Below are 144,179 nucleotides of genomic sequence, written 5' to 3'. Positions count from 1 at the left end.
CAAAGAATCGGACACAACTGAGCGACTCACTTTACTAGCGTTTCCCCTCATAGCTCAGTTGGTAAAGAATCTGTCTGCAATGAAGGAGACTTGGGTTTGATTCCTAGGTCAGGAAGATCCCCCAGAGAAGGAAATGGCCACCCACTCCAGTATTTTTGCCTGGAGAATCCCATGGACAGAGGAGCCTGGCAGGCTACTCCATAGGGTCACAAGAGTCAGACACGACTTAGCGACTAAACCACCATCAACACCCTTTTATGGCCACCAGGCTCCTCTGTCCATGGAATTCTCAAGGCAGGAATACTTGAGTGGCTAGCCATTTCCTTCTTACAGGGATCTTCCCGACTCAGGGATCAAACCGGGGTCTCCTACATCACAGGCAGATTCTTTACTGTCTGAGCCACCAGGGAAGCCCCTTTTATGATAAAAACACTCAACAAACTAAGAACAGAAGGAAACGTCCTCAACTTGATAAAGAGCATCTATGAAAAACCCACAGCTAACCTCACACTTAATGGTGAAAAACAGGATGCTTTCTCCCTGAGATTAGGAACAAGACTGGAATGTCTGCTCTTGCCATTTCTATTCAACATTATACTGGAAAGTTCTAGCCCAAGTAACTAGAAAAGAAAATAAAAAGCATCCAGATAGGGAAAAGAAGAAATAAAACAATTCACAGATGACATGATATTATAACAGGAAATCAAAAGGAATCCACATGCAAAAATATTGAATTAAAAAACTGTCAGGGTTACAGAATACAAGATTAATATACAAAAATCAATTGTAGTGCCCACTTCAGCAGCACATATACTAAAATAATCAATTGTGTTTTTACACAGTAGCTATGAATGGCCCAAAAACTATATTTAAAAGCAATTTTACTCACAGTCTCATCACAAGAAATAAAGTAATTAGAAATGATCTTAACAAAAGCGTAAGATGGGTTCACTGGAAACTACGAAGCATTGTTGGAAGAAACTAAAGAAGACCTAAACGGTAAGTCATACCATGTTTATAGACTGGAAGACTTAATGTTGTTAGGGTGCTGGAACTTCTCAAATTGATATATGGATTAAATCCCAATCAAAATCCCAGTGGCTTTTTTTTTTTTTTTTCAGAAAATGACAGACTGATCCTATAATTCATATGAAAGGCTGAAGGAACCAGAATACTTCAAAGAATCTTGAAAAAGAAGAAAACAGTTTGAGTACTCTCACTTCCTAATTTCAAAACTTACTACTAAGCTATAGTAACCAAGGCAGTGTAGTATATGGATAGACATATGGATCAATAGAATACAGTTGAGAATCAAAAAAGAAACTCTCAGTTGCCATATGATTCTGCAATCCCACTACTTGGGCAGATAGCTGGAGAAAATGATCATTTGAAAAGATACATGCACCCCTATGTTTATGGCAGCACTATTTACAATAGCCGAGACATGGAAACAACCTAAATGTCCATCTACAGATGAATGGATAAAGACTTGGTACGTGTATACAATGGAATACTACCCAGCCATAGATAGGAGTGATACAATGCCATTTGCAATAGCAAATGAGCTAGAGATGATCATACTAAATGAAATAAACCAGACAGAAAAAGACAAATACATAATAACACTTATATGTGGAATCTAAAATATGACAAATGAACTTTTTATTTATGAAACAAACACTTTCACAGAGAAGAGATTTGTGGTTGACGATGGGGAGGGGTGTAGGGGAGGAAAGGATTGAGAGTTTGGGATTAGCAGATGCAACTATCATACGCAGCATGGATAAACAGTAAGATCCAACTATACTCAATATCCTGTGACAAACCATAATGGAGAAGAATATGAAAAAGAATGTATAAATATGTATAACTGAATCACTTTGCTGAGAAAAACTGTACAGTAGAATTTAACACACTGTGAATGAACTAAACCTCAATAAATTTTTTTAAAAAAGCTCTTAAACTTACAGTTAATTGATCTTCTGTAAGTGTGTCAAGACCACTTAATAGGGAAAAGATAGCCTTTTCAAAAGTGGTTCTAAGACAATGGGATGGCCATAGGCAAAAGAATGAAGTTAGACTCTTGCATTATATTGTACCCGAAGCTAACTCAAAATGGATCATAGACCTAACTGTAAGAAATATGGTATACTTCTGCTATGGAATATTATTCAGCTATAAAGCAGATTGAAGTACTGATACATATTTGTAAACCTGGGGGAAACTTGAAAACATTACAGTAAGTAAAAGAAGCCAGTCACAAAAGGCCATATAGTGTATATTTCCATTTGCATGAAATGGCCAGAATGGACAAATCCATAGACACAGAAAGTGCTGGTTTAATAGTCGCCAAGAGCTGGGAAGGAGAGGGGAACTGGGGATTTCTGCTGATAGACATGGAGTTTCTTTCGGGGGATAATGAAATGTTCTAAGTTTAGAGTGTGATGTACACTTCACAGCTCTGTGCTATACTGAAAACCACTGGACTGTACGCTGAAAGCAAGAATTTTATGGTGTGTGAATTGTATGTCAATAAAGCTGTTGTATAAGAAGTTCTTATCACATAGCATTAAAACAACGTGTCCATATGTATTTCTTCCTCCACTAGAATTAGACTATGGACTCCCTTCATCCTTACGCGTTGTACAGAGTCAGTGAACACAATAAATACTTGTTGTTCCAGTAAGTAATTCTTTGAAATCTTTGAAAGAAGTGTTAAGACTTGAGCAGGCAGTTGGGAGGAAAGATTATTGGTGTCAGAGCAGAGGTATGAGGAAGGGGAAGCGCGAGGTTGGAGCAGTTGGCAATTCCCTAGGCTGGGAGACACTGGAGAGGTAGCGTCTAGATGTGGGTGGTAAGGGTGGTACTGTTCCATTCCTAATTGTTGTCAAATATTGTTAACTGCTGGTGTTTCACTAACTAACAATATTTTCAGAAAAAAAAAAAAAAATGCTGATTTAACCCCTCCCCTTTATGCCTGTTCCTACCTCCTTAGATTAATCAAAGGCACAGAGGAGATGGCTTCAGTGGGAACAAAACAGAGAAAGGAAATAGATTCATCGTTTGTCTGCCACAGCGAGCTCTGCTCGTTCTGGAAATCCTGCCTAAAAAGCCTAAGGTAGGAATGCCCTGGTTGCCCAGTGGTTAGTACTCTGCACTTTCTTTGCTGAGGGCGTGGTTCAATGCCTGGTCGGGGAGCAAAGATCACCCAAGCAGAGCAATGCAGCAAAAAAAAACAAACAAAAAATCCCTAAGGGATCCGTCTGCTTCCTTCACACAGCTACTCTGCTTGCTTTCATGCAGTTTAAAGCCAGAAACCTATTCTTCGTACCTACTTGCCCAGCTTCACTCCTTCTGTCTTTCATTCAAAAAGTATTTATCAAACGCTTTTTGCCGAATATTGTGCTGCACTGGATATGGCAGCCAGTTTGTAAACTGCTCTCAATGTATGTCGCAGCGTCCGGTGTTGAGCTGAAGCATTTTCACAGCGTTAGTAGCACCATTTTAGAAAGAGCTTAAAAAACCAGGCTCTAGTGAATGTGTGATAACACTGTCTTGCTTTTAAATAAAAGAGAAAGAACTTTGCAGTATTCAGGAGCTTCCCAGCGGCTCATCGGTAGAAGAATCTGCCTGCAAGACAGGAGACTGCAGGAGAGACCTGGGTGGGGAAGGACCCCTGGAGGAGAAAATGGCAACCCATTCCAGCATTCTTGCCTGGAAAATCGGATGGACAGTGGAGTCTGGTGGGCCGTGGGGTCGCAAAGTCAGACACAACTGAGCGACTGCACGTATGCAGTATTCAAGGATTTCACATGCAGTATTCCATGTTTTTTGTTGCTCAGTTGCTGAGTTGTGTCCGACTCTGTGACCCCATGGACTGCAGCACGCCAGGCCTCCCTGTCCATCACCAGCTCTCCGAGTTTACCAAAACTCATGTCTGTTGAGTCGGTGATGCCATCCAACCATCTCATCCTCTGTCGTCCCCTTTTCCTGCTCTCAATCTTTCCAGATCTGTTAAAAAGAAAAAGGGTAGGACAAGTATTATTTTCATTTTGCAGTTGAGACAAGTGAGATTTGGGTAGATTCACTGATTCCTTCAATTCACACAGGTAGTAAGCAGCAAAGGCCGCTTGGGAACCCAGCTGTTACTTCTAATTGGTTGGTTTTTCTATTACCCCTTCCCCAGTCGGGAAGGTCTGACTTCATAGGGGGCAGCTATCTCTGCCTGTGTAAACAATAGGCAGTGGAGGTTTGCTCTTTTTAAATTTTTAATAAATCACCACTGTGCTTATTATCAATTTTATAAACAGGCAGCAAGAAGCCAAGTAATGAACACAGCAGATGGCACCATTGTGAAAATATGTTTCTGTGAGACTTGTAAGTGCACAGTTAATGAGAAGTCAAATCCGTAGACTGCTGCTGCTGCTGAGTCACTTCAGTGTGTCCGACTCTGTGCGACCCCATAGACAGTAGCCCACCAGGCTCCCCCGTCCCTGCGATTCTCCAGGCAAGAACACTGGAGTGGGTTGCCCTTTCCTTCTCCACTGTAGACTTCTAGTCTCTAGCAAAGCGTGTAGTTCCTGACCCAAAGTTCCCTCCTGGAGATCTTTCTCCTTTACCTCAGTCATCTGCCTCTGTGGGAATGATTTCCAAAATCAATTCAACAAATGCTATGGGCTGACAAAATGCCTGGTGCACTGAGAACATAACCAACGAGGCCCGCCCCAGCTCTCTGAGTCCCTGGTTTATATTAGGGAAGCAACTAATTAAAATACAGTGTGAATACATGTATAATGGGCAAGTGATGTAATAATATGGAAATTTCCTTAAGATATAAAATTAGGAAACACTTACGTGTAGGAAACAGTTATTTATACTTAATAATTCTGGGGACTTCCCTGGCACTCCAGTGGTTAAGACTCTTTGCTTCTACTTCACGGGGCATGGGTTTGATCCCTGGTCAGAGAACAAAGATCCCATATGCCATACCGTGTGGTCAGAAAAAAAAAAAAGAATAATTCTGCATCTGAAATCTTAAACCTTAGACAACCTCCAAGCTTTCCAGCTTCCTTAATGAAAATAACATTTTTATTGATCAGCTACTGTGGACATTATGCTAACTGCTTTATAGGGAGTACATTTCATTTAATCCTCATGACCACGCTATGATTATTTTTCACCTTACAGGTGAGAATTTGCCAGGTGGCACTAGTGGTAAAGAACTCACCTGCCAATGCAGGAGATATAAGAGACACAGTTCAATCCCTAAGTCGGGAAGATCCCCTGGAGGAGGGCATGGCAACAACACTCTAGGATTCTTGCCTGGAGATTCCCCATGGACAGAGGAGCCTGGCAGGCTACAGTCCATAGGGTCGTAAAGAGGCAGACACGACTGAAGTGACTTAGCACAGACACACAGATGAGGAATCCGAGGCTCAGAAAGGGTGGGTGACTTGTTCAAGGTCCCACAGCTGCTACGTGAATAGAGCCAGTTTAGTCTCCCAAGCGCATCCTCTTAGATCAAGACTCTGCTGCTGCTGCTGTTAAGTCGCTTCAGTCATGTCCAACTCTGTGCAATCCCATAGACAGCAGCCCACCAGGCTCCCCGTCCCTGGGATTCTCCAGGCAAGAACACTGGAGTGGGCTGCCATTTCCTTCTCCAATGAATGAAAGTGAAAATGGAAGTCGCTCAGTCGTGTCTGACCCTTAGCGACCCCAAGGAGTGCAGCCTACCAGGCTCCTCTGTCCATGGGATTTTCCAGGCAAGAGTACTGGAGTGGGGTGCCATTGCTTTCTCCAAATCAAGACTCTACCAGGCATCTTTTCCTCCTAAGGCAACTGTTCCTTGATCTTCCTGAGGCCTTTGCCTCCTTTTCCTCCTCATTCTCTTGGCCACCTCCCCTCCTTCCTTGACGCTTTATCCTCTAGCCCCACCAAACCACTTAGTTACCTCCCAGTGTGTGGTCCGGCACCTCATTTCCTTAGGACGTGTTGTTTCTACTGCCTGGATGGGCCAGATCACAGAGCCACCCAGCCCACTTGAAATCTGCAGAGTGAAAGATAAAAAGGAATCATGATAGGACCGTATATGTGAAAAGTTAATATGTCACTCTCCTCATACTGGAAAAGTTAGAGAAATTACAGAACTGGAAAACTCATGGTAGACTTTCAAGTGGAAAGATCTTACTGGTAGAATATGGGGAATGCACTCTCTGCAAGTGTAGTTGTGAGATTCATGGAATATGATCTTGTATGACAGGACAAAGATACAGTTAATATCTCAAGATTGTATTTCTATATATGATATTCTTGTGTGTTAAGTCACTTAAACGTGTCCGACTCTTTGCGACCCTATGGACTGTAGCCTGCCAGGCTCCTCTGTCCATGGGATTCTCCAGGCAAGAATACTGCAGTGGGTTGCCATGTCCTCTTCCAGGGAATCTTCCCTATGCAGAGATCGAACCAGCAGCTCCTGGTTCATTACCAGGAGGCAGATTTGTTACCACTGAGTCACCGGGAAAGCCTCATTTGATATTCTAGACGGTGACAAAACAAAAGTTTAAATATGTTTTTAGTGCAGTGTCTTTTCAAATAAATACATTCATAGATGTATGTGTGCATGTGTATATATACATATAGTCTCTTAAATAAAACCTGAGTCATAAAGCGATGAAAATACCAGCTTACTAAACAAGAACACCACAAAATATAAGGTATATATCAGATACTAAGTATTTAGAAGAAAACCTCTTTGTTCTTAAGTAGTTTTTAAAATATTCATAGGGGCTTCCCTGGTGTCCAGTGGTTAAAGAATCCACCTGCCAGTGCAGGGGACATGAGTCTGACCGCTGGCCCATGCCAGATGGGACAGCTACTGCTGTGCACCACCACTGAGGCCAAGCCCCACGGCTCTAGCGCGGGCGCTCCACCGACGAGAAGCCACCACGGCGAGAAGCCTGTGCACCCTAACAACAGTAGCCCCACCTGCTGCAGCCAGAGAGGAGTCCACACAGCGATGAAGACCCAGCACAGACCGAAGAAAACTAAATCACTGAAAAAAAACCGTACAAACTCCGCATTCCATTACATACGGTACATTACATTATCATTTAAGAAAAGATGGAGGCTGGGAGTTCACTGGTTGCCTAGTGGTTAGGATTCTAGGAGTTCACTGCCACGGCCTGGGTTCAATCCCTGGTTGGGGAACTGAGATCCTGCAAGCCAAAAATAAAAGATGGCACATTTTACCTATTGTATGCAATTAACGTGTTATTTTTGGTTTTCCAGTTTTATTGAAGTATGATTAATAAATAACATTGTATGTATTTAAGGTGTACAACATGATGTCTTGAAATACAAATACACCAGGCAGACCTCAACGATATTGTGGGTTCAATTCCAGATCACCACAATGAAGTGAATATTGCAGTATTCAAGTAGACTTTTATTAGGGCAAACATTTCCATAACCATAAATATCTCATTCAGACAAACATGACCAAGTATCTTTGTTAAACAGTAATCCCAAATGAGGTAAAAATTAGTAAAATTAATGGTAAATGAAGACACTGCAACATGTAAACCAATGAGTCATCAATGATTTTTAATACCAGCACCTAATAACTATTTTCCAAGTAAGTAATTATTAATGTGAAAACCATAATCAATATAAATAAGAATGCTTTTCATTTCCCAGTATAAAAATTATGTTTATATTCTGCTGTGGTTTTCATTATGTACGCAATAGCATTACATCTGAAAAAATAACATGTATACCTTAAAAAATACTTCATTGCTGGGGAATTCCCTGGCAGTCTATTGGTTAGGACTGTGTTTTTACTGCCAAGGGCCCAGGTTTGATCCCTGATCGGGAAACTGAGATCCTGCAAACAGAACAACAACAAGAAAAAAACCGTTACTGCTAAAAATGCTATCATCTGAGCCTTCAGTAAGTCATAGAAGCAGCATCAGAGATCACCATAACAAAAATAATAATATTGAAAAAGTTTGGGACTTCCCTGGTGGTCCAGTGGTTAAGAATCCGCCTGCCAGTGCAGGGGCACTGTCCAGTCCCTGGTCTGGGAAAACCCCACATGCTGCAGGGCAACGAAGCCTGTGCACCCCAACTCCTGAGCCCACTGCACCTAGAGCCTTTTCTCCGCAACAAGAGGGGCCACCACCGTGAGATGCTCACGTGCAGCCGCACATAAATAAACAAGAAACAGTTTGAAATGTGATGATTAACAGAATGTGACGCAGAGACAGTTCAGTTCAGTTCAGTTCAGTTGCTCAGTCGTGTCCAACTCTTTGCAACCCCATGAATCACAGCACGCCAGGCCTCCCTGCCCATCACCAACTCCCGGAGTTCACTCAAACTCACAAGAAGTGAGCAAATGCTGTTGGAAAAATGGTGCCAATAGACTTGTTTGATGCAGTTGCCACAAACTTTCAGTCTGTAACATACTAATATACAGTATCTGTCAATTACAATAAAACGAGCAAAGTGTGCCTGTACATTGTGAAATGATACCACAAGCAAATTAATATAGCCATCACTTCACGTGGTTATCATGCGAGCATGGAGGAGGTCGCTGGGGGTGGTAAGAATTTGAGATCTACTCTCTTAGTAAATTTCAAGTATAAACTATTAACTATAGTCACCATGCTGTAAATTAGGTTTCGAGAACTTACATATTTTATAACTGAAGATTTGTATCCTCTGATTCAGTTCAGTTCAGTTGCTCAGTCGTGTCTGACTCTTTGCGACCCCATGGACTGCAGCACGCCAGGCCTCCCTGTCCATCACCAGCTCCTGGACCTTGCTCAAACTCACATCCATTGAGTCGGTGATGCCATCCATCCATCTCATCCTCTGTCGTCCGCTTCTTCTCCTGCCTTCAATCTTTCTCATCATCAGGGTCTTTTCTAATGAGTTGGCCCTTCACATCAGGTAACCAAAGTATTTGAGTTTCAGCTTCAGCATCAGTCCTTCCAATGAGTATTCAGGACTGATCTCCTTTAGGATGGACTGGTGGGATCTCCTTGCAGTCCAAGGGACTGTCAAGAATCTTCCCCCAATACCACAGTTCAAAAGCATCAATTCTTTGGCGCTCAGTTTTCTGTAGGGTCCAACTCTCAAACTCTCACATTCATCCATGACTACCGGAAAAACCATAGCTTTGATTATATGGACCTTTGTTGGCAAAGTAATATCTCTGCTTTTTAATATGCTGTCTAGGTTTGTCATAGCTTTTCTTTTTTCAAATTAGTTTATATTAATTGGAGGATAATTATAATATTGTGATTGTTTTTGCCGTACATCAACGTGAATCAGGCACAGGTACCCATGTGTCTCCCTTCCTGAACCTCCCTCCCACCTCCCTTTCCACCCCATCCCTCTGGGTTGTCCCAGAGCACCGGCTTTGGGTGCCCTGCTTCATGCATCAAAGTTGCACTGGCCATCTATTTTATATGTGGTAATGTACATGTTTCAGTGCTGTTCTCTCAAGTCATCACACCCTCGCCTTCTCCCACTGAGTCCAAAAATCTGTTCTTTACATCTGTGTCTCCTTTACTGCCCTACATGTAGGATTGTCGGTACCGTCTCTCTAAATTCCATATATATGTGTTAATATACAGTATTTGTCTTTCTCTTTCTGACTTACTTCACTCTGGATAATAGGCTCTGGGTTCATTCACCTCATTAGAACTGACTCAAATGCATTCCTTTTTATAGCTGAGTAATAATCCGTTTTGTATATGTATCACAACTTCCTTATCCATTCATCTGCCGATGGACATCAGGTCACTGTCATGTCTTAACTATTGTAAATAGTGTTGCGATGAACTTTGGGATACATGCGTCTCTTTCAGTTCTGGGTTCCTCGGGGTGTCTGCCCAGCAGTGGGATTGCTGAGTCATATGGCAGTGCTATTTCCAGTTTTCTAAGGAGCCTCCACGCTGTTCTCATCACAGCTTTTCCAAGGAGCAAGAGACTTTCAATTTCGTGGCTGCAGTCACCATCCACAGTGATTTTGGAACCCAAGAAAATAAAATCTATCTGGGCGAGGAGGTTCATTATATCATTTCACTTTTCTGTATGTTTGAACGACTTCATAATATAAAAGTTTTGGTGGTTACAAAGATACATACATATTTTAAAATGGTTTGATAATACAGTTTGCCCTCTCATTAAGAAAAACTTTTCTCGGACTCTCATCTGGATAGAGCCTTTGCTCTTTCCTCTTCAGTCACCCTGCCTTAAAAAAAAAAATGAGTATCTTTCTTCTCTTCCTTTCTTCTGTGTCCTTGCAAACCCGCAATAATCCTCTGGCTTTAGGTCCCCACAGGTTGATGAAACTTGCCCGGGTGAAGATCACCCACGGGAAGCTGGTAAGTCCCACCAGCGCTGCTCTGTCTTTCCTCCCATCTGGCACTTTGTCCATCACTTGCTGCATCACTTCCTTTTGCGTGGCCTTTCAGCGAGCCATCTCTTCTGGTCTTCCTCCTACCTCTCTGGGCTTCTTGGTGGCCTTGGTAGATTTGTCTCTGAATGCACATTTCCCACCTTCTTTCTCTCCTGCATGGCCTTGGCTCCAGCTCCACTCCCAAATCCCAGGCCCTCAGGGCAGCCCTCTTCTCCCTGTGCTAATATCCTCAATTCTATCACCCACCTGAAACTATTTAGCTTATCAATAAATTCTTTGCCTCTCTGAAAGGGAAGCCTGTTTCCGAAAGACTCCAGAAGAAATAAGGCTTGTGAAGCACCGATCACAGTATCTATTTTTAAATTGCTTATTTAATTTATTTGGCTGCATCCAGTCTTGGTTGCTTCATGCGGGATCTTTCATTGTGGCACCCAGCCTCTCTAGTTATGGTGCATGGGCTTAATTACTCTGAGCCACGTGGGATCTTAGTTCCCGGACCAGGGATTGAACCCATGTCCCCTGCATTGCAAGGCAGATTCTTATCCACTGGACCGCCAGGGAAGTCCCCCAAGTATCTGTTTTGATCAATAACTGTTAACTACTTGATACTTCTACTCAGCTGTTCCAAACACATGAAAAACAATTGCAGGTCTCCCAAACCAAGTATTCTTTTCTCTACCTGTAAACCCACTCCTCTTTCTAAACTCCCATCCAGGAGTCAGAATCCTGCATTGTGTTAGACTTCTTCCCCATCAGCCTCCATACTCAATGTATCACAAGGCCGGCAGATTCTTGTTCCTTAAAGTCACACGCCCAGCGCCCCTGCACCCTGGCTGCCTCTTTTTGCCCTGTTCAAACCTTCTGAGCAGGTCTCACTGGCTCCAGGGTTGCCCTCTTAAATCCCCCTCCAGTGACCGCGCTAAAACTCTACTCAGACCGGGTCAGCCCTTGTCTAGACCCTACAGTGCTGTTAAATTAACAAGGAAACTGAACAGGGAGAAGGACCTGGAAGGTGGTAGCTCCGTAGCTTCTAACTCAGCTGTCTTTCTCCCCACGGAAAGGCATTTTTATTAGTTCTATCCTACAGATCAGCTTCTTTTAAATTGCAGATATTCCAGAGAGGGATAATGTGTTGTTGTGCAGAGTCTGAGAGCGAGAAAGTCATGGTACTTGACTCCCTGAGTGGGGCCATGGAGGAACAGCTGTGCAGAGGGCAGGCAGTTTTGTCTAGCAAGGTGTGAAGAATTTGTGAGAATGTTTCCTTTCCTAATGGGACTAGCTGTTCTCTTAGGTCTTAAGGCAAAGGTAGCTCTTCTGCTAAGTGTAAGATTAGATGTTGGCTGCCCACTCATTGGCACAGATCCTAGGCACTTTTTTATAGGAAAACTTGAAAATTAATTAGTTTTTGAGTGCTCTGGATCTTCGATGCTGCGCGCGGGCTTTCTCTTGTTGCGGCGAGTGGGGGCTCCTCCCTAGGCAGCCCCCGGCTTTTGCATTGCAGCAGCTTCTCTGGTTGTGGAGTCCAGGCTCTGGGTTCATGGGCTCAGTGACTGTGGGGCACGGGCATAGCTGCCCCACTGCACATGGGATCTTCCTGGACCCGGGACCGAACCCGAAACCTGTGCCTTGGCAGTTGGATTCTTCACCTCTGCACCCCCAGAGGATCCTGCCCAGGCACTTTTAACCACATCTCCCAACAGCTCTGAACAGTCTCCTTCAGCAGGTGAGGAACCGCAGGCTCGGACCCTGTTGCTGCTCTCGGAAGCAAATGGTTTGTGAATCTCTGGAGACCCGACTACGATTCCTGGGTGCAGGATTTTGAAACAAATGCTTCCCACCCCTCAGTCTCCTCTCCACGTCTTCTAGGCCGGTGGTTCTCACCGTGTGATCCCCCGGACCAGCAGCGTCAGCATCACCTTGGGAACGCGTTAGAAATGCAGATCCTGAGGCTCCATCCTTGGTTGGAGAATAGAAGGAAGGGTGATGCTCGAGAGACTGGGAGAGACAGGAGACCACAGCTTGCAGTCCTCAGTAAGGCTGAAGAAGAGTTGCATTAGGAGGAAAAGGGGGCTTACGGGGTCTTGACTGAGAGGATGCAGGGACCTCCTGGTGGTCCAGGGGTGAAGAGTCCACCCTGCCATGTGTGGCCGTCTTTGCAGGTGTGGCCTGATTTCCCCTTTCCTCCTTTGGAGCATCCAAGACAAATCCACTCCCAGATCACATTCCTTGGTGATACCATCAATTGTGAAGTGCAGAGCCTTACTTAACAACTAAGCTCCCCCCGCCTTTTTTTTTTAAAGTTTGGCCATACAGCTTGTGGGACAGTTTCCTGACCAGGGATTGAACTCAGGCCATGGCAGTGAAAGCAGCGAATCCTAGCCACCAGACCACCAGGGAACTCCACCCTTCCTTTTTTTGTTCAGCTCTAGGATCTTCTTTGTCCCTGTCCTACCGCCTGACTGCTATAGTGGGTTGAATAATGTGGAAACAAGTAAAAATGTAATGAAAAATAAACCCATATACTGAGCAACAGCATCAAAAAAAATCACAGATGAGGGTCTTCTCTGGTGGTGCAGTGGACGGGAATCCACCTGCCACTTCAAGGGACACAGTCTCAATTCCAGGTCTCAGAAGATTCTACAACCAGAGAAAGTCCACACGCAGTAACAAAGACCCAGAGCAGCCAAAAATAAATACATTGTTTAAAAATATTAAGAAAAAAAAGAACCTGCCCTGCAATGCAGGGGTGTCAGTTTGATCCTCGGTCAGGGAACCAATATCCCACAGGCCACGGGACGACTAAGCCCATGAACCGCAATCATAGAGAGCCTGCAGCCACAGCGAAAGATCCCACATGGTGAAACAAGGATCCCGTGTGCTGCAACTGAAATAATGCAGCCAAATAAATAAATAGAATTATTTAAAAAAAAAAAAAAAGAAGATGCTCTCGAGAGTCCAAACTGGCTCCATCCACCCAGCAGCTTGGGGTCTTGAACAAAGCACCCAACCCTCTCGAAGACTCAGAGACTCAGGTTCGTCATTTGTTTTTGTCTGTTTCGTTGACTTTTCTTGGCTGCTTGGCGCCATGGGGTATCTTATTTCCCTGACCAGGATGGAACCCCTGCCTCCACAGTGGAAGCGCAGAGTCTTAACCACTGGACCACCAGAGAAAGTCCCTCACATTCCTCATTTGTAAAATGAAAAATACTTATAAGATTGTTGTGAGGATTAAATAAGATACACTACCTGTAGTATAAAGTCTGCACAAAATACCTAATCAATAAAACCGCACAAAATAACGAATCAATAAAAATGTTATTTTCATTAAGGAAGCTGGAAAGCTTGGAGGTTGTCTAAAAGATTTAAGATTTCCGACATAGAAGCTGGGGATGGGGCCCAGTCAACTGTGGTTCAACACGTCCTCCAGGTGATCTTAAAGCATGCTCCGAAGTCTTGAGAACCACAGGAAAATCACCTGGTGAATCTGTAAAACTCCCAACCCCAGACTGCATCTTGGACCTATTAAACCAGAATCTCTAGGGGTGGAGCCATCCCAGGCCTCCGGGTTTCCAGAGCTCCCCAGGTGATTCTGATGTGTAGCCAAGCCCGAGAACCAGTTTAGGCTCATGTTAATGTAATTTAATAGCCATCATTTATTAAGCATCGATAGTATGTCAAGCATTGAGCTTCTCATTACATTTACATAGAATTCTCACAACAACTCTAGGACTTTAGAATCATTATTCCCACTTTACAGAAATGAAAGTTGAGGCTTAATAAAGTTTAGCCCACATGGTACCAAGTTAGCAGAGGCAGGATTCAAATTCAGGGTTTTCTGACTCAAAATCTGGGCCCCAGCTCCCTGCCCACTGCCAGATAACACGGCGTTCTTAGAGCTGTCATTAGTGTATGAGCAAGTATGGTCGGTCAAAGGCTGTGGCATAGTCAAAAAAGCAGAAATAGTTGTTTTTCTGGCACTCTCTTGCTTTGTTGATAATCCAGCAGATGTTGGCAATTTGATTTCTGATTTCTCTGCCTTTTCTAAAACCAGCTTGAACATCTGGAAGTTCACGGTTCACATATTGCTAAAGCCTCGCTTGGAGAATTTTGAGCATGACTTTACTAGCATCTGAGATGACTGCAATTGTGCGGTAGTTTGAACATTCTTTGGCATTGCCTTTCTTTGGGATTGGAATGAAAACTGACCTTTTCCAGTCCTGTGGCCGCTGCTGAGTTTTCCAAATTTGCTGGCATATTGAGTGCAGCACTTTCACAGCGTCTTTCAGGATTTGAAATAGCTCAACTGGAATTCTATCACCTCCACTAGCTTTGTTCGTAGTGATGCTTCCTAAGGCCCACTTGATTTCACATTCTAGGAGGTCTGGCTCTAGGTGAGTGATCCCACCATCGTGATTAACTGGGTCATGAAGATCTTTTTCTTACCGTTCTTCTGTGTATTCTTGCCACCTCTTCTTAATATCTTCTGATAGTAAGTGGCTGACTTAATATCAGTGGCTGACTTTATTTTTGGGGGTCCAAAATCACTGCAGATGGTGATTGCAGCCATGAAATTAAAAGATGCTTACTCCTTAGAAGAAAAGTTATGGCCAACCTAGATAGCATTTTAAAAAGCAGAGACATTACTTTGCCAACAAAGGTCCATCTAGTCAAGGCTATGGTTTTCCAGTAGTATTTTATGGATGTGAGAGTTGGACTGTAAAGAAAGCTGATCGCTGAAGAATTGATGCTTTTGAACTGTGGTGTTGGAGAAGACTCTTGAGAGTCCCTTGGACTGCAAGGAGATCCAACCAGTCCATTCTAAAGGAGATCAGTCCTGGGTATTCATTGGAAGGACTGATGTTGAAGCTGAAACTCCAATACTTTGGCCACCTGATGTGAAGAGCTGACTCATTTGAAAAGACCGTGATGCTGGGAAAGATTGAGGGCAGGAGGAGAAGGAGACGACAGAGGATAAGATGGTTGGATGGCATCACCGACTCAATAGACATGAGTTTGAGTAAATTCCAGGAGTTGGTGATGGACAGGGAGGCCTGGTGTGCTGCGGTTCATGGGGTCGCAAAGAGTCAGACACGACTGAGCGACCAAACTGAACTGAAGTATGGCCAGCGGCAGGGTGAGACGAGCAACTTCAGAGCAGATGGTGGCTCTAGAGGGGCTGAAAAGAACCTGAAAAGACATAGGCTCTTCCCTAGGGAAGAACTCAGATCTGGGACTCAGACAGACCCAGCGTCAGCGCTGGCTCTGCCCAACGCCCTAGTTTGTGACTTAACCTCCCTGAGTGTCAGTTTCTTCAGGTGTAAAATGGAGGTACTATGACTTTGTGGAACTGCTGTGGAGATTAAACGAGGTACCGCCCATGAGAGCGCCTGGCACAGACGAATAGCACAGCAAATGTTTGTGTATCCCGCCCCCACGACCAGTTTCCCCTCCACTTTGCTCCTAAGCTGTGAGGGCCGGGACTTGGAGGTTGCCGTTGCCATGGGAATCAGCCTAGGGAAGAACCCTTCCTCCTTACTCAGCGTTTTCCACTAGTTGACTCTGTTTTCTGTTCTTCCCTAAGTCCCTGAGTTCTTCCTTTGCCCTGCCGTTGTTTGAACCGCCCCACCCAAACTTAGGCCTAGTTGCATAAAATGAATCACCTCTCTTTCCTAGCTTGAGAGTCATTCTGCACAGGTCAGATCCCTCCTCCTCTCTCGATTAGTGGCCCGATGCCTACAGGTCTTCCCCGCCTACAGTGGCCCATTAGTGGCCCAAAGCCTACCGGTCTTCCCCGCCATTAAGGCCTAGGTGTAATTACAGCGTTGGCCTGCTCAGCCCGGGGTGGATGGCACGTGGTTTGGTCATAACTTCCTGGCCCATAGGAACACTCAGCCTCTGGGAAAGACTCCAGATGAAGTGAATGTCTACCTTGCCATCCTCCACCTACGTTTGCCAGTCTTTTCTCAGCATTCCACCACTCCTAGTCAGCAAGGCTTGTTTCTTCAGACTCAGACAAAACTGAAAGGGGCTTCAGAGAGGAAGTTTTGAGTGCATGCCTTTTGTTTAGTAGGTGAGAAAACAAACTGCTCTAGGGCAAGTGGCCAGTTCCTGACTAACTCAGGTTTTCTTCCCCACAGCCAAGCACACTTCTGTCAGGAAGCTGTTTCACGTGGGGACCACTCTGGACTGGAGCTGCAGTCCTGACCTCAGAGCAAGAACGGTACCAGGCTTCAGCGACTCTTCTGTGCTTATATTTTTTGGGGGGGGAGGGTTAATATTTTTAAATTGTGTATTAATTAAAATGTGACCATAGTAGAAAAATGTAGTAAAAAAAAAAAAAGAAAAAATCAAGAGAAAGAGACAGGCAAGAAGGTGGGGTGGGGAGAGGAGAGAGAAAAGAAGTTAAATTCATGTAATGGGGAGAGAAGGACAAGGGCAAATATTGCTGGGAGAAATATCAATAACCTCAGATGACACCACCCTTATGGCAGAAAGTGAAGAGGAACTCAAAAGCCTCTTGATGAAAGTGAAAGAGGAAAGTGAAAAGGTTGGCTTGAAGCTCAACATTCAGAAAACAAAGATCATGGCATCTGGTCCCATCACTTCATGGGAAATAGATGGAAAACAGTGGAAACAGTGTCAGACTTTGTTTTTTTGGGCTCCAAAATCACTGCAGATGCTGATTGCAGCCATGAAATTAAAAGACGCTTGCTCCTTGGAAGGAAAGTTATGACCAACCTTGATAGTATATTAAAAAGCAGAGACATTACTTTGCCAACCAAGGTCCGTCTAGTCAAGGCAATGGTTTTTCCCATGGTCATGTATGGATGTGAGAGTTGGACTATGAAGAAGGCTGATCGCCGAAGAATCGATGCTTTTGAACTGTGGTGTTGGAGAAGACTCTTGAGAGTCCCTTATACTGCAAGGAGATCCAACCAGTCCATTCTAGAGGAGATCAATCCTGGATGTTCATTGGAGGGACTGATGCTAAAGCTGAAACTCCAATACTTTGGCCACCTCATGCGACGAGTTGACTCACTGGAAAAGACTCTGATGCTGGGAAAGGTTGGGGGCGGGAGGAGAAGGGGACGACGGAGAATGAGATGGCTGGATGGCATCACCGACTCTGTGGACATGAGTTTGAGTGAACTCCGGGAGTTGGTGATGGACAGGGAGGCCTGGCGTGCTGTGATTCATGGGGTCGCGGAGAGTCGGACACGACTGAGCGACTGAACTGAACTGATGTGGTTGTAAGAAATTAAGTCGGGATCCAGTGTGCCCTTTACCTAGTTTCTCCCAGTGGTAATATTCTGCAAAAACCAAAGGACAGCATCATAACCAGGAGGTTGACACTGAAACAATCTATCATTCAGGTTTCTCCAGTTTTGCTTGCACTCAGGGATGTGTGTGTGTGTGTGAATTTGGACCTATGCACTTGCATCCCACATAGGTTCAGGTCCCCACCATCTCGGTTTAGATACTGAGCAGTCCCCTCCCCACAGAGATCCCTTGTGCTGCTTGTCACAGCCACACCCTTCTCCTCCTGCCCCGCCTCCTTAGACCGTACGGAAACCCTGTTTCCTGGCAGCCACCAGTGTGCCGCTCAGCTTCCGTCATTTCAAACAGTTTTTGTAATGGAATCAGAGTACGCAGCCTTTTGGGGCTGGCTTTTTTCACTCAGCGCCTTTCCCTGGAGTCATCCAAACTGCTGGACGCATCGATAGTTTGCTCCCTCGCTTTGCCATGGTCATTCATTTTGCACTCTGATTCTGAGCAAGTCATTGGAAGTTTCTACTTTTCTACCTGAAGAACCCTGGGAACTGCATTAACCCTTTTAAGAAAGTGAAAGTGAAGTCGCTCAGTCGTGTCCGACTCTTTGCGACCCCGTGGGCTGTAGCCCACCAGGCTCCTCGTCCATGGGATTCTCCAGGCAAGATTACTGGAGTGAGTTGCCATTTCCTTCTCCAGGGGAATCTTCCCAACCCAGGGATTGAACCTGGGTCTCCTGCATTGGAGGCAGACGCTTTAACCTCTGAGCCACCAGGGCCTTTTTAAGCCTCTGTTTATTCATCTGCTTTTCTTTTTAATGGGGGGAAGTTGATAAGAGCATTGTTTCTCTCAGGATTGATAGCACATCAAAGGAAGTAACAGACATGCGGATGCACCGAGAACTGTGAAGGGACTCACATAGCCGTTAATAAAGGCCTCTCTGAGGGAAGCTCCTAGTTTAGATGTTGTTTCTCCTGCTTCTTCCAGACATATCAAATCACTCCTGTTTGGGGGTTTTTTTCCAGTCAGCTGAATTCAAGGGGGACAGGAATTTAGCTTTCAGGCCTTCCTCCCTTGAGGAAATTGCTTACCTGAGCAGAGAGAGAGAAAAAAAAAAGTGGAGGAGAGAGGAGAGAGATAAAGATTTGAGGGCTCTTTTTAACAATTCTCAAACCCCTTCTGATGGCAATTTGCATAAGGCTGTCAAAACTGCTAAAAAACAATGCCACTGTTAGGTACAAAAAACAATTTCAATGGCAGAAAAAAATACATCTAATTGTATGCAGTATAAAATCAGGAGCAGACACAGCCATGAAAAAGAGCAGGATGCCCAAGCATGGTTACCTGTTTCTGAGTTTTTCTGTGAATATTCATTTTGTGTTCTGACAAAGTTCATCAAAAGGCACGTGACAGCAAGCTCTAAAGGTAGAAGAAGAATTTAGGGAAGATAAAATTTGAAAGTTCTACCAAAAAGTTTACAGGTTAATTAACTTTTTTTTTCTTTTTTCAAACCAAGAGAAACATTCCTGCCTTGCTCACCTTCTGCTCTAATCAGCTAAACCAGAATTATCCAAGGAGCTTTTAAAAAAATTTAGATTCGAGTCTAAATAGATACTCCCTGACAGTGCGGGGGACACGGGTTCGATCCCTGGTGCAGGATGACTCCACATGCTGTGGAGCAACTGAACCTGCGTGCTGCAAATGCTGAAGCCATGCACCTATGGCCCGTGCTCTGCAGAAAGAGCAGTCAGCACAGTGAGAAGACTGCACCAGAAGTCTGTGCCCTGCAACCAGAAAAGCCCCCACACAGCAACAAAGACCCAGTGCAAGCAAAAAGAAATACATAGATTTTTACAAAGTCAGTCTAGATTCAATTAGGAAAAGCCAATGGCTTCCCTAGTAGCTCAGTTGGCAAAGAATCCGCCTGCCATGCAGGAGACCCAGGTTCCATCCCTGGGTCAGGAAGATCCCCTGGAGAAGGAAATGGCGACCCACTTCAGTATTCTTGCCTGGAAAATCCCATGGACAGAGAAGCCTTGCTGGCTACAGTCCATGGGGTCGCAGAGTCAGACATGACCTAGCGACTGAACCAGCCCCAGGAAAAACCAAGTTCAAAACTAATGACGATAAAAATAATAATATATAAATAAATTCCAATTTCCACGCCTACTAATTCAGTAGATCTGGGAGGGGACCAGGAAATGTATATATTCTTAAGCTCCTTGGATGATTCTGACATTCAGCCAGATTAGAATCTCTTCTATTTGGGATTTGCCTTCAGCTCCCTCAATAGATTTTTTTCCTGACAGTTCTGGGTATTCCTCTATCCTCAAAATTTTTCTTTTTCTTTATTTTTTTAAAACAACCTGGTTTCCAGTGGGTTTTCAAGCTCTTCCCTCCCTGTAACTACCCTTGCCAAGGTCATCATCACTTTTTTCTAATCCTGCTCAACAGCTCGGCCGCATGGGGCCAGGTGCTACCTGGCACACCCTCTGACTTGAAATATGTCCAACTCTTGATTACCACTCGTGGGCTGTCCGACTTTCAGGTTCTTCCTTCTCAGCTCCTTTTCAGGCTCCACCTCCCTGTCCTCACTCTGGGGTCCCTTCCTGGAGCTCTGGCTGGGTTCCCTTTTCTGACTGGTCTGCACTCTGTTGCTAGGTGATCCCACTTAAGCAGATGGCTTTAAATGCTATCCAAATACTAGCACCTCTACTATCCATATGCTAATGACATTTACTGTTCTGACCCCCAACCTTCCTCCAGAGGTGCCTACTTGACACCTCCATTAAATACCTGTTAAGCATCTCAAACCCAACATGTCCAGAATAGAACCCATGATCCCCACAACTGACACCACCAACTGGTTCTGCCACCTTCCTCCTTTCATTTAACAACACCATCACCCATGTACTTGTTCAAGCTAAATATGTAGCTGTCTTCTGTGCTTCCACTGGTCTCCCTCAAACAGTCAAAACCCCTCCAGCCCTTTCCAGCCCTCCGCTTCTTCTCTAGCCCAGCCACCACCATCTCTTGTTGAAACTACTGCACTTGGTCTCTGTTTGGTCTCTCTGCCTCCATTCTGGCCTCCTTAGAGTTGAGACCTCGCTGAGCGCTATTAAAAATGTAAATGAGATCCGACCACTCTTCTGTTTATAACTCTCCAATAACTTCATTGCAAGTAGAATAAAATCAACCCGTTATTTTGGAGCTAACGAAAGTCTGATCACTTGAACTGCTGCCCCCTCTTGCCTAGAAGGTTCTTCCCACAGATTTTTGCATTGCAAACCCTAGATGGTGATTGCAGCCATGAAATTAAAAGATGCTTACTCCTTGGAAGGAAAGGTATGACCAACCTAGACAGCATATTAAAAAGCAGAGACATTACTTTGCCAACAAAGGTCCATCTAGTCAAGGCTATGGTTTTTCCAGTGGTCATGTATGGATGTGAGAGTTGGACTATAAAGAAAGCTGAGTGCGGAAGAATTGATGCTTTTGAACTTTGGTGTTGGAGAAGACTCTTGAGAGTCCCTTGGACTGCAAGGAGATCCAACCAGTCCATCCTAAAGGAGATCAGTCCTGGGTGTTCATTGGAAGGACTGATGCTGAAGTTGAAACTCCAATAGTTTGGCCACCTGATGCGAAGAGCTGACTCACTGGAAAAGACCCTGATGCTGGGAAAGATTGAAGGCAGGAGAAGGGGACAACAGAGGATGAGATGGTTGGATGGCATCACTGACTCGATGGACATGAGTTTGGGTGGACTCCGGGAGTTGATGATGGACAGGGAGGCCTGGCGTGCTGCGGTTCATGGGGTCGCAGAGTCGGACACGACTGAGCGACTGAACTGAACTGAACTGAACTGAGCACCTAGGTCTTGACTGGGACACCACCCTTGAGACTTTTCTGAGCACCTTAGCTGAAGATTCTCCCAGACTGCCGGGTTGTCCTCTTTCTTCATATCTGATTCATTTTCTCCTTCACCCTTCTATGGTGAGAAGTTTTTATTTACATATTTACTTGTTCATTACTGCTACAGTCCCACTAGAATGCAAGCTCTTAGTTCCACAAAGCAGATGCTCAATTAACATTTGCTTAATAAATTACTAACTCCAAGTATTCCATTTTTTGGGGGGGAGGGGCGGCGCAGGGCATTGAATTTTAACTGGGATAGAAGCTTTAAGATCAAGAAGAAGCAAGCGAGTGAGATTTCAGTCATCGGTTTACTGACAGAGGAGAATTTCTTCACCGCTGTCCTAAAAAATCCTCCCTCGATTTTCACAGAGGCCACCCCTTTTCTCTGTCTGTACTTGTTTCTGGATTCCTTCCAACTGTCCTGGGAGGTTCCCTCTGAAGACTGTTCCTCTCTAGTTGGGACCCCCCACCCCCAACCCCACTTAATATATGTTTAAGTGTCCAGGTTTAGGGATTCTAGTTTGCAGCAGCTACACCTTGGGTCCCCTTATCAGAGGCACTGCCAGGCTCTGGAGGTGGGTTGGGCCCTTCTCACCCTACCTCTCAGCAGGGCTCCGCAGCCCGCTGCCACCTCAGCGTTATGCTCCGGTCCGTCCACACCCTCATATCCACCTACCAGCTCTGCTGCACGCATGTTCCCTGTGCCTTTCCTGGCCTCTCATTTCTCTTGCTCTTATGCCGGCTAAATGCCTAGTTCGTCCTCCAGCCTCTCCATTTCGGGAAACGTTCTGCCAGTGCTGCTGCTCTAACTCTGCCCCCTAGTAGCTGAAACTTGCAAACACGCATCTCTGACGGCAGCGACAACACTCGAAATCTCCCTTCCTCATTGGCTTCTGTTCCCAAAGAGACCCCCGCTCTGGAGACTCTCCCTGGGGCCGGGCTCAGGGGAACTGGCTTTCTCTGTGCAAGGTGTTTCTTTGTTCACTTCCACTCTCCCCTCACCGCTTCAAGGGCACGTGGCCTTTTCCCCCTCCATGTTCCTTATCCATGATACAGAGGGCAGTTACTCCCAGAGTTGGGCTGAGAATTTGGTATCCTTTCAAATAACAGGTATTTTGCAAATGTTCAAACTTTGTTTAGTGTTGGTGGAGAGAAACTAGTTTTCTATTAATAAGAATGACTCAAATTAAAAGATTTATAATATGCGTATAATTTCCCAAACTTCCTGGGAAGGAGAGTTTCTTTGCCCTTCTGAGATCACCACTTTTCTGACTTCTATTATCATACATTAGATTTGCCTGTTGTTGAGCTTCATGTAAATGGAATCAGACAATGTGTGCTTTATTTTGGGAAGTGGGGGAGGGTCTGGCTTCTTCCACTCAGCAGGTTTTTTGAGATTTATCCATGCTGTAGCATGAAGTAGTTCTCTTTATTGTTGAATGGTGTTTCATTGTATGGATATACCACATTTGTTTACCTACCTCCCCCCCTTTTTTTGGCCATGTGACGTGGCTAGCAGGATCTCTGTTCCCTAATGGGGATGGAAGCATGGAGTTCTAAGCACTGGACCACCAGGGAATTCCTCCATTCCCTATTGATGGATATTTAGACTGTTTCCAGATCTCTTCAGGCTATTATGAAGGAAGCTACTCTAAATATTTGTATACATCTCTTCATGGAAGAATGTTTTAATTTCTTCTGGGATGTCACTAAGAAGCAGAATTGCTGGGTCATAGGGCATATATGTAAGTTTATTAGAAACTGCCAGTTTTCCAAAGTAGCTGTGTCATGTTAACATTTTGGGAGTCATATGAAACCGTTTAAACTTTGGAAAATAAAATAACTTGTTCTCAGTGACTATCCCTACAGTATGCTTTGTTCAGCATAACAATTTTGTCAGTTGTGACTGCTAGACTCCAGAAAACTGTCCACTGGAATGCCTTGGGACTGGAGCCTCCTCTTTCAGTTGCATCACACAAATCATGCATTCAGGTCACAAAATTAACCACCCAAGATTAGTCAAGTAAATTTAAAAAAACCCAAAAGATTCGTTAATTCTAACAAGGCTTGGCTTTTTGGTTCTCTTAAAGAGTACTGTTTATCTGTTATCAGTTCTGTAAGGATTCGAGTGAAAAACCAAGTTAACTGATAATATTTCGCATTTACTCTAGTGAATACCTGTGTTTAGCGCTCCTTACAAATCACTGCTTGGAAAATTCAGGGCATATGGCTATCTTTCTGTTATTATTATTACTGTTTTTGGAGAAGCAAATGGAACATCTTTACTGCACCACCTAAAACCTAACATCTTTAAAATCTAGTTATAGTGGACATTTTAAAAAGCAAAAATTAATATGTAATTTAATAAGCCGTTGTAAGGCAAATGCCCTGTAACCACCCTCCATGAGAGAAGACAGCTGGCCAGTCACTCCAAAAGCCATTCCCATGCTCAAATGGCACACAAGTCCTCCCCGCTCCATAAGGAATGACCACTTTCATATTTGTTGTTACTTTCATTTGCAGTTTTATTATCCAACTCTGCATGCCTAAACACTGTGGTGTGTGTGGTAGGTTTTTTTTTTTTTGTAAAATATGTGCCTTTTAGGTCTTGATTAATTCCCTTTTTATCTTTTCCCTCCTTGCAACTTATTTGTTGAAGAAACTGGATCATTTGTCACATAGGTTTCCCAGAGTCACAGTTTTGTTGACTGCAACCTTATAACATAGTTTTTATTTATCCTTATGCCCTGTCCTCTGTACATCCTGCAAATTGATGGTTGAATCTAGAGGCTTTACCAGACTCAGGTGTGACTGGTTGGTGGTGGGGAGAGGCTTTTCCGATGGCGTTGTCTTCTTCCTCAAGAAGCACTTGGTGTCCAGGTGGCTCTTTTTGTGTTCCTAGCAGCCATGGGGCAGAGAAGGCAATGGCAAGCCACTCCAGTACTCTTGCCTAGAAAATCCCGTGGATGGAGGAGCCTGGTAGGCTGCAATCCGTGGGGTCACTAAGGGTCGGACACGACTGAGCGACTTCACTTTCACATTTCTCTTTCATGCATTGGAGAAGGAAATGGTAACCCACCCCAGTGTTCTTGCCTGGAGAATCCCAGGGACAGGGGAGCCTGGTGGGCTTCCGTCTATGGGGTCGCACAGAGTTGGACACGACTGAAGTGACTTAGCAGCAGCAGCAGCAGCCACTGCGGCTCAGGTCATTACGGGTTGCAAAATGATGATATCTCGATTTGAGCATCCATTCCACATGTCTCTTTGAAATGCTTCTGTAAGGAGCAATTCTTCATCAGTAATTTGGCTACCTTGTGGTATAGAATTGATATTTTTGAACTATGGCATTGGAGAAGACTCTTGAGAGTCCCTTGGACTGCAAGGAGATCCAACCAGTCATTCCTAAAGGAAATCAGTCCTGAATATTCATTGGAAGGACTGATGCTGAAGCTGAAACTCCAATACTTTGACCACTTGATGAGAAGAGCCAACTTACTAGGAAAGACTCATGCTGGGAGAGATTGAACGCAAAAGGAGAAGGGGATAGCAGAGGATAAGACGGTTGGATGGCATCACCGACTCAATGGACTTGAGTTTGAGTAAATTCCAGGAGTTGGTGATGGACAGGGAGGCCTGGTGTGCTGCAGTCCATAGGGTCGCACAGAGCTGGACATGACTGAGCGACTGAACAACAGCGAATAGTAAGATTCATCCATTTTAGGCGTACAGTCTGATGTGTTTTGACAGATGTGTGTAGTTGTGTAGCTCTGACATTGCCAGCGCAGACTCACTGCGAGCAGGGACTATACATGGGCGGGAAAAATGGGAGGCGTAGCTCACTGGGGCCATCTTTGGAGACTTACTCCACATCAGACTTCTGTTGGGGGCCCTGCTCTGCCCTTCTCATTCCACATGCTCTCCCAGGTAATTTCGTCCATTTCCGTATCTTTAATTACTGGTTTGTGATGACTCCCACATTCATGCATCCTGAACTCTAGACCTGACGTGCCAACTTAGCCTCCCGAAGGCACCTCATCACTGCTGACCCTGCTCCTCCCCCGTGCGCTTTATCTTACTGGCAACTTGTTACCAGTTACCCGGTGATTTATCTTTTATCTTAGACCATCCTGTCTCACCCTCAGCTCTCCTTGTTCCCACAGCCCAGAGGTTTCAAGTCTGTCAAGTCCCTTTTGAAATGTCTCTAGACTCATTCCTTCCCATTATAATTTTTAGACTTGGAGCCCCTGTCATCTCTCATCTAAATAACCTTTTTTGTTTCTGTAGGCTATTTTCCTTCCAGGCTAATGCTTCCCTCCTCTCCATCCCAGCCCTTCTGCTCACACTGCATGCTTCTTCCTTCTGCTCATTTCTTACCCTAATCTCAATATTCTTCAGAGTTCTATCTGTAAATATAAATCAGGTCACTTAATTCTACTGCTTGCAAGTTCTTGAATGACTTGTCACTGTTTCCAGGATCAAATGCAAATGTTTTTTGCATCCTATGCAAGGTCTTCTTCACGCTCTAAAATATACTTGTAGGGAAATCCCTGTAGTTCCCCCAAGTAAGCCATGATTCTTCCTTCCACACGTCTCTATCCATAAATTCCTTCCTCTCCTTCAAGAGCTGGAGGAAGAGCTTCCTTTTCTGTGAGGTCAGCCTTGATTTTCCCAGATAGATGTAGGGTGGCTCTCCTGTGCTCTCACTGTATCTTTTCCATAACTCAATTATGTTTGTTTATATAATCCTCAGCAGAACCCCAACCCCATTCTGAACAACATGCTTCTTCAGAATAAGAACCACCAATATTTAGTTGTACGTTGTCACTGCTAATACAGGGACTGGTTGTATCAGTTGAGTCTTCTGCTATTTAATCAGAGGGAATTTACAGAAAGGCTATCACTCACAGAATCCATGGGGAGGATGGAGAGCCAGATTTGGAAGTAGGAACGGTCCAGGGCTGTTCTTGAGAAAGAGGAAACAGAAGTGGATGGAACAGTCTTGCAGCTGGAGCAAACTAGATGAACATCAGCCATTCTCTGTCTCTTTGGCTGGGCAATATTCGAGAAAGGAATATCCAATTGTTCTAGCTATGCCCATCCCTAGTCACGAAAGCGGGGCCCCGGGTGAAGTACCATGGAACTGGTGAATGGGGATGAGGTAATTTGAAAGGGAATATGATGATTTGGGGAAGGGGAAATGGATACCTTGCTAAAAAAGACAACAGCCATTCATTATACTAGCACATAGCAAGCACTCAATAAATATTTTAGTGTGAATCAATGAATACTTGACAGTTTTATTTCCTGCCGTATTAAGTGGCAGCCACTCACTGAACGCCTCGGATAAACTCTCACTTCGCCTTTTCACCTTCGCAGTCACTGCCACCTCCATTGGGATGGTTCTTTCTCTTCCTCTCTGTCTGGAAATGTGTCTGTCCTCCAAGATTCACCTTAGATGAAACAACCTCTTGGATCTTTTCACGTCCCTTCTCCATCGTGTGCTCTTATAGTCCACTCTGTATTCCTCTGTCATATGCTTCATTGAGTCTTTTTGTTTTTTTTTTTAGATTTTTGAAATGTAAATATTTTCCAAAATCTTTACTGAATTTGTTACAATGTTGCTTCTGACCTTAGTATGTTGGCCATGAGGCACATGAGATCTTAGCTCCCCAGCCGGGGATCAAACCCACAGCCCCTGCTTTCAAGACTAAGTCTCAGGGATTGTGATTCTTTACACTCCAGCATCCCTAGAGTTGATTCATGTTCCTTTGTAGCAAAAGTATAGACACATTTCCTGCTGTCCTACCCCTTACATTCTGGAAGGCAGACCTATATCGTATCAAAATTCAGCTTCTAGTGTTGTGGGTTTGGCCACGGAACTCCCATTTTTAACACTTTGATATTGAACTACCAATTTGAAAAGTTTCAAGCTTCCCTGGTGGTCCAGTGGTTAAGAATCTGCCTTGTAATCCCGGGGACACCAGTTCGATCCATGGCCTGGGACGATCCCACATGCCACGGAGCAACTAAACCCCTGTGACACAACTCCCGAGCCTGTGCTCTGGAGCCTGCAAGCCGCAACTGCTGAGTGCACGAACTGCCACTCCTGAGGCCCACGTGACCTCAAACTCAGGCTCAGCACCAAGAGAAGCCACTGCAATGAGAAGACTGCACACTGAAAACAGACAGTGTCTCCTACTCGCTGCAGCTAGAGAAAGCCCGCAGGACAAGGAAGACCCAGGACAGCCAAAAATTAAGAAAGAAAAAGTTAAAAACAAATAAAATTTCCAAAAATAAATAAAAGTATCTACAGGAAATCTTGTGCTGAGTTCCTGAAACTAACTAATAAGCTATACAAACACATGGTATTATAAATAGTGGCCTATCTGTTTATATATTTCAGTAAATATTTATTGCACTGTGCTGGATCCATGAAAGAATAAAGCTTGGTTCCTGGATAGTTTTTATTCCTATCTTCAGAAAGTTACATGTGGAGTCCATTGGGAGAGACAGATATCTAAATAGCTAATGATGCCAGAAGGCAAAACATACATAAACACAGGACACACAGCTCTTGGGAAATCATTAAAAAAAAAAAAAGCTACATTAAGTTATTTTACAACTGCCTCAGGCTGCAAAAAGAAAAAAAAAGTCGCTTATTTTAAGGACCAAGAATTACGCTTTACTGCATTTCTGGCTCTCTGATGCTGGGGAAGGTTGGGGGCGGGAGGAGAAGGGGACGACCGAGAATGAGATGGCTGGATGGCATCACCGACTCTGTGGACATGAGTTTGGGTGAACTCCGGGAGTTGGTGATGGACAGGGAGGCCTGGCGTGCTGTGATTCATGGGGTCGCGGAGAGTCGGACACGACTGAGTGACTGAACTGAACTGAACTGAACTGATGCCTACTACTGTGGTGTACACGAAAGAGACCAATAAACTGTGTTTGATTGTTCTCTGGTGTACAGAAATCAAATGATAGCATCAAAAAGGAGCCTTATCAGAGATTAAGACAAAGAAGGTGAGTTGTAAATAAATATGTTCTTGAAATGACATATAGTCATAGATAAGAAAATACCTACTCGGTACCTTAAAATTTCAGCCTGAGATTCCTGTCTATGCCTTACGTGTCATTTTTTAAAAATCTTAAAATTAAAAATAATACTTGTTTTTAAATTTAAAATTAAAAACAAAACAAAAACAATTCCTGTCCATGCCTTACATGTCATTCTATGGATAAACAATTTTATCCCAGTGCAGACTCAGGAGGAAATTTTGTTTACTGAATCACCTATATTGTGTTCCTGAACACGTTAGGTTTACTCTGAAGGTCTCCAGTGATGTCCAGTTAGTCCTTCCTAGAAGTGAAATTAGTTTGGAAGAGTAGCATAATAGATAAGGTTCCATTTAGAATTTTTCTGTTTTTCATTTATCGCTTTTTTTTCCCTATGGCAAACATTTCAAGAGAATTAAAATATTTTTCAGGAAGAGTATTTCTTGCAAGTATTGTTTTTAATTTTAAGATTTTTAAAAAAATATCTCTTTTCAGACCACCAAATTCAGGTGAGAGATGGGGGAAATGAGTCATTAGGAAGACGAGTCATTTACTGCAACCAAAACTACTTGAAAATGTTTTATTTGAGGGTTACAGGCTAATTCTTTAGAGTTAAAATAGAAGGCTTCTATTAAAATGTAACAATTCTAGCAAAAAAAAGATATAAGCAATTTTAGAAATCTTTTAAAATATAAACTATATTGTTGATCTTCAAAATGCTTTTGTGCGATAGGATGGTGTATGAGACATGCAATCTTGATGATTTACCTGACTGCACATACCCAGACATCTATTTTTGAAAGCTGGTGAAAGGAGTTTCACTGCAGATGCTTGAATAATTTTATGATTATGTCATGCCTAGGTTAATTTCAGAAAACACTTAAATCAGGGTGGCAATTAACAAAGTAACCCGAAAAGATAAAAATATAGAAGGGTCATGTCCAGATATGTTTCTTAACACGCAAATCAGAAGCTTTGATTCTCACCCTCTCTTTTCTCCAAGCTGCCAAACTGGCTTTTCTGGAAGCAGGCTTGATCCAGATGAGTGGCAGTTCGTGATATTTCTGTTCCGGTAAAATCTCCTTTGGATTTTTGGTCTCTCACTCCCTCCCTTTAACTCTTTAATCTTCCTTTTTCCTTTTGTCTCTTTGTTGTGCGCCTTTGGCTTTGCTTGGTTCCCTGGGCTCTGGGTGCCTCTCCAGTATTTCCCTCAGACCCCCTCCTGTCTCTACTAGTCCTGGTTTCTGGTGGCAGTCTAGTCCTTCGCCTGTTTTCCGACACACTGTCTGGGGATACAGTAAACAACAAATTTTGCTTTTCAACTGTCCCGGGTCAATTATTAATTAGTGTGACAAATCTTGTTGTTGTTCAGTGGCTCAGTCATGTCTGACTCTTTGCAACCCCACAGACTGCAGCACACCAAGCTTCCCTGTTCTTTTCTACCTCCCAGAGTTTTCTCAAACTTATGTCCATTGAGTCGCTGATGCCATCCAGCCATCTCATACTCTGTCGTCCTCTTCTCCTCCTGCCTTCAATCTTTCCCAGCATCAGGGTCTTTTTCAATGTGTTGACTCTTCTCATCAGGTGGCCAAAGTATTGGAGCTTCAGCCTCAGTCCTTTCAGTGAATATTTAGGGTTGATTTCCTTTAGGATGGACTGGTTTGATCTCCTTGCTGTCCAAGGGACTCTCCAGAGTCCTCCAACAGCACGATTCGAAAACATCTATTATTTGATGCTCAGCCTTCTTTATGATCCAACTCTCACATCTGTACATGATAACTAGAAAAACCATAGCTTTGACTATATGGACCTTTGTTGGCAAAGTGATGTCTCTGCTTTTTAATATGCTGTGTAGGTTTGTCATAGCTTTTCTTCCAAGTAGCAAGTGTCTTTTAATTTCATGGCTGCAGTCACCATCTGCAGTGATTTTGGAGCCCAAGAAAAGAAAATCCACCACTGTTTCCACTTTTTCCCCATCCATTTGTCATGAAGTGATGACCTGATCTTAGGTTTTTGAATGTTGAGTTTTAAGCCATGTTTTTCATTCTCCTCTTTCATCCTCATTGAGAGGCTTTTTAGTTCCTCTTCACTTTCTGCCATAGGGTGGTGTCATCTGCATGTCCAAGGTTGTTGATATTCCTCCTGGCAGTCTTGATTCCAGCTTGTGAGTCATCCAGCCCAGCATTTCACATAATTTATTCTGTATAAAAGTTAAATAAGCAGGGAGACAATATATACAGCCTTGTCACACTCCTTTCCCAATTTTGAGCCAGTCCGTTGTTCCATGTCCGGTTCTAACTGTTGCTTTTTGACCTACTTACAGGTTTCTCAGGAGACAGGTAAGGTGGTCTGGTATTCTCATCTTTTTAAGAATTTTCCAAAGTTTGTTTTGATCCACACAGTCAAAGGCTTTCGTGTATTCAATGAAACAGATGTTTTTCTGGAATTCTCTTGCTTTTACTATGATCCAGTGGATGTTGTCAATTTGATCTCTGGTTCCTCTGCCTTTTCTAAATACAGCTTGTGCATCTGAAAGTTCTCAGTTCACGTTGCTGAAGCCTGGCTTGAAGGATTTTGAGCATTACTGTGCTAGCCTGTGAAATGAGGGCAACAGGCAAATCTTAACAAACTGTAATTGTTTGTTAGTAGAGTGCTTACTTAGACATAGAAAATGGGGTGGCTTTTATACTCAGCAGGATGACTATGATAAAACAAAACAGGGGCTTCCCTGGTGGTCCAGAGGCTAAGACTCTCAATCCTGGGGGCCCAGGTTTGATCCCGGATCAGGGAACTAGATCCCACATGCCACAGCGAAGAGCCTGAATGTCACAACTAAAGATCCTGCATGCTGTGACTAAGACCTGGAGCAGCCAAATAAATAATAATTTTTTACCAAAGAAGAAAGAAAGTAAAAACTGTGTTGCCACGGACTGGGGGTAAGGAGATGTGAAGATTTTGTGTTTAATGGTTGTATGATTTCTGTTTGAGATGATGAAAAAGTTCTAGAAATGGACAGTGGTTTTGATTACACAATGTTGCCAATGGACTGACCTGATGCCACTGAATTGTATAGTTAAAAAAAATTATAATGGTAAATTTTATGTTATGTAAAAAACTAGTACTTTTTCCCAATGAGAGCCATATTTGGGCTTTCTGACCCAACTCTATAGCTGCTCTGACTCGAAAGACCTAGAGGAAATTTAATCTGTCTTCCCTAACTTTTGCTTGTAGTGAAATTACTGTCATTAAGTGGAACACTTCCTAGAAAGCACTATTTAATAAGAATTAGAACTTTGGAAAAATCCCAGAGCTGTGCATTACAACTGGCCATGATAAGGGACCTCTCTAGAGTTATACTGGAGAATATTAATTTTGAAAAAGAAAACAACAAAAAACTCTTTCATTACTAAAATAACACTTATTTATTATAGAAAAATTTAAAAATAAAGGTGACCAGGGAATAAAAACCACTTATAATCCCATCTTCCAAAGAGAGAGAACTGTAACATTTAGTATACACGTATCTTCTCACTTACTTGTATGTCGTTTATATTATACATATAAAAATGTTTTAAGTCTCCTTTTTAAAAAAATTGGACAATTTAAAAAAATATTTTTTGGTGGAAATGTTTCAGGTGTTTTACGGCTATTTAATTTAACTTGTTCTATTAAGCTTTTTTACTTTAAGCTTTTATTCTGGAATTACTTTATTTCATTTTAGTTTTACAATTTTATTTATTGACTTATTTTTGGCATGCTGGGTCTTCATTTCTTTGAGTGGGCCTTCTTCTGTTGTGGCGAGCAGGGAACTTGTCTTCGTTAGTGTGCTCAAGCTTCTGATTAGTGGTGAGAAGAACTGCCTCTCATTTGAGGTGGTTTCTCTTGTTGTGGAGCAAGGCTCCAGGGTGCTCAGGCTCACTTGTTGTGGCCTTGACAGGGCTTAGCTGCTCCTTGGCATGTGGAATTTTCCCAGACGAAGGATCGAACCTGTGTCCTCTGCAATGGCAGCTGGATTCTTATCCACTGTGTCACCAGGGAATCCTGGAGTAATTTTAGATTTACAGAAAAATTGCAAAGTACAGAGAGCTCCTGTATACCCTTCACCCAGCTTCCGTCTTCCCTAACCTTGACACATTTGTCAGAAATAATGAATTCACCTTGATACGTTACTAAGCTTCAGACTTAATTTGAATTTCACTGGCTTGTCAGTTAATCTTTCTATTCCAGAATCTGATCTGGGATACCACATTGTCTTTAGAACAAGTGCCATCTATCACATTCAAAACCTTGTAGAGGATGCAAGTAAGTTGCAGGCTTGCCTCCAAAGAGTTTCTTGTCGACTAAGAGGTAACGTGTGTGCAGGCTCGGTCCCGTCCGACTCTTTGCGACTCCATGGACTGTAGCCCTCCAGGCTCCTCTGCCCATGGAATTTTTCAGGCAAGAATACAGGAGTGGGTTGCCATTTCCTCCTCCAGTGGATCTTTCCGACCCAGGGATCGAACCCACGTCTCTTTTGTCTCCTGCGTTAGCAGGCACATCCTTTACCACTAGCACCACCTGGGAAGCCCACTAAGAGGTAATACAGGGACAACAGTTCAGGGCAGCTTATTGTATAAGAGGATAGCAAAGGGCTCTGATGAGTCCATTTGGGAGGTCAGAAATGGTTAGTGAAAGAAGTGGGCTCAGCTTGGACAAGGCCATGGACGTGGGGAGTTGGAAGGTTTGTAGAGATTGTGTCTTTGTGTAGAGCAGGTCACTGTGTCAGCCCCACGCCACCTTCGCTCAGGTCTGATCATGAATCAAACTCATCTCTACTGTGCAGATATCTGAACCCAGTTCCCCCATCTATTGAACCTAAATTTAAGAAGGCAGTGCCAAACCATGTTTTTTAAGAGTTCACAAGTGGGACTTCTGAGGTGGTCCAGAGTCTAAGACTCCGAGCTCTCAGTGAAGGGAGCCTGGGTTCAATTCCTGGTCGGGGAATAAGATCCCATATGCTCCAACTAAAGTTTCCACAGACTGCAAGGAACATCACAGATCCCGCGTGCTGTAACTAAGGCTCCTCGCAGCCAAATAGATAGATTAAAAAAAAATAAATATTTTTTGAAAAGAGTCCACGAGTGATTGGGGCATTAAGAGAGAATCCAGAAGACATGGCTAAAACAATTCATTAATTCACTAAAATTGAATTGACTCTATCAGTTTTTTGATAAATTTGAGCACATCCCTTTTAATAAATTCATCAACAGAGATATAAATAGAGGCACTTCTCCATGAACTCAGTTAGCCGATCATTATAAAATGACCTGTCAGCCCTACTTCTACTTGCTGGAATGAGTCCCCCTGCCTGTCAGGGGTCAGATGAGGGCAATACTGTCTGGAAATTCTGTGCTTGAGACTGTGTGCCCAGCACCTTCCCTGTGAAGTGGCGGGGAGCCCTCAGAAGACACTGGAGTTGTCATCTTATGATTTAGTGTTGATGTAGCATGGCTGAGGCGCTATTATCTTCTCAGTATCCAGGCTTCCTATTCCCAGCCGCTTTTGAGAGCTCTATCTGAAGTACAAAAGATGCACACATCGGTGTGGAAAGCTGAGTTCACGTTGATTCTCTGCCACAGGATCTACCGGGGCACGAGTGCACACCGCAGTGGTTAGAATTTGGATCCTCAGGACCTCGCTTGCCTTTAGAAAACTCACCTTGTCACATGGGCCCCTTAACCGTTTTGGTGGGGCAGTATGTACACTGATAAGGCCCTCAGGCAGTATTAAATAGATAAGGCTCTCCTTAAATTATACGAGGAAAACAGGACTGGGCTGCCTTATGCAATCTGGATAGTGTTTGCTTTGAAACAAGTCAGATGCAGTTCAGTTCAGTTCAGTTCAGTTCAGTCGCTCAGTCGTGTCCGACTCTCCGCGACCCCATGAATCACAGCACGCCAGGCCTCCCTGTCCATCACCAACCCCCGGAGTACACTCAAATTCATGTCCACAGAGTCGGTGATGCCATCCAGCCACCTCATTCTCCGTCGTCCCCTTCTCCTCCCGCCCCCAACCTTTCCCAGCATCAGAGTCTTTTCCAGTGAGTCAACTCGTCGCATGAGGTGGCCAAAGTATTGCAGTTTCAGCTTTAGCATCAGTCCCTCCAATGAACATCCAGGGTTGATCTCCTTTAGAATGGACTGGTTGGATCTCCTTGCAGTATAAGGGACTCTCATGAGTCTTCTCCAACACCACAGTTAAAAAAACAAGTCAGATGCAGATTACAGCTAAAGAAAAACACCGCATGAACGCGGGAGATAAAATAGCGCTTCCATAGTTTTGTCTCCCCCTGGTGGCCATATGGAGTCAGAACAGCAATTTGCAGAATTAACTGCCTTCTCTCCCTGTCCTTTGTTAAAGTTGCTTAAAACAGGCATTCCTACCAAAGAGTTCTCCATAACCAGAGACGATAGAGCTCCTTAAAACTTTTATTTTTGAGTTCAAGAATTCTGTCCTGAAGGTGGGAATAATGTCAGCTACAAGGATCTATTGTACAACACAGGGACTATTTTGTAATAACTGTAAACAGAGTACACCACCATTAAAAATTGTGAATGGCTATATTGTACATCTGTAATGTATGTGATATTGTACATCAACTGTATTTTAATTAAAATTTTTAAAAATGGGAATGTCCATACCTTAATTTGAAAACAGAAAGGACAATAACAATAGACAAAGTTTAGGTTCTAGTGAATAAAATGTAGTTAACAGTTACGGCAAACCACTTCAGTATACTTGCCTTGAGAACCCCATGAACAGTAACAAAGGGCAAAATGATAGGATACTGAATGAGGAGTTCCCCAGGTCGGTAGGTGCCCAGTATGCTACTGGAGCTCAGTGGAGAAATAACTATAGAAGGAATAAAGGGATGGAGCAAAAGCAAAACCAATACCCAGTTGTGGATGTGACCAGTGATAGAAGCAAGGTCCGGTGCTGTAAAGAGAAATATTGCATAGGAACCTGGAATGTTAGGTCCATGAATCAAGGCAAATTGGAAGTGGTCAAACAGGAGATGGCAAGAGTGAACGTCGACATTCTAGGAATCAGTGAATTAAAATGGACTGGAATGGGTGACTTTAACTCGGATGACCATTATATCTACTACTGTGGGCAGGAATCCCTTAGAAGAAATGGAGTAGCCATCATGGTCAACAAAAGAGTCCGAAATGCAGTACTTGGATGCAATCTTAAAAATGACAGAATGATTTCTGTTCGTTTCCAAGGCAAACCATTCAATATTACAGTAATCCAGGCCTATGCCCCAACCAGTAATGCTGAAGAAGCTGAAGTTAATCAGTTCTATGAAGACCTACAAGACCTTTTAGAACTAACACCCAAAAAAGATGTCCTTTTCATTATAGGGGACTGGAATGCAAAAGTAGGAAGTCAAGAAACACCTGGAGTAACAGGCAAATTTGGCCTTGGAGCACGGAATGAAGCAGGGCAAAGGCTAATAGAGTTTTGTCAAGAGAATGCACTGGTCATAGCAAACACCCTCTTCCAACAACACAAGAGAAGACTCTACACATGGACATCACCAGATGGTCAACACCGAAATCAGATTGATTATATTCTTTGCAGCCAAAGATGGAGAAGCTGTATACAGTTAGCGAAAACAAGACCAGGAGCTGACTGTGGCTCAGATCATGAACTCCTTATTGCCAAATTCAGACTTAAATTGAAGAAAGTAGGGAAAACCACTAGACCATTCAGATATGACCTAAATCAAATCCCTTATGATTATACAGTGGAAGTGAGAAATAGATTTAAGGGACTAGATCTGACTGATAGAGTGCCTGATGAACTCTGGATAGAGGTTCGTGACATTGTACAGGAGACAGGGACCAAGACCATCCCCATGGAAAAGAATTGCAAAAGAGCGAAATGGCTGTCTGAGGAGGCCTTACAAATAGCTGTGAAAAGAAGAGAGGCGAAAAGCAAAGGAGAAAAGGAAAGATATAAGCATCTGAATGCAGAGTTCCAAAGAATAGCAAGGAGAGATAAGAAAGCCTTCCTCAGTGATCAATCCAAAGAAATAGAGGAAAACAGCAGAATAGGAAAAACAAGAGACCTCTTCAAGAAAATGAGAGATTCCAAGGGAATATTTCATGCAAAGATGGGCTCAATAAAGGACAGAAATGGTATGGACCTAACAGAAGCAGAAGATATTAAGAAGAGGTGGCAGGAATACACAGAAGAACTGTACAAAAAAGATCTTCACAACCAAGATAGTCACGATAACGTGATCACTGACCTAGAGCCAGACATCTTGGAATGTGAAGTCAAGTGGGCCTTAGAAAGCATCACTACGAACAAAGCTAGTGGTGGTGATGGAATTCCAGTTGAGCTATTTCAAGTCTTGAAAGATGATGCTGTGAAAGTGCTGCACTCAATATGCCAGCAGATTTGGAAAACTCAGCAGTGGCCACAGGACTGGAAGAGGTCAGTCTTCATTCCAATCCCAAAGAAAGGCAATACCAAAGAATGCTCAAACTACCGCACAATTGCACTCATCTCACACGCTAGTAAAGTCATGCTCAAAATTCTCCAAGCCAGGCTTCAGCAGTATGTAAACCGTGAACTCCCAGATGTTCAAGCAGGTTTTAGAAAAGGCAGAGGCACCAGAGATCAAATTGCCAACATCTGCTGGATCATGGAGAAAGCAAGAGAGTTCCAGAAGAGCATCTATTTCTGCTTCATTGACTATGCCAAAGCCTTTGACTGTGTCGATCACAATAAACTGTGGAACATTCTGAAAGAGATGGGAATACCAGACCACCTGACCTGCCTCTTGAGAAACCTGTATGCAGGTCAGGAAGCAACAGTTAGAACTGGACATGGAACAACAGACTGGTTCCAAATAGGAAAAGGTGTACGTCAAGGTTGTATATTGTCACCTTGCTTATTTAACTTATATGCAGAGTACATCATGAGGAACGCTGGGCTGGAAGAAGCACCAGCTGGAATCAAGATTGCTGGGAGAAATATCAATAACCTCAGATATGCAGATGACACTACCCTTATGGCAGAAAGTGAAGAGGAACTAAAAAGCCTTTTGATGAAAGTGAAAGAGGAGAGTGAAAAGGTTGGCTTGAAGCTCAACATTCAGAAAACAAAGATCATGGCATCTGGTCCCATCACTTCATGGGAAATAGATGGAAAACAGTGGAAACAGTGTCAGACTTTGTTTTTTTGGGCTCCAAAATCACTGCAGATGCTGATTGCAGCCATGAAATTAAAAGACGCTTGCTCCTTGGAAGGAAAGTTATGACCAACCTTGATAGTATATTAAAAAGCAGAGACATTACTTTGCCAACCAAGATCCGTCTAGTCAAGGCAATGGTTTTTCCCGTGGTCATGTATGGATGTGAGAGTTGGACTGTGAAGAAGGCTGATCGCCGAAGAATCGATGCTTTTGAACTGTGGTGTTGGAGAAGACTCTTGAGAGTCCCTTATACTGCAAGGAGATCCATCCAGTCCATTCTAGAGGAGATCAATCCTGGATGTTCATTGGAGGGACTGATGCTAAAGCTGAAGCTGCAATACTTTGGCCACCTCATGCGACGAGTTGACTCACTGGAAAAGACTCTGATGCTGGGAAAGGTTGGGGGCGGGAGGAGAAGGGGACGACGGAGAATGAGATGGCTGGATGGCATCACCGACTCTGTGGACATGAGTTTGAGTGAACTCCGGGAGTTGGTGATGGACAGGGAGGCCTGGCGTGCTGTGATTCATGGGGTCGCGGAGAGTCGGACACGACTGAGCGACTGAACTGAACTGAACAGTTACAGCATTTAGGGACAATGACAGTATTAATCAAACATGAAATATAGAGCAACACAGAAACAGCAGTTCTGAAAGATAAAAGAAAACTACTACGACATTTTCAAATATTCCACAGATAGGTAAAACTACCTTCTTTCATTTAGGTAAAGCACATCTGTGTAGGTGTCAATGTGTGTAATGGATTCATGGGGAGAGAACATATTAGTTGCTCTTTTTTTCTAATATTCATTTATTTCTCTGTGTCGGCTCATGGGATCTCTGTTCATTGTGTCACGTGGGATCTTTTGTTGCAGCACGTGGCCTCTAGTTGTGGCATAGTGGCTTAGTTGTTCCACGGCATGCGGGAATCTTAGTTCCCTGACCAGGGATCGAATCAGCACCCCCTGCACTGCAAGCCAGATTCTTAACCACTGGACCACCAAGGAAGTCCCTAGTTGCTCTTTTAAAATAATAATAATAAAAAAATCTACTTGTCTAGAATGTTATATCCCTCTAAACTAACATGCAAGTCCAATTTTTCCCTCCTACATAGAAAAATATAGTGTTGAAAGACTCTGACCAAACTTGAGTGTTGCAGTCTGGCAGCCTGGACAGGTGACGATTGAGAGCAAAGGTGCCCTTCTAACAGCCTTCTGCACTAGATGGATCTCTTCGAAGGGTGTGGTTTGGGTCGTGGCCAAGTTGGGACAGGGGTTGGCCGGAGGTAAATACAGTCATTGTGGCAAGTCCTTTGTGGGAAAGGGAGCTTTATTCAGAGAACAAATGGACCTCAAGGAAGCAGTCTGGGGTGGCCACAGCCTTTTCTCTCAGCGCTAGTCCACGGTGGCTCCACGCCTGCTCTTAGTCCAGCCTTGGAGCCAGCTCACACAGAGGCCCCTGGCTGGTAACATCTCCCCCCACCCATCACAGCACTGGTTCCCAGTTCCTCAAGTCTCAGCTTCAGTGTTGCCTTCTTTTTAAAAAGCTAATTAATTTATCTATTTTTGGCTGTGCTAGGTCTTGTCTGCATGCAGGCTTTCTCTCGGTGAGTCAGGCTCCTCTTGAATTGTGGTACTCGGGCTTACTTGGTCCAAAGCACGTGGGATCTAAGTTCCTGGACCAGGAATTGAACCCCATGTCCGCTACACTGGCGGGCGAATTCTTAAACACTGTATCACAAGGGAAGTTCTCAGTGTTATTTTCTTACCCACGGCTTCCCTGACCATCACACCTCTTCTCTATCAGGCCGCTATTTGTTTCCTTCCTAGCATCCTTCTCATTTTTTTTTTTATAATCATTTTTCTCATTTTTAATGAACATATATTAAATAAAAATTTAGAACAACATACAATAATTTTTTCTTTTAAATTTAGGAAATCGTAGGAAGGTTAATTACATTTCATTTTTTTTCTTCATTTATATCTGATAGTTTTATTTTATTTTTTTAAATGAGGCTTTTAATTAATGTTTGACAGAGCTGATTCAAGCTGAACAGACTAAATTTCTTTAAACAAACTTACTTATACTCCAGAGTCCTTTAAAAACTTAATAGCATTTATACATTGAAGGTATTTGATTTTCTTGTAACTAGCACTTCAAATGCAACAAGCATTTGAAGCAACAAGCATTTGACCCAACAAGTAAAACTTTCTACAGTTCATAACTTTTATAAATGAAATAAATTAAATGTACAGTGAATAAGTTCTCTGAAATATTTCAATATTTCTGCAGGTTTAGTAACATCATAAAATACATTTCAACTAAAATTCACAAATCTAAAAACCTGTTAGGCATTTTTAGGCGTTTTAAGTTGGAAATGAAGACCAATGTTACATCGTAATATGCCAATTACAAATAGTACTTCAAATAGCAAATACTACAGTTTGTCCCAAACTTTAAAAACTATTCATGAACTCAACGCTAAACTATTGATGGCTATGAGAATTGTTTCCTAGCCTTTTTGAAAATTTCAACCCATTTACATTTAAGGTAATTATTGATAAGTACGATCCCATAGCCATTTTCTTTATTGCTTTGGGTTCAAGTTTATACACTCTTTCTGTGTTTCCTGTCTATAGAAGATCCTTTAGCATTTGTTGGAGAGCTGGTTTGGTGATGCTGAATTCCCTCAGCTTTTGCTTGTCTGTAAAGCTTTTGATTTCTCCTTCATATTTGAATGAGATCCTTGCTGGGTATAGTAATCTGGGCTGTAGGGTATTTTCTTTCATCACTTTAAGTATGTCTTGCCACTCCCTTCTGGCCTGAAGAGTTTCTGTTGAAAGATCAGCTGTTATCCTTATGGGAATCCCCTTATGTGTTATTTGCTGCTTTTCCCTTGCTGCTTTTAATATTTGTTCTTTGTGTTTGATCTTTGTTAATTTGATTAATATGTGTCTTGGAGTATTTCGCCTTGGGTTTATCCTGTTGGGGACTCTCTGGGTTTCTTGGACTTGGGTGATTATTTCTTTCCCTATTTTAGGGAAGTTTTCAACTATTATCTCCTCAAGTATTCTCTCATGGTCTTTCTTTTTGTCTTCTTCTTCTGGGACTCCTATGATTCGAATGTTGGAGCGTTTAACATTGTCCCAGAGGTCTCTAATATTGTCCTCATTTCTTTTAATTCGTGTTTCTTTTTTCCTCTCTGTTTCATTTATTTCTACAATTCTATCTTCTAGTTCGCTTATCCTGTCTTCTGCCTCTGTTATTCTACTGTTTGTTCCCTCCAGAGTGTTTCTGATCTCATCTATTGCATTATTCATTGTATATTGACTCTTTTTTATTTCTTCTAAGTCCTTATTAAATCTTTCTTCCATCTTCTCAATCCTTTTCTCCAGGTTATTCATCTGTAACTCCATTTTGCTTTCAAGATTTTGAATCATTTTCACCATCAAAATTTGAAATTCTTTATCAGGTAAATTCCCTATATCTTCTTCTTTTGTTTGTGTTGGTGGGCAATTATCTTGTTCCTTTACTTGCTGGGTATTTCTCTGCCTCTTCATCTTGCTTATATTGCTTTGCTTGGGGTGGCCTTTCCCTCTTCTTGCAGTTTGTGGAGTTCTCTCTATTATGTAGTTTCTTCGCTGTGTGTGGGGTTGGACGGGTGACTTGTCTGGGTTCCCTGGTTAGGGAAGCATGTGTCGGTGTTCTGGTGGATGGAGCTGGATTTCTTCTCTCTCCTTTAGAAGACAATGGGCTGCTTTTCTGGGTGCCTGATGTCCTCTGCCAGTATTCAGAAGTTGTTTTGTGGACTTTACTCTGATGTTCTTTTGATGAATTTGTTGGGTAGAAAGTGATCTCGCCGTCTTATCCCTCCACCATCTTGTTCCTTCCTCCCCAGAACACTGGATTCTTATATTCCACTTGGTCGTGGAGTATCTCTTCCCAGCTGCTCCAGCAAGGTGCAGCCACTGTACCTTACCTTGGACGAGGGATATCTCCTCAAGACCGCCCCTCCTGCTTTGAATGTGGATCAGCTCCTCTCGGCCTTCCGGTGCCCAAGCAGCCACTGCCTCCTGAACGTGGTACAGCTCCTCTCGGCCACCGCCCTAACCCTGGGCGCGGGGTAGCTCATCTCAGCCACGATTCTGCACGTGGTCGGTTGCGCCGGAGCCGGGCGTCTCCCGCGTCTCCTCATTTTTTTTTTTTAATTGCATTTATTGGTTTCCTTACTTAACCAGTATCTCTCTTCCTCCATAGACTCTGACCTCCACTAGCGCAGGGTCTGGATCCATTTTCGTCAAGATTTGTCTAGCATAACACATAGCTCATAGGAAAAATTTTATAAATATACCTTGAATAATTGAATAAATGTAACACTGGCTAAGAGGGGAATGGGCTTCCTGGGTGGCTCAGCAGTAATGAATCTGCCTGCAGTGTAGGAGATGCAGGAGACTTGGGTTAGATCCCTGGGTTGGGAATAGCCCCTGGAGGAGGGCATGGCAACCCATTCCAGTATTCTTGCACGAAAAATCTCCTAGACAGAGGAACACAGTGTGCTACGGTCCATGGGGTTGCAGAGAATTGGACATGACTGAAATAACTGAGTACACACTCATGCAAAGATAGGAATATAGGTTTTATCTTCTGCTGACTCAGCCTTCTTGCTGAGCCGTGCTTGTGTTAGGGATCTGACACCAAGTCTGTACTCAGTAAGAACTGAAAGATTGGTCATTAATGACAGGCTGAATAACGGCCTAAAAACAAATTATTTCTGGTATCTTCTGAATCTTGAGTGAAGAGAAATAGTATTTTTCAGGTCAGCAAATATATACCTAGACAGCATATTAAAAAGCAGAGGCATTACTTTGCCAACAAAGGTCTGTGTAGTCAAAGCTATGGTTTTTCCAGTGGTCATGTACGGATGTGAGAGCTGGACTATAAAGAAAGCTGAGCACCAAAGAATTGATGCTTTTGAACTGTGATGTTGGAGAAGACTCTTCAGAGTCCCTTGGACTGTAAGGAGATCCAACCAGTCCATCCTAAAGGAAATCAGTCCTGAATATTCATTGGAAGGACAGATGCTGAAGCTGAAACTCCAATAATTTGGCCACCTGATGCAAAGAACTGACTTATTTGAAAAGACCCTGATGCTGGGAAAGATTGAGGATGGGAGGAGAAGGGGACGACAGAGAATGAGATGGTTGGATGGCATCAGTGACTCAATGGACATGAGTTTGAGTAATGTCCAGGAGTTGGTGATGGACAGGGAGGCCTGGTGTGCTGCAGTCCATGGGGGTCACAAAGAGTCAGGGACGACTGAGCAACTGAACTGAAATATATACCAGGTGCTGAGATCTGTATAGATTTGCTCCAGTAAGTACACCATGTCTCAATGCCAGCGGCTAATGGGGTCAAAACCTTATCGACTGGGAGTTCCCTGGCGGTCCAGGGGTTAGGACTCAGTGCTTTCCCTGTGGTGGCCCCGGTCTCAATCCCTGGCTGGGGAACTAAGATCCACAAGCTGCTTGGCAAACCTTATTGACCTTATGACAATTCACAGGTATTCTTCAAAATGAGTCCGTTTTCTGCACCTGCCACCCTGAAGTTTTAGTGGGAATGAGCTAAGTCTCCCCACCTCTTACCACTTATTGACAATGTCATTGATTCTTTGGAAGATATGTTTGTTTGTTGTTAATTTGGAAACATTTTAAAGTAGGTTAACACACTCATATAAATACAAAGATTTAAAAGGTCCAAGAGGCAATACATCACACCCCTTCCCTCATCACCTAGTTTCCCTCCTCAGAGGATACCAGTGTTTTCAATCCATCGGATATTCTCCCCCCAAATGTCTAATGTTTCAACCTCTATATATTCTTTTTTCCTAACTTTTTAGAAGATCAGCTTTGTTGAGACATAATTTACATACCATAAAATGGACCCATGTTTGGTTTGATGAGTTTGACAAATATAAACATTCATATAAGTATCACCCCAATCAAGATAGAAAACATTTGCATGACCTCCAAACGTTTTCTCACGTCTCTTTGTAGTCAGTCTCCCCTATCTCCATCTTTTGTCTGATTTCTGTCTCTGCAGGTGAGTTCTGCCTAGTTTAGTTCTTTGCATAAGTGGAATAATACAGTATGCACTCTTTTGTTCTGATTTTTTTTCATCTAGCATATGTTTTTGAGATTCATCTGTATTGTATGTAAGAGCAGTTTGTACCTTTTTATTGTCAAGTATCTATTCTATTGAGGTGGCTCACAGAATACACTGGGATGCTGCTGCAGAGCCAGGCTCAGGGTAATACCAAGGCAAAGGAAGTGTAGCTCAGTTCCTACTATAGGAATGGCCTTTTGGAGTTACTACTGCTATCGCATAGCTGCAGGACACTAGCCACTAGATTGGTGGAGTCCACCTCCGTGGACACTCTCCCTGAGCCACTGGATTCCTGACTCTGCAGGAACTACCTTGAATATCTATCTCTATGTGACCCAGAGACTTTGGGTCATTCCCTCAAGAGTCAGAGCCCAAGCACTTAATCATATGCCTGTGCTTTCACGGCCAGGAGACAATGGCGAGGCCCTCTTTAGGTTCCATATTTGGCAGTGAAGCCCTGCCTCGCATTGGTCTTAAGATTGCTTCCAAGTAGGAAGGGTATTTAGAAGCTGGGCAACCAAAACAAATAAATGTCCATTACAGAATCTGTCCATCTTTCCTTTGAAGTAGCGATTGTATCATGTTAGATTTGCGTGTGTCTATTTCCCCGCTAAACCATCAGTTCCTAGTGGACAGTGAACGTGTGTTTTCACTTCCGTATTCACATCACCTAGCACTTTGGTTGGCACAAGTCTCTATAAAAGACTATTCAATTTCATAATTGTGGAAAATGTCTGTATTTTGTTCTTTGTATGCCCTTCATAATTTCTTCCCTAATGCTTAGTTAAAATTAATTAAATAGAGTCAGACCTAAACCTCTGCCATTTTCCTTTTAAGATTCTATCTTTAAAGGTGTCTATCTTTAAGGGTGTCTATCCCTTGAACAAAATTTTAATATTACTAAAGAAAGAATATTTGTTCAACAGATCGCTTAATGGATATGAACTATACTCTTATCTGACAATATGCTACATTATCTGCTTAGTGGAGTGTTGGATGTAGCTTTTCCTCTAAGCTGAAATATACATATATTTAAAAATATGCATATACTTTTAAACACTTTGACTCATAGGAATTTGCTACAAACAGTTGGGTGAATGCATATGAGTTCCTATATGCATTCAAACAACTGCTCCCAACGATGATAAATGTAATCTTTTTGAAAACCAGTGTTATTTATTTACTTCTTTTTGGCTGTGCTGGGTCTTTGCTGCGGTGCGGGCTTTTCTCTAGTTGTGGGGTGAGGGCCCCTCATTGCGGCGGCTCCTCTCGTCGCGGAGCACGGTCTCTAGGACACGCAGACTTTAGTCGTGACTCCCGGGCTCTCGAGCGCAGGCTTAGTGGTTGAGGCCCATGGGCTTAGTTGCTCTGCGGCACGAGGGATCTTGCTGGATCAGGGATCAAACCCATGTCTCCCGCACTGGCAGGTGGATTCTTTACCGCTGAGCCACCAGGGAAGCCCTGGAGCAACCACTTTTAAAAATTTATTTCTTGACCCCGCTGACTCTTTAGTCACTTCTCATGTTGCCAGCTGATGTGAATGCAGGGAACTGGCGCTATGAAATCGGTGTTTCCTCCACCATTTAGTCCTGTCTTCTGATTTCCTCCTTTTTCTTTCTCGATGCCTGTTTCTCTGTTTGCTCTTTATGGCTATTGTCTTTAATTCCTCCCCTTTCGTCCTTCTCTTAATCTATAAAAGCCTTAATTACAAAGATACTTGGAATCATAATACAAATATGCATGAGCGTGCATATGTTCACACACAGCTGAACTGGCCCTTGATTGGGGTGAAGGAAAAGTGGTGTCAAAGCACAGGACTGGGTCTCGTGTGTCTCTCCTCTCCCTGGAGTCCCTTTACCAAGTCCACAGCCTCTCCAGTCTGGGTGCTCTCAGGCCCCAAATGTTCTTCGTCTGCTTGCCACGGATTAAATACCCTCCTCGATTACAGATACATCTCCAGCAACTCCTGCTGTTGCAAGGTGCAGTTCTCTACAAAGAACAGTGTATTACTCTGCCTGAGTGTCTTAACACAATACCGTAGTTGGGTGTCTTAAGCAACAGATATTCATTTCTCACAGAGGACTTACTCTTGAAGTGAATGCTTATAGCTGAGTCCATGTGTGACTGGAGAATTTAACTGGGAATTCTCCCAATTCACTGCTAGCTGGAAAGCCCCACTGAGGTACGCCCAGTTTGGTCTTCGTGAGAGCGCTCTTGCTGGCTTGCAGATGGCTGTCTTGACGTGTCGTCACATGGGCCTTCCTCAGCTTGTGAAAGCAGAGAGAGAGAGAATGTGCCTTCCTCTTATTCCCCTTTTTGGCCATGCCACTTGGGATCTCAGCTTCCCAACCGGGGATTGAACCTGGGCTCCAGCGGTGAAAGCACAGAGTCCTAACCTCTAAACCACCAGGGAATTTCCCATGTCTTCAGTTCAGTTCAGTTCTGTTGCTCAGTCGTGTCCGACTCTTTGTGACCCCATGGACTGCAGCCCACCAGGCTCCTCTGTCCATGGAATTCTCCAGGCAAGAGTACTGGAGTGGGCTGCCATTTCCTTATGCAGGAGTCTGTAGTCTAGGAGGACAGAAAAGCTCCATCCTAGGGCACCGTGGCCTCTCCTATCGATTTCCCTCAATTTTCTCAGAACTCAGATGGTATAGAATCTGCCTGCAATGCAGGAGAGCTGGGTTCAACCCCTGGGTTGGGTAGGTCCCTGGGAGAAGGAAATGGCAACCCACTCCAGGACTCTTGCCTGGAGAATCTCATGGACGGAGGAACCTGGAGGGCTACAGTCTGTGGGATCGCAAAGGGTCAGACACAACTGAGCAACTAACACACTGGGCTAGAACAAGGAGTTTAGAATTCTCTCCTGTCTTGGCTTCCCAAAGTACGTGATGAGGAACATGAAGAGAGGCTAGGGATTGAGAAAGTCCTCTGCTGGTGCCGGCTTCCCTGGTGGCTCAGCTGGTGAAGAGTCCGCCTGCAATGCGGGAGACCTGGGTTCGATCCCTGGGTTGGGAAGATCCCCTGGAGGAGGGAAAGGCTACCCACTCCAGTATCCTGGCCTGGAGAATCCATGGACTGTGTAGCCCACGGGGTCGCAAAGAGTCGGACACGACTGAGCGCCTTTCACTCACTCACTCACTGCTGGTGTGAGAGAGTCATGGGGACCTTCAGGGCCCGCCATTCCCTGTCCTCAGGAACAGGTGTTATGATTTGAGATAGACTTCCCTGGTGGCTCAGATGGTATAGCGTCTGCCTACAATGCGGGAGCCTCGGGTTCAATCCCTGGGTTGGGAAGATCCTCTGGAGAAGGAAATGGCAGCCCACTCCAGTATTCTTGCCTGGAAAATCCTATGGACAGAGGAGCATGGTGGGCTATAGTCCATGGGGTCGCAAAGAGTCAGACACGGCTGAGCGACTTCACTTTCTTTCTCTGGTGCTAGGTCTTCCCTGGTGGCTTAGTCGGTAAAGAGCCTGCCTACAAAGCAGGAGATTCGGGTTCAATCCCTGGGTCAGGAAGATCCCCTGGAGAAGGAAATGGAAATCCACTCCAGTTTTCTTGCCTGGAGAATCCCATGAACAGGGGAGCCTGGTGGCTACCATCCATGGGGATGCAAAGAGTCGGACACGACTGAGTGACACACTTCACTTTCTGTGGCACGACCAGCAGTGGTACAAGGACTCAATCACTGGTTGTGTCATGGGTGGGTCTGGGGATAAGCCTGCAGGGACCAAACTAAAATGACTAACAAAGAAGAAAAGAAATAAGACTGACAGGAGGCAGGGAATAAAACGGACTGGTCAGTGGGGATAAAGCACAAACCTACTTACAGGGAAGTAGAAAAGTCACGGTAATCACTGCATCAAACCGAAGGCTCACCCTGGGAAAGGAGAGAAAATCCCTCTGTCTTTGGTCTACACTGCCTGACTCCGCCTCGCTTCCCCACTTTGGTCTACATTGTCTGACTCCGCCTCGCTTCCCTACTTTGGTCTACACTGCCTGACTCCGCCTCGCTTCCCTACTTTGGTCTACACTGCCTGACTCCGCCTCGCTTCCCCACTTTGGTCTACACTGCCTGACTCCGCCTCGCTTCCCTACTTTGGTCTACACTGCCTGACTCCGCCTCGCTTCCCTACTTTGGTCTACACTGCCTGACTCCGCCTCGCTTCCCCACTTTGGTCTACACTGCCTGACTCCGCCTCGCTTCCCCACTTTGGTCTACACTGCCTGACTCCGCCTCGCTTCCCCACTTTGGTCTACACTGCCTGACTCCGCCTCGCTTCCCCACTTTGGTCTACACTGCCTGACTCCGCCTCGCTTCCCCACTTTAGTCTACACTGCCTGACTCCGCCTCGCTTCCCCACTTTGGTCTACACTGCCTGACTCCGCCTCGCTTCCCCACTTTGGTCTACACTGCCTGACTCCGCCTCGCTTCCCCACTTTGGTCTACACTGCCTGACTCCGCCTCGCTTCCCCACTTTGGTCTACACTGCCTGACCCCGCCTCACTTCCCTACTTTGGTCTACACTGCCTGACTCCGCCTCGCTTCCCTACTTTGGTCTTGAGATCGCTCTCCAGTTGCTAAGTTAATTCCCCAGGAAAGGCAAAGTGAAAGGTGCTTAACTGTGTCTCACTCTTTGCAACCCCACCCCTGACTGTAGCCAGCCAGGCTCCTCCATACATGGAATTCTCCAGGCCAGAATACTGGAGTGGGTAGCCATTCCCTCCAGGGGATCTTCCTAACCCAGGGATCGAACCCATATCTCCTGCAATCCCAGCAGATTCTTTACCATCTGAGCCACCAGGGAAGCCCCTAGTGGGGCAAACCTCTGCCCAAAAGCTGGGTTGACAAGAATACAGGTGCAGTAGGAGTAGACTTGGAGGAAGCTGACAGTGGAGGCTGGACTAGAATACCTGTCACTGGTACTGGTTTCTATGGCCCCTCCCCAAAGCTCATATACACTTTGGATTCCATATGATTAAAAAGGTAAGAGGGCAGGGAAATCGATCAAAACCTTCATAAAGCAACTATCACAACCGAACTACCATTAATTAAAGGACAAGGTGTCAGGGACTAAGTGACTGGGGCTGAGGCCATCTGAAATCACAGGGGAAAATGCTCATGTGTGGATCAGCGTGAGCACCAGAAACTTGTCCTTCCCCCAACAAGATCCCAGCAGAGCCAGAGGTATAGGAAACCAGTGAAGATTCTCTGAAGTACTCTGGGGTCCAGGGTCTTTCCCGCTATGGGGGAAAGCTATATATAAGAGGCTGAGCGAGGGGAAACTAGTCCTTGGAAGATGTCCAGAGGCACTGAGGACGCTGCGTCTTCACCTCTTACACCTCTGCCCAGTCCCTAACAACACGACTCCCACCTGGGGCCTGAGATCTCTCCTTCCCGTCTCACCTGCGCTTAGAAACACCCTCCACAAAGCCAACTCATGAATACTGCAGTGTTTTCAAATATGAGAAACTAAAATCAAATAAAAGCAAAAAGGAAATGTTTCCTCACTGGCTCTGAGCTTTACTCTCCCCCAGGGTCTTTAATATGATTGAATGGAAAACCTTCCTCAGTCCCTGGGTTCACCACCTTCTCCATCCCAGAGAGAGGAGGAAAAGGGGGTCAGAATTGACCAAAAGGAGAAAGGGAAGGGGCCGGAGACAAAAGATATCTTCTAAAAAAATGAGGAGGAGGAGGAAAGATAAGTAGGTCACTGTCTTGTTCCTGTCATGCAAAGTAAAGAAAGTTTGTTTTAGACGGTGAGTGCTGGGGGATCTGAACTCCAGGCCCCAGAGTATGGGTTGGAGGCCAGTGGCGACCACTGCCTGGAGTTGTTGCTGAAGCAGCAGACAGTGCCACGATGGAGCGATCAGGAGGGCAGCCCTTGGAGTCAGGGCCTAGGGCACTATTAGCTCGGGGGCTGTCTGCTGAGGGGTGGGGGTGGAGGTTAGTTCCTGGTTCTCATGCTCACTCGACACTTGCTTGCTGCTAGGACTCAAAGCTTTCCCTGCCCGGGCCTGGGTTCAAACCCTGGCCTCCCACAAGATCCCAAAAGCCATGTGGTGTGACCAAAAAGAAATAATATGTATGTGTGTGTATATATATATATATATACACATACACACATATATATAGGGATCGTCCCTTGGAACTCAGTCGGTGAACAGTCTGTATGCAATGCAGGAGACCTGGGTTCGATCCCTGAGTTGGGATCCCCTGCAGAAGGAAATGGCAACCCACTCCAGTGTTCTTGCCTGGAGAATCCTCATGGACAGAGGAGCCTGGCAGGCTACAATCTGTAGGGTCACAAGAGTCGGATACAACTTAGCGACTAAACCATCACCATATACATATATATATATATATAATTTCTCAATTTTAAGACCATTTGTAAACAGACTAAATATTTTGTGAACTTTCTGGTCAAAATAGCCTCCTTATCGTAGTGAAGACACAGCCATATCAGAAAAAAAAATGTAAAAGTAATAATTTAATTTTTAAAAAGCCATGTTCTCATTTTATTAGTAAATCAAAAGGAAAAAAAGATTATGACGTGTTAATACATGTTTTGAAAGATGTAGTTACTTTCATTCAGTTTTGTAATTTGACCAGTCACTAAAAATTCCTTAAAATTTATAGGTTCAATCTTTCTTTGGATTTTCTGGGTATTTTAAAACAATCAGTGAATTATTTAAATTCCAGAATTAATTACAGTTATTGTGTAGCATTATGCTTATGACATAAATGATAGTGATTGAGATGTATATTGAGCTATTGTGTGCTAAGAAAACCTAAATTAATCAAATAACTAAAATTTTAGCATCTGAAACTAACTGATAAATAAGCCAGGATTTTTCCAGCTTTTATATGTGCTCAAAATGTCAAATAAGTGGCAGATCTTTCCTGTTAAACTTGTGATTGAAGTTATGAAATATTATAAGAGGTGTTTTGCATACAGTTATAAAATGTTGCAAGAGTTTGTTTACAGTTATAAAGTCCAGAAGCCTGGATGTGTTTATAGTTAAAATGTCATGTAAAGTTGTTTTGTTTACCGTTATGAAGTATTTTAATGTTGTTATGGTTATTAAGTGTGGAAGGTCGGTCGTGTGCACTGTTATAAAATGTAGAAGGTTGTTTTGCTGACTGTACTGTCTTTGGAAATAGTCTACTAAATACTCTAGGTTGCTGTATTAGACAAAAGTTTTTCATTGCGAGTGATAGCAATTCAGTTTGTTAGCCACTGACTCCCTCTGTGTCACATGCTTCCAGCTTCTCTGCCTCCTAGGAATGGGTAGTCATAGGCAGGGCTGTGACTCTCCCTGGTTCAGCTGTGAACTCAGCTCTGAAGCAGTCACTGTTGCCATGTGAAAGAGTTCATCCAAAGGCATCCCTTAGTGGGTGGGGTTCAATGATTGCACTCCCACCTGGACCATAAGGAGGGGAGAATGGGTAGGCATATTGGGCAGATAAATCACATTTGTCCACTCAAGTTTCCTTTCAAAATGATTTGTCATCTGTGAACAGCCTTGTGGGGCCTACGTCTGAATTATCCTCATTTGGAAAATGACAATATTGCTGAACTTACTCATTATTTTTGTGGAATCATAGAAAGAATAAAGTAGTAATTTGTATTATTATAGATCTTAGGGTTTGCAATGAAACTGACGAGATTTTCTTACAGAATAACATTTATGTTTGGTAGGAAAGGTATCTCCAACATTAAGTATGCTTGTTATCTTATGTAGAAACAGTATATCTGACTTTTTAACAGAAGAAAATCATAGTGAATTTATATAATGCTCTGCTATGTAAAAATTCTTGTCTGGAGTCTGGTAAGCTTTATTAGTTCCTGTAAAAAGTTACTTGCAAAGTTTAATTTCATTTAACAAATGTAAAATTTTAAATTTAATTGTTTTAAGATGATCAATCTGATAACCGACCAATGTTCTTGACCTTCCTGAACCAATAAAAATTGACTAGAGGCCAGACAAGAAATTCAGGCAAGGCTTTACTGGGGTCCCTGCTACAGCCAAGGGGAATGAAAACAAAAAACAGATTCCCTTGCTTGCTCACTGGCTGAGGAGGGGTGAGCTTGTACCTTGTATATAGAAAGAGTAGGGGTGTGTTCTGGCTTCCCTGGTAGCTCAGCTGGTAAAGTATTTGCCTGCAATGCAGGAGACCTCAGTTCAATTCCTGGGTTTGGGCTAGGCTACCCACTCCAGTATTCCTGGGCTTGCCTGGTGGCTCAGAAGCCACCTGCAATGTGGGAGACCTGGGTTTGAGCCCTGGGTTGGGAAGATCCCCTGGAGGAAGGCCTGGTCACCCTCTAGTATTCTTGCCTGGAGAATCCCCATGGACAGAGGAGCCTGGCAGGCTGCAGTCCGTGGGATCACAAAGAGTCAGACATGACTGAGCGACTAAGCATAGCACAGCACAGGGGTATGTCCAAGAGTCAGGCCAGAGGGGTGGCTTAGGTGGTTTGCCCACCTGTGGTAGTGCTGAGTGCAGTGGGCACGCTCGATTTCCTGCTTTTGGTCCTGCTTAGGGTCCATTTTCCTTAAAATTTCCTGGTTTTGCTCCATGCTTTTCAAAAGTGGCAGTTGAATTTATTTATTTATTCATTTATTTTTGGTCTCTTTGTATCTTTTGTCCATAATTTGCCCCAACTGTGAATGCTCACAATTACTTTAGTCCCATACAGTTTCTCTGTATTTTGTGGCTCATGGAGAGGTGTGTCTAGGCACAACCTTGCAGCAAAGAGTCCCAGGTCCCAGCCTGTCTCAAATCCAGCTCTGTTTTATTCAATAAGCAATAGTTGAGGGTCAGCTACAGGCCAGGGATGGTGCTGAATGCCGGCAGCACAAAGATGAACAGGGCACAGTCTCTCCCATCAAGGAGCCAATGGTGACAGGGAAGAAACACAGTCATAATTTTACTCTAATACGCCAGGTACGGTGCTATAAGAATGCCCAGACATAGGGAGAACTTAGATTAACTACCCAGCACATGCAGCAAAGTCTTCATGGAAGTAGTGAGCTGAACCTTGAGGACAGAACAAAGTTGACTCGAAGAAGACGCCGAGAAAGGCAAGCCTGGCAGAGGTTCGGGCCCTGAGCAACGACTCAGAGGTTTGAATTAATGTGACGCCTACAGAAAGCGCAAGGGATGGGATCCAGTTAGAACATATAAACGTCAAGGTAGAGTGATAGGGGACAAAGAGAGAGGGGTGCCCTGACATTATTGACTACGATACCAGAGAATTTGGACTTAATGCAGGTTCGAGTGACCCTTGAGCACTGGGCAGTACTCTGTGCTGCAGTGTGGCTGAGGACTTAAGGAGGGCGAGACTGGAGGGAGGGGTCTGGTCAGAGTACAAACATGACAGTCCGGTGAAAAGCCGACCAGGGACTGAACTGGCTGAGACAGAACACATTTCTTATTCATCTTTGAATCTCTCATGCCTGGTATAATTCCTGGTACACGGAATGTGTGTGAAAGTTGCTCAGTCATGTCCGACTCTTTGCGAGGACTCTTTCCAAGGACTATGCAGTCCCTGGAATTCTCCAGGCCAGGGTACTGAAGTGGGTAGGTGTTCCCTTCTCCCGGGGATCTTCCCAACCCAGGGATCGAACCCAGGTTTCCCGCATTGCAGGTGGATTCTTTACCAGCTGAGTTACCAGGGAAGCCCCATATGGAATATATGGGGCCCCATAATATTTACTAATACAGTTAAATTTGTTTTTCTTCTTTTGCATTCCCATGAAGTCTCTATCTTTTGGCTTTAGAACCACATTTCTAGTGACTATCATAATACAAACTGGAGTTCTAAAAGCTAACTCCACAAATTGTTGTTCAGTTGCTAAGTTGTGTCCAACTCTTTGCGACTTCATGGGCTGTAGCCTGCATGAACAGCCTGAACAGCCTCCTCTGTTCATGAGATTTCCCAAGCAAGAATACTGGAGTGGGTTGCCATTTCCTTCTCCAGGAGATCTAACCCTCATTTCCTGCGTTGGCAGGCTGATTCTTTACCACTGAGCCACCAGGGAAGCCCAATTCTACAAATACATCATGCAATATACAGCAAGAATATATATGCTACTAAAGAAAATCTGCTTAACATGACCCTAATTCATTCCTCAGCATCACACTTAACTTTGTTTTTCCTGAATCACAGGGTTGTGGATAAGAATACAGATTTAGAAGGATTGTTTAAATTATCATTGCAATATAAAAAAAAAGCCAAATGGCCTATCAACTAAGCAATACTTTGTGCAGAAATAAGTAAACCTGCAGCTATGTTGCCAATCAGTTCAGTTCAGTTCAGTTGCTCAGTTGTGTCTGACTCTTTGCAACCCCATGGACTGCAGCACGCCAGGCCTCCCTGTCCATCACCAACTCCCAGAGTTTACTCAAACTCATGTCCACTGGGTTGGTGATGCCATCCAACCATCTCATCCTCTGTCATCCCCTTCTCCTCCCACCCTCAATCTTTCCAGCATCAGGGTCTTTTCAAATGAGTTAGTTCTACGAATCAGGTGGCCAAAGTATTGGAGTCTCAGCTTCAACATCAGTTCTTCCAATGAATATTCAGGACTGATTTCCTTTGGGATGGACTGGTTGGATTTCCTTACTGTCCCTGTTGCCTATAAAAGACCCTATTCCTTGCTGGGCACTTGGCTGATTTGTTGCAATGCTTTGAAAAGTCTCTGAAACCAGAGTTTAGTCTGGTATTGGGCATTTTATAGAAATATATTACTGAAGACTGAGGTATCAAAATGAGGAGAACTACGCATAGCTAGTGAGGGAGGGCAGGAAGGGATGAAGAATCATATGAGGCCCTAAGCAGGTTAGATTAGCAACCACTGAGAATCCAGCACCAGAATGGGTAGCCTATCCCTTCTCCAGCAGATCTTCCTGACCCAGGAATTGAACTGGGGTCTCCTGCATCGCAGGAGGATTCTTTACCAACTGAGCTACCAGGGAAGCCCTTAGCCCTACACTGCATATCAAAGGGAATTTCATCTGTGCCCACATCTCTTCTACTGTTTGATAAAGAATCATAGTTTTTGCATTTTTTTTACATTACTCACTTTCAGACTTTTTTTCCTCCAATGCCCTCCAAATCCACGAGATATTTTAGGAGAAAGTTTACAAATGGTAATGGCATATGTGGCACTTTTTTTTCTGTTTTTTTTAAAGGGGACATTCCCACAAAATGTTTTACCAAGTCATGGGTAAAATCTCTTCATTTTGTGAAATGGGGATGGGGGTGGAGCAAGGGGAGTTATAAACAGGAAATTTCATGGGAATACTGGAAGGTCTGGGTGTCATTTTTCTGTAAAGCTCTTGTGATTGTAGAGTCTAAAATTGACCCTGTGACAGTGCCCTTAACAGTTTGCCATTCCCAGAGGTAACTGTTTAACGTTGTTTCATTTCTTTCTAACCACAGTGTCATAAACGAGGTACAAGAGATTCAACATGGCAAATACTGGTAGACGATTCATGAAATTATGACACTATAATCTCATATCGCTAAAAAAAAATTGTAACATGACATTGTATCTTCTGGTTGCAAAATCACTTCTGGCTCTGTGATTGTTGAGTTGGTGACTAAGTAGAAAGCGGTTGCAGCCACCAAAGACAGAAACAAGTCTGAAGATGTCAGACTTTTGCAATGACATGGTCTTTTCCAAAATATGTTGCATTGTTCCATGGCGGTTGATAGGTGTTACTCAAAAAGAGGTTTCTTCAGTCATAGAAGCTTGTGAAACAGTTGACTAGACAAAGTTCATCAGCCTCTATGCTGAGATAAGAGAAGTCGCTCAGTTGTGTCCGACTCTTTGCCACCCCGTGGACTGTAGCCTACCAGGCTTCTCTGTCCATGGGATTCTCCAGGCAAGAATACTGGAGTAGGTTACCATTTCCTTCTCCAGGGGATCTTCCCGACCCAGGGATTGAACCCGGGTCTCCTGCATTGGAGGCAGACGCTTTAACCTCTGAGCCACCAGGGAAGCCTGATACATTTCTCAAAGCCCTCGCTACACCAATGCACAATGGGAACCTCTGAAGACGGGGTTACCATATATATTATTTGCCAACTTTGATCTGAGGACTTTTTCTTTGAAGAACATCCCATAGGACTAATATAGCATAACTGAGTGTGGGCTTTAGACCACAAAAATGAGATGGATTTCATAATGAGACTTTAAGATCAGTTGATGTAGTAGACTTTTGTCAGTTGCCTTCCCAGCAGCATCCTCATCCTCTGTGTTCAGTCGCTCAGTCGTGTCCGATCATTTGTGACCCATGAATCGCAGCACGCCAGGCCTCCCTGTCCATCACCAACTCCTGGAGTTCACTCAAACTCATGTCCATTGAGTCGGTCATGCCATCCACCCATCTCATCCTCTGTTGTCCCCTTCTCCTCCTGCTCTCAATCTTCCCTAGCATCAGGGTCTTCTCCAGTGAGTCAGTTCTTTGCATCAGGTGGCCAAAATTTGGAGTTTCAGCTTCAGGCTCAGTCCTTCCATTGAATATTCAGGGTTGATTTCCTTACGGATTGACTGGTTTGATCTCCTTGCAGGCCAAGGGACTCTCAAGAGGCTTCTCCAAAACCACAGTTCAAAAGCATCAATTCTTTGGTGCTCAGCTTTCTTTATAGTCCAACTCTCACATCCGTACATGACTACTGGAAAAGCCATCGTTTTGATTAGATAGACCTTTGTCAGCAAAGGGATGTCTCTGCTTTTTAATACACTGTCGAGGTTTGTCATATCTTTCCTTCCAAGGAGCAAAGGTCTTTTAATTTCATGGCTGCAGTCACCTTCTAAAGTGATTTTGGAGCCCCCCAAAATGAAGTCTGTCATTGTTTCCATTGTTTCCCCATCTATTTTCCATGAAGTGATGGGACTGGATGCCATGATCTTCATTTTTTGAATGTTGAGTTTTAAGCCATGTTTTTCACTCTCCTCTGTCACCTTCATCAATAAGCTCGTTAGTTTCTCCTTGGTGTCTGCCATTAGCGTGGTTCATATGCATATCTGAGATTATTGATATTTCTCCTGATGATCTTGATTCCAGCTTATGTTTCATCCAGACTGGCATTTTGCATGACATACTCTGCATATAAGTTAAATAAGCAAGGTGACAATATACAGCCTTGACCTACTCATTTCCCAGTTTCAAACCAGTCCATTGTTCCACATCTGGTTTTAACTGTTGCTTCTTAAACTGCATATAGGTTCCTCAGGAAGCAGGTAAGGTGGTCTGGTACTCCCATCTCTTTCAGAATTTTCCACAGTTTGCAGTGATCCACACAGTCAAAGGATTTAGCATAGTCAATGAAGAAGAAGTAAATGCTTTTCTGGAATTCTCTTGCTTTTTCGATGATCCATCTGATGTTGGCAATTTGATCTCTGCTGCCTGTGTCTTTTCTAAATCCAGCTTGTCCATCTGGAAGTTCACAGTTCACATACTGTTGATGCCTAGCTTGAAGGACTTTAAGCATGACCTTGCTAGCATGTGAGGTAAGCATAACTGATGGTAGTGTGAACATTCTTTGGCATTGCCCTTCTTTGAGATTGGAATGAAAACTGACCTTTTCCAGTCCTGTGGCCACTGCTGAGTTTTCCAAATCTGCTGGCATACTGAGTAAAGCAGTTTAACAGCGAGATCTTTTGGGATTTGAAATAGCTCAGCTGGAATTCCATCACCTCCACTAGCTTTGTTCGTAGTGATGCTTCCTAAGGACCACTTGACTTCACATTCCAGGATGTCTGGCTCTAGGTGAGTGATCACACCATTGTGATTATCTGGGTCGTGAAGATCTTTTTTGTGTAGTAGTTCTTCTGTGTATTCTTGCCACCTCTTCTTAATATCTTCTGCTCCTTAGATCCATACTGTTTCTGTCCTTTATTGTGACCATCTTTGCACAAAATGTTCCCTTGGTATCTCTAATTTTCTTGAAGAGATCTCTAGTCTTTCCTATTCTGTTGTTTCCCTCTATTTCTTTGCATAGTTCACTTAAGAAGGCTTTCTTATCTCTCCTTGCTATTCTTTGGAACTCTGCATTCAAATGGGTATACCTTTCCTTTTCTCCTTTGCCTTTTGATTCTCTTCGTTTTTCAGCTATTTGTAAGGCTTCGTCAAGGCAACCATTTTGCCCTTTTGCATTTCTTTCTCTTGGGGATTGTTTTGGTCACTGCCTCTTGTACAACGTTATGAACCTCTGTCCGTAGTTCTTCAGGCACTCTGTCTATCAGCTCTAATCCCTTGAATCTATTTGTTACTTCCACTGTGTATCCATAAGGGCTTTGATTTAGGTCATACCTGCACGGACTAGCGGTTTTCCCTACTTGTTTCAATTCAAGTCTGAATTTTGCAATAAGGAGATCACAATCTGAGCCAGTCAGCTCCTGGTCTTGTTTTTGCTGACAGTATAGAGCTTCTCCATCTTCGCCTGCAAACAATATACTCAATCTGATTTTGGTATTTTGGACATCACCATCTGGTCATGTCCACCTGTAGAGTTGTCTCTTGTGTTGTTGGAAAAGGGTGCTTGCCCTGACCAGCGCGTTCTCTTGTCTGTTAACCTTTGCCTGCTTCATCTTGTACTCCAAGGCCAAACTTGCCTGTTACTGCAGGTATCTCTTGATTTCCTCCTTTTGCATTCCAGTCCCCTATGATGAAAAGGACATCTTTTCCTTTGGCCTTAGTTCTAGAGGTCTTGTAGGTCTTCATAGGACTGTTCAACTTCATCTTCTTCAGCATTAGTGGTTGGGGCATAGACTTGGATTACTGTGATATTAAATGGTTTGCCTTGGAAACAAAATGAGATCATTCTGTCATTTTTGAGTTTGCACCTAAGCACTGCATTTCAGACTCTTGTTGACTGTGAGGGCTACTCCATTTCTTCTAAGAGATTCTTGCCCACAGTAGTAGATATAAAGGTCATCTGAATTAAATTTTCTCTTGCCATCTCCTGTTTGACCATTTCCAATTTACCTTGACTCATGGACCTAACATTCCAGGTTCCTATGCAATATTGTTCTTTACAGCATCAGACTTTACTTTCACCACCCGACGCATCCACAACTAGCAGCTGTTTCTGCTTGGCTCAACGTCATCCCTGCTGGAGCTATTTCTCCACTCTTCTCCAGTAGCCTACTGGACACCCACCGACCTGGGGGAGGGGGTTTGTCTTTCACTGTCATATCTTTTTTGCCTTTTCATACTGTTCATGGAGTTTTCAAGGCAAGAATTATATTTTGGGGTCCCAAGGTTCTGGGGAGACTGATCCCGCCCTGAATCCAGGGATGAAACATACGACCTAGGCAAAACCTGGAAATGTTTCCTCCCATAGGCTACAGTGATTGGTTTGGGGGTGGGCAGGTATCAGAACTTGTCCAAGCTACATTTTTCCTGAAAATGCTGATGAGAGAACTGTCTTGGCTTCTTCCTGCTGGATGTAAGAAGGTAAGCTATCCCAGGAACTTTAGGCTACAATTCTGGAAATGCAAGGCGAGCCAGCTCTTCAAAGAAAGCAGTGTACAAATGAAACTGGTGCTTGGGGTTAGGCTTTGAGTTATCCCTACCTCTGGGCATTGTTTATGTAAATCCCCCTTATTATTAAACCAACTGAGTTTGGTTTTCTATTATTTGTGAAGAGATTCCTACTTCTTGATAGAGTTTGCCTACCACAGTAAGATATGTACTGTATAATATACTATCAATATAAGGGATTACCACCTCTTTTAAGAAAGCAAATATTGATTTAATCATAGAAAATTTTATTCCTCTTTTCCCTCCAGTTGAATTTCAGGGGCTCACTTTCCCTTGTGATCTGCAACTGTTTTACTGCTGCCATGACAAAGATATTCCAAAAAAGTGTGCTATTCCCATTTTTATGCTCCTACACAAGTGTAACTAAAACCTCATGCTCTGATTTCATCAAATCAGCCTTTCTAGAGCCCACTGCATACCAGGCCAAAAGGGTTCAAAGATATGACAATTTTTGCTCCTCAAGAAACTCACAGTCTAAGTTTTCCAAATTGTACAAATAACTTGACTTGAAATTGTGGAAAATAAATACAGAACTTTGTAGCACTATAAACAGTCTGTTTTACAAAGAAATTTCCACATTTAGCACAGCTAATCTCTTCCCATTCTGTCTGGGCTTTCAAGACATTCTCACTTTAGCTCCAAGAGTTGGCCCAAAGCGGCCTTGTTTCCGCCCCTCCTGGCTTCTCACTTTTATCCCCATGGAAGCAGCCATCCTCATTTAATACCAGAAGTAGCTTCCTAGGCATCCTGGTTTGATTTATTTCATTATTTTATTTTCTGAGGTAAAATTCAAATCACATAAAACTAATCATTTTAAAGTGAACAATTCAGTGACTTCTAGTTTATTTACAATGTTGTACAACCATAAATTTTTCATCACTTCCAAACTTTTTCATCATCCCCTATCTGGTTCCAAAACATTTGCATCCCCTCTCAAAACACTTTGGACCCGGGAATTCCCTGGCTGTCCAGTAGTTAGAAGTCCACTGCAAGGGGGGACAGGTTTGATCCCTAGTCGGGGAACTAAGATCCCCCAAGCCATGCAATGTGGCCGAAAAACCCCCAAACACTATACCTGTTAAGCAAGCATCCCTCTCCCCCCTCCCTCTGTCCTTGACATCCACCAGTCCGCTTTCTAACTCTGTGGATCTACCTACTCTGGATAGTTAATACAAGTGGCATCACGTGTGGCCTTTTGTGTGTGGCTTCTTTCACTTAGCATGTGTTCAAGATTCATTCATATTGTGGCATATAGTAGTACTTCATTCCTTTTTAAGGCTGAGTTATATTCCATTGCATGTATGTATATATATGTTGTTTTTTTTTTTTGGTCACGCTGCACAGCTTGTGGGTTTTAGTTCCCCGGCCATGGCAGTGAAAGCTCTGAATCCTAACTGTTAGACCACCAAGGAACTCCCTATAATTTGTTTATCAATACCTCAATTGATAGGCATTTGGATTGTTTCCACTTTTGAGCCATTTAATAGTGCTGCTGTGATCATGTGTACACAAGTATTTGAGTATCTATTTTTATTTCTTTGGGTATATACCTAGGAGTGGAATTTCTGGATCATACGGTAATTCAGTGCTTAACTTTTTGAGGAAGCTCTGAACTGTCTTCCACAGTAGATGCACCATTTTACATTCCTACCAGCAACCTATAAAGGTTCTAGTTTCTCCACATCCTCACTTCATTGTACACTTGTTTTTTTGATTATAGCCATATTATTAAGTGTGAAGTGGCATTTCATTGTCTTTTTATTTGCATTTCTTAAGAGTCAGTAAAGTTGAGTATCTTTTCATGTGCCTGTTGACCATTTGCATATCTTCAAAGAAATGTCTCTGCTCACATTTTATTTGAACTGTTTTTGTTGTTGTTGTTGAGCTTGAAAAGTTCTTTATTTATTCTGGATAGTAGACCCATATGGGATATAGGACTTGAAAATTATTGTCTCCTGTTCTGTAGATTGCCCTTTCACTTTCTTGATGATGTCCTTTGGTTCCTAGGCATTTGACCCTTCATTCATCAAAACAACATTAAGGATTTATCTTGTATTGCCCTCTTTGCTTCAAGCTTCAGACTGAAAACAGACTTCTTTCTTCATTATCTAACATCAGAAATGACCTCACCCTTCCTGGGGGACCTGCAAAAGAATGTAGCTTCATCCCTATTGTGTAATACTGCCTTAATATAAGAAAGCGCAATAATCACAACATTCACATAAGAGGGATTGCACATGTTATGCCCTGAGTCAGTTATGCCCCTTAACTGGTAGAATAAGACACTCGCAGCAATGCAAAAGCAAGAATGGGGTTTATTTCTAGCTCGAGCTAGGGCTCCTGCCCCTCCCAACGCAGTGGAATGTGGACAAGAGCCCTGAGCCCAGGTCACAGCTGTTTTTATAGTCTCAGGTTACATAAGCACCTATTTTTGTTCAAAAGATCAAGCTGGCAGAAGCTCATTGGCCAGTTCATGCGCGCACAGAAGCTCATTGGCCAGTTTATACACGCTCGAGGTTTTCTCTGGGGGATTTCCCTTTTTCTTCTGATTGGCCCAATTTTGGTGCCAGCGGGATTTTTCTAGGGAGGAGTTTCTTAATTCTTGGCGCTGGCGGGATTTTCTTAGGGAGGAGTTTCTATGAACCTAGCCTCCACCCTATCTCCAGGAAATTGAAACTTAGGCCTAAGCAAGATCTCAGGCCTATCACGGCTACTCAGATGTTAGGGCTCCTAACACACATATACGATAACAGAAGTAAAAACGGAGGTTATCTATTTTTTCTTGCAGATATCCTCAGGGAATAGCCATGGGTGGGAGGGGGGGGGTTGTGGGAAACTATTGATCTGGAATCCTAGCATCTTATAGCTAGAAATCTTGAAAACTGTAGTGGGTCAGGAGGTGATATTGTGGTAATGAAGTTTCTAATAATTCATGAGGGTTTAGATAAGGAAAGTTGGTCATTGTAGCCCTATCCCTGCCTGGGGAATATGGTGTGCTGGCTGACAGACCACAATGTTCCTGTATCTGTTAAGATGTTTCAGTTGCAAATAACAGAAAACCCAACTCAGAAGGACTTAAACAAAAAGGATAATGTAGTGTCTTGTGACGGAGAAGGCAATGGCAAGCCACTCCAGTACTATTGCCTAGAAAATCCCATGGATGGAGGAGCCTGGTAGGCTGCAGTCCGTGGGGTCGCTATGGGTCGGACACGACTGAGTGACTTCACTTTCACTTTTCACTTTCACACATTGGAGAAGGAAATGGCAACCCACTCCAGTGTCTTGCCTGGAGAATCCCAGGGATGGGGGAGCCTGGTGGGCTTCCGTCTATGGGGTCGCACAGAGTCGGACACGACTGAAGTGACTTAGCAGCAGCAGCAGCAGCAGTGTCTTGTGAAACAAGAAGTCTGGAAGAATAGCAGTATCAAGGCTCCTTAATTCAGGGACTTAACCATGTCATCAAAGAGCCCAGGTTCTGTCTTTCTGCTCTGCTCCTTTCAGAGTGTTGGGTAGTCCCCTCACAGTTGCAAGATGGTTACTAGAACTCCAGAAGCTCCTGGCATCACTCCACAGAAACAACTGGAGTTAGAAAAGAAACTGTTTCATCCCTGAGTCTTCTCTCTCTTTTTAAAAATTGTGGCAAAATATATATAACAAAAATTCACCATCTTAACAACTTTTAAGTATAAGTTCAGTTGCATTACATACACTCACATTTTGTGCAAACATCATTACCATTCATCTCCAGAACTCTTTTCATCTTGCCAAACTGAACCTCTGTACCCTTTAAATAGTAACTCCTCTTCCCCTTTTCAAATGCTTGTTGGCCATATTGTCTTTGGAGAAGTGTCTGCTCAAGTCCTATGGCCATTTATAAAAATATTTTAAAAATTGAGGTATAATTGCTGTACAGTATTATATAAGTTTCAGGGAGGACTTCCCTGGTGGCCCAGTGGTTAAGAATCTGCCTTCCTATTCAGGAGACGTGGGTTTGATCCCTGGTTGGGGAACAAAGATCCCACATGCTGCAGGGCAACGAAGCCCTTTGTGGCTGCTTAAGCCCACCTGTCACAACTAGAGAAGCCTGCTCACTACAGTGTAGAGCCCACTCACTGTAACAAAGACTCAGCATATCCCCCCAGAATTGAAAAACAGTGCAGGTACGCAACATAGCGACTCAGAATTCTTACAGGCTATACTCCATATATAGTTATTAGAAACTATTGCCTATATTCCCTGGATTGTACATTATGTTCTTGTAGCATGTTTATTTTATATTTAGTTCTTTGTACTTCTTTATCCCCTATCCCAATATTGCCCTTCCCTTCTTCCCACTGGTAACCAGGAGTTTATTCTCTTATATATGTGATTCTTTTTTGTTGTTTTTATATTCACTAGTTTGTTTTATTTTTTAATTCCATATATACGTAATGTCATACAGTATCTGTCTGCCTTTATTTCACTAAGCATAATATCCTCCAAGGCCATTGGTGCTTTTGCAAATGACAAATTTCATTCTTTTTTATGGCTAAGTAATACTCCATTGTATGTATATATGTGTGTGTGTATCTCATATCCTCATTATCTATTAATGGACATGTAAATTGCTTCCATATCTTGGCTATTGTAAGTAATGCTGCTATGAACCTTGGGGTGCATGCATCTTTTTGAATTAGTATTTTCATTTCTTCAGATTTATATCCAGGAGTGGAATTGCTGGATCATATGGTAGTTCTATTTTTAGCTTCTTAAGGCACCTCCATGCTGTTTTCCATAGTGACTGTATCAATTTACATTCCCACCAACAGTGTACAAGGTTCCTTTTCCCCACATTCTCACCAACGTTTGTTACTTGTGGTCTTTTTGTTTTTTAAAGTTATTTTATTTTAAAGGACAGTTTTATTAAGTAACACTGTTTCTTGTTTGCCCTTGTCATGCAGCATGCGGATCTTAGTTCCTCGACCAGGGCTGGAACCCGTGCTCCCTGCAGTGGAAGTGCAGAGTCTTAACCACTGGACCATCCTTGTGGCCTTTTTGATAATAGCTCTTCTGACAAGGGTGAGGTGGTACCTCACTGTGGTTTTGATTTGCATTTCTCTGATAATTAATGATGATGAGCATATTTTCAGGTGCCTCTTGCCCATTTTAAAATTGTGGTTTTGGTGGCTGGTGGCTGTTAAATTGTATGTAGTTCCTTTTTATATTCTGGATACTAACCCTACTGGATGTAATGATACACAGAAATTTTAAATTTTGATGTAGTCCAGTTATCTATTTTTATTCTTTTGTTACTTCTGCACTGGTGTTTTATCCAAGGAATCATTGCCAAATCCAAAATCATAAAGCTTTTCCTCCATATTTTCTTCTAAAAGTTTTATAAATATAGCTAAGAAATCTTTTGGAATCCCACTTAGTCAACTTCTGAGCATGTCTCAGGGTTGATACTTTTGAAATGTGGTGTTGGAGAAGACTCTTGAGAGTCCCTTGGACTGCAAGGAGATCAAACCAGTCAATCCTAAAGGAAATCAACCCTGAATATTCATTGGAAGGACTGATGCTGAAGCTGAAGCTCCAACAGTTTGGCCACCTGATGTGAAGAACTGGCTTATTAGAAAAGACCCTGATGCTGGAAAAGATTGAAGGCAGGAGGAGAAGGGGACGACAGAGGATGAGATGGTTGGATGGCATCACTGACTTGATGGATATGAGTTTGAGCAAGTTCCGAGAGCTGGTGATGGACAGGGAAGCCTGGCGTGCTGCAGTCCATTGGGTTGCAAACAGTCGGAAACAACTGAGCGACTGAACTAAACTCAGCCTGTCTCATTGGCCTGAGTGGAACCATATGCTTCTCCCTCAGTTAGCCACTAGCATGAAGAATGTGGCAGCCACAAAAGGAAATTAGGCCAAACAAGATTCATTCTCTTTAGGCTAGAACTAATGCCAGCTTTCCTAAAATGCATGGTTTAAGGGGAATGAGGAGTGTGTATCCTAAACAAATCAGAATTCTCAGCACAAGAAGAAGCAGTCATGGGAATTACTTGGCAGTGCAGTGGCTAGGAAATCCTGTGCTTCCACTGCATGGGGCACAAGTTTGATTTCCTGGTGGGGGAACTCTAAGATACCACAAGTCACGCGGCTCAGTAACAAAAAAGAAGGAACAATCATCTATTTCTACTACAGTCGTCATCTCCCTTACTAGATATATCCCGACAGAGGAAAAGGGCATTTGGAGGTAGCTCATTCACACAGGGCATTGGAGTTTTCTGAGTTCATTCATCACCCCCAAAACTGTGATTCCAGTGAGTTAACATATATGTTCCAGTTTTGCAATAAAATTTAAAGCTCAAGATTTACTTATCAGTTTATTTGTGGGTGTGATGGTTTGCATTTTCATTTACTTACTTTTGGCTGTGCTGGGTCTTGGTTGCTGCTCGTGGGCTTCTCTCCGCCGTGTGGCTTCTCTCCCTGTGGAGCCTAGTCTGTAGGCACCCGGGCTTCACAGCTGCAGCTCACAGGGTCTAGAGTGCAGGCTTGGTAGTTGTGGCACATGGTCTCAGTTGCCTCAGGATGCGGGATCTGGGGTCCCTGACCAGGGATCGAACCCACGTGTGAGTATGACTTAGACGGCTCTATGCTGGTCCCTCCTGAGGAAAACAGCTAACAAGAGTTGCTAATCCTATGAGGTCAAAGCTCAGTTCCTGACGGCAGATCAAGGATCTAGACCATGATCATGCTAAGATACTGCACCTCACCATGACTCTGGCCGCAATCAGCCACACCTGTTTACATTCTTATGTGTTCATGGCTAATATTCTGGCACAGACTCATTCATGGTCTCATCTGGGAATATCAAATAATGGAAAGATTATTCCATAAGTTGGTAAGAATAAAAACATAAAGCAATACACAAAATCTCTCGCCACCCCCAGGAGTGGGTAGGTAGAAGAAAGAAAGAAATACTTACTGAATACATAATATTTGTTAAGCATCCATCTGGGATTTTAGTAATTCATGGAGAATAGTTGACTAGAATATAATAATAATTTAACAAAATTTTATGTGTATTTTAACACAATAAAAAAAGAAAACAAAATGATATTCATAGTCAAGTATGACCCTTGGTATGTTGCTTTCTAGTCTTTATATGCATGAATTATTTAAATTTTATTTCATTTTATATAGTTTGCAATCATAATGCTTCTGCATTTTTTCCAAACAAGTAATAAAATTTTCCCATGTAATTCTAAGTTATTCATAAATATCATTTTTATGACTGTAAAATATTTTGTTCTACAATTATAGCATTGTTTACAATTACTATTTTATTAAATATTTACGTTATTTCCAATTTCTTGTGATTATAAATGATGCAATACATGTTTTGTAAATAAAGGTGTTTCACTATTTTGTGATTACTTCCTTAAGTTTCCAAAATGAAAAGATTTCTATCAAAGGGCATGAGTATTTTAAGAATATGTGTGTGGATCCAGTATTATCAATACTAACATATCAATATTCATTTAAATGTAGAATCCTACCATTAGGTTTTAAAGCATATTGGTACCATATACGCAAAAATAAAATGTTATGGCAAAAATAAAAATGTTATGATATTGAATAAAAATCTTTTAAAATTTAAATAAAAATCTAAATATCATTTTGTAGAACAAATCTGATGCCTGGTACAAATAAGAGTAGCTTTACCTTTCAGCACATTTTTCTCATTCTTTCTTACAATAACCTTATAAAAGCAACCAGAAAAGTTTTGCTGTTTCAAATCTTAGAAGTGAGGAAATTGTGATTTTGTTGCTCAGTCCTGTCCTACTCTTTGCGACCCAATGGACTGTAGCCTGCCAGGCTCCTCTGTCCATGGAGTTTTCCAGGCAAGAACACTGGAGTGGGTTGTCATTTCCTCTCCAGGGGATCTTCCCCACCCAGAGATCAAAACTGGGTCTCCTGCACTGCAGGCAGATTCTTTACCTACTGAGCCACCAGGATAAACCTAAGGAAATCTTAAACACTACATTGTAAATCAACCATACACCAATAAAAATTGATTAAAAAGAAACAAACCTAAGGAAATCCTAAAAACACTCAGCAATAGTGGAATTAAAATGGGATAAGACACCAAGCTTGACCAACCAGTGGCAAGTTCCTGGGGCCCTTGATCTGATAGTGACACAACAATTAGAGTGTACAATATACAACAGAAACAACTGTTATCATCCAGCTGCTTGACATTTAGATGACTGCATAATGGTAACTGTGATTTAAGTTTGTAGGTTTGCAACTAAGAGATTATCATCACTTCTCCTCTGCCAGAAGGTGGCAGTAGATATTGTAACAGGGCCTTGGAGTCCAGAGTGTAAAACCTTTGCCTGATACATACATTTTCAACATGACTTTTTAAATGTAAGTAATAACAATAATCCTTATTAAAACAGCTCATTTTGCACCCTCTTTATTTCTGTTATTAGTACTGACCAGAATTTTAGAGTGTCAAACAGCAAACGCTGAATTCCATGCATTTAAACTAGTCCATAAACACCATCATTTTAACAAATTTTTATAACTTCTTTCTTTATAACATCTCTTCTCATTTGTTTCCTTTCCATATCCACCACCAGCAATCTACATCAGACTTTTAACCCCCTCATGTGAATTCTTTTAAGAAATTTTCTTAATGACTTTTTGCTTCTAATCTTTTATTTCAAATCATTGTAAACACCCCAGGAGGAGTAATCTTCCTGACACATCTTTTATATAATTTCATCATCTTTTCAAAAAAGGTCAGTACTCAACCTCAACTCCTCAGTTCACTCCCAATTTAAAAAACAAATTCCAATATGGAATTCATGGCAATCTTCCTTTGGACCTCAACCGACCTCCCATCTTTTGCTCCTGCATTCAAACTCAACTACTCACTAATTATACTGGTCTTTCTGCCTTGACTCAAATTGTTAAACCTACCAAAAACTTTCTCCCCTCCCCTGTGGCCATCTTAATCTTATCTATTCTTTAGAAACTACTTAGTTCAAATTCCATTTTCATAAAAACGTAACTGACCATCCCAATTTTCATTTACTCAACGACCCATTCAATAAATATATAGAGAAGGTACTAATTGTGTTCAGGTACTATTAGGCAAGGAAATACAACCATGAAGACTGTGTAGTTCCTTCAAGGGGTTAGCAGTTTCTAACAGAAGTTGAATTACAACGCAGGAATAAGTGAAGTAATAACGTGTAGGATAAGAGCATTTAAGAGCCCCTGCCTGTGATGAGTGTGGGAGTCAGAGAGATTTCCCCAAGTTCTAAAAAATGAATAGGGAGTTAGCTGGCAAAGAAGGGACAAGGGCATTTCAAAGAGAGGAAAGGAGCCTGATTAGAAGCACAAGAAAACTTTTATAATCTGAAGACCCAAATCAAAACAGAACAAAACCACTTAAGCATTCTAAATACTAAAGTAGTTTTAAATGCTCACTCTCCTATTCTCTACTGAAGCGAGGAAATTAGTTGGCCAAATCTGTTTTGTTTTTTTTAAATTTTTATTTATTTGGCTGCACTGTGTCTTAACTTGCTGCATGTGAAATCTAGTTCCCTGACCAAGGATCAAACCCGGCCTCCCCCTGAATTAGGAGCTTGGAGTCTTAGCCACTGGACCATGGGGGAAGGACCCCAAGTCTGTATTTTGAAAGATCCCTCGGGTGTCATTCTGGCAGGTGGATTGGATGAGAGCTCAGGCAGGAAGGCTGAGCGGTATAATGGACAAAGGCAGAGGAGCTCAGCTCAGGCCGGGCAGTAAAGAGAGGAGGAGCCACGTGTGAATGTCATCATGGGGGCCAGAGGCTCAGGACTGACTGGGGGGATCTGAAGGGCTACCGGGTCTCTGGATTAAGCAAGTGAATGAAGAGTGGTGGAACAAGGGGTTGGTGGTCTATGAATCTCCATTTTATGACACGGAGGGGCGGCGGTACTGAAGATCACTGAGACAGAAAGTGAATGAAGAGTGGTGGAACAAGGGGCTGGTGGTCTACGAATCTCCATTTTATGACACGGAGGGGCGGCAGTACTGAAGATCACTGAGACGGAGTAACTCTCCCAAGATCACACGGCCAATGAGTGTCGCGGCCCACAGCACAGCTCATTCCCTGTTTGCTGCTGCAGACCCATTTTCCGCCCTTCTCTGCCCTGCTCTGCGACCTGGCTGGCTGCCCGCTTTATTACCTAGAACTCTGCCCTCTGGCTTCTAATTGGGTTTGGTCCAAGGGAAAAACAGAGATCAGAGTGTGGGAGAAAAGAGAGACCGCGGAATGCATTTTCCCTAGCTCTGTCCTGAAGTGAGGGAAAGCTGAAGTTTTTTATCAGAGGTTGGATTCCTCCAGATCAGTATTTCTCAAACTATCAGTGGTGAATGATCTTTTAAAAAAATCACCACCCACAGTTGGTCAACAACTGAAAAAAAAAAAAAAAGAATTACTAGAAAAGCGAAATTAAAAAGCCCTAAGCCTGGTAGGCTGCAGTCCATGGGGTCGCTAAGAGTCGGACACGACTGAGCGACTTCACTTTCATTTTTCACTTTCATGCATTGAGAAGGAAATGGCAACCCACTCCAGTGTTCTTGCCTGGAGAATCCCAGGGACGACGGGGGAGCCTGATGGGCTGTCATCTACGGGGTCACACAGAGTCAGACACGATTGAAGTGATTTAGCAGCAGCATCAGCAGCAAAGACATACAAAATATAATCCCGGGGTTTTATATTATTTGATTTGACAAATATAACATTGGTCTGTTACATTGTTATGAGTGTGTGTGCTAAGTTGCTGTAGTCAGATGGACTCTTTAAGACTCTATGGGCTGTAACCCGCCAACTAGGCTCCTTTGTCTGTGGGGATCTCCAGGCGAGAATACTGGAGCGGTTGTCATACCTTCCTCCAGGGATCCAACGTCTCCTGCATTGGTGGGCAGGTTTTTTTTAACCACTAGTGTCACCTGGGAAGCTTCTACATGCTCACTCTCATTTTCTATTGATATACTTACCTCCTTGGATGGTAACAATATTAATAGTTCGTAGACTGCTGGCCTCAAGTTTGTGACTACAGCCCTGAAAAGTCTCTTTCCCTTGCTTCCTTAGCCCTGGGGCTGTAATTACATCTCAGGGCTGCTTGCCCATGAATGTTTTACCCTTGACTCTGCTTTATGCTGCTGCTGCTAAGTCACTTCAGTCGTGTCCGGCTCTGTGTGACCCCATAGACGGAAGCCCACCAGGCTCCCCCGTCCCTGGGATTCTCCAGGCAAGAACACTGGAGTGGGTTGCCATTTCCTTCTCCAAAGTGTGAAAGTGAAAAGTGAAAGTGAAGTCGCTCAGTCGTGTCCGACCCTTAGCGACCCCAGGGACTGCAGCGCACCAGGCTCCTCCATCCATGGGATTTTCCAGGCAAGAGTACTGGAGTGGCTTGCCATTGCCTTCTCCTGACTCTGCTTTATACCTTGTGTAAATAGTTCTTTCAATAAAATTCTTTTTTCTTTTTTGGCTTTATGGAACCATAATACATTCAATAAACTGGATATATTTAAAGTGTGCAATTTATTGAATTTTTTGGCCATTGTATTCACTTATTTTAACTTTTAATTCTGTATTGGAGTATCGTTGATTAACAATGTTGTGACAGTTTCAGGTGTACAGCAAAGTGATTCACTGATATATATACATGTATCTATTCTTTGTAAAATTCTTCTCCCATTTAGGTTGTTACATAATACTGAACAGAGTTCCCTGTGCTATACATTAGGTCCTTGTTTAAAAACAAAATGGATAACCATTGGACTGTAGCCCACCAGGCTCCTCTCTGTCCATGGGATTCTCCAGGCCAGAATACTGGAGTGAGTCGCCACGCCCTTCACCAGGGGATCTTCCTGACCCAGGGATTGAACCCAGGTCTCCGGTATTGCAGGCAGATTCTCTACCATTTGAGCTATCTGGGGAGCCCATTATTTTATTGTTATTGTTTAAACTTTTTATTTTGTATTGGGGTACAGCTGATTAACAAACACTGTTGTGATAGATTCAGGTGAACGGCGAAGGGATTTAGCCATACGTACACATGTATCCATTCTCCCGAAAACTTCCTTCCCATCCAGACTGCCACATAACATTGAGCAGAGTTCCATGTGCTATACAGTAGGTCCCTGTTGGTAATCCATTTCAAATATAGCACTGTATATATGTCCATCCCAACCCCTAACTATCCCTTCTCCCTGTCCTTCCCCTCCCCCTACCCCCGGTAACCACAAGTTCCTTCTCTAAGTCTGTGAGTCTGCCTTGTAAGTAAATTCATTTGTATCATTTCTTTTTAGATTCTGCTTATAAGCAGCATCATACTGTCTTACTTTACTCAGTATGACCATCGCTAGGTCCGTCCATGTTTCTGTACAATTTACTAATTTTTGACAATGTACACTATGCAACTATCACCACAATCCATATAATGATCATATTCATTACCCAAAGGTTTCAAACATTCTTTATATTTTCAGTTTATTACTAAACATCCATGAATTAATCTTTTGAATGTTCCATATCTTTCCTGTCAAAACCCTGAGCCTCGGATCTCAAGAATTCATGTAATCTCTTTATACCATACTCTTCAGCTTTATAAAGTCATGTTTCTAATATTTGTTTCTTATTTCTACCACTCTATTAGGAATTCATTGAAGATCATGACCATGTTTTATTTTGCTGCATATGTACTACCAAATTCAGAAGAACACTTTTAGAGAAGTTATTTAAATTTAGAATTGTTTAATTGCAAGAAACAGAGACCCACTTAAACTATTTAAATTCAAGGGAATTACAGTAAGAAAAATTAATCTCAAATAAGAGACATGGCTGGTCCTCCCTCAGTGATCCTGCTTCTGGACTCAAAGCAGCTCTAGGACCTCAGCAGAGCTGATCAAGTCTCACTCTAGTTTAGTCCTTTGTCATGAACTTGACTCAGTGCCACTCCACGAGTTTGAGCCCTTCTGTCGACTACTAGCTGGGAGTTACACTCAAGTCTCTCATCTTTGGAGTCAAGTCGCGTAAGTCGGAGGTTGCTGCCCACTGATGACTCCCCACAACCCACCTCATGCCTCGTGACTATCCTTGGCCAAGTCAGCTGGAGCTGGGAGACCAGGTTATAGCCACTGGACAATCCGAGGAAGATTTAGATAGGGGTGGAATCTCTGATGTGGAAACATAAGTGGCTCCAGGGAGAGAGAGAGAAGGAGGAAGGGAAGAAGGGAGGGAGAGAGGAATCTAATTAACACTTGCTCATCGATTAACATAAAGTTCTTATATAAAAGCAAGTTTCTAGCCAAGTCAATTCATTCAACCAGTCATCTTCAAATTCACCTCACATTGTACTTATGCCCTCGCTTAATTGCTAAAAGAGCAACCCATAAGGCTGATGTCATTTTAATAAACGGACATTTAATAATAATGTCCATTATTTCTGTACTTTTTACAGAAATAATGAAAGATGTTAAGGTTCTAGTTCAAGATGACAACTTACAGTAATAGGGTCCTGAACTCATCTCCTCCCACAAACACATCAAATCTAGAGCTCCATATAGAACAAATTCCTGTGAAATAAACCTAAAGTTGTTAAGAGCAAGTTTGGATTAAACTGCAATGGCTGGTGAGTGAAGTGAAAGTTGTGTCTGACACTTTGCAAACCCATGGACTATACAGACCATGGAATTCTCCAGGCTAGAATGCTGGAGTGGGTAGCCTTTCCTTTCTCCAGGGGACCCAACCCAGGAATCCAACCAGGGTCTCCTGCATTTGCAGGCAGATTCTTTACCAACTGAGCTATCAGGGAAGCCCTGATAAGTAGTTAAGTTCTAGAAAGTTAGAGAAGTTTCTTTTCTGCATATATCTCACAGCTTCTAACACGCATGGTAAAGCTATAAGAGGGTACCAGGGCATACAGGATTTCCCAAATTCTTTTTGATCATAGGAACCTTGTTCCATGGGACTTCTTGAGGAAATATGCTTTGAGAGATTTTGGATTTGCTGAATACAGTAAAGCAATTACAAAAAAGGAAAAAAAAAAGTGCCGTATGTAAGGCTTATGGTCTACACAATGCCAGCTTTGTGCAACTGAACCACAGAGTTTTGGCTATTTGCCTGTTTTCAGAATAGACAGGATCCCAGAATGTTATGCCTTCATGGGGTTGGCAAAGCATCGGAGAATAGCTGGGGTCATTGAATCTTTCTGACCAACAGGCACTGGTGGGTGTGCTTATTTGGAGATAGTTTGTGTAGGTAGCAGTTTGCAATCCATGCTTCTCCAACCTTTAGGTAATCGCCAGAGCACATTTTGAAAAATGAGGTGAAAGTTTCACAGCAAGCCCTCGGCAGTAGGGAATTATCATACCAAAGTCTTGCGGAGAAAGGGCAGCAGCTGTTACTTTTAATCAGGGTGCCCAGAGAGGGAGGAAAATGAAGGCCTTTTGTGTTTCCACTGGTGGACGGATGTTGTGCAGTTGGCAGTTTGCCAGGCTGCCAAACCGGTTGTTCTCCACGTCTTTGGTCTCTGGAGAGGCTGGAAAGCTTTGACAGTTCACTCCAACTGTCCCCCTCTCTGTGTACTGATATGCATGTCTGAGACCTTGGAAAAGAGCTCTGTTACCAAACATGCCCTTGTGGGCTGCCTGGCTCTCTCCCACCATCTCTGCCTTTTTGTCATGTCGTCCCTGGCAGGCGTTCAGATTCGCATAAATTGCTTTTCACGTTAGAGGCAATTCCTGTTTTCCTTCAGATGGCTCTTTTCACAGCAGGGTGGTGAAAATCAAAGAAGGAAAGACACTGTGGTGGGTCAAACAACAATAGCTGTTGTGGGCTATTTACAGGTAGAAACCAGACAAGTTTCTAATCTGATACCAAAAGAGATAAAAATGAAAGAAAAAGAATAGTACAATCCGAGCATTTGATATATAAAACAGGCATAATACATAATTTTATGTGTGATTTGAAATAGAGAAAAAAAATCAATTCATTCAATAAACATGTTTGAGTACTAAGGCTATTATCACTACCTTGGAAGAAGCTCATAAGAAATAAAGGCTAAAGCTGGTTGGGCTCTAGAACTTAGTCTGTTGAATATACTCCAAAGTACAGATTAAAAAAAATCAAGTCTGAGGAGTGGGGGAGCTGTGTGGTGCAGGAAGTATTAGACGCCACGTTTTGTCTCTCCATTTATTCAAGCCGTATCATTGGCGCTTTCCACCTTTTGGCCATTGTGAACAGTGATGCTATGAACATACGTGTGTAATACAAGTATCTGAGTACCTGTTTTCAGTTCTTTTGGTATATGCCTAGCCGTGGAACTGCTGGGTCATATGGTAATTCTGTTTTTTTTTTTTTTTAGGAACTGCCACGCTTCTTTCTACAGTGGCTGCACAGTTTGCCTTCCCAGTGAGCAAGGGTTCCAACTTCTCTACATCCTCACCAACTACGATTTAAAACAAAAAACTCAAAAAAGTCCCTAGTGGTCCAATGGTTAAAACTCCTGGCTTCCAATGCAGTGGGGACATGAGGGATCGATCCCTGGTCAGGGAACTAAGATCCCATATTCTGTGCAGTGTGGCCAAATAAATAAATAATCTCTAAAAAATTGTAGCCATCCTAATGGGCTTGAAGCATTTTACTGTGGTTTTGAGTTGCCTTTTTCTAATGATGATGTTGAGCTTCTTTTCATGTATGTATTGGTCATTTGAACTTCTTTAGAGAAATGTCTATTCAAGTTCTCTGCTCAGTTTTGCATTGGGTGGTTTGTCCTTTTGTTGTTGAGTTGTATTATCTGCTATATATTCTGGAGAATAGGCCCTTATCAAACACATAATTTGCAAATATTTTCTCACATTTTATAAATTGTCTTTTACTCTCTCAACAGTGTCATTTTTGGTACAAATTTTTTTAATTTTGAGTAAGTCCAATGCATTTTTTCTTTTGCTCAAGTTTTTTGTGTCCTGAGAACTTACTGCCGAATCCCAGGTAATACAGATTTCATAGGTTTTCTTCTAAGACTTTTATGGTTTTAGTTTTTATATTTAGGTCCTTGGTCCATTATGAGTTCATTTTTTGTATACAGTATGATGTAAGGCTCCAATTTTTTTCATATTTCAACTTTTTTCCATTTTTTTCATATAGACATCCAGTTACCCCAGCACCATTTATTAAGGAGATTATTCTTTCCCCCACTGAAAGCCTTTGACCCCCTTGTTGAAAATCAATTCACCATATATAAAGGTTTATTTCTGACTCTTTTCTTACATTTTATTGAAGCATAGGTGATTTACAATGTTGTGTTAATTTCTGCTATACAGCAAAATGACTCAGTTATACATACAAATATTCTTTTTCATATTCGTTTTCATTATGGCTTGTTACAGGATATTGAATATAGTTTCCTGTGATATACAACAGGATTGTGTTGTTTGTCCATATTATATATAAACGTTTGGGAGTTCTCTGAGAGCCCAGTGGCTAGGATTCTGTGATCTCACTGCTGAGGGGGTCCCGGTGCTATCCCTGATTGGGGAACTAAGATCCCACAAGCTGCACAGCATGGCCAAAAAAAAAAAAAAGTGAATTATTTTATTAAAAAAAAATACAAGTTTGCCTGGCAGGCTACAGTTCATGGGGTTGCAAAAACACTCCAACATGACTTAGAAACTAAACACTATTCCATCTGTTTGTCGGACACAGCTCTGCTGTGAGCATACGGGTGCATGTATCTTTTTGCATTGTATTAGTTTTGTCTGGATATATGCCCAGGAGTGGGATTCCCGGATCATATGCCAACTTTATTTTTAGTTTTTTGAGGAACCTCCATCCTGTTTTCCACAGTGGCTACACTAACTGACATTCCCACGAACAGTCTAATAGGATTCACTTTTCTCCACATCCTCTCCAGCATTTGTTACTTGTAGACTTTTTAATCACGGCCATTGTGACTGTTGTAAAGTGGTACCTCATTGTAGTTTTGATTTCTATTCCTTTAAAAGTTTGTGCTGTTGACCATCTTTTCACTTCTGACTCAATTCTATTCCATTGGTCTATATGTTTATCCTTATGCCATTACCGCATTTATAATTAGTGTAGTTTTGTAGTAAGTTTTAAAATAAGGAAGTTTGTATCCTCAAAATTGGCTCTTTTTTCCGAAGATTGTTTTGTCTATTTGGTACCCCTTGCAATTCCTTATGAATTTGAGGAGTAGATTTTCCATTTCAGGAGAAAAAAGCCTGTTAGACTTTGATAGGGAGTGCATTGAATTTCTAGATTGCTTTGGGTAATGTCATCTTAACAATATTAAGTCTTCCAATCCATGAACATGGAGTGTTTTTCTAGTTACTTAAGTTCTCTTTAATTTTTTCAGCAATATTCTGTATCTTCCCCCCATTGGTAAAATTCATTTGTTAGGTATTTCTTTCTTTTAGATGCTATGGTTACTGTACATAGGTTTTTGAAAGCCATATTGAGGGGGTCATATTGAAAGTAGAGGAAAACATGCAAGCAAGGGCACAGAAAGGTAAAACACCTCTGGATTAAGGGAGCCATATCTAGATGGGAATTGTTGAATCATCAAAGTGGGACAAGGTGAAAGAGTGGGCAAGGAGAACTGAATTTGGGATCCTTCACACTGTGAGAAGTGATGGATAGCCAATCAGGGGTCTGGGCTCTCCCAGAAGTCTGGCTAATACATCTCACTGTTTTGACCTCCTATATATCTTTCCGCTCTCTCAGTTGTAGCAGATGATCACACAGAGTAAAAATCATAAAAAAGGAACTTTCTTGTTTCCACATACTAAACTATTCCTCCCATCTGTTGTGAACCCATGGACTCCTTTTTGCCCCTGGTTCCCAGGGAGCAGGTATTCTATTAACAGCAAAGGCCACTTTCTACTTGGCTACCAGATACCATCCCTCCCATCCAAGCAACACGTTGTCCCCTCTCTCTCCATCATTAGTGTTTCTCCACAGCTTCATCCCCAGCAGTCTACATGCTCTGTTATACTCCATCCTAAAAACACTCTTTGATTCCCTGTTTCCCTCCAATGATTACCTCATTTCTTTCTCCTAGGCAACAGAAGTTCTTGAAAGAGTTATTTACACCAGTTTTTTTTTACACTCCTCAATTTGTATTCATCTGGAAAAATTTTATTTTTTATTAGGAAATAAGTTCTATTTCTTGGTCATCAAGTTCCCCTCCTTGGAGGCAAAAATAATTATCAGTTTCTTGCATAATTATTTCAGAGATAATATATAAATTCAAATACGTGGTATATTTGTGCAACACAAAGATTGAAACATAATAATGGACTTTAATTAATAACAATGTATCAATACTGGCTCATCAATTGTAATCAATGTACAGTCCTGGGAATTCCCTGGTGGTTCAGTGTATCCAGTGTTTAGGACTTAGCACTTTCACTGCTGTGGTGTCCTGGTTAGTGATAGGGGAATCCTTGATCAGTGATAAGGGGATATATAGAGATAGGAACTATCCAGGTAAGAATACTAGAGTGGGTAGACAATCCCTTCTCCAGGGGATCTTTAGAACCCGGGGAACGAACCCAGGTCTCCCACATTGCAGGTGGATTCTTTACTGTCTGAGCCACCAGGGAAGCCCATAGATGGGAACTCTGTACTGCCTACCCAATTTCCCATAAAAGTAAGGCTGTTCTAAAAAATAATTTATTATTATTAGGCCACATTGCTTGTGGGATTTTAGTTTTTCAACCAGGGATTGAATCCACACCCTCGTTGTGAATGTGTGGAGTCCTAACCACTGGACAGCCAGACAATTGTCCAGATATTATTTTGTTTTTAAATCTACCGCACATTCCTCTTAGGTCAAAAAGAGAATTAAAGATAAGAAAACCAGACTACGTAAAAAATACCAATAATAAAAGCATTATGTGGTATTAATATATTCAGTTTAGTCACTCAGTTGTGTCTGACTCTTTGTGACCCCATGGACTGCAGCACAGCAGGCTTCCCTGTCCATCACCAACCCCTGGAGCTTACTCAAACTCATGTCCATCGAGTTGGTGATGCCGTCCAACCATCTGAATATCTGTCATCCCTTCTCCTTCCTTCAATCTTTCCCAGCATCAGGGTCTTTTTCAATGAGTCAGCTCTTCTCATCAGGTGGCCAAAGTATTGGAGTTTCAGCTTCAGCATCAGTCCTTCCAATCAATATTTGCGACTGATTTCCTTTAGGATTGACTGGTTTGCAGTTCAAGGGACTCTCAAGAGTCTTCTCCAACAACACAGTTCAAAAGCATCAATTCTTCAGTGCTCAGCTTTCTTTGGTCCAACTCTCACATCTATACATGACTACTTGAAAAGCCATAGCTTTGAGTAGATTGATTTTTGTCAGCAAATTAATATATTAGTGAAAGTGAAGTTGCTCAGTCTGGTCCGACTCTTTGCGACTCCATGGACTGTAGCTTACCAGGCTCCTGTCTTTGGAATTTTCCAGGCAAGAATACTAGAGTGGGTAGCCATTTCCTTCTCCAGGGCATTTTCCCAACCCAGGGATCAAACCTGGGTCTCCCGCATTACAGACAGATAATTTATCATCTGTGCCACAGGGAAGCCCAATTAATATATTAGTTACAGTTAAAGCAGAGTTTAGGGAGGAGTTGATGGACATATAAAAGTAATAAATATAAATTCAACAATTGACTCTCTGAAAAAAACAAATAGTAAAAGAGATAAACAGCTAAGGGTAGAAACTGGATGACTGAGGAAGGGAGTAGATAGGAGATTTACTTTAAAAAATTAAAAAATAATTTCTTGTTAAATATTTCATACACACCAAAAAACAGCCTAAAAAATAAAATATCATCAAAGCTTATTAAGCTCATCAATTACATCTCTCTGTGGTTCACCGCTATCGTGAAATTTTAGTGTTTATCATTCCAGTGCTTTTCTTTTTAATTTTGTAACATATATATGGTTTTAAAAATTTGTTATTTTATATGTTTAGAAGTATTTAAATGCTGTATACTTTTCTACATGTGAATGGGTATTTGCTTACCATTTTTTAGATTATCCATGTTAGTACATATAACACTGGATATAGCATTAAATACAGCTCTTTCTGGAGAAGGAAATGGCAACCCACTCCAGTATTCTTGCCTAGAGAATCCCGTGGACAGAGGAGCCTGGTGAGCTGCTGTCCATAGGGTCGCCCAGAATCGGACACTTTTGAAGCGACTTAGCATGCATGCATGTATTGGAGAAGGAAATGGCAACCCACTCCAGTATTCTTGCCTGGAGAATTCCAGGGACAGAGGAGCTTGGTGGGCTGCCATCTATGGGGTCGCGATGAGTCGGACACGACTAAAGCGACTTAGTAGCAGCCGCATAGCATTCTTTCTGCTTTACATATTCCATGGCATAAATATAACAGAGTTTACTGATTTTTCTGAGTGTTTTTTCTTTTTGATTATTTCATATTAATGGCAATTACGTTTACAGTTTTTTAAAACTAGAAATTGTTGCCATGAATACTCTTGTATCTGTAGGTATTTCTCTGGGCACATGTGCAAGAAGTTTCCTAAAAGTGGGGTGTGTGGGTATGCATGCTCAGTCGCCTCGGACTCTTTGCCACGGATGGACTGCAGTCTACCAGGCTCCTCTGTCCATAGAGTTTTTCCAGGCAAGAATACTGGAGTAGGTTGCCATTTCCTGTTTCAGACGATCTTCCTGACCCAGGGGTCTAACCTGAGTCTCCGGCATTTCCTCCGTTGACAGGTGGATTCTCTACCACTGAGCCACCTGGGAAACCAGAAGTTGGGTGGGCACGAGTGATTTTACTAAATAATTCCTAATTGCTTTGTCCAGCACTGGCGCCACTGTAGACTACTGAACAGCTCCAGTTGCTGCAGCGTTCATCAACAGGGAGCCAGGGAGGCTTCCTTTTCACTCTACATGGTAACCGCTCATGGCGTTTCACGTTTTACAATTTTTTGAAATTTATTTTTTTAAAAATTCCACAATAAGCCAGTGGAGTAGGTATTATGATTGACAACGGGACATTGTTCCAGATGAGAAAACAAAAAACCTCTTCGTTTTGAGACAGTGTCATCTTTAAAAGAGAAAAATGTCTTACTTTTCACCCGCGCTGACCGCACCTTGTTCCTGCCAGCCCTGGAAAAGTTACTTGCTGGCGGGTTCACCGGGGCCGCGTATCCTGACTGGGCAGGGCTCCCTAACTTGCCTCCGCCTCTGCTAAGCCCTCCCTGCACTCGGCCACCCCGAGGCCGTCGTGGCTCTAAAACGCAGTAGGACGACGCGGTTTGGACCACTGGAGACGCCGTAGCCGTCTCCCCGCCCACCGCTCCCCTCTCCATCTCCCGGCGCTCAGGGAGCGCTCCCCGCCGCCCTGGAGAGGGCTGGGCAGGCGACTTCCGGCCGCGCGACGCGTAGCGGTAGGCCCTGGTTTCCGGCGCCCGCGCCCCGGTCACAGGAAGTGCCGTCGTCTCGCCCTCTCCTCCGCCGCCGTCGCCGAGCTTGGAGGGCTACCCCGGAAGTCCGCCCCCTTCCCCCGCCCGCGGCAAACATGGCGGTGGACTCGGCGATGGAGCTGCTATTTTTAGACACTTTCAAGCACCCGAGCGCCGAGGTACGTCTTCGCGACGTGATTGCGACCCTGTTTTTCGACTTGGGGACCCTTACCAAAAAAAAAAAAATCGTTAGACGTGCCTCGACTTTTCCTTGTGCCGATTGCCGCTTTAATTCATCACACACGGTCCTCAGCCTGGGTGTGGGCGCCCCGTCTGGAAGCGGGGGCGGCAGCTCCCCAGCCCCTCCTCATTTCCCTGAGTTACCGGAGGCCCCGCGTCGTCTTTGGTTGAGTTGGCTGCTCTACTTGGCTTTGCTTACTCCCGCCCTCCCAGCAGCACCCCCGGGGCCGTTTTGGGCCTTGAAAGGATCCTGAGTGTCAGGTTTACTGCAAGTGGTGTTTCGAAAGGGGTCTCGGACGGCTTGTGTTTGACAGTAGTGTCGCTGACTCAGCGGGTCACGTTGGTTTTCTGGTTTCCAAATTCCTGCTCCTAGGTCCCTTTTCGAACGGGAGTCATGCCACCCAGGTGTGACACTCATTCGTTTGAAGACTGCAGCGTTCTCCACTGTGCTCTGAAACTTTAATAACTACTTATCTCTTGGAAAGATTTCACACGTAAGGACAAGAAGTACTCACAGAGAACGTCCTTTGCATGGAGAATACTTGTGAAGAGGAGAAATTTGTAGTCAGACTGTAGAGGACAATTGTCTTGTCGTCTTGAGGGGTGAGAGTGGGCTGTTGTAATCGTTCTGTATTGAGTGCCCTTGAATGTATGACTGGCTCTGCCATATGTAAATTGAATAACTGGTTAACCAAAGGTTCCCGAAAACCAGCCAACAAGGAACAGTAATGAAGTCCGTTGCTGCTGCTGCTTCTAAGTCACTTCAGTCGTGTCCGACTCTGTGTGACCCCATAGACGGAAGCCCACCAGGCTCCCCAATGAAGTCCGTAGAGAAACTTAAAAGAAGCCCCAGAGCTCACAGTTCTCTTTCAGTGTAGGAGTAATTTAGAGAACTTTTTTTTAAATTGAGGTATAGTTGATTTACATTATTACTTTCAAAAGTACAACATAGTGCTTTACAATTTTTATAGATTATATTGCATTTAGAGATATTATGAAGTATTGGCTGTATTCCCAGTGCTGTACAATATATCGTTGTGTGCGCTTCGTTGTGTCTGACTCTGCGACCCCATGGACTATTGACTGCCAGACTCCTCTAACCGTGGGATTTTACCGGCAAGAATACTGGAGTGGATTGCCATTTCCTCCTCCAGGGGATCTTTCCGACTCAGGGATCAAACCTGCGTCGGCTGCGTCTCCTGTATTGGCAGGCGGATTCTTTACCACTGCAGCCACCTGCAAAGCCCTTATCCTTGTAGCTTATTTTTTTTATACATAGAGTCGTTTGTAGACTTTGCAAGTGATAAAGAACCTGCCTGCCAATACAGAAGAGTCGCGTGTTCGATTCCTGGGTCGGGAAGACCCACAGGGCATGGCAACCCATTCCAGCAGTGTTCTTGCCTGCACAATCCCATGGACAGAGGAGCCTGGCTGGCTACAATCCACAGGGTCACAAAGAGTTGGACTCTACTGAAGCGACTTAGCATGCCCACATGCACAGGCATTTGTACCTCGAGGGAAAACTTTTCTTTCTTCAGATAGAAATGGTAGTGGGTAGCAGATGTACTTTGGAACTTGATAAAATAAAAACTTTGACAACCTTGATCTTATTTTAATGAATGGTTTATAGATCTAAAAATGAAAATATTTGGAAACTGTCACATATCATGTGCTGTGTGTGTGCTAAGTTGCTTCAGTCCTGTCGGACTCTTTGTGACCCTGTAGACTGTAGCCTGTCCGACTTCTCTGTCCATGAGACTCTCCAGGCGAGAATACCAGAGTGGGTTGCTGTGCCCTCCTCCAGGGGATCTTCCTGACCCAGGAGTGGAAGCTGTGTCTTTTATGTCTCCTGCATTGGCAAGTGGGCTCCTTACTACTAGTGCCACCTGGAAAACCTCTTAGCATGTCATACTAACAGTGAATTGATTAGTGGTCTTTCATTTCATGTGGGTCAGATAGCTCTGTTTGTTCAAAGACCATACGTTTCTGAATATAGTTCCAGCTATGCATCACCGACTCTGTGGACATGAGTTTGAGTGAACTCCGGGAGTTGGTGATGGACAGGGAGGCCTGGCGTGCTGTGATTCATGGGGTCGCGGAGAGTCGGACACGACTGAGCGACTGAACTGAACTGAACTGATGCTTTAGAAAACTCACAGTAGAGGCAGTAGTTGGATAAGAACAAAGCTATCATGAATATAGAAATAGAGAACAGTTAAAAATGAAAGAAAACAGTATGATGAATTAGTTTAGTAGGATTCTAGTTTAGGAAAGTTAGCATCCATTCACTTAAGATATATTTAGAAATCTAGTTTTCATTCATTCTTAAGCAAGCATTGAGGACAGTGGAGAGGATAGGACTACCAGAAGGTAATAAATACCTTTTGGCGATGATTGAGGAAGACTTAGTAGAGATCACATTTGAACTGAGTCTTGAAGGAGGAGTAGGGGTTTTGGGGGGTATGGAATATTGGGATTTTTGTCCTCAAGGAGTTTATAACTAGCATGGGAGATGAGATCCACAAAATTATGACTCAAGTTAAATAATGATGAGCACCTGAAGAGACAGAGTGGAAATTCTTTGAGATTTCTTTCCTTTATTTCCAAAATACCCATCAGTGTCTGATATATTAGGACTCCAGCTAATATTTATTTAGATCCCTTTGATGGTACAAATAAAGGCTGTATGATTTCAGGGGAGGGACAGATCACTTTCTATTTGAGAGTATAAGGGAAGACTTCGTCAAGGCACGTGGCATTTGAACTTGATCTTTGGTGGATATGTTGGAGAGGATATGTTGCATAGTTGTAGATAGGAAAGAAGGGTATTCTGGAGTAGTCATTCTTTTGGAAGGGTATGCTGAAGTAGCAGTTTGTAGTGGCCCCTGATGGACTGTTTGAAGCCAGATCATGGAGTTCCTTAAATGGTCAGCAAAGGGGCATGGACTTTATTTTGTAAGAGATAATTAGTTTATGAGCAGGAAAATGATGTGATTAGTAAAATTAAGGTAGGTTTGTACATTAGTGGGCTTCCCAGGTGACTCAGTAGTAAAGAATCCACCTGCAGTTCAGGAGACGGGTTTAATTGGAAAGATTCCCTAGAGAAGGAAATGGCAAACCATTCCAGTATTCTTGCTGGTAAAATCCCATGGACAGAGGAGCCTGGGGGCTACAGTCCTTGGGATCACAAAAGAGTTGGACTCAGCTTCATGACTAAGCAACAGCAAGTACATCAGTACATTGGTACATCAGTAATGCCTAAAATGGTTCAGAATAATCAGAGGTGGCAAATCAAGAAGAAAAGGTGAGACATAATGAAAACTTGAGTTAATAGATGGGCATTAATCATTGTTAGCATTTATTGAATGTTTATTTTGTGTAAGACGTAGTCCTCTGGTAATTTAAATACATTATTTCTAATCCATCCATCATTTTGGAAGATAGTTGTCCCCATTTGATAGATAATGAAACTAAGCATGAGACTTAGGAAAGAGGTGACTTTCCTAATGTGGCATAGCTGAATTAAGATATGCCAATGCACATTTCCTGACTCTAAAGCTGTGCAATGCTGTGTCCCATTGGGACTAAGAAGGAAGGAATAGGTACACGGTCAATTTTGGTTATAGAATTGACAGGGTGGGAACTTGCCTGATGGTCCAGTGGTTAAGAATTCACCTTGCAATGCAGGGTGGACATTTGATCACTAGTCCAGTAATTAAGACCCCACATGCCTTGGTGCAGCTAAGCCTGTGGCTGAGACTACTGAGCCCGCGTGCTCTGGAGCCCTCATGCCACAACTGGAGAGGCTGTGCCTGCGTTGAGAGATCCCGAGAGCTGCCGCCAGGACTCCACACAGCCAAAATAAATAAGTAAATAAATATTTAAAAAAAAAGAATTGCCAGGATTGCAACTCATCTTGTAAGAGTAGCTAAAAATGAGAATTCTAGTTATAGAGAACTGATGGAACTAGAGAACTGGTGGGCCTTGTTAGTCATAGAAAGACTTAAACACAGAATTACTTCTTCCTTAGATAAATGTGGCTGAGTTGTGGAATCTAACTAGTCTGTTCTTCAGTTTCCTGTTATCTCTCTAATTGTAAACCTGTGATTTCCCATTGTCACCTGTCTTCCTAGGTATATGTACTCTTCTGGATATTTTAAGCGCCTACTACTTCACTGCAATATTTTTAGCTTTAAAAACACAATTCAGTCAACTCTTATTAAGCACTTGTTAAAAGTCTTTCTTTTATTAAATGAATATGCTAAGTACTGTGAATATAATAGTAAACTAAGACTTGATTCTTGTCTTTTTGAAATACCACCGTAACAGGAGAGTTAAAAGAAGCAATTAGTTCATTGCAGCACTATTTACGATAGCCAGAAATGGAAGCATCCTTGATGTCTGTTGAAGATGAATGGACAAAGAAGTTGTGGTACATATATACAATGGAATATTATTCAGCCATTAAAAGGAATGAATTTGAGTCAGTTGAACTGAGGTGGATGAACCTAGAGCCTATTAAACAGAGGCTCTGACGAACATTGTAGGCCAGAAAGAGAAAAACAAGTATTTTAATGCATATATATGGCATCTAGAAAAATGCTACTGATGAACTTATTTGTAGGGTAGGAATAGAGATGCAGATGTAGAGAACAGACTTGTAGATACAGTGAAGGAAGACGAATTGAGAGAGTAACATTGAAACATACATTCGGTTCGGTTCAGTCACTCAGTCGTGTCCGACTCTCCGCGACCCCATGAATCACAGCACGCCAGGCCTCCCTGTCCATCACCAACTCCCGGAGTTCACTCAAACTCATGTCCATAGAGTCGGTGATGCCATCCAGCCATCTCATTCTCGGTCGTCCCCTTCTCCTCCCGCCCCCAACCTTTCCCAGCATCAGACTCTTTTCCAGTGAGTCAACTCGTCGCATGAGGTGGCCAAAGTATTGGAGTTTCAGCTTTAGCATCAGACCTTCCAATGAACACCCAGGATTGATCTTCTTTAGAATGGACTGGTTGGATCTCCTTGCAGTACAAGGGACTCTCAAGAGTCTTCTCCAGCACCACGGTTCAAAAGCATCAATTCTTCGGCGCTCAGCTTTCTTCACAGTCCAACTCTCACATCCATACATGACCATGGGAAAAACCATATTATCATATGTGAAATGCCTTCTCACTAGCCAATGGGAAGTTGCTTTGTAACACAGGGAGCTCAACCTGGTGCTCTGTGACAGCCTAGAGGGGTGGGATGGGGTCATGTGGTTCAAGAGGAAGGGGATATATGTATCCTTATCGCTGATTCACATCGTTGTATGGCAGAAACCAACACAACATTGTAAAGCAGTTATTCTCCAGTTAAAAATAAATATTAAAAAGTGTCATCTGGTATACAGTGCTTATTGGATGAATAAAAGTATAATATTTCAAAAAAAAAGCAATTCGAACTTAGTTTGATAAGCACTCATCTAGACTTGATCTGACTTGGCTTTTAAGAGAAAGTTGACATCTGAATGGAGTTGGGAGATGAGCGTGGGAGAGTTCTAAGCAGAGACAGTGGCATGGATGAGGACATAAAGGTGAGGAATACCAGGGCACTTTGAGGCTGTACGTTTGGAGTGATAATACTTGTCTGTAACACCAAGGAATTTGGCCTAGTGTCTTGAACTGGAGAAGTGACCACTGAAAAGAAGGGAAATATTAGATTGGTGCAAATATAATTGTGGTTTTGGACCGTGAATTTTAAATTATTATTAATAACTAGGCTCAAACAAATCTTTATTAATCAAAATAGGAACCATTAAAATCAACACTTTTTGCCAATGAGAATTAAGTTTCTTTTATTCCTGTAGCATAAAAAAATCCCTGCTTTGTGATTCTGTGAACTCTTGGAACACATTTTCTGGGTCCTACTGGTCGTGGAAGCTTTTTCCTTACAGAAAATTGTCGAGTTGCTTGGTAGTTGGTTGGTGAGAGGCCAGGTGAATATGGCAGATGAGGCAAAACTTTATTCAACTTTTAAAGTGTTGGTTGTGCAAAGTATGGTCAGGTGTTGTGGAGAAGAATTGGGCCCTTTCTGTTGACCAATGCCGACTGCAGGCATTGGCCGTTTTTCAGTGCATCTCATTGATTTGCTGAGCATACTTCTCAGATGTAATGGTTTCATCAGGATTCAGAAAGCTGTAGTGGATCAGACAGGCAGCAGACCACCAGACAGTGACCATGACCTTTCTTTGGTGCAGAGTTGGATTTGGGAAGTGCTTTGGAGCATCTCAGTCCAACCACTGAGTTGGCTGTCGGTGGTTATCATATACAATCCACTTTTCATCGCACATCACAATTTGATCAAGAAATGGTTCCTTGTTGTTGCATACAGTAAGAGAAGATGGCTTTCAAAATGACAATTTTTTTTATTTTTGGTCAGCTCATGAGGCATCCACTTAAAGAGATTTTTCACCTTTCCAATCTGTTTCAAATGCTGAACAGCCGTAGAATGATTGATGTTGAGTTCTTTAGCAGCTTCTCGTGTAGTTGTAAGAGGATCAGCTTTGATGATGGCTCTCAGTTGTTGTTGTCAACTCCCAATGGCCAACCACTGTTCTCTTCATCTTCAAGGCTCTTGTCTCCTTTGCACAACTTGTAGAACCATCACTGCACTGTACATTCATTAGCAGTTCCTGGGCCAAATGCGTTGTTGATGTTGCAATTTGTCCCCACTGCTTTACGACCCGTTTTGAACTTTGAACTCGTAAGAAAATTGCTTGAATTTGTGTTTCGTCTAACATCATTTCTATAGTCTAAAATAAATACAAAATAAACAGCAAGTAATAAGTCATTAGCAAAAAGAAAAAGCCAGAAATACACATTAATGATAACATACCCACATTATTAAGAATATATTCCAAAATCAAGCAGCAAATTTCAACAGTGCAAAAACTGCAGTTACTTTTGTACCAACCTAATACATAGATTTGAGACCTGTACATTGATTAGAGGTTTAATCAATAGAACTTGATGTTTAAATGAAGAAATTATTTAGGTGCGAGAGAATGAGAAAGAATCAGTCACTGATATAGGACAGTTTAGTTTTGGACTTGTTGAACTTTTGGTGCCAGAGGTTCATTCAAATGGAAATGTCCAGCTGGCAGTTGGATGTAGTGGTCTGGGGCTCAGGAGAGAAGTCTTAATGGAGGTACAGAGTTTTGGAGTTGACTTCCCAGCAGTGGATGAAAATCTTAGAGAAGTGTAAGGTAAAGGGGAAAGGAAAAGATATAGCCAACTGAATGCAGAGTTCCAGAGAATAGCAAGGAGAGATAAGAAAGCCTTAAATGAACAATGCAAAGAAATAGAGGAAAACACCAGAGTGGGAAAAACTAGAGAATTCTTCAAGAAAATTGGAGTTACCAAGGGAACATTTCAGGTAAAGATGGGCACAATAAAGGACTGAAAAGGAAAGGACCTAACAGAGGCAGAAGAGATTACGAAGAGGTGGCCAGAATACACAGAACAGCTATACAGAAAAGATCTTAATGACCCAGATAGTGACATTGATGTCACTCACCTAGAGCCAGACATCCTGGAGCGTGAAGTCAAGTGAGCCTTAGGAAGCATCACTACAAGCAAAGCTAGTGAAGGTGGTGGAATTCCAGCTGAGCTATTTCAGATCCTAAAAGATGATGCTGTTAAAGTGCTGCACTCTATGCCAGCAGATTTGGAAAACTCAGCAGTGGCCATAGGACTGGAAAAGGTCAGTTTTCATTCCAATCCCAAAGAAAGACAATGCCAAAGAATGTTCAAACTGTCGTCAGTTATGCTGATTTCACATGCTCGCAAGGTAATTTTCAAAATCCTTCAAGCTCATCTTCAGTAGTACGTGAACCGAAAACTTCCAGATGTACACACTGGATTTAGAAAAGGCAGAGGAACCAGAGATCATGTCGCCAACATCCACTGGATCATAGAAAAAGCAAGGGGATTAAAAAAAAAAATCTGCTTCATTGACTGTGCTGAAGCTTTTGACTGTGTGGATCACAGCAAACTATGGAAAATTCTGAAAGAGATGGGAATACCAGACCACCTTACCTGTCTCCTAAGAAACCTGTCTGCAGGTCAAGAAGCAACAGTTAGAACTGGACATGGAACAACAGACTGGTTCAGAATTGGGAAAGGAGTACATTAAGGCTGTGTATTGTCATCCTGCTTATTTAATTTATGAAAGTGAAATTGCTGGTTACTCAGTTGTGTCCGACTCTCTGTGACCTCATGGACTGTAGTCCTCCAGGCTTCTCTGTCCATTTGATTTCCCAGGCAAGAATACTGGAGTGAGTTGCTGTTTCCTTCTCTAGGGGATCTTCCCAACTCAGAGATCAGACCAGGTCTCCTGCATTACAGGCAGATTATTTACCATCTGAGCCACCAGAGAAGATTATTTAACTTATACCTCATTCTAAGTGGGGGGCTGGATGAATCCCAAGCTGGTATCAAGATTGCTGGGAGAAAGATCAACAACTTCCGATATGCAGATGATACCACTCTAATGGCCGAAAGTGAAGAGGAGCTAAAGAGCCTCTTGATGAAGGTGAAAGAGGAGATGAAAAAACTGGCTTAAAACTCAAGATTCAAAAAACTAAGATCATGGCATCCGGTCTCATCACTTCATGGCATATAGAGCGGGGAAAACCGGAGACTGACAGACATTCTTTTTTTGGGCTCCAGAATCACTGAAGATGGTGACTGCGGTCACAAAATTAGAAGACACTTGCTCCTTGGAAGAGAAGCCATGACAAACGTAGACAGCATATTAAATAGCAGAGCTATCACTTTGCTGACAGAAGTTCACCTAGTCAAAGCTCTGGTTTTTCCAGTAGTCATTTACAGATGTGAGAGTTGGACCATAATATATAAAGTAGAGTGAGGGTTGAAAAATTGGTGGTTTCTAATTGTGGTGCTAGAGAAGACTCTTGAGAGTCCCCTTGTACAGCAAGATCAAACCAGTCTTTCCTAAAGGAAATCAACCCTGAATATTCACTGGAAGGACTAATGCTGAAGCTGAAGCTGCAATACTTTGGCCACATGATGCAAAGAGCTGACTCACTGGAAAAGACCCCAGTGCTGGGAAAGATGGAAGGCAGGAGAAGAAGGGGATGACAGAGGATGAGATGGTTGGATGGTATCATGGACTCAATGGACATGAGGTTGAGCAAACTTCAGGAGACAGTGAAGGACCCGGAAGCCTGGTTGGACAGGCAGAGTTGGACACAACTTAGTGATTGAACAACAACAAGCTACTCTGCCCTACTTTTCTCCCACATTTTGCCCTCCAGCCTTTGTGAACTATGTCTGTAACTTCTTGAAGCTTCCCAGTTCTTGTTTGCATTCCTTCTGTGCATGCTTGTCACTTTGCCTTAAAAGCTTTCTCCCTCTGTTCCACTGATTCTTGTTTTCCTTAAAGATTTACTTAGATCAGGTGGTCCTTCTTTTGGGAAGCCTTCCCTGGCATTCTTCTCTTCCCCTCACAAATGTTTGCCTACAGTCTCATTTAGGTAAGTACTCCTTACAATTTGAAGTTTTCTGTATGAGTCTTCAGTTCAGTTCAGTCGCTCAGTCGTGTCCGACTCTTTGTGACCCCATGAATCACAGCATGCCAGGCCTCCCTGTCCATCACCAACTCCCGGAGTTTACTCAAACTCATGTCCATTGAGTCGGTGGTGCCATCCAGCCATCTCATTCTCTGTCGTCCCCTTCTCCTCTTACCCCCAATCCTTCCCAGCATCAGAGTCTTTTCCAGTGAGTCAACTCGTCGCATGAGGTGGCCAAAGTATTGGAGTTTCAGCTTTAGCATCAGTCCTTCCAATGAACACCCAGGATTGATCTCCTTTAGAATGGACTGGTTGGATCTCCTGGCAGTCCAAGGGACTCCCAAGAGTCTTCTCCAGCACCACAGTTCAAAAGCATCAATTCTTCGGCGATCAGCTTTCTTCACCGTCCAACTCTCACATCCATACATGACCACTGGAAAAACCATAGCCTTGACTAGAGAGACCTTTGTTGGCCAAGTAATGTTTCTGCTTTTTAATATACTATCTAGGTTGGTCATAACTTTCCTTCCAAGGAGTAAGCATCTTTTAATTTCATGGCTGCAATCAGTATCCACAGTGATTTTGGAGCCCAAAAATATGAAGTCTGACACTGTTTCCACTGTTTCCCCATCTATTTCCCATGAAGTGATGGGACCAGATGCCATGATCTTAGTTTTCTGAATGTTGAGCTTCAAGCCACACTTTTCAATCTCTTTCACTTTCATCAAAAGGCTTTTTAGTTCCTCTTCACTTTCTGCCATAAGGGTGGTGTCATCTGCATTTCTGAGGTTATTGATATCTCCCCTGGCAATCTTGATTCCAGCTTGTGCTTCTTCCAGCCCAGCGTTCCTCATGATGTACTCTGCATATAAGTTAAATAAGCAGGGTGACAATATACAACCTTGACGTACTCCTTTTCCTATTTGGAACCAGTCTGTTGTTCCATGTCTAGTTCTGACTGTTGCTTCCTGACCTGCATACAGGTTTCTCAAGAGGCAGGTCAGGTGGTCTGGTATGCCCATCTCTTTCAGAATTTTCCACAGTTTATTGTGATCCACATTATCACAGTAATTTATCTGTTTGTCTACCTCAATAGATTGTACCTTTATGGTAGGGATTATGTTTTGTCTTTATATTCTCAGGACCTAGCATACCTTGGAACATTATAAACATTTAATAAATGTTTAGAAATAAATATTGAATAAAAGTGAAAGCAACTAATATAGAAACTCTTCTACTTACAAACAAAATAGATTTTGAAAGGCTATAAAACCTTAAGTTCATTTTTTAGGTCCATAGTGACTATACCCTAACTACTACTAATACCCTTCATTAAATAGCAGAGGGGCAGGGTGGAGGAGGATAGAATAAATAAAGTTTTGTTCTAAGTTTCCTTTGTAAATATTAATGATAATTTTTAAATGTATAAGCAAAGGAACTTCTATACAGTAGATTTTTTAAGTAAAGGAGTTATTTACAGGAAGGAAACAGAACCAAAGTTTGAGGCAGAATGCTTATTTCGTTTATAAAAGTCTAGTGTAGTATTTATTGAATACCTACAGTATATTTGTAATAATTAGGATACAGTTTCAGTTGCTGCCATCAAGTCAGGATAACGGTGGGTTAGATAAAAAAAGACTGTCTCTCAATCTGACTGTAGGTATTCTAGGGCTAACATGACAGCTCTGCATTGTCGGGGACAGGCTTTTCTGTTCTCTTCCTCTCTCATTCTTAGGGTATCTCCTGCATCGTCCAAGACAGCTCACTGTAACGTGTGTTCTAGAAAAGCAGCAGGGTATAGAAGAGGTGGCAGGAGGTTCTGAAGTCAGAACTTTCTCTTTAAGAACACGACATAGAGTTGCCGACATCACTTCCATTTGCATCCTATCGATGGGAATCTAGCAATCACATGTTCACGCTGGCTTCCCAGAGTCTAGGCGAGTCAGTTCACTTGTGCCTAACTCTAAGAGCGTTGTGTTGGAAAACAGCTAGCAGTCGGCCTCAATTCATGTTTATCCTGTTTCTTGTATATCTTTGCGAGTATAAAGTACATTTGAATCGTTAAATTATATTAAGATTTCTAGATCTACATATTTGGTTATACTTAATCTGTGAGGTTAAAGTGCAAAATTAGAAAGTCATTCTCTGTCCCATTTTAGGAAAGACTCATTTGACCAGTCTTCTGGTCTGTTGAGAGACACAGTATTCTTTCTAGCTTCAAGAGCACTCAGGACTCAGTCTTTCTAGATACAAATTATATGAACCATTTTTGTTAAAAACTTCAATCACTAGGCAGTGATGGTTGGCTGCTTGTTGCAGAGCACAGGCTCAAGGGTGTGTGGGCTTCAGTAGTTGTGGCTGGCAGGCTCTAGAGCATGGGGTTGTAGCTGAACTGCTAGGAAAACTTGATATAAAATAATAGTCCAAAAACAATGTGAAAAACTTCTTCTAAAATTATTAATCACAAGAGCTAATTTGTCTGATCTTGTGTCAAGTGATACCTTGAAATAAATGTACACTAAATTTATGGTGTCCATTTATGTTATTATGATACATTCTTTTTTTAAATGTTTATTTATTGCTTTATTTGGCTGTACCAGGTCTTAGTTGTGGCCCGAGGGATCTTTGATCTTCATGGCGCCCTGCAGGTTCTTTAGTTGCAGCATGTGGGGTCTAGTTGCCTAGCCAGGGATTGAACCCAGCCCCCATGCATTGGGAGCTCAGAATCTTAGCCACTGGACCAGCAGGGAAGTCCCGATAAATTAAGTTTGTGGATATTTTTCTCTTTTTTAAATTTGAGAGGGTTTACCTTATCTAATTAGTACCTGAATGACTTCCCTTGATCTCTTGATATTAGTTAGTATATAAGTTTGGTAAACTAAGCTAATTTAAGAGATTCACAGTCTGTCATCTATAATTGAGAAATTAAAAAAATGGCAAGAAAAATCTGCCCTGAATTCATCAGGCCATATGTTGTGCTTTGAACTGACTTTATGCTTGTTATAGTCTTTACTTAGTGTGAACGTTTATACATTTGCTGTAGAAGTATTAATGTTTTGGTTACAAGTTACTGTCACAGAAACTATTGGGGTGTTAAGTAATATGCAGTATTTGTATCATTAGTTTCTAAAAGTCCTAAAAGTCAGGATTCTGAAAGGCCTCTGGCTCCAGAGGTTTCCACTAAAGCAGCAGTCCCCAACCTTTTTGGCACCAGGGGCCGGTTTCATGGGAGACAGCATGACCCCGGGTGGGAGGTGCTGGTGTGGGGATGATTCTCATAAGGAGCATGCCGCCACAGTCCCTCACGTGTGTCGGATCCACACTCCTATGAACATCGAATGCCACCAGTGAGCCATCGGGAGGCGAGCTCGGGGCAGCGTGAGTGAGGGGAAGCTGGTGTCACTGCAGGTGATGCTTCGTTTGCTTGCCCGCTGCTCACACCCTGCCGTGTGGCCCCTTCCAGCCTGTGGCCTGGGCTTGGGGACCCCTGCAGTAGGGGTTATCGGTCTGTATTGGCCCAGGCAAGACAGCAGGGAAGCAGATGCAGAAAATGTTGTTATACAAGGGGAGGGATTTAACTAGGTACATTTTATCATCAGCTGTTTTTTTTTTTAAAACGTTTTGGCTGTGCTGGGTCTTCGTTGCTGCCTTGGGCTTTCTGTGGTTGGTGGACAGTGGGGGCTATTCCCTAGTTGCGATGCCTGGGCTTCTCATTGTGATGGCTTCTCTTGTTGCAGAGCACGGGCTCTAGGGCGTGTGGCTTCAGTAGTTGTGGCTGGTGGGCTCTCGAGCGTGGGGTTAGTAGAGGTGGCACATGAGCTTAGCTGCTCTGTAGCGTGTGGAATTGTTATCCAGGACCAGGGATCAAACCAACTCCCCTGCATTGGCAGGCAGATTCTTAACCACTGGACCACTAGGAAAGTCCCTCGTCGGCTATTTTTAAAAATGGTTTTTACACCATTTATAATATAATAGCACTGTTTTAATGATAGTGTTTATTTCAAAGTTATTTGTGACATTCTAAATGAAACAAATTGAAGGTGAATAAATTTTGACTAGACAAAGTGTTTTGCTTACAGTATATTCTTCTCTTTTCTTAAAGCAAAGTTCTCACATAGATGTGGTTCGTTTTCCATGTGTGGTTTATATAAATGAAGTTCGAGTCATACCCCCGGGAGTAAGAGCCCATAGCAGCTTGCCTGACAATAGAGCATATGGGTGAGTCAGTTTTCTTTTTTAAAAGTGTTTTTGACTAAAGATGACCTAGAAACATACTTCCAAATGCAAAAATTTAAGGTAATATTTTGTAAGTAAAAAACAAAAAACTTTATTCAGTTTTAGTTATGTTGCATTATAATTGACTTTTAAGTTTTCTGTATAATCCATATATTACTATAAACTTGAAAAGAGTAATTATTTGACCTAAGTACTAGACTAAATTTTTCTTTCTTCATTTCTTTTTTTTTAATTGGTAGAAATAGGTTTATATTTTCCAAACTATTGTAGGGTGGCACAGTATAGTAGACATAGTATTTCTAATGTGCTGTTTTCCTTGAAAATAAATGCATCTGAATATTGAGAAATATATCTTTTATTATGTCACATTTTTTATATTATAGTGTTGTTTTCATGCCTTATGGTGATCATCTTAACCTGATACATGTGTCTTTTTGTAAATATGTAGCTTCACATTAGCCATTAGTTGTACTGAGCAAGTAGTTATGAGCATCATTTCTCTTTTTTAAGGTCTGTGGGAAATAAACCAAATGTAAGACATTGTTCCTAATGTGGAGTTGTTTTTTTTTAATTATTCTTTTTTTGTGGTTGTACTATGAGGCTTGCAGAATCTTAGTTCCTTGACCAGAGATTGAACCCAAGTCATGGCATTGAAAGTTCCTTACTGCTGGACTGCCAGGGAACGAGGAATTTGATCTTTGTTATAATGTGAATAATCATCATCATCTGATTTTAATTACATGAATTGGAGATAAAAGCTAAATTTTGGTTATGGAAGCATGACTATGTATAATAAATATATCGGTGGGTTTTTAGCTTATAGCCTAGGTATCAGTGCCACATTGTGACATGTCCATGGTTTGATAGCTAAGTTTCTATTACATGAAAGAGTTAAGCCAGCTACGTAGTAGTGGCTGGTACAGTATAGACTCAAAGTTAAGGGCTCATTTCTTCATAGTTGTGAAAAGTAGTTTGTTATTTATAGAGGTAGTTATAAAATTCTTCAAATGTTTAAAGGTCATTCAAAGGTAAAACATTAAAACAAAGCAATAAGAATGATTAACGTTTATATGACAGATCATTATAGCTAACTTTTTTGCCACATGTAAGGGAATAAAAATTCCTGTTTTCCTGTGTTTCTTTCTACTTTTCCTAGAATGTAGAATGAGAAAGATAGAGTAATGATAGAGTATCCAGCAGACTTCTCTAATTGCACTGCTTTGGGGCAAGAAGGTTCTGTTGTTACCTGCTGCTGTGTAACAAAGCTCAGCAAATTTAGCAACTTAATCCACCACTATTTCTGAGGGTCAGGAACTTGGGTGCTGCTTGATTGGCTCAGGTTCCCTCATGAGGTTATAACCAAGTTATAGGCCTCAGGTTGCAATCTCAGAAGATTTGACTGAGGCTGGGGAATTTTAGAAGCCCACTCACATGACTTTTGGCGGGAGATCTTCATTTCTTTGCCAGGAGATCCTTTCTGTGTGTCGCTGTGTCACTGCACGGGTTCTTCCAGGGTGAGTGATCCAAGAATGAGAGTGGGAGAGCATGCCCAAGAAGGAAGCCACAGTCATTGTATTTTGTAACTTAGTATCAGAAATAGCATAAGTCACATACTTCAATATACTGCTTTTACTATATTCTGTTGACTACATATTCTGCTGGTACAGTGTGGGAGGGACCTATACAGGGGTGTGAATATCAGGAAGCAGGAGTTTTGGGGGTCTATTTTGGAGGCTGGCTATAACAGCAGGCAAAATGGATCTCTTGTCATTAGCTGCAGTGGGTAAGAGCATTACCTTTCCCCTCTTTCTCTCCTTTTTCTTAGCTGGGGATAAATGACTATTCATGTTTTAATAATTCCAAACATGAAATTGTTAGCAGAAACAGTGTTATACACAATATGTTATAAACCATAAGATGAAGTACTAATTCAGTAATACAAATGTATTGGTTTGGCCAAAACGTTCATTCAGGTTTTTCCACTACGTTTGATGGGAAAAACCCGGAAGAACTTTTTTGCCGACCCAATAAGATATTGGGAAGCCTGAAATCTCAAGGTTGAAAATAATGTTAGAGATCATATATTTGTGCAGCACACTTTACGATCATATTCTAATTATAAAATTCAGAACTGTGTAAGGTAAAATTAAAATCCTTATAATCCCTCTATTCTGAGAGAATCTTAGCATTTTGATGTCCTGTGTTTTTAAATTTATATGTGAGCATTTAAGGGGGCTTCCCAGGTGATGTGAAGCATTTGTGTGTGTATATGTATATATATGTGTATATGTATATTTTTTGAGAGGGGGTAAGTATATTTTATATGAGATTAGGTTTTAGAGTCAGCAATTTTTAAGGTGAAAATCTTGTGAAGTCAGACTAGGTGGATTCCTTAAAGCACTTTTCAGTGACCAGGATGTGAGTCTTTGTTGCCTCCAGAGGAAATAATTTGCATTTCAGCCTATTTTCCTCTCCTTTTGGAGGCCAGGGTCTGGTTATAAGCCAAAAGGTAGCGGGGGAGACTGGAGTTGCTGAGCACACGCAGTTGACTTTGGGTGAGATGACTGTGCCGTGCGCTCTGACCCAGGCGCGCTGTTCTGTGTGTTCCGTTATTTCATTTAGCCTTACGTCAGGAGTGCTTCCCATCACTTAAATTTATTTGAAAATATGATTTCTAATGACTGCATACTCTTAACAGATCAGTGTACTGTCATTTATTTGGCTAGTTCCTAAAGTGGGACTGTTAGATGGTTTTTAGTTTTCAGATTATTAGTATAATGAATCTCCTCTTGAAAAAAACATCCTTGTATATCAGTGTTTCCATAGAAATACTTTGTAATGAAAAAGTATTTTTAGATTAAATGGTGTGAACATTTCTCAGTCTCATGAGTTGTATTGCCATATTGTCTTTCAGAATGGTTGTACCTGTTTGTATTTCTAACAGAAATACATACGGGAATCTCTTCTGTAGTACTTTGGGCATTACACTTTTTACCATTTAGATTTTTTGTGAATAAACAAAGCATGCGTTGTCTAAAAACTGATTTTAGTTGAGGCAAAGGAATTTCAGCCAAGGGTATATAGTAAGATTTCATTCTAATGCAAATTAAATAGGCTTTAAACTTTACTAGGTAAGTCTATAAAAAAAGATTTATGCAAATTAATGCTATACAGATTGCAGTTTAGTCCTTAAGTCACAGTTTAGGGCTCTGATGCTCAAATTATTATAGTCCTGTATGAATATGGGTTAAGCTGAAATTAAATGGTAATTGTTATTTACAACTTAAAGTTAACTCCTGATTCTTTTCTGCTAATAGAATAATGATATAAAGAATTAAAAAACTATATCTTAATTAATTAGCATTTGCCATTAAAATGCATAAAAAATTTAGATGTCTGTGTGTTTTAAAATGGTCCAAGCAGCAGGCAAAAGATACTTGATGCCTATAAACTTTTCAGTAATATTCAAAGTGAATAGTTGACTACTTGAGAATTGGATTGTGAATAAAATTACAGGAAATATTGCAGTTAACTATGTTTTATTTAAATATTAGGAATATTTTATCTTAATTCTCGACTTGCTCTTACGTTTGTGCTTACTTTGTTTTTTGTTTTAATTTAAGAACTGGTTATCGTAAAGGCTGACGTTTCACCTTTGTTTCATTCACAGGGAGACGTCACCGCATACGTTTCAGTTAGACTTATTCTTTAACAATGTCAGCAAACCAAGTGCCCCGGTTTTCGATAGGCTGGGAAGGTATGTACTTGCTGGGTCATCTCACCAGACACTCATAAGTTAGTAAGCAAAACCTTTTTATTCTTTCGATAGGTTGGGAAGGTATGTACTTACTAGGTAATCTCTCCAGACACTCATAAGTTAGTAAGTGAAACCTTTTTATTCTTTCGGTAGAAGAAAAGTATGATATGATAGTAGACCCAAGAATTTGGTTTAATTATAACAGTTGATAATATTAAGGAAATGTCACGCTCCTAAGAACAAGTTGTGTTTATTTATAAAATAAAACTTTAAATGTGTGAAACATTAGCCATCTTTTGTTTGATTTTTATTGGTATATGCATTTCTTATACATATCATATGATTTGGTAATAACCTTCTAATTTGGAAAATATTACTTTTTGATTCTTTAAAAAAAACCTCTATAAATGCATTGAGATTTTATCTGTGGTTTTTACGTCACACTGCTGCATAATTTAAAATTCCATAGCCACATTTTTGTAAAATGAGAAATTTGTTAATAGATACCCCTACTTTGAATAATTTAATACATACTGACTAGATATTATTAACAGTGCTTGTTTTGATATCTGCAAATTAATTAACCATTAAATGGTTTTACTCACTTATAAAAAATTTTAAAGGCAACTTAAAAATGGAGATTTTCTGATCCCTGTCAGAAGTAAGTTTTTTAGACTTTGCTTATTCTTTTATTGATTCTCCATTCATTTATTATTGCATTACATTGATAATTTAACCTTTTTTTTAAATGAAGGGGGCCTAGGTAATCTGATGCAGCTAATTTTTAATACATAGAATGTTTTTTTTTAAATTGGTACCTGATAAAATAGGTGCTTTTTAAAAGTTTTAGTCCCAGTATGCTTTTCTTTGAAGACTATCTGTTCTGTTCTGTTCAGTCGCTCAGTCGTGTCCGACTCTTTGTGACCCCGTGGACTGTAGCCTAACAGGCTTCTCCATCCATGGGATTCTCCAGGCAAGAATACTGGAGTGGGTTACCATTTCCTCCTCCAGGAGATCTTCCCGACCCAGGGATCGAACCCGGGTCTCCCGCGTTGGAGGCAGACGCATTAACCTCAGGGAAGCCCTTTGAAGACTATAGGGCTGTGGACTGATCTGGCTGTATGTTAGAATTACATGGGGTGCTTTTATTTTTTTTATTTATTTTTTTTCATGGGGTGCTTTTAAACAAACCTTGACATCTACACTCACCTGAAAGCAACTGAACTAGAATCTGGGGGGTTTATTTTATACTTGATATCATTTTGTGGGGAGTAACTTAAACCCAAACTTTGTAGTTTATTAAAATAAAAATCTAGCGTTTGATTGAAATATTTGAATCTTCATGAACTGTGATGTTCAGTGTTTGAACCTGTATATTTGTGCCTCCTCTTTTAACAGCCTGGAATATGATGAGAATACTTCCATCATCTTTAGACCCAACTCAAAGGTAATCGTGGAAGTCAATTTTCAGCTTGTTGCTACTGTTGTTCTCACCTCCATTCAGAGTTTTGATCCAGATAAACCCAGTGATGCAGAATGTTACCGTATTTAGTTCTAATTCTGCAGAATTTCATCATTTCTCGTCTGATTCCTTTGTATTCCAGAAGCTGTTTTCAAATGGAGCAAAGACATTGTAATGCTATTACCTATCTATGTAGCTCTTCATTCTAATTTCATATTTGGGTCAGGAAAAAGCCAGCATCTGCTTTTCCTTCTTTTCATTTAGGTGGGTGGATTTTGAAGATGATGGGCCGGTAAATTATTAAACACCACTGTATCTTAATTAAGGTGTCTTTTTAAAAATTCATATTTCATACTTCTTCCTTGCATATCAGAAATGTGTCTTCTTTCTTGATACCAAATGCCATTCTAAAAGCATCTAAAAGATCTGAATCATGAAAGAACCAAAATCTAACTATAATGATGATCTAGTATGGGACTATTCAGCCTGCTGTTTGTTTTTGGTGAAGAAGTACTTAACATTCTGCATGTTGTTTAAACTAAAAATTGTATTCTCTATCTCTTTATCTTCTAGTGATTTTTCTGTTCAGAATCTGTCAGTCCATGGGTATAATCTTTGAGCCTTACTTCTGGTCCCTTAGCTGGAGTTTGCTAAGATGAGCGAGGAAAATAATAATTTCTTTCTCTAGAAGGGATCCCACTACCACTTATTATTTCATCTTTACCCAACATTATAGAATGGGAGAAGAACTCAGAAGTCAGGGACTTTGGTTTCAGGGTTTTCCTGGTGACACTCTTGTTTTCTTATTTGTTGTTAATATTTCTGTTGTTGGTAGATAGGCTCTGAAAATGTAAAATTATTTTATAAGGAAATATTGAGAGTTAATGGCCTTGATAAAGTCTTTGATCTTTTTATGATAAAGTGTCTTTGCAAAAATAATTTGTTTAATGCCTCTGGTTACCCTTACTTTTTAGGTACAGGGTGAGTACATAGAATATACCTGATTTGCATGTATGAGTTGGGCGTTTATTAATAAAAAGAATGCCAAGTAATTTTATGGGCTTTATAATTCTTGAGACTGGACACAATTTGTACTTCTGTGTATCTTCATGACCCCTATAACTATCTGGGTTTAATTTATTAATTGGCAGTAACTCCCTTCTAATTTCCTTTTTAATTTCTCTTCTCTTGGTTAGGAATCTGGTTATGCTTTTTGAATAGAATTGACCTAAAGTATAGGACTGAGGTGATATAGTCTTGAGACAGTTTTAGGTGTGATAACTCTAGAGGGCCATGTAAAAGTTGTGCCTCTGGGTGAATTTCCACCAGTATTGCTCTGTGCATTTTCAGCATGCTTTTAGATATTAGTTGAACCCACAGGGTAATTAGATACCAGTTTGCTTCTGACATATTAAAACATTAATTTGAAAGATATCTCTTCCCCATCCCCCTCCCACCAAATCAGGTGAATACTGATGGTTTGGTGCTAAGAGGCTGGTACAACTGTCTGACGCTGGCAATATATGGATCAGTGGACAGAGTCATAAGTCACGACAGAGATTCCCCTCCACCTCCACCTCCTCCTCCACCGCCTCCCCAGCCACAGCCAAGTGTGAAAAGGAATCCAAAGCATGGTGAGAATTTTAAATTTGCTTTTATCAGTGAAACTTAGTTTCATTACAGTGGGAAAGATAACTCAAAGAACTCTTGTATCTTTTGAACCTTGTTTAAGGCTTGACAGGTTATCTGTCAGTCTTCCGTTCTTTCTTTAGAAGAGTTTCTTTTTCTATTGAAGTGGTTGCATTTTATTTTCTTCCTCTACTTTCCAAAAATGCTTTTTTAATTGATCCGAGGTTTTTTGTTTGTTTCTTTAAAATATATAAATGATAATAGAATCCATGGTTATTTGTGATTTACAATGAAAATTGTCTCTCAAAGAATTAGAGAATGGGACTTCCTTGGTGGTCCAGTGGCTGAGACTCTTGTGTGCCCAGTGCAGGGAACCCGGGTTGGATGCCTGGTCAGGGAATTAGATCCCACAAGCCGGAATTAAGAATTCTCATGCTTCTACTAAAGATCCCACATGCCACAATTAAGGCTTGGTGAAGCCAAATAAATAGTATTAAAAAAAAGAGAGGAAGAGGGGCCAGAGCTGCTTCTTTCTGGCATGTGAGGACACAGTGAGAAGGCAGTTGTCTGCATGCCAGGAAGAGAGCTCTCATAAAACACGACCATGCTGGCAGTCAGATGTCAGACTTCTTAGCCTTCAGAAGTACACGAAATAAATGTTTATTGTTCATTAAAAAAAGAAAAGAACAGGCAATAAGTTTGGTATGTGTTAACGGCATTTCTTTTATCAGATTTCTTTGTATGTCTAAATCTTAACTAAAGGAGATTTTCCCCTTTTGGGAAAATAAAAACTCTAGGGACTTCCCTGGCAGTCCACTGATTAAGACTGCACTTTCAGTGTAGGTGGCGAAGGTTCAGTTTCTGATTGGGGAGGTAAGATCCCACATACAGTGAAACGTGGCTCCCAGAAAATGCCCCCACAAACCCACCCACCCCCCTGAAACAAAGCATAAGCCTTCTGATAAACTTCAGTGACTTTCCTTATATAAAGCAGGTTTTTTTAATGTTTTCCAGGGTCTGTTTTCCTCATTTGGTATTGTAATAAGGAGATTGAACTAGTAGAACTAAGGAGATTTGGGAATAAATTTTGAAATTACAGTTGAGGTCATAGGGAAAAATAGTTTGCTTTACAGTTAGCATTTTATGAGCACAAGTAAAATGACCATTGTTTCTCTTAGTCCTTATATAATACTGTTGTGCGAGGTCTTTGTCTCTGATGGTGATCCCACACTGTAGTTTAATCTTTTTTCTTGCATCTTATCTGCTAAGCACAGTTAATATTTCACTTTTCTTTGTATCCTTCATTCTTCTGTGCTCATTTGTCTTTTTTTCTAGACTGTGAGCTTTTTGTGGGCAGAGAAGTGTATTTTACTTGTATTTGTATATTTGGTCTTTTTTGTAAATTTTATTTATATAAACCAAAAACAGTTTATCCATTTCACTCATCCCCACCTCCCACCCTCTGGAAATCACCAACCAGTCTCTTTGTGTCTATGAGCTTATTATTGGTGTTCTTTTTAAACTTACTTTTTTTAGATTGCACATTTAAGAGAGATCATATGGTATTTGGCTTTCTCTGTCTGATTTATTTCCCAGAGCATAATGCCCTTGAGGTCCATGTTGCAGATGGCAAGATTTCTTTCTTTTTTTTGTGGCTGAATAATACTCCGTTGTATTAATATGTGTATGGAATAACATACACACCCTCCACATTTGCTTTAGTCTTTCATCTGTTGATAGACGTTTACCTTGTTTCTTGGCTACTGTATTTAATGCTGCAGTGGACATGGGAGTGCATGTAACTTTTCAAATTAACATTTTTATTTTCTAGGGTAAATACTCAGAAATGGAATTGCTGGATCATTACGTTGCTTCTACTTTTAATTTTTTGGGGAACCTTCGTACTGTTTTCCTTTTATTAGAGGCACCAGTTTACCTTCTCACCAACAGTACACAAAGATTTCTTTTTCTCCACATTCTCACCAACAGGTGTTATTTCTAGTCTTTTGGTAATAGCCACTCCCTGGTGGCTTAGTGGTAAAAGAATCCACCTGCCAAGCAGGAGATGTGAGTTTGATCCCTGGGTTGGGAAGATCCCCTGGCGAAGAAAATGGCAACCCACTCCAGTATCTGTGCCTCGGAAATCCCATGGACAGAAGAGTCTGGTGGGCTACAGTACATGGGGTAGCAAAGGGTCGGACCCAATTTAGAGACTAAAAGAGCAACAAATTGTGACAGGTGTGAAGTGATATCTCATTGTGGTTTTGATTTGCATTTCTATGTTAATTAATGATGTTGAGCATTGTTCCATATACCTTTTGTTTGTTCTAATAGGTTTTTGTGGAGTCTTCAGTCATATCCGACTCTGGTGACTCCATGGACTGTAGCCTGCCAGACTCCTCTGTCCATGGGATTCTCCAGGCAAGAATACTAGAGTAGGTTGCCATTTCCTTCTCTCGGGAATCTTCCCTACCCAGGGATTGAACCTGTGTCTCCTACATTGGCAGGTGAATTCTTTACCGTGGAGCCACCTGGGAAGTCCAATGGAATCTGTAGGGTTTTCTATATATTATACACGTTTTCCCTGCTCTCTGAAAGTGTGTTCCTGTGAAACCTTTTGCAAGCCAGAATGATGTAAAGTGAAGAAACAGTTACCTTAGGACACATCTTACTAATGGATGTACAAAGTCAATTGGGATAAAGCACAGATGCTCACAGACATAATTCAAAGCTGTGGTGGCTTAATGCTGAGATGCTAAGCGTAGTTGCTGGGGAAGGAGCTTGGCAGTGCCACTGACTTTTTTGGGGTTATGCTCCCTCTATAACAGCTCACTGCAAAATTTATTTGGTTAGTGAAAACAGGTGCTAGCATAAAGTTTTTGTAAATGTAAAGTGGCATAAAGTGAACTCCTAAAAAGCAGGGAACAGAGTTGGACGCGACTGAATGACTAAGAGCACACATATGGTGTGGTAGAATCCCTCTGTACCTGCTTTGTTGGAATCTTTATCTTACATTGATTTCAGTTCTGTCAAATTATTTTCCTGCGTCTGTTGAGATGATTGTATGATTTTTATCCATTTTGTTAACATACCACATTGACTAATGTGCAGATGCTAAACCTCCCTTGCATCCCTGGAATAAATCCCACATGATCATGGTGTATGATCCTTTTAGTGTATTATAGAATTTGGCTTGCTGATATTTTATTGAGGATATTTGCATGTATGTTCATTAGGGATATTGACCTGTACCTTTCTCTTTTTTTTAAACTTATTTATTTTTAATTGGAGAATGTAACTTTCTTTTTTGGGCTTCTCAGTGATAAAGAATCTGCTTGGGAAGCAGGAGACACGGGTTTGATCCTTGGGTCGGGAAGATCCCCTGGAGAAGGAAATGGTAACCTGCTCCAGTATTTCTTGCCTGGAAAATTACATGGACAGAGAAGCCTGGGTGGGCCACAGTCCATGAGGTTGCAAAGAGTCAGACACAAGTGAGCGATTGAGCACACAGACACAACTTTGTTTTCTTGAGACATCCTTGTCTAGTTTTGGTATTTGAGTCATGTTGGCCTTACAAATGATTTTTAGAAAGCTTTGAGAAGAATTGGTATTAATTCTTCTTTAAATATTTGGTAGAATTCATTAGTAAAGCTGTATGGTTCTGGACTTTTGTTTTGGGGAGGTTTTTGATTAGTGATTCAATCTCCTTATAGTCATTGGTCTTTAGATATTTTGTTTAATCATGATTCAGTCTTGGTAGGGTGTATGTTTCTAGGGCTGTATCCATTTCTTCTAGGTTGTTTAATTTGTTGGTGTATAATTGTTCATAGTAGGTTCTTATGATCCTTTGTATTTTGGTGGTATCAGTTGTAGTATCTCCTCTTTCTGATTTTGCTTGAGTTCTCTCTTTTTTTTCCTCGGTGAGTCTAGCTAAAGGTTTATTAATGTTATATTTCCTAAGCTTGTAGTTTCATTGATATTTTCTGTTGTCTCTAGTCTTATCACAGTGTAGTCTACTGACTTGTCAGAGACAAATACCACATGATATCACTTATATCTGGAATGAAAACATGGCACAAAGGAACCTATCTACCAAGCAGAGACATACTCACAGATTCAGAGAACAGCTTTGTGGTTGCCAAGTGGGGAAGCAGGGTTGGGGAGGAATGGGGTGAGTTTAGGGTTAGATACAAACTATTACATATAGATGGATAAACAGTAAGGTTCTGCCGTGTAGCACAAGGAATTACATTCAATATGAGATAAACCGTAATGGGAAAAAATATAAAAAAGAATGTGTATAACTGAGTCACTTTGTGGTACAGCAGAAATTAACATGGCATTGTTAATCAGCTGTACATCAAATAAAGAGAAGTGGAAAAAAATTTACTGACTTTTAAAGAAAATTGTACTGGAGTATAATTTTTATTTGCAGTGTTGTGTTAGTTCCAGATATACGGCAGAGTAAATCAGTTACACGTATCTCCACTCTTTTTTATATTCTTCTCCCGTATAGGCTGATACAGAGAACTGAGTAGAGTTCCCTGTGCTATGATAGGTCCTTATTAGTTACCTATTTTATATTTACTAGTGTGTATGTGTCAATCTCAGTCTCCCAGTTTATCCCTGCTCCGTTCCCTCCAGTAGCTATAAGCCATTCCCTCCAGTAGCCATAAGTTTGTTTTCTACATATGTAACTGTTTCTTTTTTATAAATAAGTTCATTTGTATAATATTTTTTTAGATCCCACATACAAGCAGTATCATATGACATTTGTCTTTCTCTCTCTGACTTACTTCACTCTTGCTTTAAAATGGACACCTGAGCTCATATATTGCATTTATATATGTGTGCATGTTTTTAACTTTTTGTTTTGAAATAGTTACAGATTTAGAGAAGGCTGCAAAGAAGTGTGTAGGGAAGTCCTATGCACTCCTCCCAGATTCCCCTAGTTAGCATCTTTGACAACTCTAGTACAATATCAAGACAAGATTGGCATTGTTACAATCTGCAGAGCTTGTTCACATTCACCAGTTTGTACATGTACTCGTGCACATGTGTGTGTGTGTATGTGTAGCTGTGTGTAATTTTATGTCATGTATAGTTTTGCACACCCATCATTGCAATTAAGATACTTGATTGTACTGTCACAGTATTCCCTGGTGTTACCCCTTTCTAGCCACACTCATCCCACCTCTACCTATTTTTGGCAATCATTAATCTATTCTCTGTCTCTGTAATTGTATTATTTCATAAATGTTGCAAAGTGGAACCAAGAAGTTGGGATCTTTTTAAGATTGGCATTTTTCATTCACTGTAATTTCTTTGAAATTTATCTACTTTCCCTGTATATCAGTAGATCATTCTTTATTGTTGCTGAGTAGTAATAAATAGTATGGATGTATTATTTAACTGTTCAGTGATTGAAGGACCTTTAGGTAAGTTTCTAGTTTTTGACTTTAGCATATAAAGTTATTTATGAGTATTTATGTACATCTTCGTGTGAGAAAATAAGTCTCCATTTCTCTGGGATAATTCCTAAGAGTTCTGTACATTGTGTTTTGGTATATGGGATGTCAGACATTCTAACTTTCCCAATATAAACTGATTAGCAAACTTTCTGTTAGACATCAGTAACAAAAATGTTAATAAATTCTGAGGATGAAAACCCAATAATCAATAGCAATTTTGTCATGTATTTATATTACTACCTTTAATAATTTTAAAGTTCTTTTTCTTTTTCTAATAAAATCAGCTGATGGGGAGAAAGAAGATCAATTTAATGGAAGCCCTCCAAGACCACAGCCAAGGGGACCAAGAACTCCACCAGGACCCCCGCCCCCTGATGATGACGAAGATGATCCCATGCCATTGCCAGGTAGAAATAATAATATTTTTTCCCTGTCTTGATTAATGTTAATGTGATAGTACTTTTTTATTAGAGGAAAAAAAATAGATGCTGGTAATCAAATCTTGATGAATGTCCCCACCCCCATTCTGAGCAGTGTTTTCTTGTGGTTTTTTTGTTGTTATTGTTGTTGGCAAGTGAATTTGTTTAAAAAAGAAATCAGTTAATTCATTTGAAATTGAAGCAACATTGCTTTGAAAATAAAATGTTAATGTACTATAATGATAGTATAGAGAAGCACCAGTAAAAATAACCTGTATGTATCAGAAGAGAGAAAACTCTGCAGTTACTTAATAGCCAAAAAAGAGGATTATTGTGTAAGAACATAAAATAGCATACTTTGTTAATTCCCATTCTAGAAAATTGTTCAGTGTTTACTCCTAATATTTTTTAAGAGCACACTTTTTTTTTAAGTGTGTTTATGAGTTAAATCATCCAAAATATCATTAAATAGTTGCAATATCCAGTCCTGCTGCCTCTTATTATTTAAGCAGTTAAAATAATCTGTGCTTTAAATATCAATTTTTCAGTGTCTGGTGACAAGGAAGAGGATGCTCCTCATAGAGAAGATTACTTTGAACCCATTTCTCCTGATCGGAATTCTGTTCCCCAGGAAAGTCAATATTCTGATGAAGGAGAGGTAGAAGAGGAACCGCATGAAGAAGGAGAAGATGACGAAGATGACGTGGATGTGGAGGAAGAAGAGGATGAGGATGAAGATGATCGGCACACGGTAGATAGTGTCCCTGAGGAGGACGAGGAGGAGGACGAGGAGGAGGGCGAAGAAGATGAAGAAGGTGAAGGTGGGTGGACTCTTGCTTTTAAGAGCTGGGGACCAGCTCGAAGTAGCTTTTGGCGGCGCAGCACAGTTTACAGCTGAGATGGACGGCCTTCGTCTATCCAAGAGTCGGCTGGGCCTTGAGACTTGACCGGATTTGAGGATTTCCATCTTTTCTTCACTTGTTTTTCCTGTTATTTAGTTAGAAAAACGAATATAGGTGTTTTTTTTTAGCTAACTGTTATGTCTCTGTTCACCCCACATCTTTAATATCTTCTCTTTAACCATCCAATTTAAACTGCCTGACTGTGTCTCAGATCTGTTTCCAGTTTTCTGGGAGAGAGATTGTGTTTGGCTTGCTGTGGTATCAGCTTCCCCTTGATACCATCAGCTTTGCCCAGGGAAGCAAGGATATGCAGCAAATACACGGTGATTAGGGATCTGGTGATCTGTCTTCAGAGGAGTGGTGTTTTAAGCTGCCTAGAATCCCCAAAGATGTCTGTCGCCTCAATATTTTGGCCGAATGCTACATTATTATTAGACATTCACAAGGGAAAAAAAAAATGACAGAGGCACATAAGGCAGCCTGATGCAGTCTTTTAGTTAGGTCTTATTTTTCCTCTGAAAAGAAAAAGAGTTATTCAGGCTAATTGACTCTTAATTTGTCCAGTAAATAGAGTTTACTTATTTATTTAAATAAATGTTAAAGCATTTATGTAAAATGACAGATCATCTTCTTTGTTCTTCTGTAAGATAGTAAAGAGGAGAGTCATTCTACATGAGAATGAGAACCATTTCTGTGTTACAGGGGCCCTTTTACTAAATATAAGTAATTGAGTTATTGAGTGATAACTCTTTTAACTTACCCCATTTCTGCTGCTGCTGCTGCTGAGTCGCTTCAGTCGTGTCACCACAAAATCCTTTTTAGATTTATTGCATTTAGCAGGTAGTAGTTAGATTTCAGGCAGGCTTTGTTAATCAGAGGACATATTTTGTAGAGAAGATAAGAGAGTGAGGCTGGTTAATTTGATTTTTACCAGATCAAATATGAGTGTATTGCTATGGCTAAGTTGTTTTGAGCTTAAGAATGTCCGTAGAGGGCTGTTACTGGAGGAGTACCGTGGAAACACTTCCTTTTCTTTCTTAGGCTGTTGTTACTCATCTCTGTTTTGCCACAGCCAGGTAATAGTCCTGTTTAATAAATTTTCTGTCTCTAGTCCTGTATTACTAAATAGAGGGAAAAGCTGCACATGTCATGATATGAAAATTCTGTTTTGGCAAAGATGGGTACTTTTATAAACAAATTTTTCATAAAACATGATACAGAGCTGGGAACTATGTAGCAGGTAAATACAGAGAAATAGAAGTGAAGGAATATGAAATTCTAGAATGTTTTTCCTGACAGTATTTGGTGTAACTCTGTAATTATGGTATTAATTCTTAGTTAATTTAATAATTTTGGCCCATCAATTCATTTTTTCCATCTTAAAAATACTCTCTCACAAGGCAAGCTTAATTTCTTCCCTCCTGAGAGGTATTTTTTTTTTTTTTTGAGACATTTCTAATTTTATTTCTGTGAGGAAAAGTTTTATAGCAGAGTTATTATAAAGCTGAACAGATAAAATAGAAGACTTTGCTTATGAAGTTTCTCTATAATTGTTCTGTTAGGAGTTATAAAATGTTAATAAGTGTTGATAGGATATTGAGGCAGAAGTTAATTTTGTTGATGGAATCATTGCTTTTCATTTTTTTTGCCATGTTATTAAATAATTTATTTTGACTAACCAGATTGTTTTGCACTAAGCAACAATGATGTAACAACTAAGTATTATTTAAACTGATTTTCAGGGGATGATGGTTATGAGCAGATTTCCAGTGATGAAGATGGAATTGCTGACTTGGAACGTGAAACATTCAAGTATCCAAACTTCGATGTCGAATATACTGCTGAAGACTTAGCTTCAGTCCCGCCTATGACATATGACCCATATGATAGGGAGCTGGTACCACTCTTACACTTCAGCTGTCCGTACAAGACTACCTTTGAAATTGAAGTCAGTAGGATGAAGGATCAAGGTCCAGATAAAGAAAACTCAGGGGCAGTAGAAGCCTCAGTGAAGTTAACTGAACTGTTGGATTTGTATCAAGAAGATAGAGGTGCAAAATGGGTAACAGCTTTAGAAGAAATTCCAAGTTTAATAATAAAAGGACTAAGTTATTTGCAGTTGAAAAACACAAAACAAGACGCCCTTGGTCAGTTGATAGACTGGACCATGCAAGCTTTAAATTTACAAGTAGCCCTTCGCCAACCCATTGCCTTAAATGTCCGACAGCTCAAAGCCGGGACCAAATTAGTGTCCTCACTAGCAGAATGTGGGACCCAAGGAGTCATGGGACTGCTACAAGCAGGAGTGATCAATGGCTTATTTGAGCTCCTGTTTGCTGATCATGTCTCATCTTCCCTTAAATTAAATGCATTTAAAGCTTTGGACAGTGTCATTAGTATGACGGAAGGAATGGAAGCTTTTTTGAGAAGTAGGCAGAGTGAAAAAAGTGGCTACCAAAAACTTCTGGAGCTCATACTTTTAGATCAGACTGTGAGGGTTGTCACTGCTGGTTCAGCTATTCTTCAGAAATGCCATTTCTATGAAATTTTGTCAGAGATTAAAAGACTTGGTGACCATTTAGCAGAGAAGACTTCTTCTGTTCCTAACCACAGTGAACCTGATCATGATACAGATGCTGGAGTTGAGAGAACAAACCCAGAATATGAAAATGAGGTAGAGGCCTCTATGGATATGGATCTTTTGGAATCCTCAAATATAAGTGAAGGAGAAATAGAAAAGCTTATCAACCTCTTAGAGGAAGTTTTTCATTTAATGGAAACTGCACCTCATACAATGATCCAACCTCCTGTTAAGTCTTTCCCAACAATGGCACGTATTACTGGTCCACCAGAGAGGGATGATCCATACCCTGTTCTCTTTAGGTGAGACATTTTTGGCTTTGGAAAGTATATTTCACCAGTTATTAGAGGCAGTTTCATGTGGTTGGTTTTTTGTTTTTTTTTTTTAATCTACAAAGCTTTGTTTTATTTTTTTATTTTATAATTTTATTTATTATTTACTTAAATTTTGGCCTTGCTGGGTCTTAGTTGCTGTACGGGCTTTTCTCTAGTTGGGGATGAATGGAGGCTACTCTTCATTGCAGTGTGAGGGCTTTTCATTGCAGTGGATTCTCTTGTTGCAGAGCACAAGCTCTAGGGCACATGAACTTCAGTAGCTGCAGTTTGTGGGTTTGGTAGTCGCAGTTTCTGGGCTCAAGAGCACAGGCTTAATAGTTGTGGTGCACGGGCTTAGTTGCTGTGTGGCATGTGGGATCTTCCTGGACCAGGGGTTGAAGTGTCTCCTGCATTGGCAGGTGGATTCTTTACCACTGAGCCACCAAGGAAGCCCCTTGTTTGTTTTTTTAAAAATCTGTCTATAGGTAATATGTGTCTTTGTAAGGATGCCTTGATATTTCAAAATAGGTCATAGTGAGAAGTGTGTTACTGTATTTGAGCTATATTTTGTTAATACTTAAAAGTATTAATAGCAACTTAAGTTAAAGATACAAGTAATAATCAACCATAGTGCTTATATTAGCGTATCTGTGAGCAAGAGTAAAGGAGAAATTGCTGGTGGCTTCTTGGAAGGTGAAGCAAAGAGGATGGCATAGGAAGGAGAGAGCTCTTCTGTGTAAGCCTCCTTGCACCTTATGATTTTAAAACATTGTAAGTGAAGCTGATACTTTACTAAGTTAATTTTACAGTCCTTGTTAAAGATATATTAAAGGTTCAGTTGTCGCTTGTTTCTGCCTTCTAACCCTCTAGTTATCTACTGGTACAGTTTTGCCATTTTTAGGTATTCACAGTAGATTTTTAAAATTTGCTTTAATTTTTGAGAGTTTTTTTTAATTTTTTGCCTGTAAATAATTTTTTAACAGATGTAAAAATTGCATTTTTATTATTTGATTCTTTATTTCAGTGATTATTTTTTGTCTGGCTTTGGGGCATAATGTACTAACAAAAAATCAATACTTGTCCATTCTAATATTTGTACCTATCCTTTCCTGTTTTTAGCTGAAACTCATATTTGCATTAGCTTGAATTCGTATAGGAGTTTAAGATGATAATTGCTAGAGCAAGGTCTAGTAGGAGATGAGGCCAAGAGTACAAGTGTAGCGGTTTCGCTTTGAGCAAGAGAACGGAAACCTTTTGAGTATACATATACAGTTACCTTTGTAGTACAGAGACAGTGGAGGAGACAGGTGCTTCTCACTGGTCATGTTTTTGGTAAATTAAGACTTAAAGTAATGCCCTGAGGGTGACTAAGTATAAGAAAAGAGATGATGCTCCCAAATAGTTATTGAGGGAAAACTAATAATTAATGGCCTACTAAGTATTGTTGTTTTTTGTTCTCCCATAATTGGAGATTGTACATTTGGGTGTCAGATTTTAGGAGATAAAGGGTTTTGAATGCTGGGCTAAGGAATTTGGATTTTTGTTGTTGTTGATTAATTTTTCTTTTTTGGCTGTGCTGCTTGTTGCGTGGGGTCTTAGTTCCCTGATCAGGGGTTGAATCCAGGCTCCTGACAGTGAAAGCACTGAATCCTAACCACCGGATGGCCAGGGAATTCCTGGGGATTTGTTTTTAGAATGTGGAAGATCTTGACTATTTTAGAGTAGCAGATCTGATATGATCGAAGTAGTGTTCTAAGATTGTATTATAGTTACGAGATGTATTGCCATGAAAAGAAATCGACGTTATTATGTAGGTAAGCCTGTCTGAAGATTCCAGGGTGTGGGTATTGTGCTGAATACTGGGCCTAGTATAATGGCATTTACAGAAAATGGGAAGATGCATACTGTGCCAATATTGAGAGTTTGTGGTGGAGCATTACTTGGACTTGGCAACTGGGCCTGGTAAGAGAAAGTAAGAAGGAGCTAAAATGCTTTGAGGTTTCTTACTCGGGTAACTACTGGAACTGTGGTTTTATGGACAGAAATTGATGAATTAGGAGGGAGAGTGAACTTTGAAAAGAGAAATAATTACACTTTGGAAGCGTTAGTTTGAAGTGATGGCAAGGCTCTGATGTCCCATGTTGGGGTCTTCATGGTAACCCCCAGATTGACTAGCTGGACTCATAGGACTCAGTGTTATAATCACAACCAGGATTTATTACATCAGAAGCATACAAAACACAATCCCCAAAGGGAAGAGGTACATGGGACAAAGCCTGGGAAAATGAGTCATAAGCTTCCAGAATCCTTTCCTAGTTTAGGCGCAAAGGATCCCCTTAAGTCCCCCGACAACAAATTGTGACATTTGAAATGTTGCATACTGAGGAAGTTCATTAGAATCTCAGCATCCAAGCTTCCTATTGGGGGATAGCCTTATAGGCACCCAGTACCTAGCATGTACCAGAATTTAAGACTGCCATAGAGAAAGCAGGTATTCAGAATGAACCATATTATTTGCATAAGCAGTTTATGTGCAGTGAGTACTCTTATCAGTTGGTGGGTGGAAGCTATCCCCAAATCCAAGTCCCTAGAGGCCAGCCAAGGACCAACCTTTCTAAGAATAAGCATTCTGAGGCCTGCCATGTTAACTATTTTCTGAACATTCCATAAGGTGATTAAGGATGCTCTTAAGAGCATAGAAGTGTTTACCTCTGTGGTAAGTGTTTACTGCAGGTGTTTTCCTCACGATATAGAAGCCTGAGTTTAATCCGAAATATGATTCAAAAGGCAGTTTTATGCTTTTTGATTACAACTATGTGACATTCTGGAAAAGGCAAATCTATGAGACAGTAAAAAGGTCAGTGACTGCCAGGAGTTAGGAGCTAGTTGGGGGGTGCATAGGTGGACACAGTAGTATTAGGACAGTGAAAATGCTCTGTATCAGTAGCAGCTGTGTCTGTTAGGGGTGTTAGGTAAATTCATGCCTTTTCTACTAAAACTGTGTGTCCTGAAAAATGGTTGTTGGATGTAATAAAAGAATACTGTTGTATTGAGTACTGAAGATTGAGAATTTGACCTTTTTCTTCCTAGAAGTACCAGTTCAGATATACTACTTGTAGTAAATCTGAATATACCAAATGCTTTTTTATAGTATAGGCACTGTATTCTCCCTAGATGCATGAATTCAGATATACTGAGATGCTGTGAGTTTAGTAGGACCATGGTTAAAAGGGAAGGAGCATTTGATAAGTGCCCTGGAAAGAAGGCCCAGAATGTAAAGTCAGGGTTGATTCTGGAAAGAGAAAATTTGTCAACAGTTACTAACCAAACATCTTTTGGATGCTAGGAAAAAGCCGTATAGAACTTTCACTTTCATTTGATCCTGTGGAGAGAAGACTTGCTGTTCACATTATTGTTTTAATTAAAGCGGTATATTGCTGAGGATAAGGATTATTGCTATTAAAAATTTTTAACACCACCTGTCTAATGAAAACTGAGTAAATGAAATGCTTGCACTGACTTAACGTATATCTTGTTACTTCTTCTACAGGTATCTTCACAGTCATCACTTCTTGGAGTTGGTTACTTTGCTTCTGTCAATTCCAGTAACAAGTGCACATCCTGGTGTGCTGCAGGCCACAAAAGATGTTTTAAAGTTTCTTGCACAGTCACAAAAGGGTCTTCTTTTTTTTATGTCAGAATATGAAGCAACAAATTTGTTGATCCGAGCTCTTTGTCATCTTTATGATCAAGATGAAGAAGAAGGTCTCCAATCTGATGGTGTTATTGATGATGCATTTGCCTTATGGCTACAGGACTCAACACAAACATTGCAGTGTATTACAGAACTGTTCAGCCATTTTCAGCATTGTACAGCCAGTGAAGAAACTGACCACTCAGATCTGTTGGGAACTCTGCACAACCTTTACTTGATTACTTTTAATCCTGTGGGGAGATCAGCTGTTGGCCATGTTTTCAGTCTTGAGAAAAATCTCCAAAGTCTTATTACACTAATGGAGTACTATTCCAAAGAAGCCTTAGGGTAATTTTATGCTTACTCCTGTTTTATTGGAATCTTATGCTTTACTCCTGTTTTTTTAATTAAAAATTTCCTGTTTTATTGGAAAACTAAACACTAGTGGGGTAGATTCTTGAAAGAATGTGTTGTTTTGAAAGTAAAAGCTTTTAATTTTTTGACATAGCCTACAACTTGTTAATCAAGGATTAGCATGATGAACTCTCTAAGATATGGATATAAAGAAATGAAATAGCAGCTTCTTCAGTTTCCCCACAGAGTTAACAAAGATTGCAGCTGTAGTACTCCTGCTGATTTTTGTGGAGGGGAGTCATAAGACACAGAAATAATACATACAACTTAAGAGTCATGAGGGACTATCTTGGTGTCTCTGCCCTCACCTGCTAAGCTATTCATGATGCTCTGACTTTAGAAGTGTTTTGACTGGATGAGGGAGTTTGAGAATGATAGTGGTTTTTGAAGACCTTGCCCTGTTGGGCAGAGGGTTTTAGTCTATGAGAAGAGAAACTGACTCCTCCTGGTTCATGCCATACAAAGCAGCGGCATCCTTTCCATCCGAGTCTTGGTATGACCCCTTGAGTGACGGATCTCTTGGGGGACTGTAAAAGGCAAACAAGAGTACTTCTATGCCTAGCTGTACCTTTACAGTTCTGTAGTGGAAGTCTGAATAATCATGGTGGCAGGTTGATTCATCACATTGTTCTCTATATATCCAGAGTGAAAAAACATTTTAAAGGAGATTAATGAAGTGTACTTCCTAACCTTTCATTGCTGATGAAGTGTACTTATTCATATTTTATTGTTCTGATCATATTTCTTAATTGAATTCCACTTTCCATTTTGATGCATGTGCTTTATTATTAATATACTTTTAAGTAGTGGTTTCAGGTGAATTGGAGGTTAAACTAAAATGTGATTTCCTGTTTTCAGGAAGTTAGTAATGTTTCATGGTAAAATTCCTTGATCTTCTTAAAACCAAGTAAAAAAAAAAAGTTAAAAAATTGTTCCTAAAAAATTATTTGCATACCTAAACCTTTAAAACCTTGTTTTGTTTCAGTGATTCCAAGTCTAAGAAGTCAGTCGCTTATAATTACGCGTGCATACTTATCTTGGTGGTCGTTCAGTCTTCCAGTGACGTCCAAATGTTGGAGCAGCATGCCGCATCTCTCCTGAAGCTTTGTAAAGCAGACGAAAATAATGCTAAATTGCAAGGTATGGCACTTGAAGTTATTTTAAGCATTTATGATACATGAAGAAAATAAACCTTTGACTATCTGTAGTTCGTATTTGCCGTTTGGGACGAGGGGCTTTATCGTGTTTGACAATATACCTAGTAACACCCTGTGTTAACTTTCTGTATAAGTTAAAGCACCTCTTATGGAGGTATTTTATATGGTATTCTTAAAAAAGAATTTTTTAGGAAGTTGTTGAAAATAGCTTTTTCTGGAAAGTGATGGAAATTTTTGGGTAGTTGAAGTTCCTAATCAAAACAGAATTAAAGATGAACTTGGAAGTTCAGTTTTGTACAGAAGTTCAGAAGTACAGTTTGTAGGTGTGTGTGTTTTCTTTGAGTATGTACTTATTTCTGAGTACAACTTAGAAATCCATTTGTGGTTAACACATGTGCTATTCTCAAGTGAAAAATGATGAAAGAATATTATTTTCTAAATGTATATTGAATGAAGTTTATTAAGTTTATAATGTTTATAAGGTGAACCTTATTATGTGGGTAGTCTTGAAAAGTTCAAGGTATTTAATTATAGTTTTTTATTATTTTATTTTTGTTCTTGGCTTTCTACCTAGCCAAAGAGAAAATTTAACACAGTAAATGTTAGGACAGCATGTGGCTGCTTTTCTTTTTTGTCTTTTGTCCATGCTGTGCGATATGCGGGATCTTAGATCTTAGTTCCCTGACCAGAGATGGAACCTGTGTCCTTTGCAGTGGAAGTGAGGAGTGTTAACCACTGTACTGCTGGGGAAATCCCAGGCCTCTTTTACTCTTAATCCTGAAAAGATTAAAGTTTAGGATTAATCCTAAAAAGATTATTAAGTGTTACCAGTAAAAGTTGGGTTCTAAACTCAACTTTCCATATTGAAAATAGATTTTTTTCCCCCCTCAAAGTATGCCCTTACAAAAAGAAGGTATGTAGCATCTTCAAAGGTATTATTAATGCTTTAGCATATATTCTGGGTGATGAGTACACTTACATTTATTTTATTATTCCTTTTATCTTTCATTTGAGCAATATATAGTCTATATACATGAAAGAGATAATTTAAAAGTGCATAGGAAAAATACTCAGATGTAAACTGTTGTAATCCTCAGAAGGAGTGTAGTACCAAGGAGAGATGACTCCTATTTGCATTTTCTGTCAGTTCTTCTGATGAAATTACATTAGAATTATTCTAATATTACATTATTAGAATAATATTCTAATATTACAATATTACATTATTACACTTTTAGAAAAACATTTTTGGTGATAGTCAGGTTCTATCCCTGGGCTGGAAAGGTCCCCTGGAGAAGGAAATGGCAACCCACTGCAGTATTCTTGCCTGGAAAACTCCATGTCCAGAGGAGCCTTGACAGGCTACAGTCCATGGGCTCACAAAGAGTCAGACATGATTGAGTGACTAACACTTTGACTTCACTTTTACGGCATAGCTTCCAGGCGGTTCAGTTGCAGTAAATGGTGTATTTCATGTATTTCTTCCACAAACAAAGTTTCCTTTTGGGGTGAGAGTGATCACTTTTAATTTTGTAAAGGCAGATTAGGAAATTGACAAAATTTAAAATTTGTGTCACGGGAAAAGGCCCTCAGCAAATATTCCTCCATGAGTTTGATCCTGTTAGAAATGAATGCATTTGTGTATGCTGTTTTGGGGGTGTGGGAATCAGTGGTAGTATTAGGAATAAGCATGATGTTATTTTGTTTGTTTATGGGCAGATAATTTTATAATTGTTTTAATGTTGTAAGTTGATTGCTGTAGAAAAATTCAGTTTAGTTAGATAGTTCTGTTTAATCATATAAACATTTAAGTTTTCAGAAGCCAAATAACTAAGAGTGATAGCTTCTTATTTCTAAACCAGTATAGTACAACATTTATATTTCATTTAAGGCTTGTTTAAATAATTTAGACACATAATTCCTGTATAAAATTCACTCCATTGAAATTAACATGGATTTTCAATCTGAAAACATGGCTTTTCTCTGGAAAAGAATACCTTCACTTCTTTTGTTATTAAAGCTTGTTTATAAGGCTTTTATTTTAAAATATTGTATTGTAAATTACTGTTTTCATTTTTAAGAACTTGGCAAGTGGCTTGAACCTCTGAAAAACCTTAGATTTGAGATTAACTGCATCCCAAACCTAATTGAATATGTTAAACAGGTAAGTAAAATTTAAAAGTATCTTGATTTTATGGAACTGTGTGGTAGTATGTAGTAATGTTGTATTAAATCACTTGTATTGATAATGTAGTTAAGTATACTTGATTGATTTACTAGTCCTGTGGGTTTAGATTGGTAGTGGGTATAGACGGACATGTAATTGTGTATATACGTGAACACAGATGTCCACAACGATATTGCTTTCTTTTGCCAGATTCTGTCCTATTTTTTTTCCCTCTCAAATAAGAATAATATCACCTACCATTTTGGTGACATTTACAAAAATGTTTTAAAGTTAAATGCTATGATAATGTGATATATAATTGTTAGTTAAACTTTCCGAAAAAGAATTTCCCTCAAAAGTTTTAGGTGAAAATTGATAAAGAGTTAATTCTAGAGAATTGGAATGAGGACAAGTTCTGTTTGTTCATTTGGGATGGTTAAATTACTTCAGTCTGCAATTGAAGTAATTCATGAGAGTTGAAAAATCATATAGTTCATAATACTACAGTTGAAAAGTTCATATACAAGTCAGGTAATTCATAATGCAAAAATTTGTTATAATCAAAACATTGTTAGTTTGGGAAGTTTAAAAAGTTTTCTTTGCTCCTTAGTTGATCCAGTGTGTATCATAGGATGAAGGACTAAAGGTGTGCTACTTTTTTTCAAAAGTGCTCTTTTTAAGTGCTTTAAAAAAAAATGCTGTGTAAGGTGCTCTTCTTTCTTTTTTTCTTAAAATGATGTGTAAGAAGTTTTAACGGAGAAGGCAATGGCAAGCCACTCCAGTACTCTTGCCTAGAAAATCCCATGGATGGAGGAGCCTGGTAGGCTGCAGTCCGTGGGGTCGCTAGGGGTCGGACACAACTGAGCGACTTTACTTTCACTTTTCCCTTTCACACATTGGAGAAGGAAATGGCAACCCACTCCAGTGTTCTTGCCTGGAGAATCCCAGGGACGGGGGAGCCCGGTGGGCTTCCGTCTATGGGGTCACACAGAGTTGGACACGACTGAAGTGACTCAGCAGCAGCAGCAAGAAGTTTTAAACTAGAGGGGCAGAATGGACCTTGAATTATCTCTTTTTCCTCCATCTCCCCCTAAGAGTACTTTTACCTCCTATAATGCCATCAGATTCTTCTGTTCTTTATTTTATGCCTCAAAGACAATCCAGAGTTTTTCATTATATTCAGTCTTTTCAGAGGTACATTCAGTTCAGTTCAGTTCAGTCGCTCAGTTGTGTCCGACTCTCCGCGACCCCATGAATCACAGCACGCCAGGCCTCCCTGTCCATCACCAACCCCCAGAGTTCACTCAAACTCATGTCCACAGAGTTGGTGATGCCATCCAGCCATCTCATTCTCTGTCATCCCCTTCTCCTCCCTCCCCCAACCTTTCCCAGCATCAGAGTCTTTTCCAGTGAGTCAACTTGTCGCATGAGGTGGCCAAAGTTTTTCAGCTTTAGCATCAGTCCTTCCAATGAAAACCCAGGATCGATCTCCCTTAGAATGGACTGGTTGGATCTCCTTGCAGTCCAAGGGACTCTCAAGAGTCTTCTCCAGCACCACAGTTCAAAAGCATCAATTAGTGTCCTGTAAATTTAGATGGTCAGGTATTTAGGGTACTGTGCGTAGTTAGGAGAATATATTAAGTATCCAGTAAATACCAGCGAGAGGACTTGGATTAAAGTATTTAACCAGTAAAAAGTTCAGTGCTAGAAATTTGAATTGCGTGTTGTAATTAAAAGTTTTGATTTTTATGTAAATCCTTGTCCCATTAAGTATGGTTATTATGAATGACTCTCTAAGGTGTGCTAAGAAACAGCTGATCTAAGACAGAAACATCACTCCGTGACTCCCTGCTGCCTTCAGTAACTCGTGGAGTAACTGAAAGGCAGCACGGAAGAAGTTAGAGGGAAGGTAACCCAAGGTGGGGAAAGAAAGTGAAAGTCTCTCTGTCATGTCCGACTCTTTGCGACCTCATGGACTGTACAGTCCATGGAATTCTCCAGGCCAGGATACTGGAGTGGGTAGCCTTTCCCTTCTCCAGGGGATTTTCCCAACCCAGGGATCGAATCCAGGTCTCCTGCATTGCTGGCAGATTCTTTACCAGCTGAGCCACAAGGGTGGGAAACATATGAGGAAAATGGTTTTCTTATTTTTAGGTTTCTCCTCTGAGGTTTAGAGGCTGAAGTAGTAACATTTTAAAATGGTATTTCTTCTAAGTTTTTTAAACCATCTATATGCTGCTCTTTGAAAATTACAAAAATAAAGCAGCTTAAGTGTAACTATTTGTTGCCAGGAAACATAGCCTGGGCAGGTGCTAAGGACATAGGTAACTGTATTTCTTTTTCCTCTCTTCATGCCCCAAATGGCCGTCATAACTAGATTCCTGTGGTATTCGCATTTTTTGAAATGTATGTTATGTAGTATTAAACCACTCCCTGCTGCTCTGCTGCTCAGTCACTTCAGTCGTGTCCGACTCTGTGTGACCCCATAGATGGAAGCCCACCAGGCTCCTCCGTCCCTGGGATTCTCCAGGCAAGAACACTGGAGTGGGTTGCCATTTCCTTCTCCAGTGTGTGAAAGGGAAAAGTGAAAGTGAAGTCGCTCAGTCATGTCTGACTCTTAGCGACCCCACGGACTGCAGCCTACCTGGCTCCTCCATCCATGAGATTTTCTAGGCAAGAGTACTGGAGTGGCTTGCCATTGCCTTCTCCAAACCACTCCCTGAGGCTTCATCAATTTTGAAAGCGGTTTTAGTACCCACAGGGCTCTGTAAAATCAGAATCCTTGCTTCCTTTTTGGAAAAACGGGTATATAGAACGAGTATCCCAAAAGGAGCTGTTTAAATTCTTAACACGGAGAGTTTCATACCTATCTGTATGTAGCCTTTGTTTCAGTCAGTACTTTTTAATATACTTGTGTCAGCAGTTATTCATTTTATGAACATAATGTCACATATGATAGAACATATGCCAAAGACTGCATAACCTTTAAAGCCTCATTAGCTTTATTCATGGTGTAAGTGCACTAAGGAAGTTTAAAATGATGTAAGTACTTAACTTGAAACTCCTATTTTTAACCAGTGCCTTCTCTGGGTCTGATAGGTACTAAGAAATTAAAGTTTCTGTTCATTTTTGTTTTTGAAGAATACTGATAACTTGATGACCCCAGAAGGAGTTGGCCTTACTACTGCCTTGCGTGTTCTCTGTAATGTGGCCTGTCCCCCACCCCCTGTTGAAGGTAATGTGGCTACTATACTTAAAAACTATTTTTTAAGTCTGGTGTGAATGTCATTTATTAAGTAAAATATTCAAAAATCTTAACCAGTGATTAATATTTAAGTAATTAGTTTTTTGTTTTTTTTCCTCCCTTATTTATGTAAAGGTCAACAGAAAGACCTGAAATGGAATCTTGCTGTCATTCAGCTTTTTTCTGCTGAAGGAATGGACACCTTTATTCGGGTGCTGCAAAAATTGAATAGTATTCTGACTCAGCCATGGAGGCTCCATGTCAACATGGGGACTACCCTTCACAGAGTTACTACCATTTCGATGGCTCGCTGCACACTCACTCTTCTGAAAACTATGTTAACGGAACTGCTGAGAGGTGGATCCTTTGAGTTTAAGGACATGCGCGTTCCTTCAGCACTTGTGACGTTACACATGCTCCTGTGCTCTATCCCCCTCTCAGGTCGTTTGGATGGTGATGAACAGAAAATTCAGAACGATATCATTGATATTTTACTGACTTTTACCCAAGGAGTTAATGAGAAGCTCACTATCTCAGAAGAGACTCTAGCTAACAATACTTGGTCTTTAATGTTAAAAGAAGTTCTTTCTTCGATATTGAAGGTTCCTGAAGGATTTTTTTCTGGACTCATACTCCTTTCAGAGCTGCTGCCTCTACCACTGCCCATGCAAACAACTCAGGTATCACTTCCATATAACATGCATCTTATAAATGATGGCAATAACACTTTTTAAAAACCCAGTGGTTTTTCTTAAATAAACAAAAACAAAACCCTCTCATCTCCTTCCCCTAAGAAAGACATAAAATAACTGGATGAGGGTGAGATAAAAACTGAAGCAAGTTGGTCATTAAGGAAACACGGGAGTAACATTTTAAATAAATTTTTGTTAATGTGAATTTTATTATGCTGTTACCTATACTTGTACTTTTGTTGTTTTTAAATTCTTTTCCCCCACCATTAACTAGGTTGCTTCATCAATGGGCTCTGCTCTACTGACTGCTAACCTGAGAACAATAAGATTTTTTATTAGATGCATTGAATTCAGGCAAATGTTTAATTGTACAACAGAAAATTAAATGTTTTAAGCATGCAGTAAAGATGTTCTTTTCATAATAGTTCTTCCTGAACAGTTTTTGTGATTGTAAATAAATATTTAAAAAAAATCTATGTACACACACATTATACTTTTTTAACAGGTTATTGAGCCACATGATATATCAGTGGCACTCAACACCCGAAAGTTGTGGAGCATGCACCTTCATGTTCAAGCAAAGTTGCTCCAAGAAATAGTTCGCTCTTTCTCTGGCACAACCTGCCAGCCCATTCAACATATGTTACGGCGTATTTGTGTTCAATTGTGTGACCTTGCCTCACCAACTGCACTTCTGATTATGAGAACTGTGTTGGATTTGATTGTAGAAGACTTGCAAAGGTATTTTCATTTTGCACTAAAAATTTTTTCCTCAAGGTATTTTTGACACAAATACTTTTTTAAAAAAATTAACTTAGACTTTGAAAACCAGGCTTTAGGATGCTCAGATAATATGTGTACATATAAAATATACATAACACAGACACATGTATGTGTGAATATATAAAGGTAAATTTTAATTAGAAAGCTGTTATTTTATGTGCAAGATACCTTGAAGTATTTCAAGTTTTGGGGTGCTGGAAAAGTGAACCATGAAGTACTCTGATTTAAGAAAATATATTATTGAAAACCCAAATTTACAGAATTTTATAGTAATTGTAAAATTCCAGAGTTGCCATACCCAAGGAATGAATTTTTTTACATAAGATTTGTATAATATGTGTTGAAAAAGCAAATTATTAAGTAATGCCTTAAAATCAAGAATTTTTTTTACTAAATGTGTTGATTTTATTTCAGCACTTCAGAAGAGAAAGAAAAACAGTATACTAGCCAAACCACCAGGTTGCTTGCTCTTCTTGATGCTCTGGCTTCACACAAAGCTTGTAAATTAGCTATTTTGCATCTGATTAGTGGAACTATTAAAGGTGATGAAAGATATGTAGAGATATTCCAGGATCTGTTGGTTTTGGTGCGGTCTCCTGGAGACAGTGTTATTCGTCAGCAGTGTGTTGAATATATCACATCCATTTTGCAGTCTCTCTGTGATCAGGTATTTATAGTTATTTTTATAAATTCTTTGTGGGTGTATATATTTTTAAAAAACTTCTGATGTAATTCTTGGCTGCTAACAAAGAATCTGTTTCATTATTCATATTATTGTTTAGGGGGGATATTTGACCAGTGAAGCAACAATAAAATGATTTGGTGCTACATAACTTTTTTTGACCTTGTACATCACATGTTTCTCCGAAGAGGTTTTTTCATTTTCTTTATGAGATACTGTCTTTGGATATTTATTCTATGTGCCGTTGTATTCTTTGGGGTTGGTTATGTCCGGTAGTTTCATTTTCTTTCCAATTATATTCTGTACTGATTCATTCTTGAATATTGTAGTTTTGTGATTGGTTGAATTAATACTATATTTTTTTGTTTGGGCTTTTTTTTTTTTAATTAAAAAAAGAATTTTTTTTTTTTGGCCGTGCCTAAAGGTATGTGGGGATCTTAGTTCCCCAACCAGGAAAGTGCAGAGTCTTAACCACTGGGAAGCCAGGGAAGTCTTTGGACAACTTTGGAAGGCATCACAGGCTATTAAATTTAAGTGTGTTTCAGACTACTGTGCTTATAGATGTTGACTAAAAGTAGTAGTACTTCTTCCTGCTGTTCATATTATTGACTTCCAGTTTGTAGTTCCATGAGTTAATGAGAATTGCTTTAACTTTTAAAGTCCATTGTTACAGGGATCATCGTAGATTTCTATGCCTGACAGAATTTTAGCTTGTCAAAATGCTCCTACTATCAATTAATCAAATGTGATTTTTTTAGGCAGAGTATTTTTAATAGGATCCCATGTTAGAAGATTTGGAGGAGGGCATGGCAACCCACTCCAGTATTCTTGCCTGGAGAATCCTCATGGACTGAGGAGCCTGGCGGGCTACAGTCCTTGGGGTTGCAAAGAGTCAGACCTGACTGAGTGACTAAGCATACACATATTAGAAGATTACCTTTTTCTAGCTAAAAAAAATCCAATTTGGTTACATTTAACATTCAAGTCAAGAAGGGACATTTTTTGTGTGACTTGTTTTCACAAAAAGGAGATCTGGTAGAAAATAGTTTTGGACCTGGTAAAAAGGCTGTTTTAAGTTTATACCTCAGAATGTCCTATCAGCTGGTATTTGTTTTATAATTAATATTGAGTTGTATGACTGTGCTGAGTAATAGTTTAGCGTCCTAGCTGCCCTGATCACATAAACTTCATTCTTGGCTGGCTGGCCTCACCTAGTTGTATTTCCCTTCTATTCAAGCTTTGTTTTATAGTTTTAACCCAAGGTGAGGAGTGGTTTCCAGTGTGTTGAAGTGGTTAAAGACAATAACACATACCTAAAAATGTTTTGTTCTGCTTTACTTCTGTGAAAAGAGTAGTGTGGGTTTTTAGTTATTGTTAGGTAAACTTGCTGACATTGAAAAACTTGAATTTTAGATGTATATAAAAACTAGTGGAAAATATTGGAAGGCTATGCCTAAGTGTTTTTTTGCTCCATCCATTTCTTTTTGTGATGTTTTAAATTCAAGTATGGATATATTTATTAGAATTTATTTCTCAATGCTTTCTTTATAAATTAAAAAATATTAAGATGAATAAATAATATAAATAATTTAAAATATTTTAGTACCCAAAATACTAACCTAACCATTTGAAGATAGAAACTACACTTTAGTATAAGCCAGAAGGAAAAATTTTTCAAAGAGATGTTTTTTTAAAATAAGAATACTGTGAGTCAGGTTCCGTTGCCAAGTGGTTAGGTGTCAGTCTTACAAAGTAAAAACACTGTGAAGCAAAATATTGTCTTTATTTCTTTAGGTGTGTATCCTTGTTTTAACCTTTATAGAAGGGCCGAACAACTCCTTTGTACTTGTGTTTGAATCTGTGTTTGGGATGGGATAATAACTATAATATTTTGATAACTACTAGTATTAATTGCTGTGTATTTCAGAAATACAAGCTCAAAATGATAGTGACAAACATTTAAAAAAATTGTTTTTTCCCCAACTCCCCTCCTCCCTCACAGGACATTGCACTAATTTTGCCAAACTCTTCTGAAGGTTCTGTTTCTGAACTGGAGCAACTCTCCAATTCTCTGCCAAACAAGGAACTGATGGCCTCAATCTGTGACTGTCTCCTGGCTGTGGTAGCTAACTCTGAGAGCAGCTACAGCTGTTTACTGACATGTGTCAGAACAATGATGTTTCTTGCAGAGCATGATTATGGATTATTTCATTTAAAAAGGTAATGCTTTATCTAATTTAATTCTGTTGTTACTTAATTGCTAAGTCATGACTGATTGTTTTGCGGCCCCATGGACTGTAGCCGGCCAGGCTCCTCCGTCCATGGGATTTCCCAGGCAAGATTGTTGGAATGGGTTGCCATTTCCTTCTCCAGGATATCTTCCCAACCCAGGGATTGACCCCACGTCTCCCGCGTTGGCAGGTGGATTCTTTACCACTGAGCCACCAGGAAGTGGTAAAAATTTACTATATTCTGGTATTTTAATCCCCCCATATTAATTAGTTCATAGATGTTGTAGAGGGTGGAAGGTATGATTTCTTTCATGTGGAGAAAATTTGAATTTGTGGAAAAGATTCATTAGCAGTGAAATGTACTAGTAATAAAATCTTTAGGTAATGTAAACTGAGAAGGAATCTTATCATTCTGTGGTCATTAATTCAGTGCTCGAAGATACTTGTTTGGTTGGCATAGACACCTCTAATTCTTCAAAGATGATGGTAGTGTGGTATTCTGGACTCTGAAGCTGAAGGTGCTGATTCTGTGTGTTTTATTCTCTATAGGAGTGGCTCATTTGAAATGGATTTGAAATGATGTGAATCTCATGCTGCTCAGTCTTTCAGATGTAATTTCTGCTCCCCATTGCTATCCATGCCCTCGTGCTTTTCTTCACTAGGGAGATAGATAACTACTACATAGTTTCCCTGGGAATTCGTAGACGTATGTAGGGTTATGAGATCGAAAGGATTAGGCAACATGTATTTGTGCCTCTCATCAGTTCTTATAACATCGGTTGAAAACACGTTCCAGGTACAGTGCTTGGTGCTGCTTCCCATCTCTCCCCCTGCTTAGCCTGTCCTCCTGTGTCCGCTCTCTGTTGATGGTGCCTGCTGAACATCCAAGTTCTCCCCCTCCCACCTCCCAGTCTTTGGCCAAAAGTCTTTAAATTTTATTTCTTAAATGTCTTTTTTCCTATTGCCCGGATATTTACTGTATCTCCTTTAGAACTCATCTTATACACTACACAGCCAATTAAACTTAATTTTTAAAAAAAGCTTTCCTTGGTTCTTCCATTCCTAGCTGGGTTAGGTGCTCTCACAAATACCCTTTGCATACCGCTTCCATAGCATGTTATGTGACATTGTTGGCTCTGCTCGGTTCATGTAAGACATCGTAACCTATTTCCTTTTGAATCTTTAGCTTGGATCTTTCTGCTGAGCTCCAGGTAACTCATGTTATCCATTTGATGTCTCTACTCAGCCATCTAATGGGCACCCAAGCTGAACCAAAGCAGAGCTCTTGATATTCTTGCTTCAGACATGTTTCCGTCTTGCTTATCTTGGTAGACGTTAAATGTGAAGATTCTTGCTGCTTCTCTTTTCCTTTCTCCCTGCCTCCGGTCTGTCAAGAAGCCCAGTACATTATGTTTCCAAAAATCCGGATCTCCTTTCTCTGTCTCCATCATTACCACCCCGTCCTGTCGATTGTATTTGCTTACATGACCCATTGCAATAGCCTCGTCTTCTTTTCTTCTAGTATTGTCCCTGTAAAAAATATTTTCTTAGCGCTCAGATTGATCTTTTTAAACTTAAAACAAGGTATGTGTCGTTATTATTTTGCTTCAGTCCTTCTGTTGGCTTTCTGTTGAATTGCAAATAAAATTTATACTGGGTATTGATCTTTAGGGCTCTTATACAGTCCAACTGTTGCTTATCTTTCTGACTTTCTCATAACTCTTTTATCCTCAGTTTGGCTCCCTATCAGGCTTATCCCTATTTCTAGACCTTTTTTTTTTTCCTTTCCTAAAATGCTTTTTCCCTAGTTTCTTCTAGGACTTATTTTTTTACTTCACTCAGGTATCTGTATCAGTATATTTCCTGCCTAAATGCCTGCCTAAAATGCATGTCCTTTGTGTCCCCATTCCTTATCCGCCTTTATATTTTGACATTATGTTATATAGACTTATTGCTTATTTGGTTATCTCTCTCACTAGAATATAATCTGCACAAGGACAGGGACTGTGTTTTCTTGACTGTACTCCCTCCAGCACCTAGAAAGCTGGTTCATAGTAGACATGAAGGAATGCTAGAGTCATTTAGTTCACAGATATTTATTGAATGCCCTCCTCTCTGGGCCAGACAGTGTTCTAGGTGCTGGAGATTTAATAAAAAAAAAAAAAAAAAATCCCTGTCTTCTTGATGCTTTCATTCTATTAGAAGTAGACAGATGGTCAACATGTAAATAAAATACACAACGTGTTATAGAACAACAAAAAATAGAGCAAAGGAATAGCGAGTGCTGAAATGAGGGTGAGAGTTGTCATTTGAAATATGAGAAGGTGATCAGGGAAGTCCTCACTGAGAAGCTGGCCCTTGAACAAAGAACTGAGGGAGGTGAGTGAAACATGTTAATATGCTGGGGGAGAGCAATTGCATATGGTATGCCTAACTTGTCTGAGAAATGGCCTGGAGACCATGGTGGTTGCTCTTGAAGTGAGTAAGCAAATCAGAAAATGACAGGGCCCCAGGTCAGAGAGGTAGTGGGTAGGTGAGGGAAGGGCATGTCATCAGGGGCCTTTAGGGTTACTTATAAGGGCCATTGTGGGCTTCCCTGGTGACTCAGATGGTAAAGAATCCACCTGCAATGCCAGAGACCCGAGTTTGATCCCTGGGACAGGAAGATTCCCTAAGAAGGAAATGACTACCCACCCTAGTATTCTTGCCGGGGGAATCCCATGGACAGAGGAACCTGGCACACTATGGGAGCACGAAGAGTTGGACACATCTGAGTGACTAACATACACACGCACACACACAAACACACACACACACACATGCACGCAAGAGCTATTGTAAGGTTTTGAGCAAAGGTATAGTGTGATCTGACATTTTAAATAAATAGATCACTGTATCCGCTAGTTCTGAGACAGGCTCACTCAAAAAAACTTTGAGATGATTTTAGACTTTCAGAAAAATTACAAAATAATAGTACAGAGCTCAGATATACCCTTCATCCAAGTTACCCTTATCCCTGTCCTTATGTTGATGTCTTGAATAACCATTGAATATTTGTCAAAAATTAAGAAACTAAACTTGACATAATAGTATTAACTAAAATACAGAACTTGCTTAGATTTTACCAGTTTTTCTAGTAACGTTCTTTTCCTGTTTCAAGATCCATAGCAAGATCCTATATTGCAGTTAATTTTATTGTATCCTTTGTTTCTTGTACGCTTGTTTTTCATGCCTCTGACATTTTTGGAGAGTGCTTGTAGAATGTACCTCAGTTTAGCTTTGTCTGATATTTTCTCATAATTAGATTGAGGTTATGCTTTATTGAGAAGGACACTACAGAGGCAATGTACTTTTCTAAGTATATCGTATCAGGAAATATATCATGCATTACTGATGGTACTAACCTTGGTCACCAAACTGAGATGCTGTCTGCTAGGATTCTGCACAGCAAGCTTACTAATTTTCTGTTTTTAAATAGTAAACATTTTGAATAATATACTTCAAGACTGTGTAAATGTCCTGTTTCTACTCAAAATTTTCACCTACTCATTTTACTCTCCATCAGTGAATCTCGGCACATGTCAGTCATTACTGTGGTGTTTTAATGTGTGTGTGCATGCACACTCAGTCATATCTGACTCTTTGCAACCCATGGACTGAAGCCTGCCAGGCTCCTCTGCCCATGGATTTTTCCAGGAAAGAATACTGGAGTGGATTGCTCTTTCCTTCTCCAGGGGAACTTCCCGACCCAGGGATCAGGTTCCTGTCTCCTGTATGTCCTTCTTTGGCAGGCGGGTTCTTTACGAGCTGAGCCATCGGGGGAAGCCCATTGTGTTTTACTAGTGATTTCCTGCTTTTCTTATTCCTTTTTCACTTAATTATCCTCTGTAAGGATGAATTCATCACTTTTCCCTCATTTATTTACTATTTGGGTATTTATATCCGGATGGACTTGTGGACATTAAGTTTTCTTGTTGTGTAATAATTGAACAGTATGTCGTTATTTATTTTGTTGTTCAACTCACGTGACCAATTTTGTTTTTTCTTGTTGACTAGGGCTGGGAAATGTATGTGTCCTAACTCAGGCATTTACCAAAAAAATCTACATTTTTTTCCATCTATTTATTGTATGTATGTATTTTAAAAGATGAGTCCATACAAATACTCGATTCTAATACAACGTCAGGGGGTGGATTCCAACTTTCCCCCTTTCTTTGTAACCTCATCCATGTTTTGTGATATACAGTTCTGTGGATTTTGACCATCATGTATCTACTATCACATTTCTATGCAAAGCCATCACCCCAACAGTCTGCTGTGCCACCCTTTTATAGACAACTTCGCTACAAGTTGAGTGAGAAAATACCAGATTTTGGTATTGCTAGTTTACTTTTTTAATTGTAGATATTCTAAAGGGTGTGCAGTGGACCTCAGTTTTTGATAGGCCATCTAAATAAGGCTCATTCTCTTAAGGTTATAAGTAGAGGCCAGTAATTTGTATAATCCAGTGTTTAACCTATGCTTTTTCCATTGATTGTACTATCTCTATGTTTAATCTCATTCCTATTTTTGTGCTTTGTCCATTTCATTATTTTATAAAGTTCTCGTGAGCTTTCTCATTTTGTATTGTATCTTTCTCCATTTTGTATTGCTTTACATTTTATTTTGATCAACTAAGAACTATGTAAATGCATAATTTTAGTAGGACTATGTATTGTCATGATTTTGGACACATAGCATGATTATTTCTTTCTTTGAAACCTCTCTGTAAAAGAGGTTGGTAAATTGTGGGCCACAGGCCAGAACCAGCCTTTATTGGAACATAGTCAATGTTTATGTGCTGTCTACAGATGCTTTCCCACTACACTGGCCATTGAGTAGTTGTGACTGAGACTGCTGTTTTGTATAGAGAGCAGAGTGAGTTCTGTATAACTCTGTAAAGCCTAAAATATTTATCGTTAGGCCCTTTACATAAAAAGTTTACTGATGCCTACTTTATACCCTTGATTTCTTTCTGTCAGATTACAGTGTCATAAAGATAATCATCCTTTGTAGTTATTATATAAGTTAGGCTTTCGAGACAGCTATAACTTCCTTATGTTAGAGAAATCCCCAGGTTATAAAAAGTGTTAAAAAAGGAACCTGTGAGTTATTTGCTAAGTTTTGTAGCTTTGTTATTTGGGGGCGTTTTTCATCTTTCTGTGTTTTTGACGTTTGCGTACATCCATGCTGGTCGTGTCCAGCTCTGTGCGAACACGTGGACCATAGCCCATCAGGCCTCCCTTTTCGACTCAGGGAGCAAAGCTGGGTCTCCTGCGTTGCAGGCGGATTCCTTACTGCTGGAGCTAGGAGGGAAACTCTTTTGTAGTCTTTCTTCTTTAAAAGGAGATATCAACTATAAAAAGAAATGCTTTGTTACATGGTTGTATGACAGATAAACCAAAGTACTTTTTTTACATTTCTTGAAATGTAACATTTTAATATACTAAATTTTGTTTGAACTGAGATAGTTCATGTCTCATACCAGATTTATATTTATGCTCAAATTTTAAAACAGTGCCTCTCAATTTTCTTTATTTACAGTTCTTTAAGGAAAAATAGTAATGCTCTGCATAGTTTACTGAAACGAGTGGTCAGCACATTTAGTAAAGACACAGGTGAACTTGCATCTTCCTTTTTGGAATTTATGAGACAAATTCTTAATTCCGATACAATGGTAAGTGTATATATATGTATTTGGTATTTCTCATAAATTTACTAACTTATATATATGTTAAAAAAATCACTTGGGTTCAAAAATATCTTGGAATGATGTTATTTGGAACTTGGAACTTAAATGCTGTTTTTTTCCTGTGTCCTCATCCCACTAAAAGTATGGGTTTTTGATTTATAAAAAAAATAGATGGTTAAGAGTAGACTTTATTAGGAATCATTCTTAATTCTTCCCGCTGTTTGAGTATGCTTTCCTACTGCATTGTGGCTTCCATGGTTTTTGACAGTAAATCAGTTGTTAATCTTTTATTAGTTGAGTCACCTCTTACTGCTTTCAAGATTCTTTGTTTTTGGCTCTCGATCATGTGTTAAGAGTGGATTAAGTTTGTTCTACTTGGAGTTTGTTGAGCCTCTTGAAAGTGTAAATTAATGTTTTTCATCAGATTTGTAAAGTTTTCAGGCACCATTTCTTGAGGTATTTGTCTTTCTTCCTCTTCTGAGACCCTGTATGATGCGTGTGCTGGTACTCTTGATGGCATCTCCACAAGCATCTTTGGAGGCTGTGCTCGTGGTTCCTCATGTTTTTCTTTCTGTTCTTTAAAATGGATAATCTCAGTTGACTGTGTTCAAGTTCACTGACTCTTTTTTTTTTTTTCCAGCTCAGATCTGCTCTTGAGCCCCTCTAGTGAATTTTTTTTTGACTTATTGTCCTTTCCCACTCCAGAATTTATGTTCAGTGTTTGTATAACTCTTAGCTGTCTATTGATATTTTCTTGCAGAGTGCTGTATCAACTTTCTTTCCAGTTTTTCCTTCCAAGCATTTACTTCTTTGGTACATTCTGAATAGTTCTGTATGAGTTCATAACTTCCTAAAGCAGACAGCAGATCATATCACTCTACTCTCCAATAACTTCTGGTGTCTATAGAATAAATTCCAGACTTTTTAGTATGGCATTCAAGACTATTCACTGTAGGGCAAAAAGCTACCTTTACATCCACTCTTCCCTTACTGGGATGCACCATCCATAAATCTCCTCTCCTTGTATGTATCTCCTTGGCCATGCTTCTGTTGGTTTGTTGTTCTGTCTGTTTCTTTCTCCCTGGTCAAACTGTAATCTATTTATAGTTCCTATTTTAACACATCCCAATTTGTGAAGCCTTTTAATATTACTTCTCTTTCTATATCCTTCATTTACTGGATTTCTTTTTATAGATTATTTATATGCCTACTTAGTATTTCCTATTCCACTACCTGCGTGTTATGTCGCTTAGGTCAAAGACCATGTCTTGCTGGCTTTTTCCTAGTGTAATTGCATAGTGTCTTCTATAGTTTAATAGCTAAAGTGTTTGACAAATGATTATGGAGATTTGAAGTGCTGTCACATATTTGATAGAATTTTCATTTTCCTGAAATCACTTTATAGATTATCATTTAAAAAAATCTTAGAAATTCTTTTACTCCTTTTCACAGTAATGTATATGTATATGTATAGAGAGAGCAATCTTCAAATTACGCTAAATTTGACTCTAGATTTTCTAAGGCTGTTTTTAATAACAAGTAGATAAGAATTTAAAACGTATTTTATTTTGTTCAAACAATTTCTGTTTATAATGAAGAAGCAAGTAGGAGGGAGAGGTGAAATTTTATATCACTCCAAATATTTTATTTTTTTAATTCCAAATATTTTAATTCATTCATAGTTTTTCTCTTTAAAAAATTGATTATTTTCTTCTGCTTTTCCTGACCTTGAAAAATAATAATCATTACAATGTTTCCCTGGTGGCTCAGATGGTAAAGAATCTGCCTGCAATATGGGAGACCTGGGTTCAATCCCTGGGTCAGGAAGATGTCCTGGAGAAGGGAATGGCTACCCACTCCACCATTCTTGCCTGCAGAATTCCATGGACAGAGGAGCCTGGTGGGCTGTAGTCCATGGGGTCACAAAAGAGTTGGACATGACTGAGCAACCAACATTTAACATACAATACTTTTTGATTCAGCTGTATTGAACTTCCCATCTGTTTAAAGTGGTATGAATAACTCAGTGAGAAAAGAAGACAGATGCCTTGATAATTTGTAATCTCATTAATATACTTATTTCTATAAAGTATATTTAGTCTGTTAATTCATACATCTAAAAAAAATTAAAGCATAAGGTAGACCATCGTCAACATACCCTTTATCAACACTTCCAAACCAAGCAGGTAAAACCCTTGTAGACATATGGTTTATTGAATTTCTCATTAAAATTGCATGTCCTCTTCCTTAATGCCATGTAAATGACTCCTTAATCTAGTGTTACTGAAAGGAGCAAGTTTGCTTCAGGCACAGTATCAGTTTGAGTGGAAATCTGTGGAGAATAATTTTCATTCAGTTTTCACTGAAATGTGTCCAGTTAAAGGAAAAATGGTAGGAGCTACAAACAAATTTTAATGTTACTGTTAATTTAAAAATACTAAGTCGGAATTGGTGGGACCACGATTCATGTTGAGATGTTTAAAACAGGGCTGTGTTCTAAAGATTTGAAACTACTTAAGTTTTCTTTCATATGTGACAATATGGATGGATTTATTGTCATGAACTGAGATTTCCTTTGTCTGGTGAATTTTTTTCACCATTCCCACATTCACTTTATTATGTGGCATATTTTTTAAAGCAGAAAGTAATAACTATGACATCTGTAGACAACACATAGTCTTAAATACATGGTTACTGTTTTCTTTAGTTGTTTGCCTTGCCTCCAGAAAAGGAAGTCCAGCTTCTTTTAGCTGTTATAGCAGGCATTTTTATTAATTTGAGTATCAGTTAGTATATTCTGTTTCCTGCAAGTGCCAGTGTTTGTCATTGGATATTTTTGTTGAGAAATGTGTTTACCTGTTTGTTTTGTGAGTTGTAAAGAAAAACTTGTTTCAGCTTTGAGCTGACTAATTCTTAAAACCAGCCGTTTGTACTGATGTAAAAACTAAAACACTGAGGGGAAGATTGCCGCAATCTTAAATATCTGAGAAATTTTGGAAGCATTTTTGCAAATTTCTCTGCTCTCAAATTTAACTTGTGTGTGACATTTACAGGGATGTTGTGGAGACGATAGTGGTCTCATGGAAGTAGAGGGAGCTCATTCAGCACGGACGATGAGTATTAATGCTGCAGAGTTAAAACAGCTTCTACAAAGCAAAGAAGAAAGTCCAGAAAATTTGTTCCTTGAACTAGAGAAGCTTGTTTTGGTAAAAAAAAAAAAAGAAAAAAGAAAAACAAAACAAAAAAACCAGAAACAAAAACTGCTCCTTCCTAAGACATACTTTCTTCTCAATTTGACTAGTACAAGTTTTCCTAGTGACTTTTAAAAATAGTGAACTCTCAGTTGGGTATTTATATACTCTGAGTTAATGATTTGGAGTGAAGTCCTCCATACTATTATGAATTTTAAGGAGTACATGAAGGCAGTACTTTTTGAATGATCTATTGTTTGAATGCAGAGTGCCCCCGATACCATTATTTAGAAATAAAATGGCAAATGTTTTTGGCGTTTGTTTTACTTTAATATGTATAATATTGCTAATTTCTTGATGGTGTTCCAAATTTCTTAGTAATGGAATACCACCTTTTCCACTAAAGAGTCAGTAGATTATGGGCATACATGTTCAGGTTTTACCTGCATTTTCTTATCCTGCTTTTGTTTGTATCTAGGAGCATTCAAAAGATGATGACAGTCTGGATTCTCTGTTGGACAGTGTGGTTGGACTTAAGCAGATGCTAGAGTCATCAGGTGATCCTCTACCTCTTGGTGACCAGGATGTGGAACCAGTACTTTCAGCTCCAGATTCTCTCCAGAATCTGTTTAACAACAGGTGAAACAAGCAGTGTTTTTTGGTTGAGTAGATTTTCACTTTCACTTTTCACTTTCACACATTGGAGAAGGAAATGGCAACCCACTCCAGTGTTCTTGCCTGGAGAATCCCAGGGAAGGGGGAGCCTGGTGGGCTTCCGTCTATGGGGTCACACAGAGTCGGACACGACTGAAGTGACTTAGCAGCAGCAGCAGCAGATAGTGGGAGACGTGCAAATGGCTGGGATCTAGAAGAGGCCAGCAAATTATTTTCTGTAAGGGCTTCTCAAGTGGTGCAGTGGTAAAGAATCTGCTTGCCAGTGCAGGAGATGCTAGAGACAGAGTTCGACCCCTGGGTCAGGAAGATTTCCCTAGAGTAGGAAATGGCAACCCACTTCAGTATTCTTGCCTGGAAAATTCCACGGACAGAGGAGCCTGGCGGGCTTCGGTCGATGGGGTTGCAAAGCATCGGAAATGACTGATCACACACAGCGCAGCACGCACACGAGGTCTAGGTAACAAAAATTCTAGACTTTGCCGGCCACGTTCAGTCTCTGTTGCATGCATTTCTGTAGCTTTTTGCTTGTTTCTTTTGGTTTTCTTTAAAAAGCTTTAAAAATGTGGAACCCATTCCTAAGTTGTAGGCTATACAAAAGCAGGTTGGCCAAATAGGGTCATAGTTTACTGATCCCTGATCTAAAGGCTATGCCTCTTGATCTTTGGAGCACTGTCCTTCTAGAGATAATGAGTGTTTAATGTGGTGAAATTATTCTCTAAGTTTAGAAAAATTGCACGTTGGTACAGTGTTATAAATTTGGCTTTTTGGAAAGAAAGCTAGGTCTCTATTTTACTTTATTGAAAAATCAAAATTTGTTACAAAAGTATTAATTTCCAAGTTGCTAGTTTTTAAGGATACTTAATTCTTAGTTTTTTGAAGGAGTCTTTTTAAAAGTGCTAATTTTGCTAATATTTTAGAGGGTAATATTTTAAATTCTGTTGTTCACAGGTTTTACTTATAAGTTAAGCCAAAATACTTGATTTTAGAATTCTGTTTTTTAAGAAATACTTTTTCTATTCTAGAACTGCATATGTGCTAGCTGATGTCATGGATGATCAATTGAAGTCTATGTGGTTCACTCCATTTCAGGCTGAGGAGATTGATACAGATCTGGATTTGGTATAAGTAATTTTATTACTAAATATTTAGGAAAAAATTGTTGTTTTTTGTTTCTGTGCATGTTGTTAGCACTAAAATAGATGACATATCATATGGATGTCAAATATCTGTCTCAGGACTATACTGCAGTATTTTATGTCAGATGCCCACTTAATGGTGTCCAGGACTATTTTTTTTTATGCTGTTGATTTTGCCTCTTTCTAATTAATGACCTGTATATTTGAGAATGAGGGGAAAATCATGTTTTTGCATAAGTACTCTGAAGCACTTTGATTTCTTACATTTGTAGGATATAGAATAGTATCCGACAGAATTATAATTGATTTCTTTATTTGGGCTTGAGAGGAATAGGTTGTGGTATCTGCTCTTAATTTGGGGAAATGTAAAAGACATTTGCTAAAGGAATATAGTGCCAACGGGAATTGACATTCTTTAATACTGAATAGGTAAAAGTATAAATAAAGATTTTAATGGAGTCTGTTTTATGCTTCTCATAGATGTATTAGGGAGGATGATGGCAGCCACAACTTTGGTCTTTTAGGTTTAATTAATTTGGATAAAACCTAAGTTAAACATAATTTTCATTCCTCTGAAAGCTGACTTCGGTTGGAACCTCATTAAATTCATAAAACTTGGGGATCTGTGGTACAGAATTCTTTCATAACATAGTGACTATACAAGGCTTGTGGAGTATGTTATTTCAGATTATTTTGGAAAAGTTCTGGAGATACTCCATTGTTAATTTATATAGAGAAACCCTGAGTTCTTTGTCAGGCAGCAAAGATCTCAGACTAATAGCCCTCCTTTGAGTAAGAATGCTAACTTCCCACCCCCAACCCCTGAAATAAAAGCAGCTGAATTCCTAAGACTTTATTTTTTTTAAACTACCAATGATGTTGCTTTTTGAAAAGATGAAGGAAAGAGCCTGACCTGTAATTTCTTATGAGGGTCAAATATAGTTTATAGGAAATTGGAATTGCTATATTCAAATGTTACATTAATAGTTACATTTAAAGTATAATGCTGCATGAATAGCTGCATTTAAGGTATATTTTTCATTTCGTTTTGTTTTTATGACTGCAGGTAAAGGTTGACTTAATTGAGCTCTCTGAAAAATGTTGTAGTGACTTTGACTTACACTCAGAATTAGAGCGCTCATTTCTGTCAGAGCCGTCATCTCCTGGAAGAACCAAGACAACTAAAGGATTCAAACTTGGGAAGCACAAGCACGAGACCTTTATAACTTCCAGGTAAATATACTTTGCTGAAGATCTTGATTGGAATCAAGTAAGGTTATTTATTTTCGTGTAATTTAAAACACATGACTATTAAAGGAGAAAGGATACTGATGTAATATTTGAGTCATAAATATCATCTTGAATTTTTTAAAAAGATAATAATTTGGCCAGGACATACCTGGTCCATTTGTTATATTGTTATAGTTTATGAGAGTTTAGAAGGTTTGAAAAAGAGCGAACTGGGTTATTTCTTAAAAATTATTAGTCACATCAGTAAAACTTTGAGTACCATTCTTAGCTCGTGTTGTTGTGTTTCCCTGGAAGGTGGTAGGGATGTTTGCAAATTTAACACACTTAGGGTAAGAAATAATTGATAGTGCAGTTTTCAGTATTGCAAAGATTGACTTACGTTTTTGCTGGAAATGTATAAGAGAGAGGTGCTTATGGAATGTTTCTGCTTTCACAGTGGAAAGTCTGAGTACATCGAACCTGCCAAGCGAGCCCACGTTGTGCCACCACCGAGAGGGAGGGGCAGGGGCGGCTTTGGGCAGGGCATACGGCCCCATGATATCTTCCGCCAGAGGAAGCAGAACACGAGCAGACCACCGTCGATGCACGTGGACGACTTCGTTGCAGCTGAAAGTAAAGAAGTGGTCCCTCAGGACGGAATACCGCCACCAAAACGGCCCCTGAAAGTGTCGCAGAAGATCTCTTCGCGCGGTGGATTTTCAGGCAATCGGGGAGGACGGGGTGCTTTTCACAGTCAGAATAGGTTTTTCACACCACCTGCTTCAAAAGGTAACTACTTTTTTTTTTTTAACTTTGAATGTTTTATTTTGTATTGGGGTGTAGCCGTTTAGCCATGTTTTGGTAGTTTCAGGTGAACAGCAAAGGGACTCAGCCATACATACACATGCATCCATCCTCCCCCAAACCCCTCTCCCATCCAGGCTAGCACTTAACTTTGAGAAGAGTTCCATGTGTTATATAATAAGTCTTTGTTAGTTATCCATTTTAAGTATAGCAGTGTGTACATGACCTTCCCAAAGTCCCTAACTGTCCCTCCCCCCCTGGCAACCATAAGTTGGTTTTCTGAGTCTCCTGTTTTATACGTGAGTTCATTTGTATCATTACTTGTTAGATTCCACATATAAGGGCTGTCATATGATATTTCTCCTCCTCTATCTGACTGACTTCACTCAGTATGACACTCTTAATTCCATCCATGTTGCGGCAGATGGCATTATCTCACTCATTTTAATGGCAGTAATATTCCATCGTGTGTGTGTGTGTGTTTTCCAGGTGGCGCTAGTGGTAAAGACCCACCTGCTGTGTGTGTGTGTGTGTGTGTGTGTGTGTGTGTTTTCCAGGTGACACTAGTGGTAAAGACCCACCTGCCAGTGCAGAAGATACAGAAGACACAGATTCAATCCCTGGGTCAGAAAGATCCCTTGAAGTAGGAAACGGCAACCCACTCCAGTAGTCTTGTCTGGAAAATTCCGTGGACAGAGAAGCCTGGAGGGCTGTAGTCCATAGGGTTGCAAAGAATCGGAAGCGACTTAGCACACATACACACACATATGCACATACATCCCGCATCTTTATCCAGTCCTCTGTTGACGGACATTTAGGTTGCTCCCATGTCTTGACTATTGTAAACAGTGCTGCAGTGAACATTGGGGTGCACGTGTCCTTTCAGATCATGTTTTTCTTCAGATAAATGCCCAGGAATGGCATTGCAGGGTCATATGGTAGCTCTATTTTCAATTTTTTAAGGAACCTCCATGCTCTTCTCCACAGCGACTATACCAGTTTACATTCCTGCCAGTTGTGTGGGAGGGTTCCCTTCTCTCCACACCCTCTCCAGCATTTGTTGTTTGTGGATTTTTTGATGACAGCCTTTCTGACTGGTATGAGGTGATACCTCACTGTAGTTTTGATTTCCATTTCTCTAATAACTAGTGATACTGAATGTCTTTCTTCGTGCCTGTCAGACATCTGTATGTCCACTTTGGAGAAATGTCTCTCCAGGTCTTCTGCCCATTTTTTGAGTGGATTGTTTGTTTTGATGCTCTTAAGTGTCATAAGCTGTTTGTAAATTTTGGAGACTAAGCTAAAGGTAACTACTTAATATATGTTTTCTAATGAGTTCTTCTAGAATTAGAATATTGAATAGAATTTATTCAAATAAAGTATTTTTTTGTTGCTATAATTAAACTAGCTCTAGACCAGTGGTACCATTTGCCAAAGTACTTTATTGGATAGGAAAAAAATCTTTTTTTAAATTAATTAATTTTTTAATTGAGAGATAATTGCTTTACAGAATTTTGTTGTTTTCTGTGAAAAAATCTTTTTTTCAGTTAACTTTTGATTACATAATTACTGTTGAGCTTAAAAAAAGTCTTGCCTAACTCTTTTCCTGTTTGCATTGAGAATTGTGTTTATCCTTTCTGAATAATATCCATACATTGTTTTCACAGTTGTCCTTAAGATTGTTCTGTGTAGTTCACCATTGATTCTTTTATCTATGTGCTTCCTAATGTTATATTTCATCTATTTTCAATGTTTTAAGATTTTAGAAGCTGAGTTTCTAAAATATAAACTTACAGAAATTATATTTTACTAGTGGATTGATGACAGATTTTCATGCTTTTGAGTTGAGAGGGTGAGAGCCGAAGAGAATAGATATTTACAGTAATAGTAAACACATAACTGTGTTAGGAACTATTTTAAACGCTTGATATATAATACTCTCATCAACCCCATGAGGTAGATTCTTTAGTACCCTCAGTTAACAGAAGAGAAAACTTGTCAGTTAGCTGATCAGGACACACAAAATATAACAGGCAGAACTAGTATTTGAACCCTGGCAGTCTGTTTCCAGAGCCCTTCTGACTATCTATGATGCTGCCACTCTTACCTTTATTTCATGTACAAAATTCCTTATTTTCTCTTCCATTGCTTTTGAAAATTTAAGAAAAATGTGTCATATCTTCCTTAATCCAGTTGAAGAATTGTGGTACAAGTACATTTTGATCGTGTTGTCTATGTTCAGGAAACTACAGTCGTCGGGAGGGAACAAGAGGCTCCAGTTGGAGTGCTCAGAATACTCCTCGAGGAACTTACAATGAAAGTCGTGGAGGCCAGAGCAATTTTAACAGGGGCCCTCTTCCACCATTACGACCACTTAGTTCCACAGGTACACATTCTTCCTTCTTGATGCTGCTGAGGAGGAGGGAGGCGAAGCATCCTTTCCAGATTGTTGAATGGCATATATTCTCATTCTGGGAGGGAATATTTTAGAATGTAGGCATATAATTCTGAAGTCTGTGTAATTTTATGTCTGTGAGTGAGTGCCCAGTGTACATACTCTGTATAAATTCTCAAAATTTTAGATTCTGAACTGTGTGTATAATCTGAGTGGTTTCATGTTGACTAAACTGAGATATCTTTATGGAGTATACAGTTTGATTCTTGAACAATGCAGGTTTGAACTGCAAGGGTTGTCCATTTTTATAGGCAGATTGTTTTTTTAACAATAAATACGGTTCATGGTTTGAAATAAGGATGCAGAGGAACCTCTGGATATGAGGGCCAATGTAAATTATATTGAATTAACCCTTGAGTTGTTCAAGGGTCAACTATATTCTTTTCTGTTACAGGATTATCTCACGTATGTAAGTATATAGCCTTTTTTCCCCCTCTAAAACATTACTATATCAAGTCTGAAATTCTCTGGTCAGATGTAGCTTTTGGTTTCAAATGCACATTTTTTTTTTTTTTGACCACACCATAAGGCATGGAAGTCTTAATTCCCCTACCTGTGCCCTTGCAGTGGAAGTACAGATTGTTAACCACTGGACTGCCAGGGAAGTCCCAAATACACATTTTTAAAATAATAGCTTTATTTGAGATGTAACTCTTACGTTTAGACAGTTTAACTATTTAAAATGGTCTTCAACACATTCACAGAACTTGCACTTGAATATTAAAAGGAGCAAGCAGTAGTCTTGGTTTGAGCTTGGTGTTCCAGGTTCGTATTTATATAATGGGAAAGGAAGGATGTTGCAAGTGAAAATCATATTCTTTCTTTTACAGGCTACCGCCCAAGTCCTCGTGACCGTGCTTCCAGAGGTCGTGGGGGGCTTGGGCCTTCCTGGGCAAGTGCAAATAGCGGCAGTGGAGGCTCCAGAGGAAAGTTTGTTAGTGGGGGCAGTGGTAGAGGTCGCCACGTACGGTCCTTTACACGATAAATATTCTTGGGAGCATCCTAAGTGCATATGAACATTTCATAAGGACAGTAAAAACAAGACATTGGAGGACCAATTTAGGCTTAGCAGTTACCTGGATACATCTGAGAGAATATTTTTATCTGAAGAAAGCAAATTTTGTTTGATACCTAACAAGATTTCAATAAAAATCGAAACTTTGTATGTATGTTTGTATATATTTTTTCCTCTTCTTAAATGGCTGTCTAGAAGATTTCCTCCGTTGAAAATGAGCAGTGAAATGAGTTTTGTTTCAGTGTATATCTTGCCTGTACCACAGACGTTCAGTCCTTTCTCAGCTTCTGGTGCCCTTTACTGTTTCAGTTGTATTACAGCATACCTAGGCCAGAAGAAATGTCTCATAATTCCATTTATTAAGCTGTTAGTTCCAAACAATAAGAATTTATGTCCTGACCACAAACCTTAGAATCAGCTTAAACACTGCCAATATTCTGTTCCACTATGCTTTTTGTGTAGTACTTACCTCAACTGCTGAAAATCCAGTTTTGCAAAGACATGCTGTCATGGAAAGGATGCTGTCTGATATTGAAGATGCAGACTACCTCGAGCTGGCATTTTGTGTTGTGTCCAACAGCTGTGTTCTACTCAGAAATTTAAAATGTCCTATGGCACATGTATTAATTTACTAGGGTAACCTAGTACACAGTTTTGGAAACCTTTTGGCTGTACGAAAATAAACATGACATTCTCCTTTATGCTAGATAGAAATATATACGTGCTTTGTGTTTTAGCTTTATATCTACTTATACTATTTTATTATGCAGTTTTTTGGAACCTAAAATAAGGCACATCCTAATACTGTTATTTCAGGAATCGGACATCTAATAAAATCTGTACTTTATATATACAGAAATAAAATTTACACTTTGAGAAAATAGTCATATTTTCCCCAAGAGATAGCATACTGAATTTATATAATCTGGCATAAAATATAGAGTTCTCTTAAACAATGAAGGAGTGTATAAGTCTCATTCTGTCCCTTTATCACACTGTTAGGTCAAAACCATTTGTGAGTGAACAGATAATTTGCTTGCTAGGAAAACCCTGGAGTAAAACTCAGTTCTGAAGATATTTAAATGAAAGATAATGGAAATCTTTTCATAACTAATGGCCTCAAAAACCCAAGATAGCCTAAACCCTTT

General features: G+C 40.8%; 1 protein-coding gene across 2 annotated transcripts; it reads left to right on the top strand.

Annotated features, from left to right (window-relative positions):
• The first annotated feature begins 81,136 nt into the window (after nt 1-81,136).
• On the top strand, nt 81,137-143,185 carry VIRMA (vir like m6A methyltransferase associated). Of its 2 annotated transcripts, XM_055431706.2 has the most exons (24): nt 81,137-81,320; nt 95,062-95,177; nt 98,866-98,952; nt 100,351-100,399; nt 101,880-102,048; nt 107,799-107,921; nt 108,482-108,754; nt 110,578-111,718; nt 115,281-115,772; nt 116,824-116,978; nt 119,077-119,159; nt 122,304-122,397; nt 122,542-123,086; nt 123,604-123,839; nt 124,296-124,548; nt 126,566-126,783; nt 132,378-132,510; nt 135,579-135,731; nt 136,195-136,355; nt 137,414-137,510; nt 138,594-138,760; nt 139,215-139,546; nt 141,804-141,947; nt 142,847-143,185. In XM_055431706.2, exons 1-24 carry the CDS (start codon nt 81,258-81,260, stop codon nt 142,999-143,001), a joined length of 5,439 nt encoding a protein of 1,812 aa, XP_055287681.1. In that variant the 5' UTR covers nt 81,137-81,257; the 3' UTR covers nt 143,002-143,185. The 2 variants fall into 2 exon arrangements, with proteins under 2 accessions (XP_055287681.1, XP_088700797.1); XM_088844671.1 differs by lacking the exon at nt 135,579-135,731.
• Nucleotides 143,186-144,179: the final 994 nt, after the last annotated feature.

This window comes from Moschus berezovskii, chromosome 16 (assembly GCF_049115385.1).
Source record: "Moschus berezovskii isolate FMDL1 chromosome 16, NW_MosBer_1.0, whole genome shotgun sequence".
Classification (NCBI taxonomy): Eukaryota; Metazoa; Chordata; class Mammalia; order Artiodactyla; family Moschidae; genus Moschus; species Moschus berezovskii.
Note: the sequence above shows the minus strand (reverse complement) of the source record. Positions and strands in the feature narration are given on the sequence as shown.

What these genes read in the sequence shown, in the direction of transcription:
- VIRMA (XM_055431706.2), top strand. Translation starts at nt 81,258, where the DNA reads ATGGCGGTGGACTCGGCGATGGAGCTGCTATTTTTAGACACTTTCAAG. An exon ending in GAAAAGGAATCCAAAGCATG is followed by an intron (nt 102,049 to 107,798) that starts GTGAGAATTTTA and finishes TAATAAAATCAG; the next exon opens with CTGATGGGGAGAAAGAAGAT. An exon ending in TTCTTAATTCCGATACAATG is followed by an intron (nt 132,511 to 135,578) that starts GTAAGTGTATAT and finishes TGACATTTACAG; the next exon opens with GGATGTTGTGGAGACGATAG.